A 142721-nucleotide genomic window follows, 5' to 3' on the forward strand; every position below is an offset into this window, starting at 1 on the left:
GTAAGGTATGGTCGATGCTGAGGGGCCCTCTACTTTGATCGAGGGCTCTCTCCTTTTGGTCCCATTTGCGGGGGGCTCTTTACTCCTATCGAGGCTCGCGTTGTTGACCTGCCTGTGCACTCATGATCGCACAGGGGTATTAATTCATGGTCTTGGACAATTCCCCTTCACTCGGAGAGTCCTGCTCTCTGGCCAGGCCCTTATATGTCAGCCTGCCGAGGCACTACCGATCGTTTATGGGCTCACCATGTTGGCCTGGGCTTCTTTTGGTTCATCTGAGGACGCTATACTTGATGACTGGAGCCACTTTGTTGCTCTCCTGCGGCGCCCATAATTGCTCAGGTTCCGTCCCTTTGGACCTTGGTGTCTCCGCGTTTACGCGCGATTGCCGAACGGAATTTTACATGCCGCGGATGTCGCATGTGTCACTTCTATTGGCTGTTGAGTGTGAGACGCTTATTCTACTAGTGCATTATGTCCTAAACATATTTTGGATCTTGGGCATGTACTCCTTTATAACAAAGGAAAAATTATGCATGAGCCATCAGCCATCGGCAGCCGGCTAGCCGTAAATACATAATCTGTGAATCGAGTCCATGCTTGGTTTTGAGAGGGTGTTAGCAGCCAGCTCAAGCTTATTTTGCCTGTTGTTTCGAAACATTTAGCCTCAAAATCACAGCATTTAAATTGATCTGTGGAAGATGGGTGAGCTCTATGTGCATGCATGCGTAGCACACCTAAGCTTTATAGGACTGCACAGTAAGCTGAATGTCCGTATTTATGAAATGAATGAAGAAGTAAATGCATACATACCTTAATATATATATATATATATATATATATATATATATATATTACATACGTCTTGCCTTAATAGGTAATGACCGAAACGCAAGCATGCTTTTTTGCAGGGGGTCCCAAACTCCAGGGGGCCCAACAATGTTGTGTGTCCCCCCCCCCCCCCGTCTCTTGGCGAAATTCTGGATCCATCCCTGAGTTATGCCACTGACAGCGAGTGAATGTGGGCCGGAATTCCGGCTGCAAAGGATGAAAGCGAACGAAAGATATAGCACTTCTGTCAGGACTGAATTGTTTTAAAAAATCTGGGAAAGTTTGGCCATGGTAGACTCCTGCATTCCTTAGAACGTGACATTGGATGCATACGTAGGCATATACGGGTGGGATGGCGTTGCTTCGAGCGAAGACATGCGTAACTGCACCTGGCCATGTATCTAGAAAGAAGCCTACCTGCCGGCCCAGATCCTACATCCTACTAGACCTGCTTGCCTAGATTCTACGACCTACTGACGGTTTCTCTGCCGCCAAGGTAAGTTGGTCCTGAGGAGATCATGGGGAGGATGGGAAGATATCTAGATAGGTAGGTAGTAGGCCTTGGTAGGCAGCAGGTACCTTGTAAGCATGCACGAAACGGTTGAATATTTGTCCGTAGGGTTGTAAGCAATTTCAGTAAACCAGGAGATGCACGCATCATGCATCATGCAAACAATGCATCAATCGTTCAATAATGTTACCAATTGCTCCAAAAAACGAAAAACGTCTAAGGGAACAAAGTATGTCTTGAATTATCTGCTTCTTTTAATGATATTTTTCGCTTGAAGTCCAGAGGAAAGGTGTACTCTGTAGACTGTACACTGCACTTTGGGGCTGTCCATTAATTGCGCTACGTAGGAGGGAGTAGGTGAGTGTCATCCACAGTGTTACGAGTAGTAACATGAAGGAGGGAGGGGGTAAGCACCTTGCTAGTGTGTCGCTACGCCTTGAAGCGAAAATCATCGACAACAAATCTTTTGGTGGTTTCATGGTAAGATCTCTTGATCTTGCTTTCTTGCTAAAAGGCGACCGTTCATATAATGCAATCATGACAGGAGTACGGTTCAGTGTGACAAGGGGCAGGGAGGGGCTACAAAATGCTTAATCTTGCGTAACGTAATCAATGGACGGCCCCGTACAGGTACATTGTACAACGGACACGCATGCAACATGAACTTCGTTATTTTGCTGATGGCTGACCGTGGCCGCGCACCTTCTGTGGCGGTGCGTATCGGCCGAGTCTCCGTCTGCTAAGCTGAAACGGCTGGTTAAGTTCATCGCGGCCCATTACGTCCCAGTCTGGTTCACGGTGCGCCGGAACAGCGGCTGCACCTCCGGCGCCAAGACCCTGTCCCGCAACGTCGAGCTGCTTCTCCTGCAGCCGCCGAACATCTAGACCATCGTCTGGCCGGTGCTGTAGAGGAACGGCTACTGGGCCCTCTCCGAGCAGCTGCTGCGCGCCATGGCCTTCGGCGACAGCCGGCAGGCACGACAGAAGGCGGTCCGTCTCATTCGTGCCGCGCGTCTGCGGGGGACGCAGGCGGACAGGAGCTTCAAACGTCCTGTAGCCAGTTTCTCAAACAAAAATGCTACTGATGTCAACTTCGGAGCTGACGAGTACGCGGACGTCATCGGCTGGAGCTCACTAGAGGTGACCGAACCACCGCTGCTGCGAGACCTCAGCAATGAGGACCTGCAGAAGATCGTCAAGGTCCCAGCCGCCCTCCCGCCGTATTCGGTACACACTCAGGCTGTGGAGAAGGCCACCAAGACGCTGACGGAGGCCTGCTCGTCGGTTCTGGGCGAGGAGTCGAGGCACGGCCTCATCACAGCGAAACACCGGCACATCCTCCCAGCCTCCAACTCGGAGCAAGGCCTTTGCCCCTCTGACGCGTGGTACCGCTACTGACATTTGATACAACCTACATTGCAAGTTTCAAGTTCGCTTTAGCATATCCAAATAACCACATTAGCACTAAGCAGTATGCATGTATTGCAACTTATGCCATTTCATTTATTCGCGGGCTATGAAAGTGTATTAAGATTGATCTAATGAGATTGTCTCCATTTTTACACATTTTACCAGATCCTCAAACTTCTCCCGGGACGTCAGAAGTCTTTTATCAGCGCGCGGATGCAGTCCTGCCTCGAAACCTATCTCATTACGGTCCATGTCCTGGTTGTGTTTCATCACAACACCTTTCTAAAAACAAGTCGTTCATCCAACGAAGACCTGACCTCGTACCTGAGTTTCCACAAAGCCCCCCTAGTCCACATCGACCGGGGTGACTGCGGCCCATGGAGGAGTGGAAGCGACCCGACTGGCCTGCTCCACGCCACAACCTTGCCCGTTCCGTCAATAACACCTGTCTTCCGTCTGCTAATGCCCAGCTCAGCTGAACTGGCGCCAGGGGTGCCGTAGTTTGGACTTAAATCAATATACGAGTTTTTGTGTTTGTAAATCCGATTAAGAAGCGCTGAATACAGATGAAGCATGCAGTTTTATGTTATTTCTCATCTATAACCAACAGCCTAGCCTAAGACATGGCTTTATGATTGTTTGCGGCCCTTATCAGAGTCATAAAACATGGAAGCTCACTTCAGGAATACGGGCGATATGGGTGGCGCTGCTACCAACAGGCCACAAAATCGGTTCTTTAGAAACTTGGCTCTCGCTCAACTATTTTTGATTGATTTTCGATTTGATATCGTTGATCTTTGCTCCGAAAGTTCCCGGATTTGTTGTTCTTTATTGTCAGCGCCACTTTTCATCATATTCCAATGCAATTGTGTGATTGACGACAAACCCTACTAACCATGCAACACTATTTTATTCAGATCCCACATGTGTCTCAGTAAACCACTTGTATGCATAACGTGCTACACTCACGTCATTTCTGCTCCGCATAACTACGAATATTTACGCGCCTGTTAACACAACTCAGAATGCTCCACACCTTATTCAACTACCCAGGAAACGCAGGGGTTTCGCACGCAGTACTCTATGTTCCTGCGTGCTTTTGACCACTGCCTACCACTCGGGTAGAAATTGGTCTTTAGTATAGATGTTAAAATGCTATTGCGGTACAAAAGCAACATATTTCACGCATAAGGCACTTATTACACCTAATTTGCAACAACAAAAACTATTTTGTTCTTAATGAGCATAATCGACGATCGTAAAAATCAAAAGATGTTTGTTTGCGGTACGATAGCATTTGGCACTTCTGATTAGCAATAGCTGATTTTAAGTCTAAAAAGTCGTCGCCAGTGAAATTTGCGTCGGGTGTCAGGACCATGCATAAAACTCGGTAAGCGGAGAATTTTTTTTGGTTGGAGTTATTTATTTTTGGCAAAGAGCAGTGATATTCTTTTTTTATTAAACTGGCCTCCGGTCGTAGCATAATTTCCTCGAGTGGAAGATTCCTGCAGCTAAAGAAAAAGACGTAGATATACTGAGATCATACGGTGTCGAAATGATCTCAGAACTCTTGGTAGAATTATTCGTAGTGAGTGTGAAAAACGCATTTCTGAAGGTATCAAGTCTAACCCAAAAGTCTTCTGGCGGTGCTCCGCATGCCTCTCGAGTGCGGCAGCCTACCTGAAGACTGGAAACCGGCCTCGACAGCGCCTATCCACAAGAAGGGAGACAAGCAGTTTCCCAGGTAATTATCGACCCTTCAGCTTAACCGCGATACCCTGCAAGCTTCTGAAATCCATCATCAGAGACCAGCTAATGACATACTTGAACCCATCCGGCCAGCCATCGAACCACCAGCATGAATTCCGCCCGATGAGGTCGTGTAGCAGTCAACTTCTGGATGTCCTCGAGGATGGCAGCAAGCTGATTGACCAAGTTAAAGCAATTGACACAGTGCATCTGAATTTTCGAGGGGCTTTCGATTCCGTGCCGCACGCACGCCTACTTAGCAAACCGCACGCCTTTGGCATGTGCGACAAATTGCTACAGCGGACCATAGCTTTTCTGACTGGCCTGCAGCAAAGGGTGGTGTCGGGGCGCTTGCTCGAAATGGTCACCCTGTCGTCAGTGGCGTCCCTCAAGGTTCCGTCCTGGAACAACCCCTGCTCGTCATTTACATAAACGACATGTCTGATATGGTGACCTCCTCAATCAGAACCTTGGCAGATGAGACCAAAGTATACCGCAGTGTGACTTGGCCTGGCAGGTTCGAGGAGCTCCAGTGAGACCTTGGCGCTGGCATCGAGTGGTCTGATGGCAACTCCCACTTAACGAATCTCTGGGCCCACAAAGTGTACCGCATCCCAAGCCGAGACCAGGCTTAGTTAGTAACCACAAGATGCCGGCCAGAACGGGACTTTCAGGCTTTTGCCTTGTGCAGGTTGATAAACTGGGCTAAAGCCGAAAGTACGTGGTTCCAACTTAAAGGAGCATATGAAGTCAACATAAAGTGTTGGCGTGTTTATGCATATATGGCAGCAACAACATGATTTTCTGTTTTGAAGCTTTACGCCTGGAGTGTAACTTTTACAGCATTTTATTGTCCCAGCTGCTCATTCTTATTTCTTCACCTGAAAGGGGTAAATAATAAACAGACATAATTAAGCACCAGCACACCATTAGCTCCAAAAGAACAATTATCAAAAATGCATTGTATCCCTTCATTGTTTTCATGTTTTTCTACATTTTCCATCGCCCTCTCACTGATACATACCATGTTTTCACAAAGGCTCATCCCAAAATGGCCCTATTGCAGCTGCAGTTTCCACCAATGACACGTAAGCATCTACCTGTCCAAGCCAAAACATGATGCACTTTAATGCTTGCTCAAACTTTAACACTTGCTCAAATCAAATAATGCCGGACCGTACTTTTTCAAAATTGCTGTACTGCTTGACTATCAGCGTGCTTCGTGTCTTCGACCACGGAGCTCAATTCCTTTCTTGCTTACAACAAGAGCAAATTTTGTGTACCTGCGTCTGTTATTAAATAAGGGGAGCACGTGTCGGCATTTTCCAGAACAGTGAGAAATGGCCTGTGGTGGTCTGAAATGTTAACCGCATAATTTGGACTCGAAAATAAATCACTTTAATTTGCGTATATTCCAGTGGTGTTGCAGCTCCGCTCACCAATGTTATCAATGTCAATGACAGATCCTACGAGATAAACAGAGGATACTTTTGAGATGCTGTCCAGAGGTACCTGTCACGGAGTATTCTAAACGGCGTGGCTTCCCGGAGAGCCGCAGTTCGCTTTTCAGGAACGTATAATCCGACACCGCTCCTCTCCGTCCTGTTCCAGTTATGATTCTGGCGGCTTGCTGACCGGCTCATGACAGACTGCCAGGCAGCTGATGACTTTCTGACCCCCCTACTAGAAATACTCCACATTTGAACATATTAATGCAAGCATCCGATATGATGAAATGAGCTCACATCGCCATCGGCATACTGTTGAGTGGAACTACTGTAGATAACACAACTTCTCTGTTGAGCAAATATGCTTCTCAATGCGTCACAGTCTGATTGTGTCATCGTACCTTGCACGACATCGATAGAGAGCCAGTTGACAACCGTTATTTTTGGGAATCGTGCTCAGGAACGTCAAATATGAACGGCCCGACAGATCGATTTTCTCGGCCTTGATCGCCACATGCCAATGGAATGGCAGGGCTTAAATGACGCCACCAGGGCGTCATGGATGCCTGGGTGACTTGAAATAATCTCCCCGAAAAAGTCTGCGCGTCTTCGCGGCATAGTGTAGCTCAGAAACTAGGGGGGTTAAGGTAGCTAAGAAGCGCAGGGTTGTAAACTGCATCGAATGATCTTCGAGATGGCTATTTCAGTTCAAAACCGCATGCAAATATGGAGCACTCCCTCTAAGTTCTTGCAGGGTGAGAGCCACCACCAGCCGCTCGGAAAGCCACATTTCTGGCCAATGCTTTGGTGGTGCTTCGGGGGAAACGGGCGCTCGGATAGCTACCAGACTTCAGCTTATGTTGTTTTCCCTCGCGGCGCTGAGTAAGGCGCATGCCAGCCTCGACTTGCCTCCAACTTGCATTCTTCCCTGCTCGGCCATGACCTGCGCGCGCTGCTCCCCTCCCCGTCCCCCACCGGCGAGGCCGATGGCCCGCCGCCCCGCTGTTGTGGCGGCCAGTCTCCCCTCGCCGCCCGTCGGGTGTCCACCATGGCGTCCGTCAGCCGGTGCGCGCGCCAGGTGCAGCGGCTGGTCGGCGCGGCGTACCGTCGGCTGGCCAGCACGGTAACCGCACCCGGGCCCGGCCGCGACCCGTGCGTGCCGCCCGTCAACCGGCCCGACCTGCCCAGTCTGGCTCGGACCGGCCGGCACGCCTACAGCGCGCTGCCCGCAGGTACGCATGCTCAGGGGACGGGACAAACACGGGATGGCGACCACGAGCATCGGTTTTCTGGTTTCAGAGTGAAAAGCCCTTTGTGCAAATGCTCCTTGGTGTAGTTAAGTTTGCAATTGTATATATATATATATATATATATATATATATATATATATGTATATGTTTGTGTGTATATGTTATATATGTGTATATTATGTGTGTATACATATTATGTGTACATTATGTGTGTATACACATTATGTGTACATTATGTGTGTGTATATATGTGTATATATATGTGTATGTGTTATATATATATATATATATATATATATATATGTATATATAAAGAAAACGGAAAACGGGACCTGGACCACCAATGAACTATTCAATTCTAATGTAGGCAGGTAGCGTTCGCCTGAAGTGCTTGTACGTAAATGATGTAAAGACGCAACAAATTCCTATAAGGCATGATGATCGAGTGGCCTACGTGTCGAACTCTCGCGTGGGAGGCCCGGTTCGAATACCGGTTGCGCAGTGGTCCCTTAGCGCTTGTATGACCAACGCAAACGCTAAGCACTACTTAGAAAATAATAAGAGAGAGAGAGAGAGAGAGAGAGAGAGATGTATATACATATATATATATATATATATATATATATATATATATATATATATATATATAAGCATAACATGTTCCAGAAATATTGGGTTGGGGGTAACACACGCGAAAAATGTTAAATGCTACTCAGCTGTGGTAGAATGTGCCTGCTTAAAAATAAAACACTCGCAGCGCATCCCGGCAGTGGTCGAATATGGTTGGTTTTTATTTGGACCATTTGATTTTAACATGGACGGTAATGCTTTATAAAGCCAACTATGCAGAGCCCTCAAACCCATTTTCACACTTTCACCTAGATGTGCCTGCCTATACACCAGTATAGGTACGCTTAGTACTGCTAGCAGCTGGTAATCTGGTCCCATGCATCACGACGTCAGGAAGCACGAGAGGTTCCCGGCAGGTGAAAACTTGCATGATCTGACGGGTCTCAGCAGTAAGCAAAACCTTATTCGCAGCTGCTCGTCCACGTATCTGATCAATCTTGGCATGCACCTGGCGGTGCTGCTCCACCTGGTGCGTTGGACAGTGCTTGACATATTGTGAGATGGTCTGACTATTTCAACTGATCTTCTGTTTTACCATAAGCACCGTTGATCATGGTTGGAAAGGCAAAATGTCTAATCGGGATGCCCTGCCGGGGGGGGGGGGGGGGGGGCGAGGGGGGGGTAAGTTATTGATTGCACGAAGCACCAATCGTTTCATTCGGCATCCTTGCCCTTTACTTTCAGTCCTGGAAAAATGAGGCCAACCATCTCGTACAACCGGAGCGAAATCCCACGCTAAACGTATTCTGCATTGCTGTTGTATTATCAATAAGGTCAAATATCTTCTTGAAATCCAACTAATTCCACGGAAAACAGTGTACTTGGCCTATCCAACTCAAAGAGTAAGTTGTGCAGCAATCTTATCAAGTAGTGGGACGTTCAAAGCATTTTTTTATATTACTGTACTTACGTTCATGCATGGATTTACGTATCCCACAATAAGAGGAACAACCAACTGTTCCAAAACTTTGCTTAGCGTAGGTGTAAGGCTCGGAGGCCACAGGGTTTGGGTCTTCGGGCGAGTTCGGTGTCATTGCCTTTTTACTTGGAAGGATGGTTTATTTCTCCCAAACCGATTGGACCACCTAAGCCTCCTTAAGAGGAGTGCCCCACCTTTGGGACACATTTCAGTACATAATCAAGGGAAATATCAGAATCAGCTATGTCTGATGATAACACTGGGTAGTGCCGCTGCGGCACCGTCAAAGACATGATAAGGATATCAATTTCAATTATTTTCGAGTCTTCATCACGCTGTCAACACTTTGGAACAGCACTACCCTTCTTCCCTGCATTTGGCGGTTATCGTGACTACCACCGTCGTCAGGCCAACCACCGTGTGTACCTCCACTGGTGCGAATGGAAGAACGCTTTTGGTTGGCCCAGCGGGCAATGGCTTGCAACCGAAAAGCACACAGGTTGAAATTTGAACTAGTGCGCCACATGGGTCAGATGCTCCCACTCCTAAAGCTGAAGTGCGCCGCGAAAAGAGCCACTGTGTTAAACTCCATAGGAATCAATCGAAGCTATTGTCAGAGAAACCAAAGCCGTAGTATACAATTTCGCTGAATTCGTGGGATAGAAGCTTCATGTGCGGGTATCTTTTTGTATAAGCACATGTGTATAAGGCTTTCGTAACACGATGAAAAACATGTTGACGTATAAGTGTGTTGCAAACATTGCACAACACGCACGTCAGAAAAGCAAGGTTAGTGAAATGCATTACCTTCATTGTGATGAGCAGGGAGTCAATTAAGATTTCCCCCCGCCGGGTCGGCTACTTTAAATCGAAATTCTGAACCATACGGAAGGGTTTCGAGAAAGGCGGTACTTCTGATCGATTGTACGCGTCTCATTTAACCATATGCGAAAAGTTCATAAAAGGTGGCCTTTAAGAGAACCAGAAGATATAGTCATCAGCGGCGGTGGTGGAGTGCGGTGGTGGAGTGCGGCATGAACTGGCGGCGTGACCCTCACAGCCAGGTCCCGCCGCCAATGCATGCCGCTTCAAAACTCGGCACTAGTTAAAGCCACAGCAGCAGTAGTACCATAACGGACAACGAAGGACCACACCTCAAGCCAGCGATCGTAGCACGCTCCTCCCGCTGTTTCAGGAGCACCCCAGCGGATCTGGCGCGCGGAGCGGGTGGTCGACAACCGCGACAGCGGCAACGTCGTCCTGACCTGGGACTGCGGCGAGGTCGCCCAGTTTCCTTACGTGTGGCTGCGGGACAGCTGTCTTTGCCTCGATTGCTACCACCCCAGCGCGCTCAGTCGCAAGCTGCGCATCGACCAGCTGGACGTCAACATCGCTCCGCTCTCTGTGCAGGTGCGGTGAAGGGGGTGCGGCAGACAGGCCCTACCGGGAGGGACTGAACGGCCGATAAAGCCTGTTGATATACCCAAGCTCCGAGCGTATGGAACCGATGGACACCAGACGTTCATCATCTGATGGCGCTTGGTCTATACATTTCCTTTTTAAAAGATGGTGATCTTGGATTGGGTCAAAGGTCGCAACAAATTTCAAACTAACAAGAAATCGGTTGGCGACCAGCCTCATGATCCGGGTCTATGGAACTGATCATCACAAACCTTCACCAGTTGATGCGCTATGGTCGAGGCCTCATTGTTTTCAGAACATCGTGACAATTGGTCCGGTGAAATGCCATCAAAACGCCCGAGCCAATCAAAATAACTTGAGACAACGGGAGACGTCGGAGAATGTTTTTGGACTGCATTTTGGCGGCTGGAAAATGTGCCGGGTGGTCGCACAATAATGGCGTCTTGCCCCTGGTGCCAAACACCATAAGGTCTGTTTACATAGACACTTTAAAGTGCGTAGGACGCACGTTAAAGAGCAGGTGACGTCATGTGAAGCATTTCGACGTTATGAATAACAGTTTGACGTGCAATACAAACCCAGTGGTGCTCAGATTGGGATTCAAGACAGCTACCTCGTCCCACTATAAACCTGCCAAGGGCACCCAAGCCCATCCAAGTTATCTACAATTTTCAGAAAACAAGGAAGCTGGAAAGGATGAATCACCGCCCATTTTCTACAAAGATGAGAGCATGAGTTGCCTGCTAAGCATTCAAACATACACCCAAAATTCCTCGGGGGTCATCGTTCCCATACAAATGCCTAACAGCAGCTGCCGCTGTCGAAAAATGTGGCGCATCCAGGAAAGGTGTGATGCATTTGGTTGCTCGTTTTATACGCTTGTACTTAGTACGCAACACCCTTGAGCGTAAAAAAACGCCTGTGTGGGCAGAGCATAAGAGCTCAATGGAAAATAGATCGGGGATTTATAGCGGACTTAGTGTATATGCTATCTTAAGGATCCAGAAGGCTGGTGATACGGTCGCATAACCTGAAGGTACTTTACTATACAAAATCCTGTTAAACGCTCGTCCGGGTGGCCGGTCGAATATACTTTACTCGGGCAGGGGGCGGTTTGACCCCGCCTGAAATCCCCAAAACTAAGACAGTTACATGCACACAATTCATGGGGTGAGTTGGCTTGTATGTGAACTTATTTGTATCAAAATTCAGGTTCCTAGGTTCACTGGCCTTCTAACCAAAAAGGTCAAACTTCAGACCGGTGTCCAAAAAGCCCCAGACCTCATCATGCAACCGCCTTGAACTTAGATATCTGTTTAAAGTAAAAGGTCACTAGTCTTAAGTTGAGGTCAGTGACCTTGCTTTCCTTCGGTTGATAATGATTGAAACCCTACCGACTTGTTTGCACTTGAATAAGTGTCAAGGATTAAGCTAGGCGGCATGTTCCTAAAAACGAAATGTTGGCCCAGTTTAATTTTGATCAGTCACCTGTTCTGATGTTTGGAAGCTTCTCGAAAGATGACTGTTGCGGACCTGTTGTTAATACGGTCGAAATTAGTTTCCCGGGTCTCAACTTATGTCATGCGCTGGGTTCACAGATGATCAAAGCTCACATGCCACTCTATTATACGAAAACCACATACCCGTCTGGTGACCTGCCACACTCTCCCGACCCCGTTTCTCGCGCGGGCCGACCTCGCCACAGGTCACGCCGCGCTGACCTCACCCGGATCCACCAATCATCACGCTGCCCGTATTCACGTGACAGCTGGGTTCCAACCAATTAGGGGCCTGCTCCAGCCAAGCCGGGGCCAACTTGCAGGACAAGGCAGCGACGGGCGTTAGTTAAGCCAACCCTAAGAAATCCCAATATGAACATCCAACGCCAGCACCAGAAACTGCCCCTCACAGCAGGATGCCCGATAAAAAGCGGGTTAGTTTGACCTCTGTCTGACCTTTATACCGGACCCAAGGTCAATGGAATTTGTTGTAATCCTAAATTTAATTGCTTCATTGCGTGAAAAGCTATCTCAGAGATGTATAGCTTCGTTTAACACTCCGTTGTCGCATCATATTGAAAAATTCTCTAAAAATGCCCTCGCTGACAGGCATCGGGTGGCTTTGACCTGCTTTAGGTCAGGAGCCTTGCCTGGTGCATCTATATTTCATACCAAAGGGTTCGCTTTTCAATTCCCTGTAGCTATGCAAAATTTGGCGAGGCTACGCTGCGCAGTTAGAAAATTATTTTCTAAAAACCTTGAGGGGCAAATTGACCCCCCCCCTCTGGGTACGTATGTACTGCACTGTAAGTGCTGGATCAAGAGCGATGACAACTGTAACTTGCCAGTTCCAACCTTCCTCTGGTTGTGTTGTTGCAGAACGATCTAGAAGCTCAGGAGGTGGTCGTCACCTGGCCGGACGGCCACGTCTCCCGCTTTCCGCACGACTGGTTGGGCCAGCGCCAGTTCACGCCGCAGCAGCTGGAGGAGCGCAAGAAGCAGGCCACACCCATGGTCAGCGTTGTCCTGGCGCCCTGGAAGAGATCCTCGGGAAAGGAAGAAGAAAGCACGGGACGAGCGTTGTCGGAGATGTTATGACTGCGTGTGGCGAGAGAGTGGCATTGTTTGAGAGACTGTGGCACATTGTGATGTCATCCTGTGAATATGTTTGACATCATGACATGTGCTTCTGTGAATATGTTTGACAGCACTGACATGTGGTTCTGTGAATGTGCTTGAGCTGTTAACATGGGTATGGCGACACATCGTGGCTGTTTGCAAAAATTCCAGTTTGGGTGCTTGGCAAGATCAGGCGACGACGCATAGTGTGTTGATATGAATGTGCGTGACTCTAATTTCCATTCACTTGTGTCGATGATGCATTTGTGTGCGACAGATTATTCTTGCGGGTGATGCTAACTGAGACTTGACATGGCGGGATATTCTGACTGCTTGTGGTGGGAGTTAGCGCCAGGTGAGGCTTTCCGGCCGCTTGCAACCAGACCATGTGGCTGTATGGCGAGGTAACGTTACCTCGATTGGGGAGGGCGTCTTCCTCTGTTTTGCAAAGCAGTGTGACTATGTGTGTCCAGAGAAGCTGGCTATGCGTCAAGGCAGTATGGTCGAAGCGGCATGGTGCAGGGGTGTGACTGTATCAGGCTAAAGCATGTGCGTGTTTTCGGCGAGCGATGGTGGCCTCGCGTGAGGTTGTGTGTTACGAGCATTCTGGGTTGTGTGTGTGTGCAACACATTGGTGGGGAGTGCCTGCAGCTGTGTGTAAATTTTGGTGGCGTGCTCAGTGGTTGATGCTTTGCATAGTGCAGGAATACGCACGTCTTGCCGCGCTTCAAAGGATGCGAAATGGTGTCTGCAACTGGACCCGGTTTTCCACAGTCTTTCACGGCATATGTGAAGCGGTGGAGTGATTCAGTAAGACATACTTCCCTATATCACAGAAGGGCTGATAGAAAACACCTGTCTTCTGGAAAGACACAGCCTCGCGCGAAATCAATACTCAAAAGTCAAATACCAACCATGCTCCACGCTCGCTCCACTAGCTGCTGTGCGCAGGAAGGACGCGTTCACGAACAAGACAGCAGCCCGCCGGCGCCTGCCGGCTGCCAGCGCTCTCAGAAGAGCGGACCTGCACCAATCGTCGCCCGTCGCATTGCAGACGGTGCTGTGGAACCGAGCCACCATGGAGTCCAGCCTGCTCAAGGTCGACTACCAGGACCTGCTCGGAGACCTGGGGGTGTTGCGGGAGGCGCTCCATCGGCTCATCTCCCACGGCCTGGTGGTGGTGCGCAACAGCCCGACCCGGTTCGGCGTGGTAGAGAAGATTGCCTCACACGTCGGCCTCATCAAGGTGACGCACTACGGGTGAGCCGTCCATGCCAGGGGTACTTGCGATGGGTAGGAGCGTGACATCACTAGGACGCTCCACAGCTGAGACGGTCACCCCAGAATGGCACACTATGGCTGAGGGGGTCACACCGGGATGGCGCACTACGGGTGAGGGGGTCACACCGGGGTGGCGCACTACGGGTGAGGGGGTCACACCGGGGTGGCGTACTACGGGTGAGACGGCCACATCAGGATTACAGGATGACCAGGATGACTGATGACCTTTTTCAATGGGTTCAACCGCTGCGAAAGCACACGTTCGACTCTGTGTTAGTGCATTTGACACTGGAGTAAGAGTTTTCTGATTCCAGTGTCGAATTATACTGGCGTGTGAGATGGCACTGACACTGTCTGTGCCAATTATTGTGACATTGATGGAAGTCAGACTACCCAGAAAAACAGCGTCAAGAGAAAAGATACCATAAATGTCGCTGTACCGTTACCAAATATTTGTATTTCGGACATGTGAAGCGCTGGCATTGGTCGGGAATCATTTTTCTATCTGTGCAGTAAGTAAACGAATACCACTTTCATGATAGTTCGGGGTTAAAAACCCAGATTTAGACGTCGTTCTCGAAATCGGTTTATTTAGCGCTAATGAGACATGATCGAAGCTGGTAACTAGCTACATTCACATTTTGGTTCCATCCTTGTTTTTGGGTGGTATCTGGCTCTGTCTAACACTATGCGGTTATAGCCGAGCCACCGACGGCCGGATGCTTTGATGCTGTTCCCGCACTAATAATCTGTCGGAGCTTAAACGACTTCTGTTGACCCTTTCACCTGCCGATGCCCGCGAGGTGTTGAGATGGAAAGCTGTCTTCCATCTCATTTAAAGAATAACTTTTGAACCGTGTCAGATAGATTTACCACATCCTCAGAACCCCACATGTAGCTAAATTGTGATATTCTGGGTGAAAACCTTTGTTGATGGTGAACTTACGCCACTTGTTATAAAGACATCGACGTAGGTTTGCTGGGCTATTTTGCCTTTTCGTGCGATACCAACGAGTTACCTTTCCTGTTTTTGACATCTGTAATGTATCGAGTGCATTTTTCCCCATTCGGGCCGCGGAGGAGCGCATTGAGCAGCCGCTTTGCATGTAGGTGATGCTGTTCACAGATCTGGCAATCATTATAGATGTGAACCTTACAAGGGGCATCAGAGATATCACATTCTCAGTGCTTGTCATATGAACAATATCATCTACCGGCCCAGCGATTGTACCCTGTCGTCCTTCACAACTGGAGTATGGAGGAAAAATAGTACACGATATATGAAATTTCCGGCTATTAATCCCATATACATGTAATACCACGAGATCGGAAATGGCCGCGCGCAGAGCGTGCAGTCGGTAACGAAGGACATTGTGCATCGCGTTAAACTAAGCCCACACATGGAAGCGGGTGGGATATTCTTTGACGATAACATATAAGGACGTTAGCAACTCAAGCGTGGATTTTGTCTGATCCGCGTGTGCGTTTCACAAGAAAGCCTTCGGTTTGGGTTGCCCGCAATTCGCCCGCCTCATCTTGGTTTGACCAGCTGGCCTGCGAGTCTATACAATTTCATAGCCGATGCCTCTCTTTTGCTTTGCATACGTCTGCTAGTAACTTTACACATACGGCGCTGGTGTAGTGGTATTAGATATATGTAATAAATCCGATTATTTCATATAATTCATTGCCTGGTGTGACTGCCTGGCAGTGATGCTCAGTCCTGTTATACCAGGTCACACCAGGTTCACACCAGAACCCCAGCCAGGTCAGCTTATAAGCATCATTCCCAAATGATTTCCCACTCGCTTATGTGATAAAGCAGAAGGCATAGGTAACACATCTCAAACCAACAAGTTATGCATGTTATGCGAACTCCAAGAGCAAAGAAAATAATGTCCGACTACGTGTTCTGACCTTGGCCCGACATATCACTGGCCTTGACCGTTGTCAACATCATGGCATGATTCCGAAACCAAAGAGCACGCTCTTCCGCTTCGTGCCGGCTCCGAGGCGAGACACGAGGCACGCACGCGATTATGGCGGGTGCTAGAGGACACTGAAGTTATTCCGTTGTAACGGTGCCTTTTAAGGCGTTTTATGTCGCTCGTAACGCCATCAGTCACGTTACGGATGTTGACCTCACCGTCGAGGGGTGACACTTACCAGGAATATTCATTTCTTTTGAACTGTTCCGGCGCGATGATCTGACCGCTAGTTAAGGCAGCTTTGCAACTGGGTGCGCGTGCCGTTGTACCAATGTGCAATTTGTTGTCATCATCTGAAACTTCCTTTGGTGATGATGGCTTTGATGATGATGGCTTTTCGACTTTTTAAGCCAGATGTGCTTTTTTTAGCTGTTGAGTGCTCCTTGATTTTTTCGAGATCTTGAAACAAGTTGTCAAATGTAGGGAATGTATGGTTTGGTCGTGTTTAACCTCCACAAGTAATTGATCACATCGTATAACTCTCCAGCCAGCGGCTTTGTTATAACCCAGGTTGGTGGCATTCTTCAGTACTTGCAAAAAGCTGTTAGTTTGATCCGTGAAATTTTTTACCTTCAGAAGCGCATGAGCGACCACACTACCTGTTCATTGCGTTGCCCCTTGCCATTTTGTAGCAGATGTGTATAATACGGCACCTGGTGGCCTGTTCAATTTCTGCACTTGCTACCACAGCCGTGCCATTGTTGGTGGATCCCCGCTGCCACACTATTCTATATATTCAAGTGATTTAAATCGGCTTCAGGGGAGTACTGCATTCGTGCTCCTTTTATAAATAATACAGGCGACGTGCCCAATTTTTGGGTATGGGAAAATAGTTGTTTTTGAGAGTTTACAGCTGAGCTCTTTTTTACCTCTCAGGACAACGTTCAAAGTCACAAACAAGGTGGACGCCAACAACCTGGCCTACACCAACGAGACTCTGGCGCCGCACACGGACCAGCCCTACTACGAACACACCCCCGGGGTGAGTATTACGAACACACCCCCGGGGTGAGTGCACCATTGGTAAAGCATGCAACAATATTTCCTTCATCAACACTTTTTGTGGGTAGTATTTGTGTCTTTATTTGAGGAAGCGTATACGTGATAATTTGGCACTTTTACTTTCAGGAGAATATGGATGGCAAATGGATGGAATTTGAGTGATGTAAAATGTCCACAATTACCAGTATTTCGCTTCACGTGTCAAACCATGTAACCGATGACAAACGGCACGCCCGCCTCTGTGTCGGGGTCATTGGACATTACCACAGGGCATTTTTCATTTGCTTGTCAATTCCCACTGCGCTGCGTGAAACGACATAAACGCTTACATTATCAGTATCATTTCACACTATCAAAAAACATTGACAGGTTCGATGACATTTAGCAGCTTTTAATGATGATCTGTTGCATGCGATCGTCGACCAATATTATGAAATCTAATTAACACGCATAAGACCTCCACTACCATGAATTTAATGATTTAGGCCCCTATGATTCACGATTTAATAGCTATTAAGACCACAGTAATCACTAACCGCCTGACATAGGCAGCCTTAAAGCCATGTTCGTAGTTTCTCATTTGGCCTTCGAATATGATTTCCCAGAATATAATTTTTGCCCGATTCTTTGTGTGTGCTGCATGCTCATTTGTGATTCTCCCCCTCCTAATATTGTCTGTAAAATGCTTGATTTTTAGCCGCACAATCCAAAGCTAAATCTTCAGTCGAGGCTGTCTCCTCAAGATTCCAGCGTCACCACAATCCTGATTGTCGCCGCGATCTCGGAGTCGTTGTTACGCCCATGCCCAGGAAAACCAATAATCATTCCACAGTACGCTATCTTCAGCATGTTTCTCGACGTCTGTAAACTTTCTGACTTGTGACTCCTTGACTCGTTCTTGCCCTGCTCCGTTTTGTTTATACGTCGACAGTAGCTATATCTTTACGTATGCCATTCCTTCGTTTAATACATATTTACTTTGCTTGCCATTTTGTTATTTATAGCAACGGTTGCATGCGAGCAGAGTAAGAAAAGTGCGTTATTTCGTAGCTTTGCATCACATTTTTGCCAGAAGTGGCGTTTTTATATCCACTTTAATAAATACGCGGGAGCTCCTGGCCTCAATATTGTTCTGAGCTTGTGGAGAAGGGTTGTCTCATGGATGAGTATTTAAAAGAGCAACCGAAATGGGCTTATCCTTGTATCCTTATGACGGTGCCGCAAAACTGGAGTATTTGCTGTCTGTTTTTTCGAGAAATAAACTCATTCTATCATTGGCACACTATCATATCACCTCCAAATGTACTTGCTGGACCCAACCTTTACTTTTTGATGAGAAAACTGAGAGCATATATGATAGCATGGCATCACACGGAAAACGTAATATAATGCGTAGGGTTTACAAAAAGTGACAAAGCACGCAAGGCATATTTGACTACCAGTGCGTCAGCTTAGAGCAAGGAACACGCAAGAACCGATTTTTATCTTTGACGAGGCATAATGGGGTCAATTACTTGCCTAACAATGTCAAACTAGTACCAATCGCGAGACCTCGCTATGGTCAATCTTCTGGTATTTTCCGCTAGGCTTTACGTCTCTTACTTTGGAAATGCCTGAGGGTCACTTCGCCCCCCCCCCCATCGGTAGTCCGTGTTTTGAAACGCATCGAATCAAGGCGAGAGCCAAGCGTTTTCATTATGGTTGAACTGACACATGATGGGTATACGCTTTTGAACATGATATGCATGCTCGGAGTGGTTGGCAACTTGCCAATCATCGATCCAGTTCCCCACTTAAGCTCCACCTACAAGCAAAAGCTTACGGTGGCTCTAGGCTAAGGCGATGCGGGCTTTCCCAACCACTTCATCCACTTCCAGCAGATACGGTATAATATCCACCGATACCCCTTTTGTGCTATGCTGATCGGAATTAGTGCGCCGGCGGCGGTCGCATAACACTTCTAGAGGCCGTTTACCTTGGCAACGCTGACATAATAAGCTGACCCGGCGGCAGCCTGAGCAGCCGAGGCAGCTGAACAGCTGACCCGGCCGGTCGGCCGCGAAGCATTAAATCTTCAGCACCCGGCGGCAGTTAACAAAATGGACAAAACACGCAGAGAAAATCCTGGTGAGTTGTATTCCTATCAAAGTTAGGCCATTCCGCACAACAAATGTAAATGGATGGCGCTAGACGAGGCGCAAAACATGTGAGGCCTGACAGGCCACGATTCATGTAGCAAAAAACAACAACAGGTTTTATCGGCATGGGAAGCCTTTTAGAAGTATATGAGGGGTTGTTTAAAGGTATGTACACATTATCCCTCGCCCTGATAGTGGGATCAATGCGACCCTCCCCCTCCCCGTCATGTTTTTTTTAGAAGCTTTCTCTAGCATGTTTTAAAATCATGCCCAAACCTATGGGGCATTTGTTGCACGTGTTTTGATACCAAAAACGTGTCCCCGACCTTTCTGGCCTCTGAGTACCGACGGTTTTTAGGAACACTTTAGGACGATCCACGGCCGGCGATGGTGGCCAGCGGCAACCGACGAATCCGCCGGCGTCGCGGCAGACAAACACTGCAACATTTCTGGAGTCCTACATCAAAGATGCTCGCCTAAGTTCGCTTTGACATACTGATATCGCTGATGGGACATTACAATGCGACGTGCGCAAAATCATTTTGGCATGGGCCCCTTTGAACGGTTTTTTTTGGGTCTTCGGTGTCGCGAACTGCCCCCAATATTTTAAGGTAGTGCTGAAATCGTCGTTTTGGGTACAACATACAGCTGCTTAATTTCATTGCTTTGCTTTCTTGCATGAAATACCTAGAATGCCAATGAAATCCTTGTAGTCCAGGACTGACCATACAATTATTCAATATTACTTTTAACTTTCGCTCACAGGCTAAGTACAAGCGACTCCAGTTTATAGCTTATTACGGGTGTTGATTTTGAATCGGGCAAAAAAACCCCCGCTCAATCGATGGGGTAGGTATATTGGGACTCCAGTGACGTGACCAATCCCAATATGGATTCAACCACCTACTCCGTGTAATTTTCGGGTGTCTGTTTCAACCTAGGCGGCCATGTCACTCTCGCGGCCAGAATGAAATGCCCAAAAAGATAGATATAGCGATAGCAGAAGTATATAGAATTGCAGCGATGTGTGATGAGCTAGAACGGGATAGGACCGCTGTAGGTGTGGGGGCGCCCCCTGTCTCCCCCCCCCCTGTGTGGTGATTTTGAGCAGGGGAATTTTCAAGGGTACGGAGGCATACTCTGCCCACACTTAAATGCTAAAAATGCCATCGGCTCAGCCACATTGCCTTGATAGGTGTTGATTCAGATCATTACGCAATCCTTAGAGATGTCGACAACGTTTGCTAATGTAAATAGCTAGATACGTTTCGTGAAGGATGATGGGCTCTGATATGCTGATAATTTTTTGAACGCCTTGTCAATATATCAAAGAGAAATAAAAAACTTTAATGCGAAGGAGCATGCCCAGGTGATCATACCATGGGCAGCTTACTTAAGAACTACCCAACATAACACCGTATAGATTTAACAGCATAATTTTTGGCAGGTAACGCTAGGAACAGCAGCCCTGTCAGTAGTTCTTTTCTGCAGAAATAAAACAAATTATGTTTTGTACCAAACGACCAGTTTCTGATTTTTGTTTGTTTGCTCCGCGGGTATTTCTTATCTTCGGAATGAAAACCATCATCAGCTGACGCGGGATTTTTTTTTCAATCGCGCCGCAAAGAATTCCCCTGGACTTTAAGGCCCACGTGGACCGGAAAACTGACCTTTTATGGCAGACGGCATCCATACTACCCCTGACTATCTGATGGCTCTGCAGAAAGCAGGTGCAACCCACCGACGTCGCAGCAAACGACTAGCACACCGCACAGCTCATAACTATAGCCACTCAACCAAGGTGAATACGTATTACACGCTTGTGGATTCACGGTTTCCGAGAATGATTGGACCATGTAATCAGCTATTTCTCTACATGAATGTCTCTACATCTCTACAGGAGTTTCTCTACATGAATATCTGTTACCTGTGATGTGCAGCGTCTTTGGTATCGCAAAAGTGGCGTATGCATAACCGCATTTCATAACATGTGCGTTGTTGTGAAGGTAGAAACATAGCTGTCGCCATCGGAGCCCTATGATGCATTCACTGAGGCTAAATGGCGTCGCCTGTCTCTCACTCTGCCAAGAAAGTCTGACACCGTGGGAGGATGGAACCTCGTACATCTGGTCGAGTGCGTAGTGTTGTGGACCCATTTGGTTCCATTTTCAGTTTACTGAGCACCCTCGTCCTCCAGGGAATAACCAGAGCTAAAAAAAAGACAGTTTTCGCTGAATGATAACACTGTCCTCTGCCAGTCATGCTATATACAAAACATATGCATGTTAAGTACGAAAAACAAACAACAAATATCCACTTTTTAGACACCACGTTTTGCTCATGCGGTTATGCATGATACGAAGAATGACAGGCACACTATAACATTTTTGCAGAAATAAGCACCGGCCAGAAGCTTTTGGCAAACATGCATGGGCAGAATTTGGTTGCATTGATCAGCATTTGTAAGCAAAATGCACAACCGCCAGTACTGCTACTGCGGTTTTCACACAGTAACAAACGAACTGTGCCTCCATTAGAGGCAGAAAACAAAACAATAGAGGAATTTTGGCACAGCATTGAATGCACTCTTTGTTACGGAGCCAGCGAAGCGGATACTCAAGATTATATGTCATTTGCCACTTAAAGAAATACACCATCCAGGAACCATGCAGGAAGTTATTGCAACGGAAATTGGCCATTTCAATAGTCCTTATATACAGCTAAAAAGGCTAATCGCCTTGTAAGGAAAAAATATAAGAACTCAGGCTGCTCAGTTAATAATTTACACAAGCACATCAAACATAAAAGACCTGGCGGGCACTGACCCCAACTAGACCATAAGCGTTCCCTTGAAAGGGCAACATGTGGTCTGATTGGTACCAGCCGACTTGCAGCATCATTACCAACTAAATACACTCATACCAGGGGCGGATCCAGGATTTCGTCAAGGGAGGGCCACGCAAGATTGTGGGGACCCCTGAAGCTTGCCCTCCCCCCCCAAAAAAAATATCCTTGTATTTCGGTCATTACACTTTACAAGTCGCATGTAATATATGTACATATATATATATATATATATATATATATATATATATATATATATATATATATATGGATATATATGGATATGTACATATGGATATATATATATATATATATATATATATATATATAAAGACATACACATATGCATGAATTTACTTCTTTATATATTTAATAAATACGGAAACCCATCGTACTGTGCACAGCCCTATAAAGACAAGCGCGCTACGTATACATGCACATAGAGCTCACTCATTTTCTACAGACCACATTAAATGCTGTGATTTTAGCGCCAAGTGTTTCGGAAAAGCAGGCAAAATGAGCTTGACTTAGCTGCTAACAACAATCAAAACCAAGCGTGGACTTGATTCCTAGCTTATGTATTTACGACTAGCCGGCTGGGCGATGTTATCAGCTGATGGTTGCTGACCAGTGCGAAATTTGTCCTTTGTTATAAGGGGGAACAATATATCCCAGCATTCAAAATATGTTAAGAACGTGATGCACTGGCATCACAAGTGTCACACACTCAACAGCTAATAGAAATGACACATGCGACGTCGGAGGCAAGTAAAATTACGCTTGTCAATTACGCATGAAAATAAATCGGCGCATATTCGACTGCTGCTCTGAGGCAAAGGCACCAAAGCCAATAGGGACGGAACGTGAGCGTTCGTGAGTGCCGCAGGACGCCAACAAAGTGGCTCCCGTCATCAAGCATGGGGTCCGCAGAGCAAGCAAAAGGACCCAAGACCAACGTGGTGGGCCCCTGAACGATCGGTAGTGCCCTGGCAAGCTGACATATAAAGCCCCGGCCAGGGCACAGGACACTCCAAACAAAGGGGAATTATCCAAGGCCATGAATAAATACCCCTGTGCGATCACGAGTGCGCGGGCAGGTTAACAGCACGAGCATCGACAGGAGTGAAGGGTCTTCCACAAAGGGGACCAAAGGAAGAGAGCTCTCGATCAAAGTAGAGGGCCCCTGAGTATCGGGCGTCTCCGTGCCTTGCCTTATAAGAGCTCTAGCAATAGTACAAGGCCCTCCAAGCAAGTGGAAAGAACCCGAGGCTTATATGAATGGCCCCTGAACAACTGAGTGTGCCCTGGCATATGGGGCCCCGTGGAAAGCGTCTGGAGCCTTTCGGGCGAATGGGAAAAATCCGTCGATGAAGACCTGATCGATCAACAGTGCTCAGTCATGGAGGCAGACAGCGTTCCAACAGCACATTGGGCCCTACGAGAAAATACAAAGATATCAAGGGCAACGTGAAAAGCTCCTCAGCGATCAGATTGACCCAGCAAGTGAGCATACAGGGCCAGTCAACCAACAGAGTAATGCCTCTAGACAACGCAATGAACCCCAAAGTTTCCCCCAAGCAACACTTCCTCAATTGGCGAAAAATAAACTTTGTCTTCTTATGAACTATTTACTTTTGCGAACAGTTGTTCTCGATCGTCTGTAAGCCCGAAGGCATCCGATTTTGTTGTCTTTTTGTTGTAAGAAAACTGCGTCCATCCAGCCAGTTATGAAACCCTTCGGAGCCTTCAGGTCCCCTCGACATGGTCCATGTGGCATGATCCTGTGTCTTCCCTCCCCCCCCCCCCCCCCCCGCCCTGCATCTGTTACCGGCCCGAGCAGCTTTAGCAGCTTAATGGATGGGACCCGCCAAGAGCATGGGGACATCCATTCCAATAAGAAATACTCACGACGCAATGTGTAGGGTCCTGGACGATCGAGTGCGCCGGAGCAGGTTAACATATAGGGCCCCCATCAAGAGCAAAGGGTCCTCCATTCAAATAGGAAGTACCCAAGGCCCGATGTAAATGGTCCCAAAATGATGAAATGTGCCCGGGCAGCTTATCAGAAGAGGTCCGGTAAGAACGTAGGCCCTCCATATAAGAAGCATCCAAACCCAGTGCGGAGGGCCCCGAAAGATGGAGTGTGCCCGAGCAGATTATCAGGTAGCCCAGAAAGGAGTGTAGGGCCCTAAATTCAAACACCAAGACCAAATATATAAGGGCCCCGAACAATCCATTGTGACCGAAGCGGCGAACAGATGGTGTCCCCGACAAGTGCGTAGGGCCCTCCATTCAGATGGTAAGCACCCAAGACATAATGTGGACGGCCCCGGATATTCGAGTGTGGTCGAGCAGGTCAACAAATGGGACCCCGACAAGAGCTACGGCCTTCCGTTCACATGTGAAATACCCACGACACGATGCAATCGAATAAATGGGCCCCGAATAATCGAGTGCGCCAGAGCGAGTTAAAAGATAGGGCCTCCGAAAAGAGCGGAGAGCCCTCCATTCCAAAAAGGAAGTACCCAAAACGTAGATGCGGTGGTCCCTCGCGATCGAATGGTCCGAGCATTTTATCGGAAGAGGCCCCAACAAGAGCGTAAGGCCCTATATTCAAGTAAGAAGTGCCCAAAACCCGGTGCGGGGGTCCACCGAAAGATGGCGTGTATCCAAACAGGTTATCAGATGACCCCGATAGGAGCAGAGGGTCCTAAATTCAAGCACCAACAACCAAAGTGCAGGGCTCCCCGAGCAATCCAGCGTGGCCGAGGAGACGAACAGAGGGGCGCCGACAAGTGCGTAGGGCCCCATTCAAAAAGCCCATGCCCAAGGCTCAATGTAGACGGCCTCGAACGTTCGAATGTAACCCAGCAGGTTATCAGATAGCCCCCCCCCCCCCCCCCACCCTACAAGAGCGTACTAGACCCCATTCAGAAAAGAAGCATCCAAGACCAGGTGTGGAGGGTCCCTGAACGACTGAGTGTGACTATGCAGGCCGTCAGATAGGCCTCCGACAAGAGTGAGGTCCCTAAGAAAGTGACATAGCATTGGAAGCGCCCTATACCAATGTAGAGGCCCCATGAGTACATCGCAAATGTGTTGGTAAGTTAATCGAAACCCACGTAAAGGGTCTCTGGACAAGCGAGAATACGCGGCAGGTTAAGATATGAGACCCCGGCTATAGCCCACAGAGCCTTTCTGGCGAGTGGAAAGAATCCGTGGAAGGGCCCGTGACTGGCAAAGAGTGCCCCGGCACGCTAGCAGGAGGGGCCCCAACAACAGCGCAGGGCCTCCGAGCAAATGCAAAGAAATGGAGGGCAACGTGGAATGCTCTTTAACGACCGAAATGATCGTGGAAGTGGTGATATAGGTCCCCCGGAAACAGCATGGAGCCCCCTGGCAGTGTGATGCAGCTTTAAATTTCCAGTTCACAACTTTCCCAACCATTTAAAAATTTGCTTGACCTCTCATAGGCCTTTCACTTTCGTTTACAGCTGTTCTTGGTCGCATGGAAGTCCAGAGATATCCAATTTTGTTGCATTTGGTGTTAAAAAGCTGCACCTGTTCGGCCAGCTATGGGCCCCCTCGGAGCCGGTGGGCCCCTTCGGGGCCCAAGAGGGGGCCATGGCCCGTGACCCCCCTCTGAATCCGCCCCGACTTACAGAAAAACACAAATACATGGCCAATTTGATGTATTTGTAGCTCGCAGAGGCCATGCTAACACGCAATATATTCAACGAGAGCCACAAAGCGACGAAATGTTTGCCACCAACATCAAATACTTCTCCTTGCCCTTCAACAATGCCCTTCAACTTACTAGATAACCCGCACAGCAGCCTCGATGGCTGCTGTAAGATGGTGTCGACCTTTACTGAAAAGCTTTTGTCCTACATATTTCTTTACATCTGTAGTGATTTTCGTATTATGTCTCATGCTTTTCTAATGACGCGTCTTGATCAGCGTCTGTCAGGTACTGGGAAAAGAGTCACCGGATATAGATAAACCGATGAAGGCCTCATCCAAGAAATAAACTACACGTGTGTGTCTAGTATGAATTGTTAGGTGTATTCTGCGACGCTGGCATGTCACTTTGAGTGTAACCCAACCTTCTTGGTTTGCGAGTCTCTTCATACCGCTGAGATAAATCGTGCAACGAGTTTGACACAGACGGAGCAGGCGAGTGCGCGAAACGCAGACGTGTGTGGGCAACCCTACTGATATCATGCACGTCCGCGTGGTTCGTTTTATTATCTTGTTTTTAAGACATCGTTTGGATGGCGTGTTCCTTGTTTAATTAGTGTAACGGTGTGTGGTGTTATCCGTTTCGAGCCCATTTTATGATGTACGACTTCGATAATGTAACAGTGTCGGCCTTCTGCGATCGGTCCGCGAAATCGTCCCTTGCCGGCCGCCACCCCCTCCCCCTCCCCCCCCCCCCCGGCCGTGGATCGTCTTGCAGTGCTCGTGAAAAACCGTCGCTTCTCCGAAATAAGAAATGTTAGGGACACGTTTTTGGTGCCAACACACGTGCAGTGAAAGCTTAATAAGCTGCCAAAGATTTTAGCGCTGCTGCCCAATACTCGGGAAATGCCACCTTACACTAGAATCATGAAAAGAGAAAAGCTTGCGCCCCTAACATAACGAACAGGTTTACATATGGCTACTGTACACACAAACAGCATCGTGCGCGACACACTTCTTAAGCTTTTGTGCATATTACGCAAAGGCTTTAAATACATCATAATGAAATCCAACAAGCACAGCCTCCATCCCCCACAAAACATCAATAAGGCGAACGGAGCGAAAGCAAACGACACGCAGCGACGCAAGTCAAGGTTGGTGAAGTTATTTTGTCTTTTCCGCGCCTCGTACTTGGCACGGATCCAAAATGAACCTATGGCGATGCACAGGGATGACAGGGGGCTGGGTCCGTAAGGTCGTGCAGAGAATATGTTGCCACACGTTTTCTGATAATCCAACGACCCAATACCAATGATAGGAATCAGCCCGTCTGGTCGACAGGCGTACTTGGAAATAGATAGCATCCAATGTGGCAAATTGCTCCCCAAAGCCCCACTTGACAGCTGAAGGATTCGCGAAACATTTGACAACATCGGTCGGCTCCCAAATCTGTTCCAAAAACAATGCATGAGTTAAAGCAAAATGCCATGAACGATAATGACCTGGCATAGGCATGTGGCCGTGGACAATTGAGTGGATCACTGTTTCACATCACTATCGTCATTCACCGAATCATTATCACGTGAAATAAACGGAACTAAGGTATATTCTTAACAACTCTTTCTGGCCATTCTGGGATCGCTTACCATTTTTACGTCGTATTTGAATAGAAAATAGATGAGGGATGTGTACATCATGACTCATATGGGTATTCTCCGATGATAATCGAATAATACATATTGGCACATTAAGCCCCCAACAATATGTTGAAGTGTTGAAGTTTGCGTCCCCTGTCATGCATCCTTTCGCTGTCAGGCTCCCAAACAAAAATATCCCGGCAATAAAGACGCAATCGTGTGATTGCGGGTGCGGATGCGTTTGCCCCACCACTATCATATCCGCTCTCGCCGCATCGCCGTTTCCGAGATCCGTGATAGAGCCGACTTCAAAATTCCCAGCTCCAAGGTAACGTTCTTCTATCAACTAATAGGAAACGCAGGATTTCGAGAACTTTTGAATGAGCCTAGTTTGCCGTTCCAGCACTAAATAACAGCAAAGTGCAGCAGTGGCACCGCCACCGTTGGTGTTGGACACCCCCACACCATCGCGATTGGCTATGCAGGACTGTCCGCGGCGTATTTTTTATGCAGTGATCGTCACCGACGGCGACGATATCAGCCGTCCGCAAGTCGACAACTGGCGCGGCGCCGGGCTGCGGCCGCGCTGTTTCCAGCGACCACTTCAAACACGCTGTTAAAATTGCACGGCGGCTATCTTCAAACATCAGCAGCGACGCCACGCGAGCCTGGCAATGTTGCTGCCTTACAGTTAACGAGCCGGTAGGGCCCTGCCGGGCGTTTTTGCGACTGTCGGTCCCTGGGCGCCGCCGCCGCGTGCAGCGCGGCATGGTTGTTATGGAGCGCACGGGTTGGGCAAGCTAGTGGACCGTGGGCTTCAGGTACATGCTTCTAAGCCCATGCGCTTACCCACTCCATGTGTGTGCTCATGCGTGGATACACATTTCGGGTGGGTTACGGGTTCGATGGTGCACACATTTTCGAAAAATTTCGGGAATGGGTGACACATTTACGAAACATCGGAGACATGCTTCAATGCACGCTACGCGATGTTGCTGACTGCACTTTTCTTAGTCCTAGCTGGCTCCATCAACACTTATTTGCAATTATTAACGCAAGAGATTAAATCTGGGTGTAAACTGCCCTACCACATTTCCATCATTTATACATGAAGTGTTGGAAACGTGCTGCCGGTGAAAATGCTGGGTAACGGGTGAGTGCAACCGATTGGGAATGGGTAGCTGGTGGGTGTCGGCACAGCCCATGGGTAGCTGGTGGACGTCGGCACAGCCCATGGGTAGTTGGTGGGTGTCGGCACAACCCATGGTTAGCGGGTGGGTGTCGGCACAACCCATGGGTAGCGGGTGGATGAGGCGAAGGAACCCATGAAAGCTTCTAGTCAACTGGCGCCCACAACATGTCTTTAACTATGAAACGATGACGCCAGTAAAGAATCCGTACGCCACCCGACAGCTTTATCTTGTCGTTTTCGACGGAATTGCGTATAAATGGGTAAATTCCATCCACATGAACGCTCAGTTATGCTATACAGTGTTACAGATCCGTGCTAACAGACCTCTTACCTAGATGTGATTACTCTTTCCGATTTTAGATATGAGGTGCGATAAATGCGTTGATCTGTGTTGTGCTAATCTCTGGCTGCTCAGTCTAGCCATATCCTTTGTGTCGTTGAGATATATGTTGAACGCAAGCATTGGCTCAAAGTCGAGGCTATGGAGCTCGGCCGGCGCGCGCAGGCGCCTGCGCTCGGTCGCGCACCAGGCACCAGCTCCGGAAGGCAGGCCGGAGGCCCCCCATCACGTCACGTGACCGACCGGGGTCGACGGCGCCGGGGCAGGCGGGCCCCGCACCACCGAGCGTCACCCACACCCACACACACGCTACATCATGATACAAAATGAAGATGTGTCGGGCAGTTTAAAACGATGTCCACTGCAAATAAACGATAGTGATTCCGGGTGCTCTCACACCACAAAACGAAATCAAGTATTGGATCTGGCTGTTTTTTCGCAATGTGTACTGCTTAGACGCGGGGAAACATGTCATGTTTCAGGTAAGACATAAATCTTCGGATGGTTGATAGGCGGAATAAAATGCAATTCAAACGCCAAATGCTAATACCCATGGTCTAGCGTACTTTTCTAGCACGTCTTGGAGTCTGATCAAGTTTTATGTCCATACAGGATATGCCCAGAGGGCAGACATTTTCCGTGTCCTACGGTCCAAAAATCACCGGCGACATTTCCAAACGGCGAGAAGTTTTTTTTTCCACACGGCTCTTATTGACAGACCTGGACGAAATCTGCTCGTCCGTGAAATGTTTGTGGGGTTGTGCCACACCACCAGTCAGTGAATGTTATTAAGGCATGTTCGCTAAACCCTATCTGGTATAAGCATGCTAGGTGCGGTACCTTAAGCCCGGTACCTGTGGATGCTATGATGTACCTGTACCTGATGTACCTATGATGTACCTGTGGATGTACCTTATGCCCGGTACCTGTGGGTACTCAGACGACGCAACTGTTTGACTGGCGTGACCGAGATAATGCAATAGCACTGCACGAAAACATAGGCTGAATGTTCGTGGCACCATAGAAGCAACTTGTGAGTGAAACCATTTCGTCTATGTACAGCCAACGGACTGGGAAAGACTGGGCCGAAACAATGATGGCCGTTCAACAAATAGACGGAATGAACATCAAGTGGCCCAATTAATTACGCTGCACCCGCGGCTCGTGAGAAGGTGAACTCACTTGACCCAGCGGTCTCAATCGACAAACAAACTCGTACTGTGCCATGTCCTCGATTTCAAGACCCCGTTTCCAGCCAGTCGTTTGTGGTAACATAGTCCCTGGGCTTCGCAGTGAGTCAATGGCGCTATAATCCGATATACAACGATCATTGCTGCCAGTCACATGAGCCGGACGCTATCGTCAAGGCACCTGCTTTATATTGCATGAGACTGAACCAATCTCGTCTGCAAACAAAGCCCTTATGTACTTCGCAGACGGCTGGGAGGGACGACTGTCCCCTTTATCCGTCCGCTAAATAAGCCCGTATTGCCAAGAGGAGGCCAGCCAAGCACTCTCAACTTTTGTTATCAGGGTGCAAATTAGTCTACGTGGATAAAGACGGCTATCAAACAAGCGTGAAGCACTAACGAGACCTTGACAGGCGAAATAAATGCATCACATGCTATTCGTTGCCGTTACTGCCTCAGCATCAAATCCTTATCTCATTCCTCCCCTCTATGTCTCCTCTGTCTCTTCTCTGTCTCCTGTCCTCTTCCCCCTCCTTGCTCCCCTTTTCCCAACTCCCTCTCAATCCCATCAACTAGTTAACTCTGAATATGAAAAACCAGCAAGATTATGCCGGCACAGCATTCCAATGCCGTGACTTGAGAATGACGACAACAATCCAAGGCAATGCATTGTCGTGGCCAAAGAGCATTGTGGATAGGAAAACAGACTCCACATGCCTTACAAGTGTGTTCGGGTTTGGATAGTATAGACATAAACTACATCGTATAGGGATCGGCGCCGCAAAAGAATTGATCGGTTTCTTATCATCGGATTCATCGCACTTAGATGGGCAGGAATATGTCTACCATGCTCTGGGAATGGCACCTTTTACGCGTAAACCCTGTGAGCTACTAGGAAATGTCCGCCGCAGGGCGGCCGTGCCGCCGATAGGGGGGGGGGGGGGGGGGGCGACGATTCAGTTCAACGTCGCATGTGTTCTTCGCTCCGGGAGATAGTGGGCGAAAATTACGGCTTGCATGCGCTGATCTAAATAAACAGAAGAAACCCAACACTGCGACCTGGATTTTTCTGGAAGTGGCTGGCTCGATCTGGTCGTCACTGGATTTCGAGGGAAGCAAACATTGCGACGCATCGCTATGTTTATTCATCACCCCGATGCTTTGAAACGGAGCGAGAAATGTTGTATGTCTTTGGGCAAAAGACGTGAGGAATACCCTGAAAAACATTTGTCAGTAATAGGAAATGGAGGCAGCAAAGTTTGCTATAAATGAGCATTAACACGCGCCCGGGCGGCCGGTTAAATATCCTTCGCTCGGGTGGGGGATCAATTTGACCCCCTCCCCCTGGGAACTCAGAAACTAAGGGGGCTAGAGACACCGGATTTATGGAGTGCTCAGTCTTAAGGTGAACTCACCTAGGTCAAGGTTTGAGGTTCCCAGGTCATGATCTTCGGGTCAAATAAGGTCAAACAAGGTCAAATTTCAGGTTGGTCTCTAAAGGGCTCCTGGAACCTGGATAGCTTTTCTAAGCAAAAGGTTACATGCTCATCTAAGGTCAGTGTATAATGCGGTTTCTTTTATCAATAAATTCGAAATGAGCACCAGAAACTATCGCATACGGCAAGCCTTAGAGTAATATGGCAGGCTGGTCTTGGCCTTAGTCCGACCTTCATACCTGACACTAGGTCAATGTTATTTGTTTATTCAAATGTTGTGTTGCCTAAGAAACTGTCTCAGAGATGTATGGCTTCGTCTAACACCCCGTCTTTGGATCAGATTGAACGATGCCCTAGACATTGCCTTCACTGAAATCATGACCTCAATTTGACCTGCCATCGGTCAGTGACCTTAACAGGTACATCTAACTTTGTTATATTAAACGATCCGCTATTCAGTTGCCTACAGCTATGCAAAATGTGGCGCGACTACGCCTTGCCGTTCGGAAACCATCACTGAAACAGAACCCCACCCGAGCGCATGTTAAAGGTTATCGCACTGAATAAACCAGCGGGAAACAGGTGAGCAGCCGTTCGAAACCGTGGCCACATCTCGGCAGCGAGCGGTCGCAGCCACAAAAAATTGTCATCCTTCGAAAGGAAGCTGAACAAGGAATCGTGTCACTTCATGTGTGCAATAGCACGTGTCAAGCATCACATACACGGAAGTGGTCAAGATAGATTCCCCGTTTTCGACAATTTTCGACGACATGGCTGCCTTAAAGACTTGTGCGATGTAAGCTTGGGCTCAGCGATGACGAACCAAGAACTCAGTGCAAGATGTCATTGTTTTTACGCAGCGCATTTGCGTGCGCTACCATAAAAGCCTGCACCGTTTTGTCAACCACGATTTCAGTGCGACAAATCAGCACTTTCCGTCGGCTGATTCTTAAGACGCTTTAGAAGTGCCAGCAAGCGGTGACGTGAATTCAGATGCACCCACAGTAAATTGCATTCAGGCTCTTCGCACATAATTGCAACGTCAGGCGGGCTTTGGCGCCGCACCGCCTTGGTCATAATGATGCGAGCGTGACTCCCTGCTTGCTGTACGTTACGTGCGTGGCTGACACCATCTTTATTTAAGAATGTCCTATCGGTTTATGGTGTACATTAACAAAACAATGGCAAGAATATGCTGCCTGCGGCAGTCGGCTACGGAAAGAGTGGGAAGTGCTGCCAGTGGGTGCAGCACACTTTTCGTTACAGTCGTAACGGATCTATTTCGTGGCGTCAAGCGGGTAAGTTTGCCTGCAGATCGGGTAGCAGTGTCACTGTGTCGCTGCGCCTTGGTTTCCCATCGGCTTGGTTGCATGACGATGTGGCAAGACACCTCTGTACGCTATGAGAACGTTTGCCTCGGACTTTGATATGCGTCATATCCGTCTGCTTACCTTGTCCCCTTTTTACAGTTATTAGCATGACCTGCTTAGCCAGTGGGTTTGTTCACTCGCCTCGAGCGCAATGGTAGGGGGTGGAGAAACGGGCGGCCAGCATCTCTGTTTTATTTCAGTCAAAGCGTAAGTGTCTCAGGCCTGACGACGACTGGCTTGCGATGGTTTGCCGGCCTGGCCAAATGAATATGTGGTACTCAACTTTCTTACGCTATGGGGCAAATCAAAGGTGACCTGGCATTGAAGCTGGACGGGATACTTATCACAGCATAGAGCGGTTGTTCTCGACAGGGAAAATGATTTTCGGTGCTGTCACCGTATTTCTTCCTATCAGTTTTTGGTTAAATCGTCAAGTAAAAACTGATATACAAAGGCGGGTTTTCCTCACCATATTTCCTGGCACAGCGAGTGATGCGATGCACCAATAGACTGGCTGATTAGGAAATGTCAAAAAGGACAGTCTGCCAGCATCAAAATAATCTCAGCAGTCGCCTAGCGAAACGGGCGAGACACACTTTTACTCGCAAATTAACTTAGGGTGATGCACAGCATTACGGCTTTTAGCGCCGTGACAAAATGGTGCTGTAAAATGTCAGTGTTCTAAACGCCATAGGGAAGAAATCAAAAGCCATGCTATAACGCTTCGTCGACGTTGCGGGTTAGTAGCTGTTTTAACAGAATGTTTCAGACTTTCGTAGCATTTATTGCACAAATATGTTGACACGTAAGTGTGCTGTTCATAGTACAGAACACACAGGTTGGAAAAAGCAAGGCAAATGAAATGTATCACTTTTATGGTGGTGAGAAGGGAGTCAAACAAGATTTCTGCTGCAGGAACGCTATTTAGAAACAAAATTCTGGGCTATTGAGGAGAATTCCGAGAAACACAATGGTATTAGGGATAAAAGCCTACGCGTCTGATCTAACAATAAGTGAGAATAACACAAAATTAGATACTTAAGTTCATCGAGAGCCCAAGAACCTAGGCGAGAAAAAATGCAAGCTTTTCTCTTTTCTTTCGCTCTCTTAGTAGCGAAAGAAAACAGAGCTGGGAAGAGAGCTTGCCTAGTTCTTGCGTGAACACCGCCGTCCGCGGTATTGAATGCGACGACCAAACATGCCTGGCTGGAACTTTACCAACCCTCGCATCCTCCAGCATGGAGTCAAATGTTCTGCGGCCCAACCGTCAGGACAAATTGCACCAGTCAGCCAGTTCGTGGTGCGCGCAACAATTTCTGTTTAGCTCGTGTATTCGGCACTTGAAGCCACCCGTCCACATCACCCGGTGTGTTTCCTCCTCACGTACTGACCGGGTCTCGGGGGCGGCTGCGACAGGTGCAGATGTTGCACTGCATTTCGCAGCACCAGGGCAGCGGCGGTGAGAACACGCTGACCGATAGCTTCTACGTGGCCCAGCTGATACGTCAGCAGCGGCCCGACCTCTTCAAGCTACTCTCCGTGATGCCCTTCGAATTCTTCGACGTCGGCGTCGAGAGCGAGCAGTACCACGACAGCCCTTTCCACAAGGTCCAGGAGCACACGATGTTCAGGCGAGTGGGCCGCTGCAGACGCCGTGGCCAGCACGACAGCCCTGCGCGCATCGATCTCATGGGCCACGTGTGTCCGCTCGCGCAGGCCCCCGGTGCTACACGAGCCGACCGGCCAGCTCCAGCACTCACTCTCGTGCACCAACATTTGTTAGTCCCTTGCATTGACATTTGCCAGTATCGTGCGTTGACATTTGCCACTATCGTGCATTGACGTTTGCCAGTCTCGCGTGTCGACATTTCATTTAGTGTATCCAGTTCCGATAGCGTTCTCATGCTTTGATGGCCAGTTTGGCATGTCCAGCACCAGTCGCGCCTTGCGACTGACGTCGGATTTCGCGTCGTGCCGAGTGACGTTTGTCGTGCGTCTCTCCACGGCAGTCATCGTCACTCGCACAAGCAGTGTATCCCATGCGCCCCGGTCTGAGAGCCCGATGCAGGTCACAGTTGCTGCTCTGCCTAGCTTTGGGGTTCCGCGCCGCCAATGATTTCTGAGTGTGTTGTTAGGCCGGCGGCGACGCAAGACAAGCATGTTTCGAGAGCTTCAAAATCACTTTTGGTGCCCCCGCCCCCTACCAATCGTCTTTCATGAATGGCGCCTCTAGCGCACGCAGCCGCGTCGCCGCCTGTAAGTGAGCATAATGGTGTCGACATATGGCCGACAACAGGGACAACAGAGTTTGTAATCCCGGGGCATGGAAAACGCCAGGGTCAATCATTCATCACCCCGCGACATGAGACGAAAAACGGTCTGAGGCGTCGATCTTGAATTGCATTGTGCAGTCGTCCCAGACGCCACCCTCACGTGCGGTTAGGCTGTTCAGCATCGTCGGCGAGGAATGACAGCCAGAGGGCTCACTTCGACGGCTTAGCATTACCCCAGTTAAGGGTTCCCTGATGTCGGCACAGTGACCCAGCCGTGGAGTAGTAGGTGAGGAAAAATCAGGACAAGCCCTGGGGCGCCCGCTCCGTTTGATTGTTCTGGATCTGCTGCAGGACGGACAGGGAAGGCAAAGTGACACAAGTGTGCTTCAACAACCCAAGCCGCTCCTACCGCCTGAACGTGCCGCTCGAGTCGGTGAAGCCCATGTTCGAGGGACTGAAAATGTTTCAAGACCTGTCCATGCAAGAAGAGAATCATGTGCTCTACAAAATGGTGAACGGTATGTTTTAATTGACCCTTGACCCAGGCGAGCTTTTTCCCACCGTCCTTCGGGAGTTTCGTCGCCTTTGCACTACGAGGGGAGAGCCCCAGACCCCCTACGGTCTTGAAAACCAAGCAAGCGAAAAAGTGGAAAACGGCATTGACAAGCTGTTGTTGAACGACGCATCGTTTATGTGTGATTTAACAACGGCAAATGTGACTTTTGATAGTTGAAGCTAGGTCATAGAGGTTAAATGAACATGTTATACACCCTCATGTTATCTCAAAAACTAAGTATGCTGCGACAGTGCGGAAGACGGTTTTGGAGAGACATTGAAAAACTCTGTCAAATAGACATTTGTGAACATTGACACATGCGGTCTGTGATAAGGTAGACCAAGTCAAAAGTGTAAAGATGATTGCTGCATTGCCCCCCCCCCCCCCCCTGGCCATATCCAGAACGAAACAACCCACGTCAACCGGGGAAAGTTGCATTTAAAAGGCTTCTCACATGTGTTAGATATGTACCAAAAAGGGGGATGTTCCACGTTGGAGGATATTGAAGCAAGCAACACGTATGCCGAAATAAGCTGGCTTATAACTACTGGTATACTTTTAAGTGAAGTAGAATGCTGCAGACAACACAGTTTCTGTATTTAGTACATATGCTTTTAATTTCGTCGTTACTTGACTGGGTCATCGTGCCTCGCACAATATTTATTGAGAGCCCATTGGCAGCCGTTACATCTGGAAAGCGTGCTCACGAACGCCAGATATTAGCGAATCGACAATTACATCTGTCGTGGCCTTGAATGCCGCACGGACAATGGAACAGCGAGATTTAAATGACGTTTTTATAGCGTCATGGATGCTTAGGTGACCTTGAAGAAGTCTGCACAAAATGGTGGCACATCTTTGCCGGCGTTTTGCTCAGAAACTAGAGGAGCTTAGGTCTTAAGAAAAGCAGGGCGCATGGCTGTGAACTGCACCGAATGTTCTTCAAGATGGCCATTTCAGATAAAAACCACATATGAATTTGAGACATTACCTTTAAGCTCCCTAGCGTATGGTCCTTACAAACAGTCAGATCTAGTTTGCAGTTAAAGTTTGGCCTAGCTTGACCTAATATGACATGATCTTAAAAAACCGACAGAATGATAGTTGTGCACTTTGTCATGATAATGTTAGGAAAGGGAGGCTAGGAAACCTCTTTGGAGTGCAATGCCTGCAAGATGTAGGCGTTATTTGTCTCTTTTAAGCAAAATGCCATCGAAATAACCTCAAACAGTCGTCATAGTTCCTGAACCATCTGTCAGGAGCTTTTAATCTTTATAACGTGTATAACATGTAGAAATGATTTTATCTGATTTACCTAAATTTTAGCACCGTGCTATAAAACGTTCAGAGGCTACTTCCGAAAATCCTTAGGAAGCTTCTGAGCCCCCCCCCCCTTCGTATAAAGGAAGGGTTAGCATCGATTTGGACCGACCTGGTGGAAGATCATGTTCCCAGCCAAGCTGTTCCTTGTTGAAATAAACTATGTACGACCATGAATATATACATATGTGTGTGCCTCTGTACTTCAGCGTCACGTAAGTCGACGCGCTACTAAACGTGTTTCAAACCATGTCATGCTCTGTCATTACTTCACAGCTTTCCTCGGCAAATGTTATGTAAGCCCGCACAATTTTCATGCTTTCCTGGGCCGTCAACCAAATTTGAGAGCTAAGCCTGACGAATTTTGAAACCTTTAGGAAGAGTGTTGGAGTATCCAACAAAGAGCTGCAGGGTAGTTATGTTTGATAGCCTTGGGAACATTTGATTGGTGCAAAATCCGTCGGCAGCGGGCCGTGTTCAAGACTGTCGGCATTTGGCCCGCTCCCGCAGGCGACGTGCTGGTCTTCAACAACCGACGCGTGCTGCACGGCCGGCGGGGCTACACGGTCACCGCCGACAGCACGCGCACGCTCGAGGGCGGCTACATCGACTGGGACGAGGTCCTGTGTCGCTACCGCCACAGGCTTCCGACGCGCTGCTGCGGGCCGCCGCCTCGGCGCTAGAGCCGGCGGCCGCGCGGCACTGCGATGCGGACGGCTCGGATGCTCCGCTCGGGAGGCCCTGGGGGGAGAGCCCGGCTGGGGACATTGGGGCGCTCGAGAGGCCCCGGCTGGGGACACCGGCCGGTGTTGGCACGGGCGTGGGGGCGAGCCCGCTGTGCCCGCTTGGTCGTTTGGCCGGAGCGCGTCTCGCCCAGCGCCCCTACCATGGGCGAGAGCGGGGATCAAACACGCGTGGTTCTGTGGGGTACGGGTGGTCTTTGCCCACCAGCTGTTGGGCGCTGACTAACTGTTCGGGCCATTTATCGTGACGAAAGTGAAGGGAAGACTGACTGACTTGGATCCTACGCTTGGTTGAAGCTCGCGATGGTGGTCATGCTGAGCACTGTGGGTCAAAGTACGTCAAATGTTTATATTGGTATTGGTCGCACGCATGGCCGAGTAGCGTCATGCTCCCTCATGTCATCGCGGGTCATGTAACCAAACCAGTGGGTTTAAGCAGATCGTTGCAGACAACTTGCCGCTGTTCGTGACTTATCGGACTCGGGTGTTCTACCCGGAATCTAGCTTGGGCGTGACCGATAAGTGTTTTTCAGGTCCTTTGGAACGACTCCACTGTGATCCGGGTAGCTTTAGTGTTTTGTGGTTCAACGTACGCGCTTCGATGCGAACTCGCTCAACCCTTTGTCGTGCTGCATATCACGGCATTGAAGTAAGCGCTTATGTCCCACGCTTTTGGCGTTTTTGGCTTTTCACGGATGGAGCAATTTTACTTTGGGCGCGCTGTATGTTTACGCTGTGCTGCGGTACTGGGTGCAATTTTAATGCATTGTGCGTGTTGTTGCGTGAATACTAAATGCCTGAGCTATCTACGGCCTGAATATTTGAATAGGTTTGGATTGCACAAAGACCGGCAAGAATGTCAACTGTTCACAATAACAGAAAAGGACGACTTCATATGAAACAATATAGCAGGAAACCACGACTCCGTCTGAAACAAAGCCGCAACAAGTATGTTATAAGTACGGTCTGCACTTTCCCAGCACACAACCGATACGACGATCAATCCAGGTCATATGCATACCACAGGAATCCCAGTTCTCGCGATGTGTACATAGTTTGGCTTAAAAGCCTAGTTACTCCTTCTTTGTGTCGTAGCTGATGCTAAGCATGAGGGATTAAGGAGGAGTTAAGCACTGCATTGCTGACACTCGTTCAAAGGCGTCGAGGCGCTCAATGCAGCTTTTGAATGAATAATGACATAAGATATGATGGCATTAACTGGAGCTCAACGCGACGCATGCTGAACTGATAGCCCTCGGCTACCTTTAACGAGCAGGAAAAAAATGACGGACAAGTTTCAGGCTAACAGCTCTGCTTTCGTTCTTAAAGACGACTTAAGCCGTTTGCGTCGAGCGTGTGTCCCCTTGGTCTCGAGTTATTATGTCATCCATCTCTTTCAAACCATGCCACGTGTTGCACACCATTGCTCATATTTGTTTTCAACCTACGCTTTTTACATGTCTGCGTGTTATTTTAGTAGCGTTTTTTCCTTTTGCATACGCTCAACCAGGGGTGTTAATTTTGACGCTATCGAGGGTCTGAGCTCCCCAATGATGACTTGAGCCCCCCAACCCCCTCTCCAATGCTCCTCTGAGCCCACCTAATGTATATGGGCAAACCGGTAACACTGGGTCTGAGCAGTGCAGAACATTTATCTGGACTGCTGGTACACAGAGTATCTAAAAACAAATGGTAACATCATGCTTGTTTCGTATCAAATAGTTTCACATAGGTACCAAAAGTTTTTCATATTGTTAATCCTCTTATAACTTGGGCCAGCCTGCGAATGTGGCTAGGTTTGCAACCGATAACACTTGCGGATCGAAAAAGTAATATGCGCCTGCTCTTCAAGCGCCGGTTGTCTCATAGCACAGTTCACCAACGTTTTCGTCAACAGCAGCGAGCGTATGTATCACAAAATCGTGACTGTGGTGATACTAGACTGCAAATTTGATCGAAAACTACGAGTAGCAAGAGTGCTAGTTATCAGAGATTTCACATATGTAAAATCATGACAAAAATACGCCCGAGATTGCTCGCTGGCGGCCAAGGATTCTCAACAGCTGAACCTGCTGCAAGTGATCGATGCCCGGTCGATCTTGTCAACGGTGGTGCGTGCCATCTCACATCTGAAAGTGACCTTGAGCTCTTACGGGCTCGTTGGCCAAACCGTAAGCTAAATTTTGTGTTAACCTGAAAACTTACAGCACAGTTGGGAGAGCTAGCTCACTCATTGTTCTGGGTGTTCGTTCTAACAGGAAAAAGGAACGCATCGGCATGACCACGTCCACACGATTTAACGTCAAAAGATGCATATCCCACCGCCTGCATTTGTGAGAGAAGGACCACTGTCTTAGGTCTATGGTGTGTGCCGAATTGCAATGCATTATGATGAGGGCGAACAAGATTAGGTACGGGCCTTTGCTTGAATGTATTTTTAGGCTGATCGTCAGCGCAAAGCAGTGCTTGTGTGAGCCCTGGCCTCGCCATTCTATAGTAAAATTCAGGGTCGGTGGCAGAATCTTGCGGCGGTGGTCCAATGTGCCGCAATATTCGGCATCGTCTACCGCACGCGCGGACGTCATCTGACCTTGAGCGCGGCCGCTGCTACCGGCCTTGGACTATCCCATTTAGGGACAAGTGGCGAACGCCTCAAGCAACTCCGCCCCATCCCGCCACTGGTGGGTACACCGGATGACGCCAGGTGCTGCAACTCAACTGGGCTATCGAACCGGGTTTAAAGAACATTTCTGGATGGGGCAATTTAAAGTCCAGCTATACAGACATAATTCACGTTGCATGTTGACTTTTTGCCATTGAAATGCTGTCCCGAAGATGAACAGAGCATGTACAGGGCGTGCCAAGAAAAGCGGACAGATTCAAGTCATTCATATTTTAAATGTTTTGTTTGCTGTGCAACGCGAATAATGCATTAATGTAATGATGCAGCATCCCATGTTATTTTCCATTTGACCACTGGGCTCTCCATGCTCCTCTTATCTTGGGTGAAGCAGCACGTGCTCCACGTCCAGGCCCAGCATGGCTTTCAGACCATGGGTACATTTGCGGCCTGCCGTCTTACTTCACGAGAGGCCATCACAGTCCATCACGCCCAGCTTGCGTGACGGACCGAGGTCTGCAGCACATCCCACTCCTGGTCTGCAGCACATTCCATCCCTGGTCATCAGCGCATCCCATCCCTGGTCTGCAGCCCATCCCATCCCTGGTCTGCAGCACATTCCATCCCTGGTCTAGCAGCGCATCCCATTCCTGGTCTGCAGCACATCCCATTCCTGGTCTGCAGCACATTCCATACCTGGTATGCAGCATATCCCATCCCTGGTCTGCAGCACATCCCATCCCTGATCTGCAGCACATCCCATCCCTGGTCTGCAGCGCATCCCATCCCTGGTCATCAGCACATCCCATCCCTGGTCATCAGCACATCCCATCCCTGGTCTGCAGCACATCCATCCCTGGTCATCAGCACATCCCATCCCTGGTCTGCAGCACATCCCATCCCTGGTCTGCAGTGCATCCCATCCCTGGTCATCAGCACATCCCATCCCTGGTCATCAGCACATCCCATCCCTGGTCATCAGCACATCCCATCCCTGGTCTGCAGCACATTCCATCCCTGGTCTGCAGCGCATCACGTCACGGTCACGACTCCCTTCCGTTCTCCACAAACCCGGCAATCTGCTTCACTTCCTCTACAGTGGCGGATCAGCGCCAGAGGAGCATCTCGTGTAATGTTCCGGTATGCAGGAATCGCTGTGATGGCACTGTGCTAAAGCGAGATCATCATCTCGGTTCTGAACACGAAATACTCGGTGCGGAGTAAGCAGGAAGTGATCCGCGTACCTTGCGTGCTGATCACGGTGCCACCGACTGCTGGGGTCGGAAGCATAGCCGTGCTGGCCCCCAGTCGCTTGGCACGGGGGGCATTGTTGCTGAGCTTGAGGAACAACGTCTTGGTGGTGTTTATGCTGGAGTGCGCTCGCTGTGAGCTGCTGCCGCAACCAACGCGCTTCTGAGCGCTGTCAATTGTCGCTGCCGCCATTAGTCCACTTCTGGGTACTGTGAAGAGCCACTGCTGCCATCAGACCGCTTCTGGGCACTACAAGAGCCGTTGCCGCCACCAGTCCGCTTTTAAGCACTGTCAGGGGCCGCTACCGCAATCAGTCCACTTCTGGGTGCTGTCAAGGGCTGCGATAGCGCAAGAGAAAGCTGAAAGTCACCAGCACGCGCCAATATCAGCTAGCATGACAGGTAGGAATGCGGTGAATTCACACAATTCACACGCGCACATGCCATGTTGGCTGGATGTGATAAGCGCAGCAGGAAAAGGCGGATGTGTCGCAAGCAGCGACGAGTTGCATTCGATATGATCCGGTCGAACTCGATATGAAGTTTTCTGGGTATAGGTAAGAGCCAGTGCACAAATTGTAGGCCCGATGCCCATTCAGATATGGATGACTTCCAGCAAGCATCAGTCGGGTCGTCATAAACTGTAGAACAAATCTATCCTGCAAAAGAAGTGGTTGAACTTTGTAAAACCATCTCAGACCATATCATCGAGCCTTTGGATGATGATTGACCTCAGTCACATCGCCGTCCAGGAACCGTTGATGATACTGGAGCGATGATTGACCTCAGCCACATCGCCGTCCAGGAACCGTTGATGATACTGGAGCGATGATTGACCTCAGCCACATCGCTCCAGGATGATAGCGTACCACGAGCTCTTATGGCTGCGCTGCCTTCAGTTCCACGATAAATGTCGGACGTGGCCGGGAAGCGTACTTTCATCAGCCCGAAAATGCAGAATGCACTTGGTGGACTCCTTGGCCGTTACCAATATTTCCTGGTATCAGATTAAGTGTTTCACGAAGTGATCCAGCCCATGGGCGGTCTTGGGTCAGTTGCAGTTTATCACAGCGGGGGGAGGGCAGCGAGGACAAAGCCCCCCCCCCCCCCATCTTTTGAGGCGAAGGCGAAAGATTCTATCGTTACTCCTCCGCCTCTACCACCAGATTCCTGCTGCCATCTGAATCAGCCTTCACAGCGCCACTTTGTAGTGCTGTGAAGGCCAATCCGTTCAATTCATCGGCCTAACAATCGCGCAGGTCAAATATACGCTCGACTACCTTCTGGATGTACGATTTGAAGTCCTAACGCGTTCAAATGTACTTCTGTCAAATGCGTCACCATCTTCGCCCACCTGCTGGCCACAGTTTAATGTTAGCTACGGGGCCGACGCTGCAAGGCCTCCGGAGACTGCAACGCCTGGCGTGGAAGTTTTGTTGCCAAGATTTGCGAGTGCGTTTGCTCAAAACCACGTTACATAAGTTGTATCACTCCTCACTTCTGACTAAATGTTGAACATTTGTAGACAAAAATGACTTGGCTATGTTAACAAATATTGTTGATCCATTTCGATCCACATTGGCGGGGCCCTTGATATCTTGATACAGACCAGAACAGATTCTGACGAGGCTTCTGAGTTATATCAAGATAGAAAAAGACCACCGGACCATTGTAAGACAAAGAGCCCCGCTGATTTATGTCATGCAGTCATTTAACGCATGGTTCCTTCAGTTAATTGCAAGCAGAATCGATCTCCCGGTAGCCTCTTGCTTCTGTTCTAGTTGTATAGGGCAAAAATGAAAAGTATGAAAATATGCCCTCATGAACAGATGGGACATATTTAGTGATTTTTAGTTGGTTGGCTGGGGGGGGGGGGGCTTTTACTATCAGGAGACCCATTGTCAACCCTATGCCCCTCCCCTGCCAAGGCTCTGGCTGCGCGTCTGAATTGAAATCTAGCGGCCCGTCGGTTTGGGGGCCTTTCGTGAAGTCCTTGCCCACCCCACCCAAATTCGACTACGCCGCCCCTGTCGCAGATACGTAATCTCGTCCAATGAAGAACAGAAATCTCCTCCCATGGCCTCTCTACAATCTGCCAGTCATCTAGTCACGTTACGACGGAGATTCAGAGCCAATGAACATGGTCAATCCAAGGTCATCGCGCATGAAGGAGCAGTTGGCTGCTGTGCTATTTGAATCAACTCAGTCTATTGATCACGACGATGGGCGAGCGCGCGAGCCGAATAAGCCTTACCGGAATCACGTAAAAGCAGCCTGAACGAGCCGACCCGGTCCGGCCGCCACGCAGTTTGGAACCTAAGGCGTTTACAGCCTCTGATCGCAATTCGTGCAATTTCTCACAGAAGGAAGTGCCATGATTTACAGGTGTGCTGCACAAGTTGTTAGGGTTTGCGTGCAAGCTGCTTCATCAGGTGGGCTTTCTCTGCAACAGGCGATATTGCGAATAATTCAACTCCTCCATTTGATTTAAATCCACGTGTGAAGCGGACAAATTCTAGAAAAAATGAATGTCGAAACCAGCTCCAGGTTTCATCGACCTCACTTAAATGTGACACGAGATCCAGAGAGTCCGGCGGAGGAGAAAAAGAAAAATCATTCTGACGAAAACCTAAGTCCGTAGGTGCGTAAATTATGGATAGGCCTGTTTTGGGGATGTTTTTAACGATGGCCGTCAATAATCAGTAAGAAACCAGAGAAGACGGGACGTGGAACCAACAGCACAGAATAGGCGAGCACACCAGCTACAACTCACTGGATCCTAACAAATAATGTGTAACCCTTGGATGCCACAGTACTGGGCCGGAAAACGGCCAGTATCACCTTTTTCGAAGCAGACTGTAAAGTTTTCCTCACCTGGTTTATTCAGACATTATAATTCACTCATATGTGGGTTTAATCGGCTCCAATAATTTCAGTACAAGATATATATATATATATTATATATATATATATATATATATATATATATATATATATATATATTGCATCGAATGTATAGGGAGGGATAACTGCAAGCTCGTTCAAGTGGATCAAGAACCACGCACAGATACATACACATCACCGGAACCTGTAATCAAGAAAAGTATCACAACATAGGTGTTGGATGTTAAGTCGGTTTATTTCAAGGCATGAAAAATCACTCAGTACCCGTCATATTTTAACCGTGCGGAGTCGGCATTCTGAATGCATGCTTGCACTGGGTAACAATGATCATGTCGGCAAGGGGGCACCTTCGGCATCTGCAAAGCTGAAGATGCCGAAACTAGTATTGTTTAGGCACGAATGGCAGTGCAGTGCATCTTGTAGCAATGCAGGTGACCAAGCCTTTAAAAACCAAACACGACCATCTACGTCAAAAAATTAACACGTTACTTAACATCTGCGTGAAAACATATTCAAACATCACCTAACATCTGCGTGAAAAACGTTCATACGTTACTTAACATCTGCCTGAAAAACCTTCACAGGTTACCAACATCAGCGTAAAAAAACGTTCACACGTTACTCAGCGCCTCAATCTCCCACTTAATTTCATCATCGTTTGACTAGGCCTTGCTCCGTTAACACACCCGCTTTTATCCCGAGGAGAAGGCCGTCACAATTGAGTGGGGCGCGTCACACGCATAGCGCACACTCGGGGACCCCACACACCAGCAGTAATAACATCGCCCGTTAGATGGCACCAAGCATGGTCACACGGCGCCCGCCGCTCGCGTTAACGCCGCCAACTGCTCTTCGCCGACCCGTATTTTGTCCTCGATTTCGCGCGCGTCCACAATCAGCTTAGCCTTCATCTGCACGAAGTGCTGATACTCGGCAAGCTCGTCCGCGCTGAGATACCGCTCCAGACAGGTGTCCACCTGGCGGCGCCGATGGCTAACTTCCTCCTCCAGCACGCGCGCCTCCCCCAGCTGGCTGCGCAGTTTGTCTCGCTTGTTGGTCAGGTGGGCCTGACGGGAGGGTTGCGTGGTTTCACAGCCGCAGAGCACAGGTGAAGAATACAGCTGCAGAGCACAGGTGAAGAACACAGCTCGAAGTTGATCAGGATAGTCTGACCGCTAGCTCCAATAGAGTTGTCAGTTGGAAGAACTCACAAACCCGCTTGTTTGGGCGAAATGTGAACACAGAATCAATTAGTTCAAACAGCGCCACAATAGTTCCACTATCCGGCAATCCGGACCCTCTTAACGGCGTCTCCCCCACGCAGTGATCAGCATCCGTCGAGACCGCCATTCACCTTCTCCTCGACGCAGCTTTCAGGCAGCGCTGCGAGCGTGGCCTGCGCGCGCGCCAGCCGTCCGCCCAGCCCCAGCAGCAGTCTGGTGATGGTGCCGATCTGTTCGACGCACGTGCGGAAGCGAGCCGCCTCCGACGGCCGCGCCAGCTGCTCGACACGCGCCGCGACGGCCGCACCCAGCGCCGCGTTCGTCGCGGTCTCGTCCTCGACGGCGCGCTGCGCCTCCCGCAGGCCGGCGAGCCGGCTCGATATGCGAGACAACAGCTCGCTCTGCGGGGAGACGGGCGGATACGCCGTGAGACGAGCCGCCAGGTGGCAGTCAGCGCTCTGCGATACTTCAGCGCCGCGCCAGGTCGGTGAGGATCGCGCATATCCAACGGTAACTTGAGGTCCTGTGGACGGCTGCTGTGCTGGGATTAGACTGTATAAGAGCTGTGGGACCAACGTGACCTGCGCACCAACCAGTTATCGCTGCACGGGGGTAACGTAACACCGCTCTGAAGCCGTTTCATTTCCGTCCCAGGTGGCTTGTATTGGCACCATTTACACCATGGTGCAGACATCATAATGACCCCGTCGGCCACACGCGCCAATACACAAATGCACGGTATGAACTGCTCTAATGTGAACGACGTGCCAACACGTGACGTCACAACCACCGGGTGCGGCTTCATCACCATCCTCATCATCATCAATCAGGAGCCTCTGAATCGAGCACGTGCCGCGCGAGGGCCGTCACCACGCACCTTCCTGCGTCTGATGTCCTGCACGTCAGGAAGGCCGTTCAGGCCCTGATCGGGGCTGAGCTCCTGCCAGAACTGCGTCAGGAGTAGCGCCTCGGGGCTTAACGGGGTCAGGGGAGCAGAACCGACCGGTGACCGCACCGGTGACCTGCAGGCGCCACAGGCGACGTTACGGCCTCCATGGGCGGCAGCCTCATTTTAGCAACGGAATAGCAGCGACGGTTAGCAACGACGGGATGGGCCAGACAACGGGGACAGCAACGGAGACAACAGTCGGCCAAAACTAATCAGAACAGTGGGCCAGAGAGGGACGAGTTCCCACCTATGGCGCTTTGCTTGATGCAGCCGCACGTATACTTGCACATGTGACTGTGCGGTGTGCAACAGTTCAGATGACGGCACTGTCGCACTGGCCGGCCGATATGACACCCCCGCCGGTCTCTGTACTCACGGCGTGTCGTCCGTCACCGAGTGTGCCGCTGCCGACGACGGCGCTGACTCCGACCGAATGAGACCCGGTGGGGTGGGCCGGGCCAGCGCCAGGTCCAGCTGCCTCAGGTGCAGCAGCATCGCGGTGCGTTCGTCTCCAACGTCTGCTGGAACGGCGGGGTGTTAATTACAGGCATAATACTTCCCGGGTTGTCCCAACAAGATGAGACTCTATTTCTTTTCGAGTAAATCCCCAGGACAACGGGTAGGAGCTTGATGGGGATCGGGCACTTCCTCATACAGCAGAATGAGCCTGATATTGGGACCAAAAAACGTTGCAACCGAGAAACCGTTCCCCAGTGCTTTTGTGCGGGCGATCTCCAACTGTTCCCATATCTAAGTGCCTTAAAGTAATCTCGGGAGAGGGGACATTTGAAGAAAACCTACCAACGCCAACTTTACCACTTCGTGAGCTGAAGAGAGCAGTCTCAGACAGGCACGGCAAAACTACGTTCGCAAACCACTCCAGACTCCGGCTGGGCTTCCATGTGGCTTTCTGATCACACCATTGCGCTGTTTCTGAGTTGTCACTCTAACGTGCTGACGTTTCTTTCCGTTCAAGTCCGATCGGGACTATGTATAACAGCCGCGTAGCAGCGTAGGGAAATCCTTTAGTTCAGGTCTTTCCACGGTACAAAGTCCGGATTTTCGGACCCGGCTGATTTGTATATGGGTTTTCATACGATAACGTTTTAACTGGCGGAGTGAAGTCATCTTCACTCTCTGATAACATCTTGTGTTCTAGTGTCCCTCTTGCCAAGATCGTCTTTCATGTCTGAAGAGCCCATATAGGTCAAACGTGTACATCGGTGAGTTATTGAAGAACGAAGGCAATTAACGATCACAGTCAGAATGACCCAGAGGGTATTTTCATTGCAATATGGTGTACCCCACAGTAATTCCTAACATAAATCGCGAGCTTCACGGACAGATAATTGCATCCATTTCCGAATGAATTATTCTGAAAATCATGCAAGCATTTCCCACAATCTTCCAAGCTATGTTGTTGTACAGTCACAGCTGTCCCCACCCAAAACAGGTACTGGTGACAGTGCCCTTGCCCTGATGACAACCAAGGCCGCACGAAGCAAGCCCACGGTGTACCACAGGCGTCCACATTAAGATGAGTAATTCCGTGACGGCCAGCCCAGTTCCAGAGGGTCTACCAGATGCCAGACCAGTCAGCATCACTGCTCCATCGCTCCTTTGGTTTTTTATCCCGTTTTTTTTTCTTCTAGGAAGTTTTTGGCTCCTCCACTCTCCTCACTCTACGAAGGCAGCGCGCGGCATTCACTGCGCTTAGTTTGGAAGAGCAGCGCGCCATGCGACAAGCAAGGAGACGTATGTACATCTGTCTCGCCCGGCTGACAATGACCGTGACACCAAATCACAGCCGCGGACGGTGGCAGTTTATCAACCGTCTCGCCCGGCTGACAATGACCGTGATGCCAGATCACAGCCGCAGGCGATGGCAGCTTATCGACCGTCTCGCCCGGCTGACAATGACCACGATGCCAGATCACAGCCGCGGGCGGTGGCAGTTTATCGACCGTCTCGCCCAGCTGACAATGACCGTGATGCCAGATCACAGCCGCGGGAGATGGCAGCTTATCGACCGTCTCGCCCGGCTGACAATGACCGTGATGCCAGATCACAGCCGCGGGAGACAGAAGCTAATCGACCGCGTCGCCCGGCTGACAATGACCGTGATGCCAGATCACAGCCGCGGGTGACAGAAGCTAATCGACCACGTCGCCCGGCTGACAATGACCGTGATGCCAGATCACAGCCGCGGGCGACGGGGGCTAATCGACCGCCTCGCCCGGCTGGCAATGACCGTGATGCCAGATCATAGCCGCGGGCGACAGAAGCTAATCGGCCGCGTCGCCCGGCTGACAATGACCGTGATGCCAGATCACAGCCGCGGGCGACAGAAGCTAATCGACCGCGTCGCCCGGCTGACAACGACCGTGATGCCAGATCACAGCCGCGGGTGACAGAAGCTAATTGACCACGTCCCCCGGCTGACAATGATCGTGATGCCAGATCACAGCCGCGGGCGACGGGAGCTAATCGACCGTCTCGCCCGGCTGACAATGACCGTGATGCCAGATCACAGCCGCGGGCGACAGAAGCTAATCCACTACGTCGCCCGGCTGACAATGACCATGATGCCAGATCACAGCCGCGGGCGACAGAAGCTAATCGACCGCGTCGCCCGGCTGACAATGACCGTGATGCCAGATCACAGTCGCGGGCGACAGAAGCTAATCGACCGCGTCGCCCGGCTGACAATGACCGTGATGCCAGATCACAGCCGCGGGCGACGGGAGCTAATCGACCGCGTCGCCGGGTTTCACCGGACCGTGCTCAACACCGGGTGGTTCTGGGTCCGGGTGTCAGGGAGTGCAGGGAAGGACGGTCGCAGTGGGGCAGGACAGCGACAAAACTCGACCGAGCCCCGACCTTGGGTCGGACAGGGATGGCTCACAGCTCGCCCTCCCCCTGCCAACCCTGCAGCTGAGGGTCGGACAGGGATGGCTCACAGCTGGCAATCCCCTCCCAACCGTGCAGCTGAGGGTCGGACAGGGATGGCCCACAGCTCGCCCTCCCCCTGCCAACCCTGCAACTGAGGGGCGGACGGGGATGGCCCACAGCTCACCCTTCCCTGCCAGCCCTGCAGCTAAGGGTCGGACAGGGATGGCCCGCAGCTCGCCCTCCCCCTGCCAACCCTGCAGCTGAGGGTCGGACGGGGATGGCCCACAGCTCGCCCTCCCCCTGCCAACCCTGCAGCTAAGGGTCGGCCGGGCTGCCATCCGTTGTCTGGCCAGCGCGCGCCGCCGCCCTCTGCTCGCCCGATCGAGGCCAGCTCTCCGCCAGCTCCCACCAGCCCACCAGAACGTGTCCGGGAAAGGCCGTGAATCACCGGTCAAGTGGAGACGGCTCCCACCTTACTCTATCTCGAGCGGCTCTCAGCCCGCCCACGTGCACGGGCAGCCGCTCAGTTCTCCCAGCAAGACGGATCTGAGAAGCCACCTCGAAAGAATGGGAGCCTATTAAGATCGTTCGATTTCGGTCAGTTATAATTGCGGCACTTCTTAGTGGTCTACCACAGTCAAGATCTCAGCCGATGTACGTCCCGTGGTGTGGCAGTTTACTGTGCACTGTCTTCAAGCATTACCAGAAGAAAAAAGTAAAACATGTCCTAACCTCGGTTCACAAAGTGTTTGAATCCCATCACTCAATCCCTGGGCTATCACACGTGTGCAGAAAGTCATAAGTGGAACGTTACCTAAACACAATGGGGGGCTGAATAAGTTTTGTGAACCCATTCTTCTCAAACAGCACCGCAGACCTAGCGCCAATTTGCTGTAGTGATGTGGATGCAGCTGCGCCCCCCTAAAACCCCCATGGAACAGACTGTCGCGAATCTGCAGAGAGGTGGTTGCTTTGTCATGGCCACACGGGCACACATTGTCGCCATAAGAATCACAACCCACAAATACCGTCATTTAATCACAAACAGTCGATAGGTCCCTCTTTGAACATCACCGAACCAGATATTATCTACCCATCATTAACAGCCACCACACACCGCGTGCTCCTCTTCCTTATACGAAGCGAGCCCGCATCAAAACACCACCCAACCTCACAGGCAGCCAGCCATCAGCCGGATCCGAAGGCGCCACTCACCAGACCGGCTTGGCATCGCGTCCGGACACGTGATCGCCTCGGGCAGTCGGCGCGGGTCGAGCAGGTCCCGCGCGGTGGGCCTGGCCAGCCGCCTGTCAGCGCCGGCCCGGCCCGTCTCCTCCCTGTGAGTGCCGTTCACGCGCCACCCGTCCAACTCGCCGCCCGCGCCCGGCCCCGTCTCGCCGGCCGCCAGCGGGGCTCGACGCTGCTGGTAGTCTCCGACGATCCGCTGAGGAGGCTCTGCCCCGGCGGAGGGCCCGTTCACAGCCGGCGGCGGATCGGCCCGGCCGGTCCGCTCCCGCCGGCTGGCCCGCGGCGGCGGCTGCGGCGGCGGCGCCGCGCCCCCGCCGCCCGGCCCCGGTGCGCGCGCCGCGTCGACCGCGTCAACGGATGTCGGCGCCGCTGCGGGCGCGGCGCGGACCGGGAGACGCTCACTCTCGGACTCCCCCGCAGGCTCCTCGCGGCTGGCCGGCGAGCGGCTGCGGTCGCCCAGGGCGGCGACACCGGCGGTCAGACGGCTGGGCGGCCCGCCGTCCGCACGGCTCCGCTCGGTTGACCTCCGCTCGGCTGACCTCCGGGGCGGGGGCGGGGACGGTTCCGTTTCGCCGCAGCCCGCCGACCGTCAGCAGCTCAGGCCGCGCCTCGACGGTCCCACCGCTGGCCGTCTGATGCCGCTCCGCGGAAGACAGCGATCGGACGAAGCCCGGCGAGCAACCTGTGCGACACGACATCGGCATCGTTGGCATCTCGCGACTCTCCCCCCCCCCCTTCCCCCCGACATTGTTTGTGTTTAACTGTCATGACCTCATATGTCATTGTAAACAACACTAGTTGATGCTTGCCTAATAAGCTTTACAGGGCAAGCGATGCACAGAATGCAATGTCAGCGACATAGCACAAGCAGCACTGGTGCGCAGCGGTACAAAACAATCTGCTGCAAGTAATACACATGACGTTAACGTCCTATTCGTTGCTCGATAAAGCTCCACGTGTTCAGCGTGCCTTTAACCCAACAGTCAGCTCATCAAATCGTGGCGAGTTCACCACCTCTTTCCACAGCACATTAATTATCAAACTAGAGGTGAGGTACCGGAAATGGAAAGACCTGCGTCAGACGTCCTGCGTCGCACGTCCTGCGTCGCACGTCACGCGACGATCAGGACACGGCGACATTGCTTTGTAGAATGTACAGCACGCACGCACGCACGCACGCACGCACACATCGGTGGGTTGTGAGTGGTCGGTTCATGACCAGCCCATAGCACGAGAGGATCACAGCCAGCACAAGCACCCGACTTCTGCTGAGGCACCAGGCCCGTTGCGTCAGATGACTGCAGTGTTGCACAGGGAGGCGTTGTTCTTGCAGAGTCAGAGGTGTAAGATGAAAGGCAGTTGTGCCGGCCGTGAGCGGGGCGGTGGGATCAGGCAACCTCGACCTTTTCATTCAACGCAACAGATCGGGTGTGAATGAGGGTTGGATGTAACGGGGCTTAAAACAGGAAGCAGCATACAACCAGGGGCGAAAACGCCGCATACATTCCATTCGCCGGCAGACTCGTGCACAAACACGCTAACGCGGGTTAATAGTAAGGACCCCTGACATAAGCCAGCAGGAATTTGCCACGAGCATCGCTGTGGTACAGTTCACCGTGCAAGGCGCCATGCAGTTACTTAGTTCAATTCCTGCCTTCTTGATACGAGTATGATCTGCAAGTACCGGCCACAAGGGAGAGAGGGCAAGAGACAGAGACAGGAGGACGGAAAGGAAGGACAGGAGACGAAGAGAGAGCAGAGGACGAGAAGCAGAGACGAGACAGAGACAGAGACGAGACAGAGACAGGAGACAGAGACAGACAGAGACCGAGGACAGAGACAGAGACAGAGACAGAGACAGAGACAGAGACAGAGAACAGAAGACAGAGACACGAGACAGAGGGACAGAGACAGAGACAGAGGACAGAGGACAGAGACAGATGACAGAGACAGAGACAGAGACAGAGACAGAGGACAGAGGACAGAGACAGAGACAGAGACAGAGACAGAGACAGAGACAGAGACAGAGACAGAGACAGAGACAGAGAGACAGAGACAGAGACAGAGACAGAGACAGAGACAGAGACAGAGACAGAGACAGAGAGACAGAGACAGAGACAGAGACAGAGACAGAGACAGAGACAGAGACAGAGACGAGACAGAGACAGAGACAGAGACAGAGACAGAGACAGAGACAGAGAGATAGAGAGAGAGAGAGAGAGAGAGAGAGAGAGAGAGAGAGAGAGAGAGAGAGAGAGAGAGAGAGAGAGAGAGAGAGAGAGAGAGGAGAGAGAGAGAGAGAGAGAGGAGAGAGAGAGAGAGAGAGAGAGAGAGAGAGAGAGAGAGAGAGAAAGGGAACAGCGAAAAGACGGAGGGGGAAAGGCACAATTCAAATGCACCCCACTCCCTCCCCTCCTTCTCATGACCCCCTCCCGATCCCTTCTCCTCACGCCATCTCCTTTACCCATCCTCTTTCACCCCCTCCTATCTCCCTCACCGTCCCGCTGCAGTTCCCCCTGCGCTGACTCCTGCCAGGTCACCTCACTCACCAGTCGGATGCAGTCGGCCGACGCTGGCTGGCTGGCGGAAGCGCGACGGTGCGCCCTGCTCCCGGCCCGGGACGGCGCACGAGGCGCTGCGGCCGACAGCCGACGGCGCCGACGGCCGTCCCGCTGGCGGCGGCGGCGGCGACGAGGTGCGTCGGTACCGGCCCTCGTGACCCAACCGCCAGTCGCGACGGTGTGCCATGTACGAGTCCTTGTGGTAGGTCCTGCGGCACGGGTGGTCGGCTTAGGCTGGAAGGCTGAGGACCGATGGCCGTCAGTGTTCTGGGTGCAGGCGGGCGTCAGGCCCAGTTCATAATGATGAGGGCAGAAATTCATGGTTTCATGAGGGCAGAAACTGACTCGGAGCTGCCACACCGAGTCCAATTATCACATCTGGAATGCATCGCAACGCTCGGCTCCCACTGGAATGGGTCGCGACGCTCGGCTCCCACTGGAACGTGTCGCAACGTTCGGCTCCCACTGGAATGTGTCGCAACGTTCGGCTCACACCGAAATCGCAACGTTCGGCTCCCACGGCTCCAGTCTGCACCTGACGCGAACAATTGGTTACGGAGAAAAGTATGCATGGAAAAGTATGCATGGCAGTTGATAGTAGGAAAAATTATGTATACCTACTGCCTAGTCAGAATAAACTACGTAAGTATAAAGTTCGCAAGGGTGAAAGCCCGCAATGTCAACAGGATGCATGAATTGAGAGCATATGGTAAAATCGTTGTCGCGAAAAAGATCGCAACGGAAATGTTTGTACGTGAAAGTTCGTAGTGGAAAAAGGTCGTAAGCAATTCTTTGAGCCGAACTTTCAGGCACGAATGTAAGTCAGACCGACTTTCATTTGACAAAAGTACGCGAGCAGAGATTTGTACATCGATACATGATGAAAGCACATGAAGTTCATGCGAAAACGTCCGTCGGGCTGTGATTCGTCTGACGGTAGAACGTTCGCAAAAGTTGGTATGCGGATGTATACTGGACATTGGAATGCAAAGCTTGATTCTTGGCGTAAGACGAATGGTCACTGCGGGGGCGCACCATATCCAGTTAACTGGAGAGAAGAGGGGTGGGGTGCGGTGTGGTGGTGGACGGCGCTAATTGCAAAGGTCAGGTCAGGTATTGTGACCCTTGTGAAATGAGCTTTCAACTGTCTGAGACGGCCAACAAATTAAGTCAGCTCGGTCTGGCAGTGCAACATGACCCTGAGATGGAGGGGGCTAGAAGTAAAAAGACATGCTCACTGCAGATCACCCACCGAGTTAGCTGTGCTTCCCCGTTATCCCTTACCCTGACGACGTCTCTGTCGACGACTTCGCTTCACGCCCTTGAGAGCACCACTGACGCCGGCTGACAGACGCGACGAGTCAGCTCGTTTGTGGAATACGGCAGGCAGAGGCGCCTGTGACGCGCGGTGCAAGGCTGCTTACATAAAGAAGATCGAGTTCCAGAGGGAATGATGCACAGCTAGGCCCGCTTTGATGCACCATCTTTGATGATGACCCTGTTTGAACCCCACCCCACATTGCCAGAGAGCATGATTTTAAAACGAACACTGGATAGAAATAACTTCACTCATTATTTATAACCATTTATACATGACCACTACACACTCAAATTCATACCCCAGCTCGTCCCTGGAAACCAGTCCGGTGATCGATTTGTCCTGGAGCATTCCCCTTAGAAGGATCATCTATCATACCGAAGGAAATTCCATCCATGTATCGTCACTGGCTTAAAATTCTTCATTCTCGGAGACAGGAGTGCACACACGGCCCCCGGTTCTTACGGGGGCCGTGCGTACTTACGTCCTGAAACCGCGAAAAATAACACTAGGCGTGCCATAACATGGCCAGTGCAGTGATCGACCCATGTCATCAGCTGATGGGTGCTAACGCCCGTTCGCGCGCATGCCTCGTGCCACGAGTAACCACCTCATGACCACGTATCGCGCACATCACTCATTGAGTCTCCTTTGCGATTGTTTTGCAATTGGGATGGCGCAAAGGGTACCCTAAGCTGGCCTGTAGGGAATGGTGGTACGCATATTTTTCATATTATCTGGCAACCATGGTCACGTTGTTACGCAACCAATTATTCGTAAGCATTAATTTAACACACAAATTTGGTAAACATGGCATGCATAGCATATAACATTTGGAATGGGAAGCTAGCATCCGTGCATGTGGCGCGGTTGGAAGCGCTGCCGCACCTGTCCCGGTAGCCAATGCTGTTGCTGCACAGCGCGAGGCGAGCAGCCCTAAGCGAGCACAGACGGCCTGAAAGGGTGTTTGTGGATGCAGTCCGCATACCACGGAGACCGCATCAGTGCAATGGGCACTGGCGCCGGTTTGTGTTGTTAACAGTAAACATTCGTCGCTTGAACATGGAAAGCATTACTCGGAAGAATGCGGCCGGACGGCAGATGTTTATGGGAGATGAAGTAGCGACGGGGCTACCGAGGAGCACAACGTGGCTGAATAGCGGCCAAGTCGCACACAACTAATTTTGTTTGAAATCTTCCAGGACTTGAACTAAATTTAGGATGTGTTTTCACCAAAATACCTCCAGCCCCACCATCTGTAGGTTCGTACAGACGGGAGCTGTGCGGAATTGATTTGGTTGACATAATTCACGGCGCATGACTGTCTTTCGCTAGACCATTGGCGACAGTAGACTTCCGCGTCTTCACGATACTCCTGCGGTTCCCGGGGGGGGGGGGGGGGGGGGCGCACACGGTAGACCCGGAATCACGCACCCCCGCTTCCACTCTTGTCATCCCTATGATACCCATCACGGGAACAGATTTTGACAGAATTAAACCTAGACACGTAGAAATTAGAACATTGAGAACGTGTGCCCTTCTTTTCTACCACACAAGAAAAACATGTGGATTGAGTCGTGTCCCCCCTGCCCTATTGACAAATTAACGTACCCCCCCCCCTTCCCCCGAAAGACAAATCACGCTTGACCTTATCACCCCCGGTCTGATCGAGTCAAGCAAGGTCAAACTCCAGATAAGTGTTCTGAGATCCCTTAGACCTTCTCACGCAGCCACATTTAACCTTTCTAACAGAAGGCCACTGGTGTTCAGTGCAGGTCAGAAAGCTTATTTGACCCTCGGAAAGCAAAGGTGGCCAAAAACCTCAGAGATTGGCTTCATATTTGAATTTACATAAGCCCAAAGGTCTAGTAAGACGACATATTCCAAAAAGCAACAGGTTGATCGGGGTCATTTTAAGTCATTGACCTCCTTCCACCTAAATGATGTCCAAATAGCACGTCTGTTAACCCCCCTGTAGGCAAGGGACTCCGCGCTGGCGTCAAGAGCAACATCATGAAGCGAGTTCTCCTATGAAATGGATTTACACCTGAACTCGTTCTGATTTCCATGCCTGACCCAAGGTCAATGACATTCGTCGTTATCTTAAAGGAAAGTGCATAATTGTTCTAGAAACCTGGCTTCGTCAACGCTTGTCGCATTAGATAAAACGATTAACTAGGAAAGCCCTTGCTGACAGCCATGGCCTGACCTTGACCTGCTATGGGCCGGCGACCTTAAAAGGTTTGCACAGATTGTTTAAACAAAAGGACCGACTATCCAACTCCCTATGGCTACTCGAAAGTTTGTGACGCGGCTGCGCAGCTTCGTTCGCAAGTCATTTTGAAAAGCACTTTTGAGTGTCAATTGCCCCACCTGGGCGCGTGTCAAAATCACTGACGCACCACGTCACACGTAAATAGCTGGTCGCCCAGACCCAAACATTCTGGTTTCACTGATTCGCCTGTGCTACCGCACGACCTCCCAACGCAGAAACGTCCGACACCATTGCAACATCAGGCCGACACCTAACGTCGCCAGCGCTCTCCGTCATACGACGCCGCCGACACCCGACCCCGGCGCCATTTCCAGCCACCCTCACCTGTTCCGCGCGCCAAAACACGAGCCGCCCGCCCCCCGCACCAGCGCCGGGTGTCATTTTGTCGGCGCCGCGCGCGGCCACGGCCCGTTTTGAGTGTCGCGGCCGCTCGGCTGCCCGGCTCGGGCGGTGTTTATTTACACTGGCTGGGGTATCGGCGTCGCAGCCAGATGACGGATTGCACCCTCCGCCTTCAGATGCCGTCGCTGGCTCCGGAGTCCGGTGACGCTACAGCGTCAGTGAGGCCGTTGCCGTGGTGCTGGATGGTGGCGTCTGCATGGCGAGGCCCGTTCAAGGATGCGGGTTCGCCGCAACCCGCTCTATTGCGCGATAATGGGGACAATGACTGTGGGCGTAGGTTCACCGTCTGCTGTCGAATAATGCGTTCCGTATATAATGCTTTGTGGTATGGGCCTGGGGACGAACTGGAATAAGACTACTTACTAGTTGAAAGCCGAAAGGCTGAGTGATCTGGAAAGCATTCACGCGTGGCGGCAAGTGCCTTCGAGTAATGAAAATCGATGAAAAGCTCGTGAAACTACGAGCAATCGAATGCACCATTTACTTTTTCGGTCCCGCCGAATGGTCTCAGCAAGTCTTATTCAACGGATCTGTTTACGAAGGTATTTCCGCTACTCCTAGAATGAAAGCCCAGTGAAACGAAGCATCAGCTGCAGCCTTGTGTGGTGGGGAAGGCGTACTGGAACGCAGGCAGTTACTAGTGCAATTTGGTATTGAACGTTCACGATACAGAGACAGACTTCTTCACGGGTCATAGGTTGGGGGGAGACTTCAATTACTCTTCATACTTTCTTCCCATCACACGCTATGGGCGTATGTTGAGAATCTTAATGTCTCTCCACCCCGTGCCGGGGAAGAAAGTCGCTTGTGTATGACGTAGGTACTCGCGGCGTCATAGCTAGCAACTCATGTAGCACTTTGCAAACGAGCGACGCGGCCCAGAGTGACAAAACTTAAGAACGGGAACTGGTGTAGCCTAAGCCTCACCCAGTTGTCGCCGTCTTCATCACGCCAAGTGAGAAATAAAGTGCAAAGTATAACGTATTCTTGAATTCGCGGGATAGGAGCCTCATATTTGCACATATTTCTCTCCTGCCAGAGTGCTGAAGCTTTTGTAGCACTAAGTACACAAGCATTTTGACAATTCAGTGAGCTGCAAACATAAGCGTTTCACATACGTCGGAGAAAGAAGTCAGATAGAATGCATGATCAAACGCTTCTGATGAAACAAGAACTCGAAAGTACAAAACGGTGGCATGCTCCCCTTTCAAAGGGAACATTCCACACTTAAAGATGCTGCGGCAAGCATCGCATGCGATGAAACAAGCTCACTTCTATATACTGATTTGCTTTCCAGTGTTACAGGATGTGTTCTATGTTTGTATGGGATGTGAACTGAAAGGGTCATCTTAAAGTCCATTCGGTGCAGTTAACAGCCCTGCTTTTCTTAAGACCTAAGCCTCTTACGTATCTGAGCTACACGCCCTGCAAAGATGTGCAGACTACTTCATGAAAACGATTGCAAAATCACCCTGGCATTCATGACGCCATAATAGCGTCATTCAAATCCTGCCATTGCATTGATCACGCGGTGATCAAGACCAATAAGATATAATTGTCGATTAGCTCTGCCTTCGTGAGCATGTTTTCGATATGTAACGGCCGTCATTTGCTGTCAATCAATGCTGTGTTAAGTGTGATGACACAATGAAGCAATGACGTATTGAGGAACATACTTATCTAATCAAGAAATTGTGTTGTCTAAAGCAGCCTTTTCCACTTGAGGTATACCAATAATGATAAGTGAGCTTATTTCAACACACCTGACGACTGCTTCAGCATCTCCGAATATGAATGTTCCTCATTACGTCATTATTAGATTGCGTCATGTAATGTACGTACGACATTAAGGTGCTGCTTAAATAGCAGTGTCAAACTGCCAGTTACTTGCAGCGCTTCAAAATCATTGAGAGATGGCAACACTGTCTGAAAGTGTTCTCCGAGTCAGATATCATGATATGCTCGTTCTTTCTCTCTTTCGTATGGTGTTCTTGCAGGTTCGTCTGTGAGTTTGGGATGTTTACTTGCATTCCGGTTAAGGCGCTACTCTTCAGTGACTCGACTACCAGTCTTATTTCCGTAATAGACAGGAAGTGAAGAAGTCATATCCAACTTCTCATATTATGCACTGCAGAACGCGCTTCGTGATCACAGGTTGTACAGCTTGCTGAATATTATTTGAGAACCAACTGGCGTTCATTTTGTTTGCAAATCGGACGTCAAATCTGAACGGATGGACGACGATATTCTTCCTGGCTGAACGCTGCCTGACCTGTGGGGTAGCGGGATTTGAAGGCCTTTGCCATGGTGTCATCCCCCCCCCCCACAAAAATACTGAACACTCCCTTCAAAGGAAGTGCCCTGCATTTGTGTTGGGTTTTGAACTGAAATGGCCATCTTGAAGAGCATTTCCGTGCAGCTCACAATCCTGCCCTTCTTATGACCTTAACCCTTCCAGTTTCTGAGCTACACGCCCGCAAACACGTGCAGAATATTTCGGGAGGACTAGCTCAATGTCTCTTGAGCGTCCACGACGACATCATTACGTCATTCAGATTCTACCATTTCATTGGTCATGGGGCGATCAAGAACAAGGAAAATACTATTGTCGAGTCGTTCCTAACTGGCGTTCGTGGGCACGAATTCGACATATGACGGCCGCCAATTAGCTCTCAAGCAATGTTGTGCAAGCTACAACTGACATAAACAAAGAATGACGCATTGAGGAGCATGTCTCCTAACAGCGAAATTGTGCTGGCTTGAGCTGTCAGTTCCACCTAAAAGCATATCTGACGCATTTTCAATATCTTAAAAGGCCGAGCATTCCCTTCAAGTTATCCGATTACCAGTCCTATTTACGTAATAATTCGCACCACTGCCCAACTCCCTGTATTATATAGTACAAAATGCAACTAATGTTCACAGAATGTACTAACACATTGGACTGGTATGAGGGCCAACTATTGGCTGTTGATGCCAGCATTGTGCTGACATACGCCAGACACGAACTTGATGTTCATATTTTGTCGTGACGTTGAGTACGAGATGGCTAATGAGACAGTAGTACACGAGTAATACTTATATGACGTCATGCATGCCCGTGTGCGCTTGAAAAAGCCTGCACGAAATATCCCCGCGCTAGTTCACAGGTGTCGAGCTCACAAACAATAATATTTTAAACCTTAAAAAGGACAGAGATATGAAGTGCGCTGAAAAAACTTTTAGGTGGTCATCTCAATTCCAACCCCGCGACATGTGAAACACTCCCCACCATGATGAAACCGGCGCTGCGTCTTGGATTATGAGTGTCCAGTCCCTTCAATTAAGCGATGTCAAGCAGCATCACACGGAAAAACGTTGACAAGCTGGCGCAAGGATGCCGGAAATAAACAGTAATAATTTCTTGATATGGAGCAGCGATAGGTGGGAGACAAGCGCCTCCAGCTTGAAACTTTTATGTTTGCACATGTTAGGTGCCTATAGGCTGATTGTGCATTCTCAAGGAACATAATGCACATGGGTCAGACAATAGTAATAGCTTTAATTCTCGTAGAACAACCAGGAGGATGGAGAGACAGGTGCACTGATATTTCGGATGCATGCCTTTACCGAACCGGATGTTAATTGTATGTTCAAAATTCAAACGTCTGACGCCAAAAAGTGCTTAATTTATTACTGATATTCGTCTCGATAAAAGTATGTAGCCGAAACATCAGTATATCTATATCTTCATTCTCCTGGTCATTCTACGTGGACGAAAGCTTTAAGTACTGTCTTGCTTCCATGCTCATGTCTGCTTTAAACGTCATATTTGAAACGGCTGATTCAACCTCTTCCGTATTAAGTAGGTACTCACTGCAACACCAGCATCTTGATCTTGTCGATGGTGGGCCCGCCTCGTCGGCGCGGGGAACCGTCCACTCCGTCCATACCCAGACTGCGACCCCGCTGCCTTCGACAGTCAGCAGTGAGCGCGGCGAGCGCCCCGGCCGCGTCAGGTCAGGTCAGGTCGGTGCGGCCCGCCCTCCACACCGTCTCGCAGACACAGGCGCCGGCGCCTCACCTGCGTTCCGCCCCCGACCGCCACTGCCCAACTAGCGCGCCGGGCGTGCAACGGCGCTCAGCGCAGACCCAGCTGACAGGCGCAGTTCGCTCAGCGCGCCAGCTCGTACCGCTGCAGCGAATCCGAGCCCGTGATGCGGCCGCGGCCTAACGCCGTCCATGCGCGACGACGAAAGTTGCAAATTGCTGCCCGTCTGCGTGATTGGGCTCACACCCAGAGAGCGGACCGACTCGCTCAGGCTTGCAACGAGCAGGCATGGCTCATGAGCAGGCGGTCATGCGCTGCCATCCAGCACAAAAATGGCGCTGCGTGCCCGCCTGCAAGCCCGCCGTGCAACTGCGACGAAACATCTCAAGAATGGCATCCCACCAGGCCCGCACGCAAGAGGCAGGCATGTGGCTGATTTCTACCAAGCAACCAGAGCGGAAGCCCTCGGTCACCACTCGGTCACCAGCGGAGCACGCGGCCACGCTGAAGTAGCGCATCATTTCATACCGCTCTCAAGAGCAAGCCAGAACGTAAGACCAGGAGGCTGAGGGAATAAGATTATTGAGGTCTTCGCTGCTGATACCTATAGTGCTCCCTATGAGAACTCCTCACAGAGACCTTCAAAGTCAGAAGGCGTGACCCCCGTCTGCGAAAAGGCAGCGTGGGTGCCGGCCTCCCGCCTGTAACAACACATCTAGTGCAATGCGTGCAAATGGCTTGGATGACTTGGATGCAATGCGTGCAAATAACAACTCAGGAATGGCAGAATCCAGCGGGGTCCACCAAACCTGGAAAAATACACCATGAGCCATACGGCACTGCATGAAAAAAAAACAGGTGCGTCGTGCGTGTTCCGGCTCAGTTTCCTCTCAGGGGATCCCACCAGCAGCAGCAACGCCACGTGCGTACCTCAGGCGCACGGTCAGGATCTGCCTGGGGGCGGGGGCCTGGGTGCGATAGAGCCCTAGCTTCATCCACTGTACCTACGCGTTGCGAGTAGGCCGTTAAGGACACAAACGCTGAGGGGCGCAGTACCCAGCGCGCCAATGGGCTAAACGTTGGTTTGCCTCGGCGCCGAAAACAATTGCCTCACCTGCGACTACATAGTAGATATCAGTTCGGCTATATGCTGACCTTGTCACTAAATAGCTGCCGTTGAGCGCGACAGGCGCACCCATGGTGGGCAATGGGATGGAAAGCAGCAAGGCATGTCCTGGTCGCCACATTGCGAAATTATATGCAATATTGTGGTGGTGAAGAAGCTGCATCCGATTTTTCCGGGGCGCGAGGTTTTACAAGCGCCCGGGTGGACGGTTCAATATTCCCCGATCGGGTAGGGGTCAATCAACTTCACTGCGAGCTCAAAAACTAAAACAGCTAGAATCATCACATTTACAAGGTGGATTTGCCTTTTTGTGAAATCACATGTACTAAAATTTGAAGTTCCTAGGTCATGGCTTTCGGGCCAAATAATCTCAAACGGGGTCAAACTTCAAATTGGCGTCCAATGTGCGTGCCCCCAGACCTTTTCACGCAATCGCCTTGAATCTAGAACCTGTTCGAAGGTCACTGGAGTTCATTTAAGTTAAGTGAGCTTGTTTGACCTTAAGAAGGTCATGATCATGGAGGAAATTCTCAGATTCTTTTGCCATTTTTTTGGCATTTGAATAGGCGTCACGGACTACGCTCGGCGGTATGTTCCTGAAAAATGGTGACCTGGGCCATTTTAGGTCGGTGACCTCCTTTGACCTCTTCGAACTCCATGACAGATTCTGTTGCGGTCGCTATTATTAATGAACTTGAAATGAGTATCAAAATCTATCTCATACAGCAAGCTCACGAGCAGAAAAGCAAAAGTAAATCTAAGTTTTTACGCCAGAAGATCCGCTATTCCATTGCCTACAGCTATGTAAAGCTTAACGCGGCCATACGTCAAACGTAGTAAGACATTCACAAAACTCAGTTAAATTTAACAAAATGAAAGGGAGTGTTCCACATCTACATGGGGTTTTGAACTGAAATAGCCATTTTAAAGGTCTTCCGGTGCTGTTCACAATCTTGCCCTTCTAAGGACCTAACCCCCTCTAAGTTCTGAGCTACACGCCTGGGAAAATGGGGAAAGGTATATCGGGAAGACTATTTCCAAGTTACCTTAGCATTCACGACGTCGTAATAACGTCACCCGAATCCTGTCATTCCATTATCCATGCGGCAATTAAGGCCAAGAAAAATAGTTGTCGAGCCGCTCATATCCGGCGTTCATGAGCGCGATTTGTAGATAAAACGGCCGTTTATTGGCTTTCAATCAATGTCGTGCAAGGTATGATGGCGTAATCAAAGTATGACGCATGGAGGTTGGTTTTTTTCTAGACGGAGAATTGCGCTGTCTACAGCAGTCTTTATAAGCACACCAGCAGTCACTAAATGCGCATCAATAGTTATAAGTCAGCTTGTTTCATCGCATCGGATGCTTGCCTCAATATCTTCAAACGTGAAACATTCCCTTTAAGTATTATCCGTTCGAGTGATGCTTCATAATAAGTTCACAATGTGGGCACGGCCGCTAGCGCACAGTGGGGGCACGGCATCGCCTGCTCAGTCAACGGACTCTTCAGCCGATCAGCTGCTGCAGCTGATCCCGAAGCTGCAGCATTAAAGCCACGGTGACAGACGGTGCGAATGCCATCCCGTCTACGGTGCCGCTGCGGTGCAACATGAACGCATGGTGATCTGTCGGCTGTATGGCTACGGGAGCGCGTCACGGCGTGACCGTCGTGAGTGGGCTGGACTGAGCTGGATTCCGCTCCGTTTGAAATTGAAGCAATATGGCAACTCCGATTCCGACTCAAGGAGGCATGATTTGATGCTAGGATCGATTCTGATCAAGTTATTTCCGATGGCCAACCGCCCAGGAATTTAGCAATTGTAAAGGCATAGGGTGCATTCGCAGCGCAGCAAGAACGTTCTTTTCTCCGTGGCTTGCCGGATGTGCACGTGGTGCTGACACGCTCTGCAACATCTTCGTAACCTTCGTGACAATAACCGTGCATGCGAGGCACTAGCATTTTTCGTTCGCATGTTTGCATGCCATGCATACCACTGAAGGCAGCATGCCACCTTTTTGTACTTTTCACTGAGTGTTATATCAGACAAGTACGTTTAGATCAGTAACACAAGTTCTCGAAATCTTCTTGAATAATCTAGAATTTCACTTTACAGAAGTCGCTCCTGCGGGAGAAATGTCATTGGACTCCCTGCTCACCACCATGAAAGTAATACATTTGCCTCGCTTTTTTCCAACGAGTGTGTTCCGTAATGTTTGCAGCACACTAATTTGTCAGTTTGTTTGGATACTACATGCTACGAAAACTTGAAACTCTGTTTAAACAAAAGGATATGCGAATATGAAGCTATTATCCCGCGAATTCAATTAATGCTATGGCTTTTATTTCTCCCCTACGGCGTTCACTACAGTGGCTCTTTTCGAAGAGCAATTTGGCTTTGGAAAACGGAGCACCACAGAGTCTTAAGCAACGCATTGGTTCAAACTTTGACCAATGCGCTTCTCAGAAACTGGCCCTTGCAACCCTATGTGACAATCACAAACGTTCAGTTGTGCTGACCTCATTCAGTAACAGCTGACATCGGCCCTAAGCGGATTTTGCCGTTGTCATAACCGCGGCGGTTGTCACGGCTGTCCCCACAACTTCCAGGGAAGACGGGTAGTGCTGTTACAGTAGCGACAGCGTAATTTTTTAATTAGTCTCATTATATCTCGATGGTGCTGCACTGGCACTACTCAGTGCCGTCATTAGAATAAATGGTTCTGAGGTTTTACTAGAGTACACTTTTGAAATATGCTCCGAATGTGGGCACCCCTTTTAACAATGGAAACTACAAATTATGCTGTTGTTAAGTGTGACAACATTTCTACGTCCGTTGTCGGCCCTAAGCGATCAAATGGGTTTGCTTACAAATGAGCCTGTTACGCCATTTTTATCTCGTTTTTAGGGGTCCGGCAAAGATTCTACGTGACGTCCACCTAGAATTTGTGTCGTTCCGGGTCGCTGCGATTACCAAGAGACTTAGAATCTAAGGGTGCGACATCATGCATGGCATGGGGCCTAGATTCTATGTCGCCCGGGGCGCTGCCAAAACAGCCGTAAAAGCCTGGAAAGGGCATCATTGAATGAGGTCGCGATAGATGTAACATTTTAGTTTTTGCTCTACAGGAACGAAAACTACCTAGTACTTATCAGTTTACTTATATTTCTCGTCAGGTCGATACATATGTTATGGTTATCAGGGCAGGTGACTCGCGCCGACTCAAACTCGCATAAATATTTAAACGAATCGGTTCTACCCAGACCCAACAAATATTTGGCAATTCGCAGAGTTCGCTCAGGCCCGTCCGTAGCCAAACACACAATACTGATAAAGGCATCGAAATAATTTACTTGAGGACCGATACAATTCCCGCAGGTATAACCAGATCAACGGGTTGTAGACTCCTCCAATCTTCTGACAAGCTTTCGGGAGTACCACGCATCTAATCCCATTGCCAGAACGGCACGGAGGCGTTCTGGTTTTCGTTTCGACGCATTGACAGGAGATAGTGCGTAATGGCCCAATCACAGCTTCACCTAACCTCTCACGGCATTTCTATTCTTCTCTGTCACAAGAAGTTTGAGAACTGTTTGCGTCATCCATTCGTAGCGTCCGTCCACCATCCACGTTTCGGAGGTCTGAAGCACACAAGACTATTGAAACATTCAGCGCCATCAAAAAATAAATAAATAAATAAAAAAATCAACTGCCATGTGACGCCTTCGACAGCCCCCTGGTGGGCCTGGTATGCTTGTTCACAAAATCACTGCATGATCAAATCAATATATCACTCATTATAAACCAAACAAAACTAAATGCCTTTTGAATTAGCACGATTGGTTGGCTGGATTGGTGAACAACAAACCAAAAAACAGTCAGCAGAACTAGACGTCCCTGCCTCAGTCCCTGGTGAAAACGGCCATGCAAAGGAGCGAGGCTACTATACCAGTAATGTCCTGATGTCATTCACGTCCTGCATTCACGGTATATCATCCTAACCCAACTGTAACATCCTCTCAGTCATCCTCCCTGTAACGTTTGCTCCGAACTAGGAGGAAAAGAAACAAGTGCAGATATCGGACTCGGCGACAGGAGATCGGGAGAACAGTAGGTATGACATGCATCAGTTATTTCGTAGCAGCTGTGGTATGCAGTCAACACTTCCGAAATTGTGTTTGGCTCCTGAGAAAGATTTCAAAATGCTGATAACCTTGCAACATATATTTCGTAACACTGCATATACATTTCAAGGCACAACTTGGCACCGCATTAAACAAGCAATCAAGCCTTGGCTTTGGGCGTTTTCTTGGCTTGCGGCTTTTTACCTGATCCTGGCTTCTTGCCTGCTGGCGGCTGTTTCTTTTGGGGGGCAGCGGCGACCACAGCAGGGGTCTTCTTGGCCGACTTCTTCACGCGCACTGGCGGCTCCTCGTCCTCGCTGAAGTCCTCGTCGGACTCGTCTAGCTCGCCTTCGTCCATGTCAGCTTCTTCGTCTTCGTCCGCATCGTCGTCCATACCGTTGTTCTAGAGAGACAAGCATGATGTAAGTTTCAACTGAATAATCAATGAAATCGCGCTATGCGGAAGCCAATGCGGTTTGCGAGGCACCACACAGTACTGTATGGGATTCTATCGCACACGTACATCACGTCTGTTACCTACGTTAGTTATTCTCTCCTCGATAAAAAAAAAAATCGGCAAGTGAACTCTCCGCAAGATGAGACCGGGCTTAAGACGACACTGATTGAACATTTAAGAACTCACCTTAATGTCTACCTTCGTTCTCTTGGCGTTGCTTACTCCATTCGCTGCCCTCCCGTTGGTTTCCGGCTTTTTTCGCTTCTTCTGGTCGATCTAAAAATGAAAGCCAGTTTGTTCATTTCGAGGGTCAGCACGCGATCACAAGTGCCACAGATATTAAGGGTGGAAGGCGCGGCACTGACGCAGCCGTTGCAGATAACCTCCCATGACGTGAACTGGAGTGCACGTAAGACATCTCAAAATGGAGCGGGATATACATATCACACAGCCCTGTTACCAAAATTGCTGCAATCCCGTGAAACTCAAAGCGCCTTTTCAGTGCGCAGTGGTCTGGTGTTTTCCCAGCACCTCATCGACGATACGTATCCGCATAACCCCGGGTGAAGCTTGATGCCATTGTGAGGGGCATCTTCACATGCCCACGCTCTAAAGTGAGAATTGCATTATAAGATGGTGCAAACGCAAGCTTTGCAAGAAAAAGCGACTGAAATATCTTTAAGTGCGCTGAAATATTATTTATGAATACAGCGGTACCTTTTGCACCACCTATCTCTTCCACAGCCTCTTCCTCAGCTTCATCATCCAACTCTTCCTCCTCAAGATCTTCATCGGGATCCATATCCCGGTCTAAAAAGCAACAAGGTGCATGTAAATAGCTCAAACTGAACATGGCCACACAAGCACAGTCTGGTGGAATCCTTTGACTCCTAGCGCCACATAATACAAACGGTGTGGTATCCCGACATCCAGCGATAGAAAAGGGAAAACGGCTTGTTGGACGACCCCCGTTCCCACCCGTGTTATCTGAGCATACACGACGTGAGTCACAACGTAAAGCGTGTAAATCAGTTCGCTGATGGGGGTATATGAAATGTTGCATCGTTACACCCAAAATTGGAAGGGGAATGCTCCGCTAATTCATTAAAAACACGTGTGTAAGAAGTATACAGAAGAACGAGGATGACGGGAAGCTGGACACGTCTATACTGGGAGGAAGCCCGGATGTTGGAAACGAGTCAAACAGGTTGGACAGAAATTCCCAAAATAAGTTTAGAATCTGCTAAGTCCATAGTTAAAATTCACGATCGTCCGAATATCCCCCATTTCTAACAAGGAGCAGGCCCGCAGTCTCAATAAATTTGGCCTCATTTCTGATATATTGCATTCTATCTCGTGCATGATTGGGGCATTACGTTACACTCAGCTGATGAGGTGATATAGCGTCGTCCTGCCTGCCACCGTGGCAGGAAGGGATATAAATGAAAAATTAGTATTGAGCGTTGCTTTATCTAGTATTTGGACGGAGGAATTGCGTAACACATTCGTGTATCATGCGACATAAAACATGTTAAATATTATTGGCTGCGGTCTGTGCTTCCCTGGCTCACATTTGCAGCCTTCTTATCAGAGGCATCTATGTCGACGCCTCAGTCGGAAGCCTGGGGCGGAAGAGCCTGCAATCCCCCGCCACACCAGCGCTGAAATCACCTCCCAGTCTGTGCCACCTCGGCCCACGCTCGTACCGACAAATTCCTTGCCGACGAGTGTGACGGGTCCGTCGCCACGCTTCAGCCTCAGCGTGGCCGCCACCTGGGGCAGCTCCACGGACAGCGACGTCTGGTACAGCGAGCCGGCCACCAGCACGGCCACCGTCGCCACCACGTCCGCCTCGCGCGAGTCCTTGGTCACCACCTCCACCTCCTGCCGCCGGGCAGAGGCACGTCACAGCTCGGCCAGTCACCCGCAGCTGTGCCTCGGGTGGGCGCTGGTCAGAGTCGTCCTCGGCCACCGAACAGACTGCAGACCAGCTATTCGTGATTGGTCGACGCCATTTCCGGAACGGCAGACCAGCTATTTGTGATTGGTCGACGCCATTTCCGGAACGTTTGTACAAGTTTGACTTCGTTGGTGGAGGTAGAATACATATTAGATCTCGGTACATATTGCAGCATTTAATGTTCTCGGGGCACACATTTCCCTACTTGCTACATAGCACACCACTGTACTTCCAAATTTGTGCATGCAAAGTGAAACTGTGAATGCAACTTTCAGTTCGGGACCGGATAAGCCCCATTTCCGAGACACCACTGAGGTGCTTTGCCTGCTCCTCTGCCACTTCCCAGCGCTGTGCGGCCGTACCTGCACCTCCCCCGTCTTGGCATCGGGGCTAACCAGAGCCAGGGTGAGCTGGAGCGTCTTGCCATGACCCTCCGCCTGCAGGTCGACACTCTCGCAGCTGTCGTCCACCTCGGAGAAGGTCGGCAGCCATCGGTACTCACGGCCGTCCTTCGTCAGCGTGGTGCCTGTGGCAGCGCCCGCCAGGTTTCCTTGGATGAGCGCGGCGCTGCCCAACGACAGACACCGCTAGAGCTGGGCAAATGACACCACTGACACCGCTAGAGCTAAGAACACGAGTTCTTGAGCAAGCCACGGCATCAGACTGCATTATGTGGAGGTGCGTGACACCATATTGGCTCAGCAGGACGGAGGTGGTCTACTATTGGGCTAGATCATATTTGTTAACAGCTGGGAAACTGAGATTCGACGTTCACATCAGCTGCGAGTTAAATTGTTTAGCAAAGAGCACCAGTTGTACAAAGAGTCAAAATACAGAGGTTATTCCACTCGCACCAGTAGAGGTGCGCGAGGCGGTTGTAATGACGAGGGTGGTTGCGAGTGCAGGGAAGAAGCGTTGTGCTGTTACATAGCGTTGACAGCGCAATTTGGACACAAAAAATCAAAATTTATGTCCCTATTATGTTTTGACGGTCCTGCAGTGACGCTACCAAAAGTTTTGGGTAGCGCAGCTGCAGTGAAACCTCAGGATCAGACGTAACTAGTGCTGAGGTTTCACTCGAATATGTTTCTGGAACATGCTCTAAAGGTGGGACACTCCCTTCAAGCACTCAAAGCAGCGTATGTCAATATACCAGCAATAAACCTACAAGCCAATATACCAGCAATCAATGAAAAGGGAAAATGTGAAAAGGGGTGCAGACAGTGAAAATAGTCATGTTCATGCCTTGGATAAAAACGCGCCGCCAACTACGCCACCGTTACAACACAAGTTCAGTGTACAGAGCCAGACTGTGTGGCCACTCAGATGAAACTTTAAGCGATACTGGAACGTATCAGCTCAACCGAGACCAAAGTAACATATGCAGTGACAACACAGATGGAACATTCGGAGGTGGTTACCAGCCTAGCCCAAGCCGAAGTGAAATGCAGCAAAGCAAAAATGTGTAACGACGCATCTGGCGCAAAAGTAGCTGACGCCCACTTAATCTGACAGTTTACCCCGACTAAAACAATTCATTTTCCAAAATGTCTCATGTATTGTTATCATCCATGCTGTCACCATCAATGAATGATGTGGTGAGCAGATTTTGACGACCATTCAAACTTCGTGCGCCACCTGCTCTAAACCGGTCTGCGGCATAACACGTAAAAAACGGCGCTACTCACTCCAGAACCAGTCTTGCAGCATGATGTCCAGGCGCCGCTCCGGTCCAATGCACCACTCTCGATCGGCCGACTGCCGCCGGGTCACAAAGAGCGCGGAAGGTCAGCAGCTCGCGGCCCCTCCCCTGCCCCCGACGCACGCGGTGCCCTGATTGGCTCACGCAAGCGGAGGCCACGGAGCCCGGGGCGGTTGCCCGGAGCGAGGAGAGCCAACTGGTCTGATTTTCGCGTATGCTGTGACTTGTGATGAAGGGAGGAGCACGCATGCCATCAGGATGCCCGCTCGCTTAGGACTGGCGTCTTGCTTTTACGCAACGGTCGCGTCGTGACGGGCGCACAACTTCGCAGGTAAACTGTGACGAGTTGGCCGTTTCCGTAAACATGACATAAATCCTGGCGCAAATGCTGAAGGAAAGGTACCGGGTCTGATTTTCATGCTTTTAATGGGCTTCAAAGGCTTTTTAATGAACACGAATGGGTCCAATCATTGCTTGCAGCCATTGATCAAACCGTCGTACAGTCGTCCGCAACCAGAGAAGGCAATGCAATCCTGAAAAGCTGGGCTGTGATATTGCCCAGGTCTTCTGCATGAAAGCTGTCTGATCAGACAGAGCTTCCCTGGAACGCCCAAATCCTGCGAAAGGCGGGGGTTCGCCTCCGATGCCCGTGGCTAGCCCGCAGCGGCATGCCGTGCGTGTCATGGCCATGGCTAATCAGACCGTGCGCTGGTCGGGCGAGGCTAAGATGCGGCTTAGAAGCCCCAGTAGCGATCCCGGAGCAAATGAGGGCGGTTGGCCGACGGGCAGATGCCGTCGCTGAATGACAGAACGGCATAATGTCAGCGGTGGCGTCCAGTAGCCAGGAGCGTTACCGCCAGCTACTGCTGGAACCGCCCCTGGCTCGATATTTTCCGTCTGCTCTGCTGCGGTGTGTGGAGAGATGACTAACCAAGGTTTTCTCTTCTTTACGGGAACGGAAACAATACCATCGGCCGTCAAACATCTAATAATAATTTTCGATCAAACACAATACAGACGGCGTGGCCTCGGAATGCTCAAATCAAGCATTTTCACGAGGATGACCTGCTGTTCGAAACGGCACTCCAAGCATTTATGCGTGTGTGCGTGTATCACGAATGTGTGTACAACAGGCTCTGAGGGATGGGGAAAGAGAGGCTTCTTCCATCGGTCGCCGGTGACCAGGAGTTCTTAAGCTGAGAACGACGTCCTCGATTTGATCCTTATACCGTCGGTCTCAGAGCCTTTAAATTGGCACGGACGTGATAAAATGCCTTGATAACTTACAAAAACGGTGTCTTCCCGCAATCAAGAGCAGAACCTTTGATGTTAATAAGTGACCAGTGACGTATCTCAGAAGCTCTGGAGCCCAGACTGGAATCAGTGAACAGTGAAACTACGATATGCTATTCTCAGAGAGAAAGTGATCCAAAATCAAATGTACTTCACCATCTCACTTAAGCAAAGCGAGGTCTTAAATGACTACTGCATTGGAACATGCAAAGAAACCGTTTACTCAATGCGCCAATGTTGTCGATGCCGCTGAACAAAAATCCTCCGAAAATTATCAGCGTATTGATGATCAACAAGAGGTACGGACAGCACTAGCTCTCTTGTTTTATGAAAATGGGTGATGTTGAACATGGGTTTATGTGATTACCTGTTCGCACAAAGCCTTTTTCCAATGCTAGCTCTCGAAGATTAAAATCTTAGGATATGCCAATGGGTAACTGTAGTATCCTGTCCGCTCTTGCTGTCCGCCCATACACTAAGTCAAGTGTTACCGTGAGTATTTGCCCAATACCTCGGTAATAACAACAATAGCAATAATATAACGTCCGAGGCGACCGAACACGCCGCGCCCTCGCCACGCGCCACCACCCAAGCCCAACTCTCTCGCGCAGCTCCACTTGCCTGGCGCGTAGGCGCCCTAAACAACTGCCATACACCACAGTAATACCACGTCAAGATGTTGCTTGAGGTTTTCCAGCCAGAGACAAGCTCGTGTTAGAAAGTGCGCGCAAGGACGAAGCGTGGGCGGGGGAGGGAATCAGGGCGCCGGGCCCTCCCCCTCTCCCCACTCTTCACGAATGGTTAGCATTAATCCTGTGATGGTACACTGAACTCATCGACTTGACGAGACTTCGTGACCCCCCTCCCCCCAAACGGAATTCTTGTGAATGTGCTTGGTCATAGATCTGAGTCTATGACGATGACTAATGCCATTCTATATTACTTTAAGCGAGTTTGTTGAGCAGAATTACATGAGAACTGCATACGCTTTGCACAGGTCAAATGAGGTCGAAACCCTGCGCAACGCGAAGACTAACGAACTGAGCTTCGAGTCGAAAGTATGATTCATTGTTTTCATTGTGATGATATTCTGTTATCCTATCAACATTTTACAAAATGCTGGTGAAGAAGCTACTGAGATATGGTAAGACAGCGCCTTAGAGATGTTAATGAAATCGCCTGCGATCATGTCGCCACTGTTTCAGTATAGCTGGGGCTTACAAAGACGACGTCGTTCTAAAAGTATAAAGAAAAAGTGCAGATGAATCCTTGTTTCAAAACCCCAGATCCTCCAATCACTCGCGATGCCGGCAAAACACTACTGTCATTTTTAGATATCACGTTTATCCCTTGAGCCAGTCGAGCAGCATGCGCTGCTAATTAGCTTATCTGTATCAGGCGCCAAGATCCCCCGATCTCGTGGGGATCCGGGTCAGGGGCTTCACGTGCAGCAAGCGTCAAATCTGCGGGACAAATCGGCTTTACCCATATCGAGCAGTCGTGCTCATTGCCAAATGATGTCACATGTGTGTGGCAGCGAGCTTCACATGGAGGCCTTATTCTAGGGGCAGTGTCACCACATTTCTACACCAACGGGGCATGCAGACTTTGGGACCTCCTAAGCGGATGTAGAGCCTTCCATTTCAAACATACTATACAAATTGTGCTGGATTTCGCCCAGTTCTTTTAAAAGCAAAAATGTATCATTTGATTATATATCTTGGCCTCGTGGGGCCTCCAGTTTTGGTAATCTGGACTCCCCTTGGGCTGGCAAGGTTTCCTCTTTTAAGGGGCTTCCTGTTCATCTGATGGAGCCTCCTTTGGATCGTCTGCTAACATCCTGGTGATCAAGAGGACCAGCCTTTGGCTATCTACAGCCTTCCACAGGACAGAAATTCTTTCAGTCTCGCCCTGGGGGCTCTTCTTTTGATTTGGTGCAGTGTTTTGTCTCGACCATCTGGAAGTCTGCTGTCGGGATGATATGGCTTCCTTAAATTCGAAAGGAGGGTCGACAAACGGAAATGTTCACCAATTAGCCACTGACAAAGGGGAGCCTGTCCCGGTTTCAGAATCATCCCTCCCCCTCCCCCTCCCCGCGAGTACCTCGGCCAGGCTATCGGTTCACTCCTCCAGCAGTCAACTCCGGTAGCTTCCCCAGCTAAAGGCACCGGTAGTGGTCACAGTCATGACGCAGCTGGGAGCGATAGGATCAGGCAGGCCCGAGTTGAACAAAAACAACGCCAATTCAAATAGAACACGCTATGGTGTTGCGTAGCAACCAATTGTATCAATCTCATTCTTGCCCTCAGAAGCCGTTTTCGGGACGATTCGTTTCTGGTCACGCCATCATGATTTATGGCTGCAGTTGAAGCCAGTTTGGACTGCTTTTTTACTACGCCCCATGCTTGAAAATGTTGGTGCGCGCTCTGCATCAATATCGCGATTGCTCGCATATATATTTCCCCTGAAAACTGCAATCATGGTCATCACCATCAAGGGGTCAAGGAGTGTGCTAAGCGTGCCCTCTTTCGAAAACATCCACCGAAAGGGCGAAAAATAGATCGCCTTCCCATTGCTCCGAAACACTCAACACTGGATACCGGGCAAGATTACAGCAAAAAAGGAGACAAAAACACTGTGCAACACCAGAATAGTGAAGAGCTCCTCACTGCAACACTTACCCGCGGTGGGTCCTGGGCGGCAGCTCCGGCTTGTAGCGCTGGTACGCTCCTGACGTCCAGCTCTGCCTGGGCCCCAGCCGTGCCAAGCCCTGACCCGATCCCGCATTGGGGACGCCTGTCGGGTGAGTCTCCCTGCGTCCGCAGCTCCCGACGAGGGCTGGCACGACTTCTTGGCATCGTCATGAGACGTGACTCGCTGGTGATCGTGCTGAGACGTCAGGCGCCCGGCGGTCCTCCAGTGGCCTCTGATCCTGGGGTTTGCTCAGAGGTCGCCTGCTCCGGGCGTTCTGACTGGCTCAGACCGGCCGAGTCGTCGGCGGCTGGGGACCTCTGTCGCGACTCTGACTCCGCCGCAGACGAGGGTGACTGCGCGGTGTCCTGCTGCGCCTGGACGAGACTCGAACTCGTCCCGCATGGCACCTCAGATGCAGAATCCTCCGGCGGGGTTGACAGCAACCCTTCAATGTCACTGCTACCGCCAGCAGCCTGAGGTGGCGGAAGTGGCGCGCTCCGATCGTCACTCGTCATCACTGTGTTACCGGGCGCCGACGGCGCAGACGACGCGCACACTGGCTCGACGCCGACACTGACACGCTCCGTGTCCTGACTCGGCCCCGGCGGCGGCGGCAGCGGAGAGGACAGGTCCGCGCAACGACAGCCGACCACGGCCGGTCTCCCCGGCAGGCGCGCCGGCGGCGGCCGCCCGGCTGGATCAGACGGTGGCGCCCCCACGGCCCCCGGTTGGCCTAGCGACGGTGCTGCCGCTGGCGGCGCGCTGCCGAGGCTGAGAGTACGCAGGTGAGGCTTCTTGGGCGGTCGCCCCGGCGCCGGTGGGCGGGGGCCGCCTACCGCGAGCTGCCGTCTTACATCGACCGTGGAGCGGGCTCTGAAACAGGCGCCAACGGCACGGCGTTACGTAACGGGTGAGGCGATGGGAAGCCGATTGTGGTTTACACCGAACGCCCGATAACACGCGACAGCCTATGTGCACAGAATAAACAACGGCCGGTGCCCGAACAAAAAAGTCCAGACACCGCAAGCGCCCTTGTTTTGGAGTTGGATGGAACACCAGACACGCCGTCACCTTTGACGACCTTCCCGCGCTCCGGCCCGGTTTAATTGTCGAAAACAAAGGCCATGGGAAGCGCCCCACCGGCGGCAGCTCCCTGTCGGGGACAAGCGATGAGTCCGGCGCGGCGCGAGCGGCGGCATTCCTGCATGCCGCGCTGCACGGGGGCGGGCCAGCAGTGGCGCACGAGCTGTGGTCGCACTGCGCGGCCGAGCGGCGAGGAGCGCTGACGGCCTGCGCAGCACGGCCGTAGGTACGTGCCCTCCCGGGGTTGGCACGGTGTGAGTGATCCGCCGGTACGTGCCGGGCCATGCTATTGGTGCCTAACTAGGCGCGGAGAAGCGAGTGCGGAACACGGGCACAGCCCAAGGCTGGCGAGTTTTTCACAGCATTTGCCGGATGCAGTTATTTTGGTAACTGCATGGTGCCGAGGGCACGCGGTTATTTTTTATGTTTCCCGGGTCTTCGTGCTCGTCAAGGTGTCTATGTGCATGTATGCGGTGGTCAGTACCGTAACTTTGGCGCGCTCAAATGCACCTTCATGAGAGCAATTTCGTGACGCTTTGACCTCATTTCGATAGCCGTGCCCATCTAGGGGAGCGTTCCAAATGCTCCTGCAGCCGGACAGTTTGCTCCACCCGCTTGGGCTGTAACACGCATCCAACAGAGGCGCGTGCGTGGGTATGATATCCCGGTTGACGCCCTGGCCCGTCCCTGGGGCAGGGCGTACCGCTGACAATGACAGCTGGGACTTACGTGTCAATAAACGACCCCTGAGCGCTCCGCTGTGTCGCCGGAATAGCAAGAAAGCTTGAGCCTTCCAAAGGCAAATAAACTATTCAACTTTAGTGGAGCCCATCAGACGACAGGAAAAATAAACACCTTCTGTCACTGGTCACAAATGCTGTCCGGGGTTTTCCGTTCGAGCGCTGTAAGGACATGCAATTTACCGATTTTTACGATTAGCTAAGTGTGCTCGTATGCGCTAAACGTGATAAACTAAGTCTGTTTTGCCATGCGTGGCCCGGGTAGGGATAATCTGCCCAATTCTCATCCAACACTTTTCCTAAAGCTGCAAGCTCTCGGTGCGCCAAATGGAGAGCGCTGGCCAGTCGTTGATTATTTGTCCAAGGCGAAATCCTGCAAAACATGGAAAGACCCAGAGAAAGCTAAAGCCCCTAAGACGCTCAGGTTTCGTCAACTAGACCAAGGGCAACCGTCTAGCAGCTGCTAGCCAGAACTTTACACCTGTGAGGGTCTACGTTATCAAGTCATTCACACCCGTAAACGTCTCGTGTAAAATGATCCGAATGTGCAATGAATGCGAAGCATGCCATCAGAAAGCAGTCCGCTCCGTGATTCAACATGGCATTCCATCCCAAAATCCGCTGAGGATTAGGAATCCTCCAAGCCCCGCCATTTTTACCTTGTCATTTTAGGGCAATTTCGCGCACTTCGTTTGGCAGGTTTTACGCAACGACGTTGGCGATTTAGTCGTGATGTCCTGCACATTGATTAGCTGAAACCGTAGCTACCACCATCTGTTATGGTTTCCCGAATAACTGCCGATTCCACAGACTTAAACAACTCGTAACTGTTCGGAATCTAAGCCTTGGTATAGAAAAAGGCATGGTGTAGTTAAAAACACGTTTCTGTTAGCCTTTTTCGTCCACATATTTTCTTCATCTTCTTTTTCACACAGTATACCGCAAGCGAGCCTTCAACACGGGCCAAAAACAACTGAACGCTGGGTGCTGGTGATGGAGACTACCCGCGCCCTTCACCAACCGCAGCGAGCTGTCGCAGTACTTGCAGAATAATCCTGCGCCCGCGTGCGGCAGATAAATGCGAACAGGTGAGGGAGACAACAGCAAAAGATCAGCGATAGGGGAAATTGAGAGTAGGACACCACACTCCGGTAATACGAGACATGACATCGATAAGGTGTTGCGGGGAGAAATAACGATTTTATAGGTTTGCTCGGATGGAGTGTCTTATTTTCCTTCATTTGTATGATTGTATTGCCTTACATGCTAACACAACGTGGAGACAGGTACCTGTCTGTCTCCATTTTTAGGAGACATTTTTAGTTTAGATAAATTTAACACATTTCAAGATATTTCAGACACGGTGAAATAGGCTCACTTATCGCTACTTGATATACTTTTAAGCAGAAAAGACTGCTCGAGAGAAAACAATTTCTCTATTTAGTAGATATGCTCCTCAATACGTCAAAACTTATTGCGTTGTCGTGCCTTGCACAACATTGATAGGGAGCCAATTGACGGTCGTTGTATTTGGGAATCGTGCTCAAGAACGCCAGATATGAACGCTTAACAATTCCATTTTTATTGGCCTTGATCGCCACATGACCAATGGAATGGCAAGATTTCAACGACGTTATTGTAGCGTCATGGATGCCTGGGCAACCTTAAAATAGTCAGTATGAAAAAGTGCACACATCTTCGCGGCGTGTGGCTCAGAAACTAGAGCTGTCTAGTTCTTTAGAAGGGCAGGGCTGTGAACTGCACCGAATGATTTTCAAGACGGCTTTTTCAGTTCAACCCCCACACAAATGTGGAGCACTCCCTGTTTCACGACCAGAAAAGCTCCGTGTTTTATCTATTAGTCAACAAAACCCCGTACACAAATATTCGCGCAGAAGCAGTTCGTTGCACGCCAAGCGTCGTAAGCAAATGTTCGCCTAGAAATATTCTGTGTCAATTCTCCTTATGTAAATATGTGCACGCAACTACTCCTATACGCAAAACTGCGTAAGGACAACCCGTCCTATCGGTTTCACTCCGCATACGCAATACTCGGTACTGCACTCATTTGAATTGCATTTGTTCGTACCGCAGTTGTTCTTACACGCAATATTTATTCGTACCGCAGTTATCCTTGCACGCAATACTTATTCGTACCACGGTTTTTGTGACACACGCATTTTACTCATTGGTCATAGCCACAGACATGCATTTAGGCCATATAAGACGGTTATTGTTAATCGGGGTTCTAGGGTGTACTGACTACAGGAGTCATACTGCACCCATGGCATTGTTATTTAATTAACGAGGTGAATGTATGCAGTAAAATCCTGATTTCTGCACTGAATGAAAACGGCTGTCCACCTTCAAGCAGTAGCGGGTGATTACCGAGGAATATCGCATGACGAAAGGGACGTGTCATTTCGCCAAAAGTCATGCGAACGCTCCCGGGTGAAACGTGGACACAATTAATCGCGTGGTGCGCAGTGAGGAACGCAAGGACAACATCGACGCGGTCTCTGGGCTATCACTGCCCATGCCGCAGTGATAACACAAGGCGACAGAGGCCAGCAACGCAGCGTCGTTACCACGTCGCCAAATGTTCGCTGAATGGGTGTCGCTTCAACTGTCGAATGAAAGGCACGACCGACTGCCGGATGACGTCACGCGGCAGCGCGCCGTAAAACGTAGAGACTGGAGGAAAACCGGCAGCTTCCCTACCTCAATGGCCGGACAGGAGTACAAATAAATCAATGTCCTGCCTTGTGGGTCGCAGGTGTACTGTACCCAAGAGTGGGGAGTCTCGCTGCAGGCGGAGAGCCCGCTAAGCTGCTGAAATGGGATTCGATGTGGCCAATCCGTTTGGGTTGATAATAGCCTTAGCAGCGGTGGAATGCATTCAATACATAAAACAGTCAATCCTGAAAAACTAAGCTGTGTGCCGTTGCGATAGGACTAATACGCAGTATGAAACGTGCGGCAGAATCAGTACATTTATTAGTGTCGGGATGGCAGTGATGAGTAGGTACTGCTTCAGGTGCGATAAACCAACCAGGATGATGAACCAGCAGTTTCCCGACGAAGGGCTCGTCGAGAAATCCAGCTTGGGTACGGTCAAAGATCGGTCCGACATATTGAGCTTCCAAGCAAGGGTAAGGTAATGTTTGCGGAATTTTAGGTGAAAGTAGTGTGGGGAGGCGAACATCTTATCGACTTCCGAGCAAAAACAGCTGTGTTTTGTCGACGCCAACATCACAAACATTTGATCTGAGTCAAAGGTCAAGCAAGGGCAAGACGCACCGTACTGGTGGTTTCAACTGCGATACGCGACCAGCGGCCTAAAGTGGGGATATCATCTATTCCTTTAATCACCACAGCGGCCTCCACGAACAAGATGAGATCGTGCGCGAACACGCAGAAGAGCAGTGGGCCCGGCATGGATCCCTAGAGCACACTGACGCTGTGCGGAAGCTGGAGGGAGACTCCGGCGATGCCAGCTTTGCAATGAAGGTGACGTTTAGAGTGGGATTTTGAAGATAGGCCGAAAACAAAGAGGACTCGATTTCGTGATCGCGAAGCTCAGTTGCAAGCTCAGAATAGTTCATGACATTCGAGCACTGGCTGAAGTTTAGGAGGCACAGCAGTGACATTTGCCCATGGGCCATAAATGGAAGGCACGTGTTCGTGTATGGATATCAGACCAATCTCCACTGAGTGACGTGGACGGAAACCGTGGTGTTGTCACGGGAGTTGAGAATGAACATAACTACGTAATGCTTCCAGAATGCAGGAGCTTCGGAAAAAAGGCAGCCTAGACTTGCACATTTGGACACATATCGTGCCGATGGCGTCGAGGCGTCCTCGCCACAGGTCGATGAGCACTCAACGTCGGAAACAGCAAACAGCGACTCGGTCAGGGCAAGGCGAAACAAGTCACAGCGCAGGTACAGACACGTGGCCAGCGGCATGAGATGTGAGGCGGCGCGCCCAGGTTGGCAACCTCGCCGGCCACACGGGGGCATGCACTTCCAAAACAGGTGTTAGCTCGTCAGCTGTGACGTCATGTGCCACCCCGGCAGGCTTATCGACGCTCACTTAAGCGCGGAGGTCACGCCGCAACGACGTGCTCCCAACGTCCCCAGTCCGCCTTGGAATATTATCGTCGGTGTCGTGCCGCGTCGCTGAGCGCTCTGCTACAGGGGCCCTGGTTTTTATTCGCGGACTTTTGCAGGCTCGGGGTCTTGTCGTGAGGTCTCGAGGGGCCGTTTTTTGTGTTTTAGAAGCTCGACGGACGTCTCAAACTGCCAAAAAGTACTGGGCCATCATTTCCAAGGGGTCTTCGCCACCTCTACGGGGGGGGGGGGGGCTTGGTCCCAAAAGCTCCACTTTGGCTAGGCCTTTGATAAGCTCCTTGAAGGAGTCGCAGCCGTGATCGTGCCGTGCCGCGCCAGAGCCTACCGGCGGAGCTGCACCAGATCACGGGCTCTGTCAGTCATCACAGGGGCGCTGCGGAGTTGTGCAGGCGTATCGGGTTAAACACGGCGTATGCGTCAATGATGAAAATGATGTCATGGTTTTATTTCTTTCTTGTTTGAAATTTCTCCGGTTGGTATGCCGTTTCTCGGCATACACAATTTTTTCACATCGCAGTTCGTAAATACGCGATTCTTGGTACCCTTCTTCTCGGTACTGTTTCTTAGTGCTTATAATCCCCCTCTCATACTAAGAAGGCTCCTTATCAACACGTCGTCCATATAAAGATTCTCTCTCTCTCTCTCTCTCTCTCTCTCTCTCTCTCTCTCTCTCTCTCTCTCCTCTCTCTCTCTCTCTCCTCTCTCTCTCTATCTCTCTCTCCTCTCTCTCTCTCTCTCGCTCTCCTCCTCTCTCCTCCCTCTCTCTCTCTCTCTCTCTCTCTCTCTCTCTCTCTCTCTCTCTCTCCCTCTCTCTCTCTCTCTCTCTCTCTCTCTCTCTCTCTCTCTCTCTCTCTCTCTCTATTTCTCCGGCCCCTTTCTCTCTCTCTCTCTCTCTCCCTCTCTCTATCTTTCTCTTTACATAACCCTATGTAGCCTTATGGACTTAATGGGCTTTCTGAAACTAGCGAATTTCTAAGCCTGCTAGCCCTTCCTTCCATTCCTGCGACCCACTTGGAGGTGTTTGACATTCGGGTCAGTGCATCACAGCCATTTAAGTTCGCATCCCGGAGACGGCGCGCTTTATATTTCCGACTGTCACATGTAAAGTTATCCAGAGGCAACAGTCTTCGATCCAGGACTCTGGACGGGTTTCCTTCAGTCATGTCCAGACATCACACACGAACCTCGAGACGATAGTTCCGAGAGCTCTACATTTGCGTGTTTCTGTTATTCTTTGCTACTGGGCTCCGGAATGCCTCTGAACTTTCTGCCTTCAAAGTGTTAGTATGCCCAAAGTGTGACTGACTTCATCTATTGACGCCCGTGTGGTGTGTTTAATGTCTAGCGGAGGTATCCACAGATTAGCAAAATTCATCTCTTTCTATCTGTCCTTCGTGCGGTTTTCTCTCCTGGACCTGAGAGGGGCTAAATCCCCTAAAAAAATGCATTGCACTAAATCCGCCCCAAGGCTTGTAAAATACCAACGTCAGCTGGCAAATGAGAGCAATGTGCGTATGGGGTGAAGTCATGTCAGCTATGGTATTTTCTATGTCTTTAACAACCAATGAAGTAGCTTTGATCTGTTTTTGATCTGTCACTATACATAAAATTACATGCATGACCTAAATTATCAGTCACGACGAAAGCAAGCAGCGATTATGGCGCAAGCTGTATGCGATTTAGATCTTGGACGCCTGGCGTAGGCACCCGCCATGACATTTGTTTTCCACGTGGTGGTCAATCAACGATTTAAGTGAATGCTTTTAGTGTGCTCATGCACAGGCAAACTAGAAGATACAGAGTTTTCTTACTATGTGATAGTGAGACTTGCATACCTACCACGAATCTTTGTCCATGCGTGCACGACTACAAATGAGGCGCAATTAACTGTGCGCAAAAAGACGACACTGATCACTGCACGAACGAAGAAATGAGGTACTCAGACTGCGATGATGCACGTGCCAGAAGATGACGCCTCGCGTGACTTACCACGCAAGTCGCGTGCAGTTTGCAGATTGCAAATGCACGCATGTCATGCGACATAAAATGCGCGCATCTCTGCGAATTTCAGTGATATGCAACTTACAGGCTAAGTTACAAGCTGTCCGCCTATCGAAAGTTTGGATCCCTCACCAAATAATGGCATATTACCAAATAATGGCATATTACCAAATAGTGGCATATTACCAAATAATGGCATATTACCCAATAATGGCATATTACCAGATAATGGCATATTACCAAATAATGGCATATTACCAAATAGTGGCATATTCGGATGAACGTGATCCGAAGAGCTTGTGTGCCAAAAATGCGGTACAAAACCGCGTACACGAAGGCATTTGATACGACGAATCGACTACGAAAAGAAATGTGGCATGAAAATGAAGTTTGCGAATTAAGTGTGCTGCAAAAATTTATGCTTTATCAAAAAACCAGCAGCAAGAATTACTTTAAAATTAAGTGATTGTAGGAGAAAGATGGGATAATTGGATCAGGTTTTACTGTGAGCTTCCTGATACCAAAACTACTGAGGATATGACCGAGATGTTTATATTCGCAGACAGCTATGCCTTTCGGGTGTATATATATATATATATATATATATATATATATATATATATCGGTAAGCGTTTGGAGAGCAGGTCGTCACTTTTTGGTAAATGGCCTCTGACAGAGCCCTCTTTTGAATGATATTTCCTGCCCCACCACAAGATAAAATGTATCATATGGGGAGAGTCGCATTTTCATTGTTGCATGGAGTAAGCTGCATAGCAAGCAAGCCAAGTATGTGCCGATGTAAAAACAAAAGACGTTAGTCTCTGCTAATCCGTACTTTGTCGTGATTGCAACATGACAAAAATCTGCCGTTTCAATCAGTCAGCGTTTACTTTATACCTACTGTCAACTTAGTTTCGGTCGCTCGGGTAGGAACCACGTGTCTCCATAAGCGCTATTAATGCCGACTTTATGTCTGGAAAACAGCAAGCCTTGGGAATTACGTCAATTCGCATTGACAGTATGCCAGTCAATGGCATTGTTGCCGGCACGTCGTATCACTGATACGACACGCTCCATGCACGGCTCAAACGACAGGCACCGCCCGACACCTTGGAGGAAAGTTCGCGTCAACCCTAGGTCCCTGGCAAGCCGAAACAGACTTTCTCGCTGGTCATCATGGCATTCAGGTCAGTCTGATCACGCCGTAAGGCCTTAACACACATTTTCATAAGTCACTAGAGTTTTTAACGATATACAAAAAAGCATAATGCGTTTGCACACATGCGGCCGTTAAAACACTGAAAATTATAGGGCGATGCTACGTGCCAGTCAGCTGACTCAAGACGGGCATCTGTGCCATAAATTTATAGCAAATGGTCCTGATGCTACTTGGACATCATACGACTCACTCCACTTTTCCCTACGATTGAGGGAACGTATATACAAAGAACGCGATAAGACAAATTGCGTGTACGAAGTTTTGCGCTGCGAAGTTTGTCCGTGCGAAGGGTTGCGCTTAGGAGGATTTGTGGTCAACGAAGATCTGTCTACGAAAAAATATTATATTTCGTATGCTCCCCTGACCATAAAGAGAAATTTTGCGTAAGGAGTGATGTGATACGAAGTTTTGTTTTGGAACCTTAACTTTAAGCGCATGGTCTAAGCAATGTAGAGACTCTATAGAGTGTTGATGTTTGGTTGGATACATTTTTTTAAAAGAAGCTTAACTACATTAAAATTGACACGTCTGGTGTATGTGTGTGCTTAAGTTTCCACGTTTGCAAGTCCTCTGCGAATTATGAAAACAGGCTGCGACACAGGCTTATTTTGTTTAAGCGTCATATGCTTATCGACGGCCGGAGTAGGTCGCGGCCAGGAATGTGAGGAAAATCGTCTCTTGTCTGTGTGCGTATGGAAGCTATAGGTACTCACGCGTATTTTATGACTAAATATGCACGTGTACTGCATGATAACCGTATGTTATATTGCCTGATATGTGACTATGGATTAACAGCCACCGTTATGGTTGATTATCCCACGGCGTCCGTATCTACGTACACGCGTATGCTCTCCTAACCAGGTAAAAGATACTCAGGTACGTCTATAGAGTGACCCATAATTTCTAACGCACATAGAACACCGAGTGCTGACGATAAAATGGCACGTATGTGCCAACGGCAGGATTTTCTGGTTACATTTACCCCTCTGCTGAACAACTGAGCATGCTGAGTGGTTTGAACGCACGCGTCGCCTGTCATTTGCTGATGGGCATACCCGAATTAATGATCACGGGCGGCTATTTTGTTGGCGGGTTTTGAAACTGCCGCTTTCAGTGGCTTAAAAAGGCTACCTTTCCCTTAAACATAGTGCCGATCAAAGTTCGGTCGTTACGTAGAGCTACACCTAACCACGCTCTTCTGGGAGACAACTCACATCAGGGCACAGGGTGTTTTGCACCACGGGTGGAGTAAGACGCCCCATCTGTAAAGTCCATGCGATAAAAGTCTACGATTTACTCTGTTCCACGGCCCTACGACTAACGCATCTAAACTTTTCAACGCAAAACTGACCCGCATAAGGACAGTACGTGGGGCAGGGAGAAACCGGCCTCATTGTTGGGCGCTGGTCGGTGCTAGGCGCCGGACGCTCTGGCTGGGGCGGCACACCGCCCGGCATCTCGCGGAGACTCCGACCTTCACGACAAATCCGGCACCGCGACCACCACACTGCATGGACCGGCCGGCCGCCCCGCTCAGCCAGCATGCAGATATACGATTGAATACGGATGTGGCGCAGTGCAACAGCGGCAGCCGCGTGCTCTTAATCGGCTTGACGTCAGAAAGTGAGAGTGGCTCTGAAGGAGAGTGCGGCGCTTGCCGGCCTGTCACTGAAAACGGCGGCGGGAAACGGGCCGCCCGCGATCCACCAAAGCCTGTCTCGTCTCTCAATGAAGCGAAGGGGGCTAAATGAAGAGGAAGTTGTGTCGAAACCGCAGGAAATACCACCATCGTGCATCATAAAAACGTTCAACCAAGCGTGCAGACCGCGAAATGGCGCTGAATCAGCGATGCACAATCGAGTGAATCGCGGGAAGGCTGAACGCGAACGAACGCACATCAGGAATAGACGCTGATGCAAATGAAACGGCAGAAACACAAGATGGCATAAACAGTTGAAATGTTTAAGAGAACAACTGACACCTAGCGTGTTGTTATTACGGTAGCATATGCACAGCGCACGGATTCCACGTCGGTGAATTATGAAGACAAAAACTGGTCGTGACGGAAAATAGCGCGAGCTTGTCCGACATTCCACCGTGATTACGGCCGAGCGCCGCGCGACAAATCCAGCCCAGCAATGCCAAATCCCCTCTGGACGTGGCGGGCACTAAGCCCCGCTTCGTCCGCCGCCTGGGCCGATGCCTGCAGAGCCCGCGTGCGGCGGAGCGGTGGACCCTGAGATCGGCCCCGCCCCCGTTACCTTAAGCAGTGGCCAGAGCAGAGCCGCACGTCGGCGTCCGGCGCGTCGCACGTCGCACTCGACATCACGCGCACGCAGCTGGCGACAGCCGGCCACCGGGCGACACCCAGAACCGGACGGCACACCCAGCGGCTGAGCTGGACTGAGCCGCGCCGTGCGCGCCGCGACGCCGTGCCTGCCACCTCGCGGCAGCGCCGGGAAGCGCGGTCGGCGCCCGGCCGCGACACCGGGCCACTGGGTCAGCCGGTCGCGGCGGCCGCGCGGCTGCGGGCGGAGGTGATGAGGAGAGGAGGGCCGTCCCGAGATAAGCAGGCGTCCGGTCCCGCTGCGCCGGCCTGGTCCAGCGCGGAACAATGGCGTCGGGACCTTCGAGGAACTGCGTCGGGACAACGCGGGCTTTGGTTTGGTTCTTTCGTATAAGGCCATTTTGGTGACGTCGGACGTCACTAATGCCCACGGTGGGCTGTTAAGGTAAGCGCATGCCGGACCGTATGACGTCTGTGCTATGTTTGCCGCTAGACTGCACCGCTGCAGTCGTCCCTTGCCCTGGGACAGGCCGCCGCCGCCGCTGCCGCCGCCGCCCGAATCTCGGCTAGATGGCGCGGAAGCGATCGGACGGCGCCGGCTCTCGCAGACGTGCGAACGGGACAGTCCGTACACATCTCCTCAGTCGGGATACACGCGGCGTGTGGAGCGCGCGAGTGTGTTGGTGCGAGGACCCAAAACCGGAGCGAAGCATACCATGACGCGGTTGGTTTTGTGCTAAGCGGTGGCCCTCGCGCTCTGTAGCGCTGTGTTCCAACACTGTAATAGCCATGGCGATGAGCGGGGTGGAGAAGTTGTCAGCCCTGCTGGCACAGCGGGCAGAGCTTTCCCTCCGCCCAGCATGAAGGACCGCTCACAATACGAGCAGAAACGACACGACAACCGACACGACACAAACATAACGACACACTCTAAGGCGCCGCGCTTTCAACAGAGCAACCGGGTTTCAATACCTGCATTATATTTCCTTAATTCTCGAAGATTACAGATGAGACGAGTTTACCAAGCGAGTGAGCTCCAACAGTGCACCGATATATTTTACCTTTGTGTCTCCCGCATGAAGCCAAAGAGCAGCTGTCGGTATTGTTAGGATCTGGAAAAAGCGTTCAACAATATCATAATTGCTGCGCGTCTAAAATCTTTTCTGTGATCTTTCCTGATGGGCTGCCGCTGGACCCGACGAAATTTATGACAGGGTTGAGTAGAATGGGTAGCCGATAAAAACGCAAGTTTGAAAGCCCCGAAAAGACAAAACTCAAATGGGCTTCCCTGCACGAACATTGAGATATTTGCACTGAGTCGGGACACAAGAGGCAACTGGACCTGAAAGCGGAAGTTTACAGTGCAGTGTAAAACAAACATTTGTTATGAAACTGACAGTCTGTTGATAAACAAAAATCACTTCTCCCAAAGTGTGTCCGTCATGTTGCAGTAAACAAACTATCGCGTTTGGCGCTCTTCAATAAGGAAAAGGTAAGAACGTTTCCAGCATACTATTTCGACACTATCCGGAGCGGCCCGCGTTCCGGGCAGTGCCGTTTTGGGCCATAGAAATGTTCCGCATGCAAGGGCGGTAGCCGGTGCCGCACTTCAGTGCTGTTCCGAGGTGCTTGTTGCACCACCCCGCAGAGCCAGGATTGTAAAACAAGCGCGTCTTTTATGAAAGGCTTCGCCACGCCTATTTTACTGTGCAGTCGTCATATGTCTTCTGCTTTCCGAAGCTGTGCCCAGTCAGCTTGGTTGGGATCCAGAGAAGTGACCAAGTCACTCCTCTCGGAGCGGATCTGGACCTGAACAGGCCGCCCACGGGATGGTCTGATCACTTCTTTGGGTGGGAATATGGACCTGACCACGAGGCCGTCCACGAGATGGCCGGGCCGTTTCCTTCGGGAGAGGATCTGGACCAGATCAGGCCGTCCAAGGGATAGTCTGATCACTTCTTTCGGAGAGGATTTGGACCTGATCAGGCCATCCACGGGAATGCCTGGTCACTTCTCTGGGAGAAGATCTGGACCTGATCACGAGGCCGCCCACGGGATTTCCTGATCACTGACCTGATTGGACCTGATCAGGGACCTAATCTGGACCTAATTTGGACCTCTGGACCTAATCAGGCAATGAGAGGGTATCTGCCGACGCCATTCCGACGTACGGCGAGAGATGGGCTCCAGGCGGCAGTGTTGTCCGTGTCACACCTCCGTCTCAGACACAGCCACCGGCGTCAGTGGCGGCTTCACACACAAAAGAGCACCGCACAGCAGGTCGTATTTCCCATAAACAACACGGTTTTGGCACCAGACGCGGTCATGACAGTGCCACGGAGGTCACAGGTCAGCCTTACGACCGCACTCTCACCACGACAGCGCCACGGAGGTAACCGGTCGGCCTTACGACCGCACTCTCGCCATGACAGCGCCACGGAGGTAACCGGTCGGCCTTACGACCGCACTCTCGCCATGACAGCGCCACGGAGGTAACCGGTCGGCCTTACGACCGCACTCTCGCCATGACAGCGCCACGGAGGTAACCGGTCGGCCTTACGACCGCACTCTCGCCATGACGCGCCACGGAGGTAACCGGTCGGCCTTACGACCGCACTCTCGCCATGACAGCGCCACGGAGGTAACCGGTCGGCCTTACGACCGCACTCTCGCCATGACAGCGCCACGGAGGTAACCGGTCGGCCTTACGACCGCACTCTCGCCATGACAGCGCCACGGAGGTAACCGGTCGGCCTTACGACCGCACTCTCGCCATGACAGCGCCACGGAGGTAACCGGTCGGCCTTACGACCGCACTCTCGCCATGACAGCGCCACGGAGGTAACCGGTCGGCCTTACGACCGCACTCTCGCCAACCTCACGTGTACAAAAATACGCCGCTACCACCGCGAGGATTGCATCCGAATGGGCAGTTGGGCACATCAGCAACTCCCAGGTGACATTAGAAAATATATCCAATCTTACAGGACATCGGAACAATATCACTCCGTGATCAGTTTTGCACACCACATCGGAACATTGTCACTCCGTGATCAGTTCCTCGCGGGACATCGAACAATATCACTCCGTGATCAGTTTCACTGACAACGGGCAGCAAGTGACCAGCATGGGTTGCACGAGCGCGTTTTCAAACAAACGCACGCGGACATCAGGGAACTAAAAAGCTCGCGACTGTAACGCCTTCCCATTGCACCTGAGCGTCAGACAGTCCCGCGGGCTCTCCGATTCCAATGCCTCTAAAAGACGGGTTTGGGTTGCACAGCCTACCACTTTCCAGACTACGGATCAGGCGCTACCGGTGTCCGAGCACTCACCGAGCACTCACCGGGCACCTCGCTCAGGAGCAAGTCTGAGCGGAACTCCTAAACGACATCGCGCAACACTCGGTTTTGTGTCGACGTTCTCTGGCACTGGCCGGCTGACGCTACCGGTCGTAGACACGCACCGCATCGTGCACGTCCCGTCCGCGGTCCGTGTAGGCGCCCCGCATCATAGCCGATATTTCTGGATCATCTTCTCGAAAGTATCGGCGATCGCCTCTCTGCGGAGACAGTGTTGTTGGTTGAGCTAACCCTCTCAGACCGTCCGCGATCGGCGAAGGCGATTCGATAAAACGCGCGGTGTATGCCATCGCTGAACACAAGGTCAACACAAAGCTTGCATGGCTCAAACACAGTGTCACTCAATGAATTGCCATCATCAACGGCGATCAAAGCTACCACAGCAACCAAATGAAAAGTGTCCCCGAAGCCCACACTCCTTCCGTTTACGTGCAACTTGCGGTTACAAAAATAACGTGTCGCGTTATGACGCTTTAGAACCCACGACACTGTGATCCTGACTTGTGGTACGTCACCATTGTTTACGTGCAAACGGTGGCGCAAAAAACGTGTCGCGTTATGACGCTTTAGAGCCACTACATTGTGATCGTGACTTGCCGCATGTCAGCTTAAAGATACAGCGTGTCGCGTGGAGAACTGGACCGCAGGGTGTCAGTTTGCCTGACGAATGGTAGCCGCAAGTGGGACGGTTCTAGCAGCCAGACTCCAGTAAGTGCTGACGTTCAGTTCCAGCGACCTCCAGTAAATCGCTGATTCATCTGGTATTGGGACACACATAGCTTGCCTTGCTGAATGGTGAGTAACTAAAAGGCGGTTGGGCGTCACGGCAATATCAATGAAGACGCTTGGCCGGACAAGCATATTTCGAAGGAGGCAGTCCAGTCCTGAAGGTACATTATCATTCCCTGACCAGCCTGCTGTGTCGGTAATCGGAAACCTTTGCAGATCTCTCGAACAAGCAAAGAAATGAAATTACAAAGAAAAGTTTAATCAGCAAAGATGTACAAGTAAAAATATGAGAAGCTCCAAATTTGGCAACCAACCAGAATGGCCAACCCGGGCCACGTTGTGGTATTCGGACACACTGTAGATGAGCTCCTGCACCAGCTGTACGGATGACTGGCGCACGACGCTGTTCGCCATAGGCCTCTCTCCACGGGTAGTCACCAAAAACGGTCGTTGTATCGATGGGACGTTAGAACCACGCTACGATAACGCGTTCGTTTGACGTAAACAAAGCAACATACATCAACAAAAGCTACAGAGGTCCCGTCCTCCGGGGCCAACCGACCTCATGGCTTGGGACCGACTGGAGAGCTCCTGGTCCGACGCCCGTGCGGCAGTCGGGTCTCCACCTGACCTGAAGGTGTCCTGGTTGAAGAGGTAGGCGCCGACGTGACCGGCGTCGATGAAGCGGACCGAGGAGCCGGGCCACAGCTCCGTCAGGCTCATGAGGCCGTCCCGGGGCACGTAGGCGTCATCGCGGGCCTGCGCCGACGGGCGTGTCAGGCTCCGAGCCGCCCGCGCGGGGCCGGCCCGGCCGCACAACATCCCAGACACGCATCCACAGGCACAGAGCGCACAGGTGAGGGCACCGGCGGGGAGCAATCCATCACTGGCCAGCCGCGAGTGGGGTGCACAGTAACGCTCGATGTCAGACCCGCGAGGGGAGTCGGCCTCGTCACCGATGTTCGGAACGCTCATCCCAGCAACGCGCACGTAATCCGGAGCGCCCGGTCGTGACCGAATGGCGTGGACTGCGCTCCGCGAGTGCTTGTGTGCGTGATCGCGTGCGCAGGCGTGCGTGCGCGCGCGCGCGTGTTCCACCGTCGTACGCCCGCCCGTGCCTCTCCCCGCCGACCGGCGTCCTCGCGCGCCACAAGTGCGCCGCTGCTGACCTGCACGATAAGCGCCAGCTCCGGGTCCACGGGCACGGGGAAGTTGGCCAGGTGTGTGCACTCGTCCATGATGCCGCGCATGAAGTGGTACGCCTCGGCCTTGGTGGCCGGACGGGACGGCGACGCCGTGCCCTTCACGGCAGGCCTGACCAGCTGCAGGGCGAGGTCACGTCAAGTCAGGTCAGGTCAGGTCAGGTCAGGTCAGGTGAAGATGTGCCACGTGGACAGGCCACCAAGACCGGCCACGCGGACGAAGGCCAAGAAGGCCACGAAGGCAGGTGAAGTTGTCTGAGATCATGACAACGTCACGGCACGAAAAACGTCAGGGAAAACACACTACGAGCGAGGGCCAGCGCGGCTGGCAGGTTTGAAAGCCACGACCGCTGCCACAATCAGCTACAACGCGAGTATACGTGAAAAGCGCATGCCCATTTGTTGTTTTATCTATTCGTGGTGCGTCCAGCACTACAAATGGTAAAACCTACCGGTGTAACGCCTTTTTGTTGTGTATTGCTGATTTAGGACGCGTTGGCTACAATGGCCAGCTTGCGTCCACCGGTGAAACGCCGATGCGGCCATTGGGTACTAGTCTGCCAGTTGTCCCGAGACCCCACCATCACGTCCCGCCATGACACAACCTCACAAACCAAACTCAATCCCCAGCTCGAACCCGTGGATCCTCTCGCTCAGGGAGGATCCCCGAGCGTTCCGTTCCCGCGGACCACAGAAGCGCGCGCCCGCCTCGCGTCGTCCGCCTCACCTGCGACTTGGAGCGCGCCATGCTGGTGAGCGGGTTGACGCTGGCGAGGCGGGCGAGCGTGCCGCCGAGCGCGGCGGCGGCCGACGACGCGCTGGGCGAGGCGGCGCCCCTCTCGGCGGCCATCTGCTCAGCCACGCGCGCTACCTCGGCCATCTCGTGCGGAAAGCCGCGTGCGAACTGGCGGCCCGCGTGGAAGTGGTCTCCCTCCGCGGCCGGCTGGGGAGCCTCCGGGGTCTGTCGGCGCAGGCCGGGGTGAGCGCGGCACACGCTCGCAGCGTCGGAGAAGAGTGTCAGCGCCTCCGACAGCTCCCAGGGGCATACATTTCGGCAGGTGGGAGGTATCCAGTGTGTGTCATCGGGGCTTTACGACGCGCTCAGTTGCTGAGGCTATATGGCGTCGCCTGCCTCTCACCCTGGCAGGAACGGCGGGCACCGCGGGGAATCGAACCCCGTACCTCTGGTTTCCCAGACGTGTTAACCACTCACTACCGGCACCGCCTGGGGGTATTCAGTCTGACAACAAAAAAAGTTATGGAATAATAAAGAACAGTGACAGGGCTCGGGGAGCGTAATTGGTCAGGATGAAACCCCCAGGTAGTCGGATTACTGGACCACTACTGGACTGGACACCCAGCCAGCAAATCACTGGACAACCCGTCCCGGACCACTGGAACATTGGAATCCAGACGAGAATGTGCCACCAACAACCGATTGTACTCGACGCGTTCCAAAGGGGATCACCTCATCGCACTGGAGACATCCGGCGACAGTGGTGAAATGAATGTATAAAAGATATCACACCTGTCATATAATAACTAAGTTATCAATACTGGCTTACCTCGCCCCGCCTATCAAAGCTGTACCACAACGCTGAATGCCGAGAATCTTGCGTCCACTCACCCCGATAACCTTAACCATCTTCCTGAGCTCGTTTCGGTAGACATTGTCAGAGACGTACTGTTTTTCCAGTAGATCCCAGTTGATTGCGCTACTGAGAACACCCTGAAAAAGAAAGGAAGTGTATAAACACATAATTGGGCCGCCACATAACTAAACTTCACTAGAATTCCCTTAGCAAAATGTATGCAACCATCCACATTTGATCAGTTCGTTCATCCTCGTTTCAAACAATTAGGACAACGTCTGAATTAAGAAACATCACTTAAGCTTTCCAACAACTACAACCCGAGAGAAGCGTTCTAGTTAACTGCTTATGGTGTCCGGACAAAGAGCCAAATAGAAAACAAAGCTGAAGGAAAAAATCGACCTACAACGGCAAAAACTGGGCAGGAACAGCAATCGACTGGGATAAAAGTTATATCGTAAAAAAGTCAAAGGACGAAAAGTCAACGGGGATATAATCTGAGCTGAAAGAAGTTTATTGGAAAAAGCCCGCGGACAAAACGTCGACGGGACAAAATTCAAACTAGGAAGAAAGCCGAAAGATGAGAAGTCAAAGCGACAAAAGCCGACAAGAAGTCCACGAGACACCAGTGAGTGCACATGACACATTCTTGATCCTAAGCACTACTTCAAACGCCGAGTGCTAACAGTGCAATAAATGTTTGCTATATATATATATATATATATATATATATATATATATATATATATCACGTCATTTAGCTGTACACCCCAGCTCAATAAATGTCAGTAACCAAACATAAAAACTCATGGTGCGGCACACAGGGGTGTAGTTTCTTATTCAACTTAGGGGGAGGCTCCAGCCCTCTCCATTTCTAGCTCATTTGAGCTAGAGCGACGAGTGAAACACAAAGGTGAGCAAAAGATCCACGAAATCCTATAACTTTAGGCACGACCATTTTCGACCATGCAGTCGTCTGATGTCGTTCGGTTCAGTCCGATTCCGCTCCATCTGGCTCAATTTGGTCTCGTCCGGTTACATAAGATTCAGTCCCATCTCGTCTGTTTTCGCCCGGCCCCCGTAGTGTTATCTAGCCTCGCCCGCTCGCGTCCGTTCCTATCCAGTCTCATCTCACCCAGCGGCATCTGCTTCCTCAGCGGCCCCGTTCCCACCCAGTCTCATCTCACCCAGCGGCATCTGTCTCCTCAGTGGCCTCTGCTTTATCAACCTAGGAGGCCAAGCGTCGAATGCCAATGACTTTCCTGTTTTATGGCATTTATTAGATCATTTGGACTAACAGTGTGCTTACTTAAACGAAGGTGACGTTCATCCCTGTTGATGTCCACCTCTCGACTTACTCCGTTACTACTTTGATCTCTGGTTAATGCTTTGTCTTTTGACTTTTTCCTATAAGACTTTTATTATTTTCTCCTTTTGACCCGACTTAAGACGATACTGAATTTTATTCTCGCCCACTTGTATCGCGTCCGACTAATTCATTTGACTTTTAGTCCCGGAACCCCTGCTACCAGGTTTCCCCGACGTGGCCACAGAATACACCGTCGCACGAGAGGCCGTCTGCATACTCACACTGGTGAACACAGCTGAGGCGGTGGTCCACGAGAGGCAGGGGATCAGCGGTAGCGGCTCGTGCCAGACCGAAGCAGCCAGCGACGCCATCTGACGGTGGCAACGGGAACCAACCCCGGCACGGGTAAGTAATGTGCCGTTGCAGTGGCGACAGGGCCGGGCAGGGCGGGTTTGCAGCCACATGAGAAGAGCGCCAGACGAGAGAAAGCGCGCTCATCGCACCGAACCGCTTGCGCGCCGTTGACTGAGACACGTAACACAACAAGCACATATGCCACAAAAGTCAAAGCTTCCAATTTCATGCGCAAAAAGATTGAAACTGATCAACATGCCAAGGCACATATATGCCGCCGAACAAAGACGCTCGGCACATGACTTCGCCGGCAGGTCCTAACCAGCGGTACATTTCCACATCATTGTCGGGGCGCGATGTTCCAAGCGTGCTCACGGGACCGGCGCTGGCGGAGGTGCACTCACGTGGCCTCCCATGGAGATGCCGGTGATGCCGAGCGGGCCCAGCCCGTGCCGCCTGGCCCAATGGAACAGCGCGATCGACTCGAGGATCAGACAGCCACCCATCACGAACAGGTCCGAGACGCAGCGGAGACACGAGCGCCTGCCTCGGCGGAGCGGGGTTACGTTGGCGTGTGGTATGACCGTCACCACGCGGCGTCACGGGGCGTCACGGGGCGTCACGGGGCGTCACCGGGCGGCGTCGTCGTCATCGTTGACCACATGTAGTGACTGTGATCGCCCGACGCCACTGTTGTCACAGTTCGCATCCATCAGGTCACGGGTGAGGTTCACATATGTGAGGACGGAACACTGATCCAGAGACAGGACAACAATCAACCTTCAATGGCAAATATCGGCCTTTCTGTCTCCTAAAAGACAAGTTAATTATTTGCGGACTCGGGTCTTTACAGCGTTGCATCAATAAGTAAATTTGCGTTGGGGTGATGGCTCGCGATACTGAACGAAGTAATTTGCAGCTAAAAGAGCAAGAACATAATTAAGCCAGGCTTACACTTGATCTGGTGGCTTTCGTAGGCCGTAAAATGGATTTTCCAGTATGATGGATCCGATGTTGTTCTCCTTTAACAGCGGTCGCGCCAACAGACTTCTCCTCTTCCAGAAGAACTGGAATTTGTAACATAGTAAAAATGAATGGTGCCGCTGACAGACACAGGCTGCTTTACCAACCCCGCAAGGGAAGTATGGGCACCATTCATCACTCAGTAAGTGCAAACTTCATATCAGTGATAAGGCAATCCGTAGGAATAACACGAGCACACCTACGATAAATTTCAGCAACAGAGACCACATCCGATCTGACTACAACGCACTTGCACATCAGTCCACATCGCTTCAATACGATTAGCTTCGAGCCGCCCCCACTGCGCTGGTTGCAAACATCTGGGCCTCACTCATTTCTCTAAGTCAGCACATTCTGAAGTCCCCGCTGCCCGCATCCCGCTGGGTAGGGTCGAACGTCCGGCGGTAGCTTGCAACGCGTTCTCCCGCCAGTCTTGGTACCTGTCTTCTTCGCGATAATGACTTCCTTCCGCCTGGTACAGTCATTTCCCGGGCCACAATCGCCGCCCCCTCCCCCGCGACTCCCACGCAGACAGCGAACTGCTCCTCGCTAGCCGTGTCTGTCTCGATCTCTCTCACACGGGATCCATTCCCGGCTCCAGCACGGGTCCTCTTCATGTACCCCAGCCATTTATATGCCTCTGGCCCCCTTTCCACAGGGAACCATCATCATCCCATACACAGCCACTCACTACGTCTCCAGCTCCCTCGCTGACGTCCCATTTCGTCCCATTCCCTCTCCACAGACGTCCGCCCTGTGCGAGCATTAGCCACTCACATGGTCGCCGGTGCCGGCCAGGTGGAGCACGGTGGGTCGCAGATGGGTATTCCAGCGCACTGGCAGCACTGCCTGGAAGTAGGCCCGCTCTGACTCCACTGGCAGCAGGCCCGGGCAGTGCCGCACGAACGGCGACTCCAGTTCGCCCTCCAGCAGCGTGTAGTCGCGGTAGCGCTCTTCCTGCCAGGCCAACAGTATGTGGTCATGGCTGGCATGTGGGACTTGGCATAGCTATCAAGCCTGACAGCCTAGGCTCCAACATATAGGGATTGAGGGATGCCCCTAAGCTTTTCTGTGGCAAGCCTCTCTACACATGTAGCAAAGCCGATGTCTGATGGTGATGAGTATCCTGTTTCAAATGTGAAAAGGACTCTCCACTAATGTGCTGTTAACAAGATGGTCTTCATGTCACAGTTCTTACAACAAGCTCCAATAATATTACTAAGTAAAACAACACCCAGCTGAGCAAAAGGACAAACCATCAAAAGAGGTGAGGTGTTGCGCAGTTGCGAGTTAATGCAATGAGATGCCAGGTTGGGGATTAAAACAAGCATTGCATAATTTCATTCATCATTTAGCAACTGCACATTTATTCAGTCCACCTAAAGCATGGTCATTCTATGTACCCAGGACAGCCTTCTGCAATCCAGATGCACTGACCTTGGTTATTGTTACAGGATGATCCTTGTCAACAAGTTCCCTGCATCGCTGCCGATCACTCATGACTTTGCGGAATTCAAATAGACGTTTCAGACTGTCAGGTTTGCCCCATCCTTTGGTGAAGAACTTGGTGAGCAGAATAGACCGATATATCCGATCTGTCCTGCTACCTGACATCTTGAATCTGGAGATTTTATGGGCACATGAATAATGTTAGATTAGGAACTCATTAACATGCCAGTAATGCTGCCAACTGGCCACAGTCAATCATGTGAAAGCAAATGGGTGTCTTTAAAGAAAAATGCAATGACACAGTCACACATCACAGACTGATGCCTAATTATAGAGACAATGATGCATATTACTCTCAAATGCCTAGTAAAAGATCCATGCATGATGTACATGCATTATGTACTTTGATGACAGCAGACCTGCAGTTAAAGAAACATGCCAATGGCAAAAAAGGAACACCACAATGAGCAGCACCATAGAGAGCTAGAGAGCTAGAGCTAGAGGGCTAGATTCTCATGCACAATTAAGTCACATGGTCATTTAACTCATCAAAGACCATCTTAACTTATCCCCATAAGAAGATATTTTCATGTAAACATGCCTGGGCTTAAAGAAATAATAGGCATGTACCTTACATGACAGCCGCCAAGCTGTTAACAAAAAAATACCTCACAAACGTCTCATTTAATCAAGATCTACCAACAAATCAACTGTTAACTAAGACCAAACTCCGGACAACACCCGGCTATGTACACCCAAAACGCAAGACCATGGTCAGTATATATGTGCACTATCAGCAACAAAGGAACCAGGCGCGAGGAGGTATAAATCAACCATAGAAAGCTTCGCGATGCCCAGACACTGCCCGAGTGCTCGGAATGCGTGTGGTCTTAATGTAAACATGCCCGCCTCCACCGACAATCGTGCAGCAGAATACCGAGTACTGCCAAGTACGGACTCGACCGCTTGGTAGCTTGGTGCCCGGTGCGTCGTTGCTCTCAGCGGCAGATAAGTCTCAAAAGTCAGCTGTAATCGAGCGCGACGTAAAGTGAAACCTGTGCGCTCAGTTCGACCAATCCACAAAGAGTTAGGCCATCTTGCAGCCAATAGTGAGCGAAATTTTCTATGCATCAGCAGTTTCGGCAAGGTCAGCGTCGCCTCGAATATGGCAGAGTTTCAGGCATGGCATCTGCGCGTAGTTGATGGACGACGGGATTCCGTGACAATTTGAATCTCTTGGTATTGGTAAAGGTTGCGTTAGTTGTTAAGTGTCGCAGCTGATGCGCTTTTGCACGTTAGAATAATTGCTCGCCATTTTTGGAAGCGATTACAGTCAACATGCGACAAAACGTTGATTGATCAAGTGGTTGCTCATTTTAGGTATACCCTATGGTTGTTTGTATGTTCTTGTTGAATGTGTTTTTGTGAAAGAGAGATCACCTTCTCATCCTCATATTTTTGTTCTAGGTTAGGCATAGGACAAAGCTGTGACCATGGCTAAGCCTAATGACAAAAAGAGACCAGGAGGAAGTTCTGAAGGCATTAGCAAGGCTATCACTCCAACAAAGAAAAATAAACCCATTGCAAACAGCCCAAAATCAAAACCCAAGCATAATGGATCTGCAAGAAAGCACCTACCTGCAAATGCACAAGAGCCACCAGTGCCCAAGCCTGTTAGCAATGAGGACATATCATCCAACTGGAAATCATTCCTTCAGGTAAAGTTTGGGCTCCCTTGGCTTTTAAGGTGGTTATGAATGATTTGTGCATATCCAAGTCAAATATGAGTACATGGTCACAAATCTGTGACAGCATTGTCCAGTCTGCAAAAATGTCATGCTCTGCACTTGATAGCCACATTATGCTGGTGTGCTCAATGTTGTCCTGAATTGATGACAGGCTGATTTGTGCTGAATTTTGATGTTATTTGTGTTAAAAAATATAATGAGAGTATTTTTGCATGATTTTTGCCTTGCAACATTTTTTATGTTAAACATTGACTCTTGATGTGCAGAAATTGGTGTTGGACATGGACCAAACTCTGAGCTCTTGGTTTTATGTCAGGCGTGAGCTAAACTTGTAACTGCAATACTGCTGCTTCACAAGATCTCTATGGCATGAAGTATATTTTGTGCACTGTGGAGCATTGCTGTAGTGCCTGGATAGCAGCACAGTTTTTCACCATGCCACATGACAACCAGTATGGTCCTTTATGACACCTGAAGCTGAGATATTGTATATATTGTTGTAAATCTCCAAAATGAGATTATAAAGATTTGTAAATATTTCCCAGATTCCACTGGGCTATATTTGTTTCTTTATCATTATAAGAGGACTCATAATGACAAAAATTGTTTTGATATTTTAAAAGAAATTTTTCAGCCACCAGCTTATGCACACTGGGTTGTTCACTACCACTTGCCTGTATCTACCATGCAAACTATAATTGTTATGTCATTTTCATCTTAAATTTGGTTTGTTGTGCAAATTCCCAAAAGGTTTTCTATGTCCTGTGCTACTAGCGGCACTGATAATGTTTTATAGTACCTATCACACAAGGGCATTGGGGAGAAGTAATCTAGGTATGTTTGTTTAAATGATGTCCAGATGTTAGCATGTGAGTTGTGCTCATCTCAAATTGTGAGAAGTAGGTACATGCTCTGGATCACCCATGCTTCTAACTTAGAAACTAACTTCTAACCAAGAAATAGGCACATGCTTCTAATTGCAGAATGCCACAGAACTCAGAATTAATTCCCATACTTTGTGAACTATGGTCACTTCTGTAGTCCAATCTTAACATCTGCATGTAACATTTGTACTTCTTAAAATGTGTTCATTTCTTTTTTGCCATTCTGTGGTGTTGTTTGTCTTTTTAACAAGATATACCTTCCTGGTTACCATTTTCAGACATTTTATATGAGAGTAATGTCTTTGTCAACTAAGAGCCCAATATTGGTACACTTTGGCAAATCAGTCCAAGCTGTACTGTTCTAGGACTCAGGGTAGCAACATGGCTTGCCATAATTGGTGATGTATATATATATATATATATATATATATATATATATATATATAATATGCAAATGCACCTCCTTTTCATGGGACCATATGTCATGTTTCTCCTAGCAGGTACCAATGTTTTGACCAAGATGTATTTCTCCACAATGTCTAGACTAAATGACTAAGTCCTGAGTTTCAAGGCTATTTGCAGATTGGGTTGGGTGAGTATCTGAGCTTGTGGTCTGTTTTCAGATTCCTTATCTCATTCTGTATGGAATCTTTGGGTTATTCCTATCATTTTTGCAAGAGTTGCCCACTATTATTGCCTTGGTAAGTCCACACATGGCATAAGCAACACATTACCTTATCTTAAAACCATTAAACAATAGTTAGGGTTTATGCATACTGTTTCCAAATGCTTTGTCAGTAATGGTGAAACATGGATTCTTATTGTTTGCTCTGCTCATCACTCTGCTGTAGTGCATCTCATGACCATGCTGGGAAATGGGCAGTGGTGTACACATAATTCAACTAATTTTTCTTCACGCTACTAAGCCACAAAAAAGGAAGTTATTTGTCTGCCTGGCGCAAAGCACGTCGCAGTTCCACACCCTCTACATGCCGACTTCAGTGCAGTCGTTCATGTCCACCCGGCTGGATTTCACCTTACTCCAACCCATCCCCGTCCACAATCGCCGCGCCGTTCAGTGCGCAGTGGCCCCAGATCACGTGACCACCGACTGCCGGCCAGGTGGCAGCCGCGTCGCCGGCCGAGCCGGAGCGGCGGCGGGCGCGCGCGCGCGGCCTGGCGCGCCGCGGCTGCTCCTGCCCGCCGCCCGTCTGGTTCGACGGCGTCGACCCGGCCCTGCTGCACGACGACCGGCCGCCCTGCTCCTTCTGCCTGAAGCAACGCGAGCGGGAGCGCCCGGCCGAGCGGCCCAACGAGCAGGAGGCGCCGCCGGCCAAGCCCAAAGCCCGGCTGTGAGTGGAGGGGTGGACGGTGGGCCCCCGGGTCGGTTTGAAGTGTATGGTGTGTCGGGCCGTGTATATCTGGACAGCTGTTTAGGTTAAGGTTGGTCAGTACAGAGGCCTTCCGATCGGAGGACTCTAAGGCACCTTGATCTAGAGGGTAGTTACCACAAGGCTCGAATACATTTTCTTCTGGCTTTCGTGCCAAAGCCTCTGCTCCGGGAGTCGGCACGCGTCAGTCAGATCGTGCGCGCGCGTGTTCTCCACCTTTCAGTCACCGAGCATCGCTTCCTGGGCAGGCCTGTGTGAGCAGTGCCGGCAGCGAGCGCCGGCCGTCGTGACGTTAGGGCGACTGCCCGCAGGCCGTCCCACTACATCGCCATGGACTGCGAGATGGTGGGCGTCGGCCACAGCGGCCAGGAGAACATGCTGGCGCGCGTGTCCATCGTGAACTCGCTCTGCCAGCCCATCTACGACAAGTTCGTCAAGCCCATGGAGCGGGTGACCGACTACCGGACGTCCGTCTCCGGCGTGCGGCCCAAGGATCTCGTGAACGGTGAGCACCTCTCGCCCGGGGATGTCTTGGCGTGTTGGGAGCCTGCTGTAGGCACGGTGTGCATGACGTCTGAGGTCTGACCGTGCGATGAGAAGTCGCGTAATTTTCTGGAGCGGATGATTTTGTGGGCAGATCGCGACCACGTGCGTGTTCGGTATGGGTGTTAGCGATTATCGCTAAAATCTGCGCACATTTTATCGTCGGCGACGTAGTACTTAGCTCAGCTTATCGCGGAGAGAACGAGGCATGACCGACATGAGTTTCGAACCCACGGCCTTCTGCTGTCAGGACCGGCCGTAATCTCACGGCATGTGTCGCCCGACAGGCGAGTCGTTCGAGGTGGTGCAGAAGGAGGTGGCGGCGCTGCTGAAGGGTCGCGTGCTGGTCGGCCACGCGGTCTACAACGACTTGCGGGTTCTGCTGCTGAGCCACCCCAAGAGGCACACCCGCGACACGTCCAGGTCAGGGGTCGGCCCATCACTTCCGGCCTGGCGCGCTTTCGGTGTTAAGGCCTGGCTCGTCTTGGGGGGTTTACTTCTGCTTGTGGTGTAGTTGCTAGTTGGTTTGTATACGACGGGTTTGGTTACGTGGAGGATGTATCCTGTCCAATTATCAACCTCATCCAGCCCCATGACTGGAAGCCGAATTGTTGCAGTTCCCATGTCGCAGTACAGTTGGCTACTTTCTGTGTCATGTTTGTTCACTGGTAAGCATCTTCGGCAGCGCATATTTTAACTGTGACATGGTTTTAACGTCAAACGCTTGAAGCGTGCAAGCTACATGAATGGAAGGCGCCAAGGAGTTACCCAGCCGCGTTCGCAGTGTTAATCCGAATCAGCCAAGACAGATGTGTGAGCATGTCTAACATGTGTCGTGTCGTGACGTTGTTAGCGTGTTAACGTAGTACGCTATCACCGTGTCGTGTCACGCAACATTCTGCAGCAATGTGTTAGACTCCTGACGTGCGATGCAAGCGTGGCATTATTTCAGTTACAAGCCTTTCCGGCGCATGTTCAATGGAAGCATACCAAGCCTGAAGAACCTAGCTCACAAGATTCTGGCGGTCGACATTCAGAAGGGCGAGCACGACTCGGTTAGTGCGGACACCGACTCAGACTGCGGGGATGTGTATTTATGGGCGGGAATCAGGTGCTGAGCACAGACACAAGCAAGGGTACATTCTCTACGTTGAGTGTAGATATGTTTTTGGGTTGGTTTGGTTTGAAACAGAGGCGTTTTGGTCAGTAATGACCATTGCAGGCCTTAGTGGTAAATGTGGAGCGATAATCGTGGGGACAGCTACAAGCACTTGTGAATCCATCACCCACGACTAAGCCGAGGGTATGTGATCGGTGCTCGGACGGGGCCTCCACCAAGCGGCACTCAACCCTACTCACGGCTGGTGTATGCAGCTTGCCCCGGATGAGCGTGGCATCGCGAAAAAGGAAACGAGGACCAGCCTGAAGAAATCGTCACCTTATGGTGTTAGCGTGCTTGTCGCATGACATCCTGCTCCGGATTGTAGCATTGTGCAACTTGTTCGAATAGTTGGTCTGTATCTGTGCTGTGGACTTGCTGACTGCGCTGCTCAGCTGGGTGTGACGTCACCCCGGGCATTGGTCACGGCGATTGGTCCGTGTGGGGCGGTCGTATACAGCGGCCCCGCCGATTGGCTGCGCGTGATGTGACTGGGCATTGGCATCTACCAATCATATGTGAGTGTCAGGCAGTCCGCACGGTGGGTGAATGGCTGTGACATCACGATAAAATATCCGTGTACTCTGACTGGCTGACGGGCGTCACCGCCATCAGCGGCCGGCAGCGATCGGCCGCTGACGCCACGCCCCGCCCCCGGCTGCCGACAGGTGCAGGACGCCCGAGCCACCATGCAGGTGTACCAGACGCACCGGCGCGAGTGGGAGGCGGCCCTGGCCGAGCGACACCGGCAGCGTTCGGGTCGGCCGGCCTGACCTGGCGCCGAGGCAGGGCAGGCCAGGGTGCCGCTCGCGGGCCTCTCCAGTGTGGCGAGTTCCGCTGGGCAGGAGAGGCCCAGGCAGCAGCGGCAGAGGTCGGGCGGGGCGGTGGACGTCCGGGTCTTCCAGGCCGTATGTCCACGCGCCCCCGGACGATGTCAGCTCGTGGTCGGGCGGCCGACGCCTGACACAGGGAAGACCATGCGACGGTCTGTATTGGGGTAGTGGTCGTGTACATGCATATGACCACAAGCGTATTGGTGTTCCGTCCTGACGTCGACCCCGTGTGTCGCCCCCCCCCCCCCCCCCCCCCATTTGCTATGAACTGTCACGGTGCCAATTATGGATGTGATGCGGCGCACGAGCGCACCGTTTTGGTGATGTTGTTTGTTTCAGGTAAATGGTGAGAACAGGCGAACGTTTGATTCGTGCTGGGGTGCCCTTTTGCGTGCTGTGAAGCAGATGGAAGTCGCGGTGCCTCAGTGGGCACTGCGGCAATAGCAGCACTGTGATTGGGCTGCAAGTCAGTGCCTTGGGGAAAGGCGATTTACAGTACCAGCCGGCCCTGGCGCGGCAGGTTAGCTGTGCTGCTGTTGTAATAGGAACTGGCACGGAATAAAGAACTGGAACTAAAGCCGGGGCCTCATCGCGTGGTCGGGGACTATCTGACTATCTGAGAGCTCTTACCAAGAATCGAAGTATTTAGAGTTCATGTTGCTGGTCACTGTGTGGTGGTGGCCAGTGCTACGACTGTCCTAGCAATTACCTCTCGGCTGACATTTCGATGCATATTATCTTTTACCCTATGGCTATGTTTTTATCTAGGATGGGAGGTGTCTAGTTCGGATGTGGGCCATTCAGTGTGGGGTGGAACTGGTCAGACATTACATAGATTTAAACAGCAAAATTTTTGCTGTCAATTCTACACTCTTACGCAGTTTGCGCCTGGCACTAGGCCGGATGTTGGTGTGGTGTTTGTCAAACTGCTCTGCGCGACTGAGCGTCGTAGGTATCTGGCGCGGGCGGTAACTACCCGACAGGTTGAAGTGTTACGAATAGTTTCGGATGTGTGGGCCTGTGACAAACGTATTTACGCCGCCTCCCCATGCACCAATCTACACATCCGAGCTTGCAGCTATCCCCGAAGCCCTCTGTTTTATGGAAGCGGACAGCACTAACGTAACTTTTGATACCCTTTAACTCACTGAGCAGCTCCTGGCTGTAGTTTAGCCTTGTGGTTCGTGTCTGATAAACCCACTTACTCAAGATAATCCTTGGCGTCTCATCTTACTGGATGGGGTGGGAAAACCTGTGGTCTTGTGTTGGATCTCTGGTTACGCGCGGATCTCTGGAAATGATTTCGTCGCCGCGGCAGCCAAGTCTGCTACGCAAGGAACACGTATACCGACTACGCCACTACCTGCAAAGGACGTACCCATCCCCCTCGTCCTCTACGCAGGAGAGATGGCAGCACCACCGGGATTCGCTCGGCAACAGGTTGAAAGTCATCAAACCTCGGATCTGGCTGTGGCAGTCATGTTTCCGCAAAGGCGGAAGAGAGGAGGTTGCTCTTTACCGCCTACGCATGGGACCCACTTGTGTTACACACCGTCACCTGCCTCTTGCTGTTGATAGGGCCTACTGCCCCTGGTGCCGTGACCCGCTCGCTGTGCGCCACGCGTTGATCGCCTGTCGCGTAGGTAACGAATATTAAGCTGCCAGAATTGGAAGGCTCTTTCATTTTCGTCCTGCCGTAGAATGTATTGTCACGTTCTCGCCATTCCACCATGCTTCACTCAAAGTCATTTACGTTGAAGGTGTTTACGTTGAAACAACAGCTTTGAATTGCGCCACTGCTGAATAGTACGTTAGCTTTGTGCGCTGCGTAATCACTTATTCCTGTACGACGAGCATCGACACATCGATCGACGCGCCCTAAAGCCTCAAATTATCATCATCGAATGAAACTAGTGAAGATGCGTGAAACGCCTTCATGTTTATGTGCTCCTGCTTGCGTGCGTGGAGCATATAATGAAGCAAGCGAGTGCGCGAATGTGTGTGTGCGCATGTGTGCGTGCGTGCGTGCGTGCGACGAAATCACCAAGCATGTCTAAGCCCATACTGCCACTTCTCCGGCATGTTATAGTTCACAAACTGCATTACAAGATCAGCATTTCACATGCCCACAAGGCCTGCAAGCCAGCGTTCCCAGGAAACCAGGGCAGGCTAATTATCTTCCAACAAGTCCTACGACACGTTGTCTAGTTGTGAAAGTCATCCCAGCTGGTGACCCATCTCTACTGAAACAATCTGATGTCCTATACTGTTGCAAGTGCTCTCTCGGAGACTGCGCGCTCCACATTTCACACCTCAGAGCATTGAATTGACGACCACCTCACTCAGTAGACGCGTCACAATGTACCTTCAGAACGGCGCTCCAAAAATATGTGCGGAATGCCACCTAGCCCAGCGACTCATCAGACAACACATGTTAGATAGCACCACCATCGTAGGCAGATGCCACGACGTAAGGCGGCTTTATGTGCTCGAGGCCGTATGCATACGCGGCATGGACCCTTATATCAACAGACAGGCAAACGCACGGGAAAACCCAGCCCTTTACGGAGAGCCCACGGATGAGACTTGGTATGCCACCATAGCATTAGCGGAGAACAAGTGCAATTAGCGGGAGTCGATTTAGCGATCTGAAATTAGCTTCCATCAGTGTGCTGAAATCAGACCTAGCACGCATCGTGTGTTCATGAATACTCATGATATAGGACAATGGATAACTAATGTAGATAAATCACAGGTCATGGCAGGTGTTACCTCACGTTATCGTGTGTGGTAATTGCTTAAATTGCATGTCTTTGTCTTGAGATGGCCAAAAGTCTAACGAAGCATCGGCGAAATATAAAAGATGAGACAGGGATGTGGGTCACTTGGACTTTACGGCAATTAGTTTTGCTTCTCTCCTTAACAAGCACAGCCCAGAAAGCAAGCACTCAATACGCAATGTTTACAGTACATCTCGCAAGAAAACAAAGGGCAAAGCTCCTGTAATTTTCTATGCATACATACATTTATATATATATATATATATATATACATATATATATGTATATATATATATAATATACATATAAATTATATATATATATACATATTATATATACACTTCGGAATCGAGTCAATCGCGACCCATACAGCACATCGCAACGCTTACCACGCGCTCGAGTGAGAGTCAAATTGACCTCCGGAATTTTTTAATATTAATTCATTCATTATTATTATTTGAATATTTATAAATTAATTCATTAAATATTACATATTAATTCATACTATACAAATTAATTCATTGCGGAAAATTCCGGAATGGTTTCCGAACGATGCAGCGTAGCCGCGCCAAAAATTTCACAGCTGTGGGCAATGAAATAGTCAATCGGCTGGCATCAATGACTTAAGTGTACCTTGTAAAGTCGCTGACCTATGGCAGGTCAAAGTCAGGCCATGGTTTTAGGGAAGTCAGCTTCTAGGAAATCGTTCAATCTGATCCGACAACGGCGTGTTGGACAAAGCCATACATTTCTGAGATGCTTTCTTAGGAAACACATGGAATGAGCAAATCACATTGATCTAGGTTCAGGTATGAAGTCGGACCAAAGTAAAAAACAACCTGTGCTATTACTGCAGGACTTGCTGCATGGGGTAGTTTCCGGTACTCATTTCAAATTTATTGATAACGGGAGCCGCAGAGTATTCCTTCCATGAAGTTCTTAAAGGTCGGAATAGGTCGCTGGCATAAAATGACTCAGGTCAACATTTGGTTTTTAGGAACAAACTGCCTAGCGTGATATTTGTCGCCTATTCAAATGCAAAGCTCAAACCAGTCTTCTATGACTTTAGTCACCATGACCTTCAGAGGATGAAACAAGGTCACTGACCTAGAATGAGCAGGCGACGTTTTGCTTGGAACAGTGATCTAGGTTCTAGGGGCCCTTTGAAGATCAACTTGGAATTTGACCTTGTTTGACTTTATTTGAACCGAAGGTCACGACCTAGAACCCTCAAGCTATGACTTAAGTGAGATCACGTATAGGTCAACACACCCTGTGGATTTGGTGTCTCTAGCTCTCTTAGATCCTGATATCTCAGGGGGGGGGGGGGGCAGGGGAGGCCAGACTGACCCCTACCCTAGCGAAGGGTATCCAACCGGCCACTCGGGCGCGTGTTCATTAAACAAGATAACGCACACGAGTGCAAAATTTCTGATCCGAAGCCCGCTATTGCATCCCGTATGACACATTGTCCCAAGCCGACTGCTCTTTCTCAGTCTTTTTATTTCAAAATTCGATACACTCGGTACTGGTCTCCCGGTTTTGTTTTCAGAAGTTCATCGCTGCGCGCTCTAGAAATGAAAATACACTCCTTTTTCTCGAATCTGTCTCATAATCCAAATTCCTCCCTGCTCACGCGCGATGCAATGGCCTGTGCCCAGAACGTGCTTCGCTAAGCTCAAATGGTTTATATACGAGTTTCTCGTTGTTCTGTGGTGATCACCCCCTTTGGTCTCTAAGCTTCCACATGCCTCCTCCCATAGACGTTTCCGTATCCGCATGTGTATTGGTAAATTATTCCTGTCTTTTGGTCCGCTTTTAACTTGTCTATAAGAGAAAGCCACGATTGGCCGATTGTTTTCTGCTGCGTTTTGTGTTCTTGGGTGGTAAGGTTTTTGACGAACTTTTCCAACGAAACGTTTTGGGTAGATTAAATTTCAAAGTTTTGTGAGTGTATCTATCCTCTCTCGTATTTTTGTCGGGACTTGATGAAATTATTTGTCCTCTTTGTGTGAGCGATCTAATCACTGTTGCTTTGTGTTGATCGCTATGATGTGACATGAAATTCAAACACTTGTCCATGTGCATGGCGTTGGGGGAGGGGAAATTTCAGGTTATGAGACAAACTGGATGACAAGAAAGACTAAGAAGGGCATTTCCATTTTTAGAGCGAGCATAGAAAAACTTCTGAATGCAAAACCTGGGGTACCAATGGCGAGTGTATACCGAGTTATGAAATGAAAGACTGAAAAAGAGCAGTCAGCTTGGCGCAAGGTGTAAAGGGGGTGCAATAGAGGGCTTCGGGCCGGGAAATCTGTGCACGTGTGCGTTATCTTGTTTTAGTGATACGATATGCCGTATGCATCGCAATTCACACGATTTCAAAATGTGGAAAAACTATGTACATGTTTAAGATGCATGCGCGTTGCCAATTAGTTATCATTTGACATAGCAACATTCAGAAGAAGTGCATTGTGACCGTATCGAAATTGAGCGCATTTCATGTGTTCTTTGTCAACGGTTTTCATTGTTTACCTGCGACTGAAATGAAAATCACGTCATCAGTTATGCTTTCGTTACCTCAGAGTTCCTTAATGCGTGCCTAAATCTGTTTTAGATGAATACCATTGTCTAACGAAGGCTGAAGAAGGGGTGGACATTACCCCGAAACCTCCCGTTGAATATGATGAATACATAAATAAATGTATGTTATGTTGAATAAATGATACAATAAATAAATAAATCAATAAATAAAATGAACTAAATACGCCATTCCAGTCTCATCTGAGCCCTCATTAGAGCAGGGGATATTTGTGCGCCGGCAGTGGCACAAGCTTCCCGTCCACGTAGTGTTTACAGACAAGGCGTGCACAACAGTCGGGAAACTCCTTCCTCCTGTCTCCCCGAGCCTCGCGGCAGAACAGACTGTTGGCCTTCAGCTTCTTGGAGTCCACCTGCCTTCTCACCGGCGGACACCTGCAAAGGTAAGGCGTTGAGAAGAGGCCAGTATGTAAAGATTATGTGGTTTCATGGCAGGCATACTTTAAATGCACCAGGTGCAAGCCTGAGTCATGGACGTCTCACCTGAATCGGAAACAGCGACAGGTCCCAGTTTACCTTCGGCGCGTGATGAGGTTAAGACGAAGAGCTTGCTATCCTGCTGCTGCTCAAATGCCGTCGTGTCGTGTCCCGCTGTTTCCATTTGCCAGCCTGTCTGACCCACGGCCGTCGGAGTCAATTAATCAAATTCACTGGCAGCGGTCAATGAAAAGGCCACCGTCGTGTGTGACACAGTGGCCGTTTACAGCTGTTTACATCTGTTTACAGCCGGAGTGAAGGGAGCTCCACACACTTTTCCGAATTCTACACCGAATTCGCACTTCTTGGCAATCTGGGGGCCATGATATTGGGTGTCGTCATATGTAAGGTACAAAGAGATGAGTGGTTGGCAATTTGTCATCATGACACAAGTATCAAATACATTGAGGTCCGCAATACACAACGTAGGGTTGTCGAAGGCCAACTTTTTCATTACTGGTAAATTCAGCTGAAAGGTAGGCGAACAGGATGTAAACTAAATGTATGTCTAAGGTCACCTCGGATTTCGGATCTCGGATCCCAGATCTCGCCTTTGCTTACCGGGAAACGAAGTTCTTCCGAGTACTGTGCACAGCGCAGCTGCACGCAAACAACAGCAATGACCAGCAGTTTTCCCATGCTGCTGACTGAAAATCTTGCACTGCAACTGGCCATAGTCCACTCTCGTCTGCTGTCTGGTCTGACCACCGAACACTTGTGTATGCATATGGAGGGCATGACTCGGAAAGGAGTCATTCTGGACACCGTACCAGACACCTCACCTTTGGTCCGTTCCAGCGGACCAAGATGAGATCTGCCGTAAAAACCAGCAGGCTGGCCGACCTGAACACGCCGGAGGGGATTAGAGAGTAATGCAGGGGGAACAAGTCAAGGTAAACTACGCTGATTTATTTCTGGGAAAACGTTCTCCACGGAGTCCTAAAGCGTCATGATCGAAACAAGATTGCGATCATTCGGGGAGGGCACCTCCCGAGAGATGCTGTTCTCAGCACTTTGCCACACACGACCTCTGAAAAACCTCTGCGATAACAAGTCCATTCCAGAGCAAACGAGCAACAGATCCGTGGCAAAACCGACCGCTTGATCGCACCGCCCACGCGACAACGCGGTTATGGAAGCGGTGAGGCCAGATAGACCGAAAAGCTGAAAGTTTCGTGTTGGAAGAAGCTCAAAGCTTCGTCATCTATATTACAGAAATGGTGTTCCTGATTCATCATAAAAGAAAATAAGATCGAAGCGTGAGAACACGCTCAAAAGCTAATGATCCCCATAAGACCTTTGCTATGAACTGTTCAGCATGCAGTCGGAGGGGGGGGGGGGGTCTATTTGGCTCAGCCCCGAGGTTTATTTTCTGAGATAATTTCAGAACGGCGGGATGAACCCACGCTACGCATTGCCTAGCTGTAGACCAATGAAAAGCCGATCTTTTGGCATACAAATAAGCTGTAACTTGTAAGGTCGCTGACCTATGGCAGGTTACAGCCAGGCCATGGCTGCCAGCGAAGGCAATGCTGAGGAGATCGTGCAATATGATACGGTAGGGAAATGTTAGACGAAGGCACACAGCTTGGACGTGGTTTCTTTGATTATTGCACTTTACTACACGTAACGACAAATTGCACTCACCTTGGGTCAGGTATGAAAGCCAGATCAAAATTGAAAAAGTCACTTTAATAATGAAAAGCTTGCCTTATGAGGTAGATCTGACGTTTATTTCGAATTTTTAGATCACATTTTATTCGCTTTATATGTAATTACTGATAATAATTTCACAGAGGTCAGGGACGGCGATGACATAAACCGACCTCGCTAAACTTTTTTGAGGACCACACCCCCTGGGATAGTACTTGGCACTGATTGTAAATTCAAATATCAAAGGGACCCCGACCGTTTTTGTCTTTGTCCCCTGAAAATTAAAAAAGGTCCCTGATCTGATGTGAACACTACTGGAGAAATGCTGCTTATGAGAGGTATTCAGGTTAAAGCTGGTTGCGTGAGGAAGTTTCAGGGCACTTTGAATGCTGATTTGTAGCTTGTCATTATTTGACCTAATTTGAGTCGATGGTCATAGTTTAAGGACCTGAATTATCGATATAAGTGAGGTTACATAGAGCCCTACCTACGCTATGAGCTTGGTGCCATCAGCTCTCCTTAGTTTTCGAGATGTCCACGGGGTCGAATTGACCCCCACCCAAGCGAGCCGCATGCATCATGGCACCCGGGCCCGTCTTAAGCACATAATACTGAATTGAAACGGCCTTAATGTGATTGGGAGTGACGCAGAGAGTAATCTGTTCCCAAGGTCTATCATATCAAATCACCTGCCCTTTCAAGAAATTAAGTCAAAGCTTACCGTGAGACCTAACAGGAAATGTTCTAAGCACACAACACTGGCCTGACGTGGGGTGTATACGACTGTGACTGACCTAAACATAGCAATGTTACGAAACAGCTCTGTAACACAGAAGATAACCATGCACGTATCATCCCAAAAAGTTTTTCCTCCTACTATCCTTGCTTTCATTTCATACCTCGCTGTTACGTCACTAATGGTAAAAACTAACACGAATATAGTCCTAGTTGTATCGGTTTGAATAGACGCAACATTTTCTCTTCAAAACCAACCCATTTCCATGACATTACACCTGGAGGCGTGTATTGGGCTGAAATAAAAACCTGTGGTGGTCTCATACGAATGCTCCAAGAAAGCCGAGAGACTGTGGGGGAATCTTTTGCATGTCATGCAGTGCTACAACGCGGCTTCCCTGTGACAGCGTAACACTTTTGGCTCGGTTTCATCCGCCCGAGTGATCACCACAATCATTCCAAAGTGCAATGCAATGGCTTGATAAACACCTTGGCGAGGAACGAGAAATTATGGTTCGTGTATAACTTGGCGATTAAAACTGGTGATTTTTTACGCGAGCGTGACGGTAAAGGAAGCCTGGACCCTGACAGTCCTGGACAAACGGCACGTCAGTTGTTTCTTGAGCATCAGTTCATTCATTGCGTGGCGTTTTCAAAGCTGTATGCCCTCTATCTGCTTCTGGTTGCATGTAATTACATCGATGTTTTAATCGTTAACATTTGCTGATGGGCATACTAAAAACGTAACTAATTAAGTGAATTTCTAGAGAGCATTATCCACATAGGTAAAACAGCACTGTTAGCTTTATTGCTCGTAGAACAGCTCGGGGAAATCTTATTCTATCTCATCTTTCCTCTATAAATCTTTTTTCCCGGTTATCCTATCAGAAATGGCGCTAACAGGGCGGTCTTATCTATGGGAATGGCAATAAAGGCAAAAAATCAGATTGGTTCACGTGTCCCCTGTTCACCAGCCTCTTAGACACACCGTGGCGGTTTAGGCTGATGTAGGCATCCACTGCTTTCGCAGATTGGCTGCGTCTAGACGACGATGTGCTCATGACAAAGAGAAACCGCGTTCAGATGGAGCTGACTAACACTAGACCAAAGTTGCCCGCATGGGTCACTTGTATTGACCGCAACGGGGTGACTCCTGACATCTCAGTTATGCGTATGACAATATATGAGACCCGGGCATGGCTGGGGAGGGTCCTCAGTCATGGCTGGAAGCATTACCCGTATCCTCACATAATCGCCCCGAAAAGACAAGCTCTGTTGGCGTCGTGTAGTCAAGAAAACGAAAATACTTACTTACATGTTGACCAACCACCTTTCAATTTCAATGGCTTGATTTATTTCACAGCCTTGCTTGACGTTATCCAGCTGCATCAACGAGGCTCTTTGTATTGCCTTGGTTCCAAATGGACTAGCAACAAAGTGTTCATACTCCGATGGGTCCAACATAATTTTCTCTGGTTACCAATGGTACGTCTTCGCGCCTAGATAGTAATGGCAGCGGGCAGTGTTTGGGGCGGTTTTCTTTTTGGGTACGCACTCCCCTTGAAAGCAAAAGAAAATGTTCCGTACCTAAAAAAATGTAAAATGTAAAATGTACCCCTCATTAGTGCAATCGAAAACTTACCCTAGAATTCCTTCCACCTAGAAGTAATTGGGTCCACTTCCGTGCAACCCGATTACTCCCACTGTGTTCCCCGTTGTCGCCAAAAGAAAGGCACAACTGCTTCACCATGACAGTAATTGTGGTCAGATTATATATATATATATATATATATATATATATATATATATATATATAAACGTGTATCTTGCGCATATTAATTAACTCGTGCTTAATGCCATTGAATAGCTATTTCCTTTTAGCTCAGTCACATGTGTTAAACAATTGCCTTTTCTGAGGTTTCCACTCTCAATAGGAGCAGACGATGCTTTCCTGTCTGATAATAGGGAACATGACCCCCTCCCCCTCGTCACCCTGAGTACTCCATTTGTCAGTGACCATGTTTGTATGTTATTTTTTAAGATCTGTCAGGAGCCATCTACGGAGCTAAAATAAAGCATGCGGGTATAGGGTGCAGACAGCCCGTATCACACCCCCTGTTTGTGTCTCGGATTTGAGCTTTCTGTTTATTCATGTGCTTAGAAATATCAAGCCACAGTCTAGTTCTACCGAGATGATTTACGGCAAGATTAATACAATACCGATAACTGAGATGCTCTAGACGTAAACTCGGGTAATCGCTTTCCTTTTACCCCTGGATAGCGAGCGATCGTTGGTGCTCAGGAGGCTCACAGAAGAAAGGTTAGTCTTCTGGAATAGTTACTCTCAACGACGTTTCTAAAAAGCGCTTATTACCAGACGATGCAGTTCAAATGAGGGTTATCGTTTGAGGTCTTACCACCTCTACATCTATATTTGCCTCACATATGCCCGCAGCTGAAACGTCACTGATCACGATTTGCCAGTCGTTCCGGGTCGGACCTCAACGCGTGACGTCATCATCCTGACGTCACGGGCCGCAGCCAACAGCTCTCGTCGCGCTCACCAGACCAGTACGTCACCGGCTGCGAGGCTGTAAAGCCCCAGGGCTGGAATGCATATATCTGCCATATAAAGTCGACCAGCCTGCTAATAATGCATATCCTGTGCAGCTGCACATTGCAGAGCATTGATGCAAATGCATATATCACATTCATGTGGGGCGAATTTATCTCCTTTCGTGCTTAGCTCTTAGCAGCACATGCTTCACATTTTCTTCGGAAACGATCCACGTATTCAATCTTTGGACGGCATTGCAAGGATTCCGCGACGGCAGTCCCCGGCACTGTATCCAACGATGAGAAGCCCGGCGCCAGTGAGGCCTCATTTTGTCCGCACGCCCATGGGAAGCACGTGAGCCAGGGTGAGTGGGCCGATGCTGTGTGTGGGCCGAGTGCGCTGTACCAACACTGTCAGCAATGGTGCTGGAAAAAGATTAGATCAGTTGGTTTTCGAGAGCGTGCTAAAGTGTAGGACGGTGCCATTGCTGTCGAAGTGAGACCTACTGAGGTCCCAGGTACCCCAAGATACCAGGACATGCAACACACAATGTCTTCATCGGAAACAAGCATTGTGCGTTATTGGATACTGTATGTTGCGCATGTCCGTTTGCAGACGTTTGCAAGATGCAGGACAAGGCAACACTTAAGACATAAAGACGTTAAGATGTCCGGCCAACAAAGAGCCACAAGGGCCCATCGGGGTAAGCCTACGCCAGGTTCCGTACATATCCTCAAAACCAATCACATGACCCACATAAATTTAGCTATAAAGTAGCATTTAGAACGATCGAACTTGTCCAAATGGTTTTGAGTGCTGCTATAGACTACAAGTAGAGTACTGCTATAGACCTACAACTTCGCTGTTCAACCCATTTCAGTGGTTTACTACTCTTTGACTAAATAGCATCTGCCGCTTCACAGTTCTGTTTCAAATATTTGCTAAATGAAACTGTTTTTTTTTCTATGTCTCGGCCGGATTTCCAGTGCTCCATGTAGATCTACCTTGTGGATCTCCTTCATAATATTGTATACCTTTACCAGATCTCTTCCAAAGCTGCGGTATTTCAGTGAATATAGATCCAAGACCCTAAGCCTATCCTTGTATTTTAAGTCACCAATCCCATTTATCATCCTAGTTGCTGTTCGCTGTGCTCTCTCCAGTCCTATCCGTACCTTTTGTGAAGCGTGGAGATCACGCCTGTACACAATACTCTAGGTGCGGTCTGACATAAGCTAGGTACAACTTTTTCACAACATTCCTGCTTTTGTAATCGATGTTCTTGTTGATAAGTCCCAGCATCCGATGTGCCTTGCTCCTAGTAGTCCTGCACTTTTCTCACACTCTAAATCCCTAGAAACTACAACCCTAAGTATTTGTCTTCCTTGACCTGGTTTTACTCCAAGCCTCCCTACTCTCACCGCTGAAACCACTCAGGGGCATCATCTTACATTTATCATAGTTAGATGACAGCTGCCACAGAGAAACCCAGTTCACTAGTTTATTCGAGTCAAGTTGAATTTGGTTCGTCTCATCAACATTTTTCGACAGCCCTACTAATTTCGTATCGCCAGCAGATTTTAGCACCTTACTCCCCAATCCTATCACAATATTATTCACAAAAAATAACAAGGAATAAAGGGCCCCACACCAACCCCTGCGGAACCCCACTCTCAGCTAGCTCCCACTAAAATTGTAGAACATTGAGCGTTGCCCTTTGCTTCCTATCTAGCAGTCAAGCCCTTACCCGACCAATAATTTTCCCCTCAATATCATGCAATTTTAACTTATATAGCAGGCGTAGGTGCGGCACCTTATCAAACCCCTTACTGAAATCTAGATAGACAACATCTAAACCATCGCCTTTATCCATCTGACTAGTGACATGCTTCATGAACTCTAGAAGATTTGTCAAAGAGGACCTACCAGAGAGAAACCCATACTGCATGCTATTATCAACTGATGCTCTTCTCAGTATGACTGAATGCTAGCCTTAATGAATTTCTCTAAGATCTTAAAAACTAGTGAAGTTTGACTCACAGGCCTATGGCTGCTTACCCTTTGTTTGGTGATCTTCTTGAAATATGTCCGTGAAGATAGCCATTTCTTCAGCTATTTTTTCAGCGACGAGTTCCGATTTCCGTGGAAAAACGGTGTCAAGGTCAATTGTGGCATGAGAACACCAAAAATGACCCTTATTTTGCAATATCATATGACTTTCAAGGTCAAAAGCTGGCCCAAAGGACGGAGAACTCCATGCCACCCAAAAATCACCGGCTGATTTTTTACTTACAAACATCAGAACATTTACCACAGAAAGAGCTATTGTTCGTAACCAAGTCCTGACCTCTCAAGATCACCCTTGAAGTCAAACGCGGGCTCAAAGAACGGGGAACTCTACATCAACCAAAAATTACTGGCCAATTTTTAACTTACAAAGACGAGAATAATGACCACAGAAAGAACTAGCGTCCGTCCAAAAGTCCTCATCTCTCAAGGTCACTCTTCAAGGTAAAACGCGACCTCAAAGGACGGGTAGTTCAATATCACCCAAAAATTACCGGCCGATTTTAAACTTAAAGACATCAAAATCATCACCAGAGAAAGAGCTAGCGTCCGTTAAAAAGTCCTGACATCTCCAGGTCACCCTTAAAGGTCTAACGCGGGCTCAAATGACTTCAAACTTCACATCAACGAGAAATACCGGCTGATTTTTAACTTTCAAAGGTCAGAATATTAACCACAGAAAAAGCTAGCGTCCGTCCAAAAATCCTCACCTCTCAAGGCCGCCCTTCAAGGTCAGACAGATCTCAAAGGACGGGGAACTCCGTATCACCCAAAAATAACCGGCCGATTCTTAACTTAAAAACATCAGAATATTCACCACAGTAAGAATTAGCGTCCGTAAAAAAGTCCTGACCTCTCAAGATTATCCTTCAAGGTCAAACGAGGGCTCAAAAGACGGGGAACTCCATATCAACCAAGAAGTTTGAGGTAGAGAGGCTCTTTTTTTAGGGAACGGGCTAATGGTTGTAAATATCTTGTTTGTGTTTATCTTTAACTGTGGAAGTTAAGGCAGACTGTCCGTAGAGCATCGAAATTGCATCGCATCTGTAGAACATAAAAAACATGACCTTGAGAGGCCAGGACTTTTTGACAGACGCTAGTTCTTTTTGTGGTGAATATTCTGAACTTTTTAAGTTAAAAATCGTTCGGCATTTTTTGGGTGATATTGAGTTCCCGCCCTTTCAGCCCATGTTTTAGCTTGAAGGGTGACCTTGAGAGATGAGGACTTTTGAACGAATGCTAGTTCTTTATGAGGTGATTTTCTGGTCTTTGTAAGTTAAAAATCGGTCGATAATTTTTCGTTGATATGGAGTTCCCTGTTATTTTAAGCCCACGTTTGGCCTTTGAGGGTGACCTTGAGAGGCCAGGACTTTTTGACAGACGCCAGCTTTTTCTCTGGTGATTATTTTGATGTCTTTAAGTTTGAAATTGGCCGGCAATTTTTGGTTGATATGGAGTTTCCTCTCATTTTAAGCCCGCGTTTGAACTTGAAGGTCCACCTTGAGATGTCAGGACTTTTTGACGGACGCTAGTTTTTTCTGTGGTGCATATTCTGACCTTTGCAAGTTGAAAATTGGCCGGGAATTTTTGGGTGATATTGAGTTCCGCGTCCTTTGACCCAGCTTTTTAACTTGAAAGTCACATGATATTGCAAAATAAGGGTCGTTTTTGATGTTTTTATGCCAAAATTGACCTTGGAACCGTTTTTCGCGGAAATCGGAACTCGTGGCTGAAAAAATCGCTGAATAAATCGTTAACTTTACGAACATCTTGAAAATCGGTACTACATGGGCATTGCGCCAGTCTTCGGGTATTTCTGAGAAACTCAATGATTTACTGAACCTCAGCATAAGAGGATAAGCTAGTTGCACCTAGTGACACCAAGTTACAGCAGACTAATCTAGGATGGACGTAGTATATTGCGAGATGTAAGCAAGGAAGTCCCTCAGTCACCCAACTCCAGGTTTTTTCAGCATTATGAGCTCAAACCTGATAATAAACGGCTTGTGGTCGTTTGACTCCAGGATTGAATACCAGAGACGGATCAGTTTGCTTCACTCATAAGTTAATGGTTAGCTGGTAACCAGCCGTAGTGGGTCAGTAGTGAACAGGGCCTCGTAATCTTGTCTCCACATGAGCAAACAGAGGTGAAACTAGCCATTCAACCGAGGCTATGTCCTGTGGGCAGTGGGTTGGTCTTAAGCAATAAGGTATTGTTAGCATGTGCTATGAGCCTGATGTCACCCGTGCAAAACATTCTACATTTTTGTCTGTTTAAGTTAGTGTTGTAAAGCCGTAAGTTGTCACTGCAGCGATCTTCCGACTTCTTCCAGACACCACCAAATATCATGCCTCAAATCGCTCAGAAGCTCGCTGAGCCTACGCATACACAAACCAGAAACCAGCTTAGATACCTGACAGGAAACTTCGTAGAAAATTTAAGAATAATATGGGCAGCAAAATTATCCAAGCTCTGACGTCATTTTGAAGGCACACGGATTCAAGGCTCAATATAACTCAAGGTTCAGGAATCAAGACGAAGCCACGAATTGAGGCCTAACAGAACAACAGTACAGAACGACGGAACGACAACGGGGTGCTGGAAATGCGCAGAAGTCTCGAAAGGTTCTTCTGTGGTGCAGTCGCAGAGGATATCTTCACATCAATTTCTTGCATCTAGTTCTCTGAAAAAAAAAACACTAGGAAGACCACGCCAGTGTTGCTGCACACGTGGCAATGTGAACCGGCCAGTGCTTGAGGACCTAAAGCTTGCTCAGGCCTGACGATATTCGTCAAAGGTTGTGGAGATATATTTCCGTAAGCGATATTCCATCCGCTCCACCTGACAGTCAACGTTCGGAAAGAGCGGGATTCGCACCATGCTGAAATGATCAGTATTTACGGCGCACAATAGATGGATAATACATGGATGCATAGACGGGTTGAACCGTAGCGGAGTTGTACCACGGAGGGCCATGAGCGGAGGCAAGTGTCGGCGGCATTAGGTATGTACGAGCGGAATGTGAGCTTTCCCAGCTCACTGGATCCGGGAAACGGTTGGAAAAGTATTTCTACGTCCCACCTCCGTTTGCTTCTGTTGGCCACTCATGGGCTTTCTTAGCCGCTTGTGGCATTACGGAGCGGTCCGTCTTTACGAAGGATCCCACTTCGGCTTGGCCTCAGCAGGTGTGTCACGGTGACGCCCTCAAAGCTGGGAGTCAGACACGTGTTAGAACAGCGCCTCTTGGGAAGATTTTCTGCCGGAAAATGCTCTGATCCTGACCGCCCCTGTGCACCGTGACGTCACAGTCGCATATATAACGAGCCGGCCGCTGGAGACTGCATACAGGAGCGTTTGGTGGCCAGACCAGACAGCAGACGAGAGTGGACCCTGGTCAGCCGCAGTGGAAGACTGTCAGTCAGTAATATGTGGAAACTGCTGGTCATCGCAGTTGTTTGTGTGCAGCTGTGCTGCGCACTGGAGCCGAGATATCTTCGTTTCCCGGTTGGCGGAGGTAAGATCTAAATATACGATGCCATGGTGACTTTATATATCCTATTGATGCCGCTTGCCCGTTCTCGCAGCCAGTGTACAAACATAACAGTAGGTTAGTCTTTTATGAACAAAGCATCAGCAAAGGTAAACGAAACGTACCCAAAGTTGGCCACGAGATCCAGAAAACTAACTTTCAACTTCTCTTTGTTTTCTGCAGGTAACGACACCCAATGTCATGACAACCAGGTTGACAGAAACTACAACATCGGTGATGTCTGGAACACCCGGTTCTCTGGCTGCAAACAGAGTCACTGCGTCAAGGACGACGGCGTTCTTTACATTGACAGATACCAGTGAGTTTCAAATTCGGTCACCAATTAGCAGTTAGTGTGACGTCGCCCCCAAACACTTTGCACTTCTTGTTACCTAAATAAACGCACTGGACATGCTTTTCAAAGGTCATTTCATCTCCACTACCGAGGCTTGGTAAAGTCCACAGAAAAGTAGTGTAAAACAAGGTCTGTATGATTTATATTTGTACTTGCTGACGTTTGAAACCATGTGCTTTGAGGGTTCGTTGACGGCCATAGCCTATCGGGTTTTAGAATTAACGCACTTGCTTTACAGGTGTCCGAATGTGAAAAAGCAGGTAGACTTCAAGAAGCTGAGGGCCGACAACCTGTTCTGCCGCGAGGCTCGGGGAGACAGGAGAAAGGAGTTTCCTGAATGCTGTGCCCGCCTTGTCTGTAAACACTACGTGGACGGGAAGCTTGTGCCGCTGCCGGCGCACAAATATCCCCTGCTCTAGTCAGGGCTGGGATGAAACACATTTCCTATATAGCAAACCAAAGGTGTCTTAATAGTCGTCCTTGTGTGCACATTTGGTGTACCCGAATGTTTTTATTACCGCGCGAGATCCAGTGCGGGTCCAGTGATATTGGTGCATTGTCTATTTGTGTGTTTTTTCTGCACACAAGTATCACTTTGTGAGTCACTGCTTGCCAGCTTTGTTCTGCACCAATCTGATGTTCAGGAAAATATGTTTTTAAATCTGGATGTGGACACTGTCGAGACATCTGGGCAAATGACTCTTCATAATTTCGTCCTCCATGTCAGCGTAATGGTCATCCATGCGCCGATGAAACGCTTAAGAGCAGTGTCATCAGTAAGATATATTACAGCCAACATTCTTCTTTCGAAGAAGAGTGAAGTTAAAACTGGGTAAAGGCACGAATAAACCTGATATTTACATCTTTTTTAACCGAGCTGAGATGCGCAATAAAGGGGAAAAATCGCCCAATGGTTTCTTCCAATGCATGACAGACTGACAACAGCAGGTACTTCGACAACGCGGTTTTCATCAATATGTCGTCGCTGCTGGTCACGTTATACTCAGGGTAGGTAGTTTGTCCTGCACAGAAAGATTCATTACATACCATGTCCATGCACACATCAAATGTATATGTACATTTGTATATATATATATATATATATATATATATATATATATATATATATGTACATATGTATTCATATATAGGCATCATATGTACTGCATTCCTGCAGTTTGCGTTCCAGAACTTGACGACTCACCTAAACGCGCCTTGAACCTACCCGTCAAAATGGCTCTACGAGGCACGTCAAAGCCAATCACGGGCTGTTCAAAGAGTTTGTTCCATCCCCGGCTCTTCGACGAAACCCGACAGATGTTTGACTCAAGTGGGTTATACAACGGATCACTACATCAGCCGTGATCACATGTAGGTGATAAGTGAACTTGTGAACTGTTCAGGGTGCCTTCAAGCATGATAATGGGAGAAGCTTTGGTACTTGGCTGTCCACATGAGCAATACTTAAGGCAAATGAAGGACAAGTTAACTAAAAGCTAACTTTTTATTAGAGTTTTCAATGAAGTCCCTCTGAAATCGCCAAAAAGCTATCGAAAGATAACGTTATTTTCCGGTAAACCGTCATTTTTAAAACTTACATCATCTCTATTCCCTTAAACCTTTTTAAAGGGCAGGACTAGAGCTGGACAAATGGTGTCCGTCGGCATTTGGTCGAGCCGCGTTCGGTGACACCGGATAGTCTGATGAGCTTTGGTGACAAACGCCCGATCTGTGCCTCAGTCCTCGGCATGCATCATGATCATTTTAAGGCTATGTGTGGTTGCACTGAGATGTAGCTGACCATTTTCACCGCACATTACAGCACCTGCTTCTGTTTTTTGGGGGGAGGGGGCAGAGGCGGATCGAAGGAGGTTTTAAGGAGGCAACGTAACCTGCGTCAACCTCTGCATGCTTCCACCGTTGCTGATTTCTCCCTTCAGTAGAAGCTCAATGCACTGTCGAACAAACCTTTTGTGCAGACCAGTATAGCGCTGTACGCTCACGGCATCGTCAGTTATTTCAGTATCTCGACCTAGCAGCACTGAACAAACACATTTTCCTGAATTGATACCTCTCGATCACGCACTCCAGCTTTTAAGATGACCTGTCTCCTGCACTCATACCTACTTTCTGCACTCTCTCTCTCTGAGGCTTATGCAGGCATCCGCTACCTCTCGCATATCTACTGAGCTTATGCGACCCTTGTGCTCATGACAAAGTGTGGCGGCGTTCAGACGAAGTCAACCCACAGTCGACCAGTTTTGACCGCACGGGTCACTTGTATTGATCACAGCGGGGTGATTCTTGCCTCTCATTCACGCCTATGCCTGTATCTTAAACCTGTGCTTGACTGGGGACGGTCCTCAGTCACGGCTGGAAGCTTTATCCGCATCCCCACACAATGACCCCGTTAAGATAGACCTTGCTGACGTCATATATTCAAAGAGAAGAATATAGTTGCCAACACATAGACCATTGTCAACCACCTTTCAACTTCCATGACTTTAATTTGTTTAGGACAAACTTGCTTAAAATCAGTCATCTGCATAAACTAGCCTCTTTGTACTATATTGGCTCCAAATTGCTGGCAACGAAGTATTTATACTTCGATGTAAGTAACATAATGATGCATGGCTACTAATATTACGTCTTCGCGCGTTTAGGAAATGCCGGTAACGAACAGTGCTTGGGACAGTTTTCTGTTTGGCTTCATACTTCCTACGAAAGTAAAAAAGAAGAAAAAAGTCAGGTATGTGACCATCTTAGTGCAGTTTTAGATTAACTCATTGAATCCAGTGTAAGCCGATTACTTCCACTGTGTTCCGTGCTGTCGCCAAAAAGAATGCGCAACTGCTTCACCATGGCAGTAATTTTATCTAAACACATACATTTATTCATTCGTCGATAGTGATATTGACCAATGGCATATTTTGAGCTTAGCCTCGTATGTTGAACTTTTTCTCCTCATATTCCCACTCTCGATAGGAGCGGACGATATTTCCCTGTCCGACGGTAGGGAACGTGACCCCCTCCCTCCGTCGTCACCTTATTACACCCTTTGCCAATGCCCGTGCTTGGACGTTACTTTTCCTTTAGAATCTATCAAGAGCCATCTACGGAGCTAAAATAAAACATGCGGGCATAGGGTACAAACAGACCCGCATCAATCCCCCCCCCCCTCCTTTTGTTTGGGTCTCTAATTTGGTGTTGGGCTGTTTATTCATGTGGTTAGAAATATCCAGCCACAGTCTAGTTCTATCGGGATAATGTACGATGAGACCATTAATATGCCAAAAACTCAGATGCTGTAGACGTAAACTCCGGATAATCTTTTGCACCAGGTAAGATAATAGCTTCTGTATCCCCAACCCTTTTAAACCCGTATTGCAAGCGGTCGTTCGCGGCCGCTTATCGTATGCTCCCAAGTAGTAAGTTTACTCTTCTGGAACAGTTCATATCAAGACCATTTTGCTTATCACCAAACGATGCAGTTCAAATGGGTGTCATCTCTACAGGCCTTCCTGCCTCTACATTTATATTTGCCTCACAAACGCACGGCAACGGTAACGTCACTGATCACGATTTGCCAGTCGTTGCAAGTCGGGCCTCAACGAGTGACGTCATCATCCTGACGTCTATGCTAATGCTATGTATATATATATGCTACGTATATATACCAATACCTGTGCTGGTGACCGCAAGTAGATTTACTAGTTACATAGTTTTGGGGCTGTAACGTGCGTGAACATGCAAGTCCTGTGCCTCAGCGTTGTTAGTAGTGCGGTGTACATACTCTGAACAACATGATATACTATGTGTAGTTTCGGGGCTGTAAGCTGTGTCGACGTGTAAGTCCTGTACATTAATGTTGTCAATAGTATGGTGTGCATACTCTGAATAACATGATATACTCTGCTTATGTGTCAGTGCCTACACAGCTCGCAGGAGTGCCGAGCCGACGCTGCTGGACATAGCTTATATTCTTGTAACGTACCAAATCAAAACATTAGCTCTGGTCTTATCTCAGTGTGGATGGGGACAGATCTATTCCCTCATGCCAGTGAACAGCATGCATACAGTGCATACAAAGGGATAACCATAGCCTGAACTCCAACAACCCACCGGGGCAGTTACTTCGCCCATAAACAACGACGTAAGAATGTCATCGACTCCCAAAAACTGGCACAAGCGATGACATTGGCGCCAATCGAGGTGCCGCCTGCGAAAATATTCGCGATTTCCCACGATTCTGGGCCGTCGATTCAACCTGGGAGGATCCCAACTGTCCGATACGTTTAAGGCTGGATACAGATGGCTAACATTCATGACAATTATCTTGCTCGGCTTTGCTTCTGACTATCTCAAGTCGAGGCCACAAGCCAGGGGAGGGAGATACGACTGGCCCGGCCCCTCTGCCCGCTTGAATGTTGCAAAGGACTGCATAGACCACTTAGAGGGAACATCTGTTTTCTTCTGAGACCAAATATTACTGCCCCCCTTCCCCCACCCACTCCTGCTACGACGCAAAATCGCAAAATCAGTATGCTTAGACCAGTCTGTCAAGCCCCTACCCATGCACTCGGAGCAAACTTTACTGTGCCGTAATGCGTAGAATTGATGTCTTAAACAGCCCCAGAATTTTCAAGGCCCTCGCTCCCATCATTTCCTAATCACACGCCTCCGAAGGTCGGCCATCCGTAATACGATTATCATTGCGGAGCTAACTCCTGCCACCTTTCGCGTGGTGGCGCTAGTGTCGTGAGACGGGAACAAACGACGGGTCGCCGCGCCAGTGGGGGAGGGCTGTCTGGATTTGTATAGGTCAGTGATGTACCCAAAAACCGGTAACTCAGGATATATTAATATCATACTCATCCGGTAGCAAATGCTGTTCTTTAAATTAGGTGTAAGTATTTCTTCGGGCACGTTTCCTAACCGTTTGCCCACGCTCCTCACTGGCCGCCAACCGACCGAATGCGTCCTAGAAGCAACTCGCGATCAAATGAGAATTGGGATGCCAAAATGATGAAGGTTTTCCATTCCAACAAAACAAAAAAAGAGCACGAAGTTCACCTCTAAATAGCCTCATTTCCTCTGTTGAGCCTTGGCTTACCGGACTGCGTTGTTTAGTATCCATACGTGCTTAACTCCACCAGTTTTGGCACAAATCAGTACTAACCACGGTTCCCCTCTCAGCAAGGATGCGCACTAACTAGGCTCGAGGACGTGTTGGAGGATATTTAGGCTATGACACTATGAGTGGCGCCAATGAACTGTACGATTAATCCGGGGTGCTGCCGCCAGGTGGCAACAGGAGCCGCGGTCGGTGATATCATACACTCCGATGACCAGAAAAAGCCTTCATTCAGCAGGTGAAAAGTCGTGGTATATAGGTACGAAAGGTAAAGATTGAACATGGCCTGTTGTGTCTGATGTCAAGTCAAGTGCCAGTGACGTCACATAGTAAGCTGAGGCTCTACGGCATTTAGTCCGCCCGAACAAGCCAGCAAAAACTCTTGACCAATGACGTCACACACTCAGGGGATTCGGCAGAGCCTTCATTCAGCACGTCAATACTTGCAATAGACAGGTACAAAAGGTGAAGATGGAACATGGTCTGTTCCGTCTGATGTTTGATTGCCTACCTGTGGCTTTACATCATGCGGTGATGCTTCTCGGGATATGATGCTTCGTGATATTTAAGGGCCAAGTGAGCTTATATGAAGTCATGATCGGCGACGTCACATACACATGTGATTCGTCAGAGCTTTTATTCAGCACGCCAATACTTGCAGTAGACAGGTACGAAAGGTAAGGATAGAACATGGCCTGCTGCGCCTCATATTTGGTATAGTACCGGTGACGTCATATCATTCGGTGCTGCTTCATGGGATATGCTGCCTCGTAGCCTTAGGTTGCCAAGTGAATCCCCACCAACTCATGATCAGTGATGTGACATACTCAGGTGATTCGGCAGAGCCTTCATATCGCACGCGAATGCTTGCAGTAGTAGCCAAGTACGAGCGGTAAAGGTGGAACATGGCCTATTGCATCTGAGGCAAAGTCGAACACCCGTGCCGTCTACCGTCAGCTGATGCATTATGCCCTATACGTATTAAATCATGATCAGTGACATCACAAACTCAGGTGCTTCAGCAAAGCTCTTATTCAGCGTGCGAATCTTGTAGTAGACAGGTGCGAAAAGCAAAGGTGGAACATGGCTCATTGCGCCTGATATTTAGTCGGATACAAGTGACCTCATATCGCCAGCTGATGCCTTATGACATTCAATTACCCCAAAAGAGCCCTAAAAACTCACGACCAATTACTCCACATACTCATTCGAATACCAGTGACATCATATCAATACGATGTCTTACGATCATCATACGATCAGTACAAGTGATGTCTTACGGCATGCAGTCAGGCCAAAAAAGCCCGTAAAAACTCATCATCAGTGATGTCACTCACTCAGGTGACTCGGCAGAGCCTTCTTTCAGCACGCCAATGCCTGTAGTAGACAGGTACAAAAGGCAAAAACGAACGTGGCCTTTGTGCCTGATGCTAAGTCGAATACCAGTGACGTCATGTCATCTGGCGATGCTTTACAGGGATACTTTGTGGCCTTGGGCGGCCGAGGGAATCCGTATTAATTCATTACCAGTAAGGTCACACTCTCAGGTGATTCGGCAGAGCTTTCATTAAGCACGCGAATGCTCGCAGTAGATGGTACGAAAGGTAAAGATGGAACATAACCTATTTCGTGTGAAGTTAAGTAGAGTAATAGTGACGTCATATCAACCGCTGATGTTTTATGGCTTTGAGTCGACCCAAAAGGCCGTAAAAATTCATGACCAATAACGTCACACACTCGGTCAAATACCAGTGACGTTATATTGTTGGTAGATGCTTTATGGCCATTAGTCGGCCCAAGACAGCCGGTAGAAACCCATGACCGGTGACCTCACACACTCCATCGAATACCAGTCACGTCACACCGTCAGGTGAAGCCTTATGGCCTTCATTCGGCCCCAGAGCCCAGTGACGTCACACCTTCGGCTGATGTCTCACATCCTTAATGCGGCACGACAGTGCGCACACCTTGCAGCTAGCGTAGCTACTTCCTCCATCGGCGGGACATGTACGTAAGCAGCATTTTACTGCAGCGCGTTGGTCGGCGTCTGTTAATTTTGTGTGTGGAGCTCGCGGTAGCAAGAAAAGCTGTAGCCAACGGGTTATGCCTTATCTGGGTACCTATGCTTGATGGTGTCGTTGCTGAATTCTTGAAACTTGGTGCCAGATACCCACCGAGCCAAGCATATCAGATTGGCATGTCCGGTGAAAGGGAGCAACTCTGCAGGGAATCCGCATCTTTATAACTGGGTGAGGCTGGTGGTACAGGGCTGGGGCTTCGAAGGCACCCCAAGTCGCTTCTTTTCATGCACCGCCGTGGACGTAATCGATTTTCTCGAGTGGAGGAATGGAGAGAGGGCTCGAGCCATCCCTTCCCCGTCTCCCATATCGCGATAGTTCCCGCGCCTCAGCCTTATCGATCATTATGTAGTTGCAAAAGGAGAGAAACCTCGCAGTTCAGTAGTGCCTACGTTTAGTGCATGCTGGTATCGTCCTTTTATTGGCATTCACATTTCCAAAATGTTTTGGTAGCGCTGGCGTATGCCTCGCACTTCCTAAAACGGTGTGTGCCATATGAATGTAGCACGAAACCCGCACAAAGTTGGTGTCAGTAGGTACACAAGACAATTTGGAATGCTTCCAACACCTTCATTTTGCTTAATATGCATATAATGACAATAAACAGCGATTTACCCAGCGTCCGTCACCCACCCCCAGTTCACATCAGCCGATGCCGAAATCTGCGGCGCGGCCGTCAGCTGACTATGCGGTGATAAAGATCACAACAACCGTGAGTGAATTGTACGATGACGTCATCAAGCCAAAAGCTGACTGCGAACCTGGTGATAATTTCGCACGGGGCCGTGCGGGGCCGAACAGAACCGAACAGGACCGGACGGTCCGGCACGGGCACTGACCAGATGACCAGTGACCAGTCAGATGACCAGTCCCAGATGGGCTCAGACGGAACTGGGCGGAGCCAAACAGGATCGGACGCGATCGGACAAAACCGGAAGGCGCCGGATGGCAACGGACGACCAAGACGAACTAGATGGTGCCAAACGCCCTAGAAGTTCGTCATGTCTCTTGCCGTCCGACCTTGTCCCATCGCATCCCGTCCTGCCTGATTCCGTAAGGCTCTGTTCAGTCCCACCCGGTCCCAGGTCTCTTCCGGTTTCATCACACGTCTGGCCCTGTTCTGTGGCGTCTGACTCCATTCGGTCTCCTCCGCTGCCATCCGATTTCATATGATCTTTTCCGGTCACGTCTGGCCCCGTCCGGTTCCGTCCGGTTCCATCCGGTTCCGTCCGGTCCACTCTGGTCCCGTGAGATCTTGTCCGATTTCATCCGGTCCCGTGTGGTATTGTCCGCCCGGTCCCGTCTGCCTGGTTCTGGGGTGGCCCCCGTCTGGTCCCGTCCTGCGTCACGACATTCCATGTGGTTTTGTCCGGTACGGTTCGGCTCGGTTCCTTTGGGTCATCGTCTGCCTGATAGGGGCCGCGCACGTGACAAGAAACGTCCAGAGGCCACCACGAACTTTCCGGGCTTAAACGCACATTTCACCATCGTCGGGTTGGCAAGGATTTGTTATTCTGTGACGTCATCGTCCAATAAGAGGGAAGTATTCAGTATCCTGCATTGTTTTTAAATAAACAGCTGACAGCCACACCGAAGACTGTTTCTTGACGTGAACTAAGTGGGTGGGAGGTATAGGGCAAAGGCCATAGGTTTATTTTAAGTCTAGTTCGAGTCTAGTTTATTTAAGGAGGTGCGGATCCTGTTAAAGGATCGTTTTCGCCTATGCCAGCGATAACAACCCTTTAGGGTATCGATGACAAACCTTTACTGCCAATTTTGCAACTGAATGTAACCTTCGGGGAGCGGGAAAGGAATCACAGAGACGCTGACGTTGGTGCGTGTCAGCCAAGTGCGTTTGATAACCATTGGGTGTTTGCCAATCCTGACAGATTTTCTTCGGAGTCGGGGCGGTGGCGAGGGGGGACTATGCTATCTCGGCTGCTTCCCCGCAGTTTTTTTTTTGTTTCGACGCAGCACAGGAGGTTCTAGGTCAGTGCGTTCTATAGAGGTAGTAGTGGACGCCCCTTTTATGCCATTATGCTTATTTCTCGCATACATAATTTCACATGCTTTCCGTATCGGGATTTAAGGGGCAATGCACTATCGACCAAGGGTCTCCGTAGTGACGCAAAGTTCGGACCTGGCACTGTGCTTCCACGATGGAATGTCCGTCCCCTTCCCCCCCCCCCCCCCCCAATTGTTTCAGGTCATATAGGACATATCCCGGCTTTAACAAAATGTTGCATATGAGCATTGCTGTCTTTGGATGTGGGGAGAGGGAGAGGGGCGTCTGGCCACGCTATTGTTCATAACTGGTTCATACCTGGTATGGTTATGGTTCCTTGTTTTTTGTTCTGTTTTGTAAATGTCTTGACTGCACCTAATATTGGATTGCTCTAGCTCCAATGACTGCAGTTTGGTAGCGCAAGCTGCCAGGTATTGTCATAGACATGACAACAAACGACGGGTTTTGCTCCTGTTTGCCCTAGTCTCTGTGCATTTCGGATATATATATATATATATATATATATAGTATATATATATATGTGTATATATATATATATATATATATATATATATATATATATATATATATATATAAGATAATTAAAATCCTGGAATACACGTGACCATGGCTAGAATATCTAGGGAGCCAAGCGTCCGAATGCCATGCGTGAGAAGCAGTGTTCCAGAAATATTGCAAGTGGGGGTGCAAGTGCAAATATTGCAAATATTGCACTTTTACGCTACGTTAAGTACAAAGCGTACATAACACGTAACGTGTAAACTGCTTGCATCCAAATGTAACGCATCACACATTCGCAGTATTCTAGAAAAGTTAATGTTGAACTGTTTGGATTGCTCCTGTAGGATGATGCATCAAGCAAGTGCACACATCAAGAAAACAGTTTAGCGTGTCTCAATTTAGAACGGTGTCTCAAGCAACCTGTACTGTTGCTGCGCTTGGACTTGACATAATTATTGTGGTCACTGATAAGCAGACGCCGTCTTTTGCAAGCTGGTCGCTGATTTTGTGACGCTTTGAAAACGCATGCCTTTTTCAACCTTTTGTTAAATTGGTGTGAAACTGGACATTTTGTGCTCCGTCTGTCTCCCCTTTTCGGCAATTGATAAATTTTTTACTCTCTTTGATGTCGGTGTGTAAAAGCCGTGCGGGAATGTGGATGCGCATGATCTGTAAATACCAATACGAAAATAGTTTTCACTGTCCCGTGGATACACCAGTGGCTTCTTCCCCACGGTGTGTTGTCTTGGCTGGCTAAACCGATCAGGGGGGGGGGGGGGGGGGACACTGCGCTGGGGCCTCCAGGTTCAGTGGACTGTACGAGAAGCATACAGTGGAACCACAGGCCCTTAGCTAGACCGATGTTAGAATAATGTAGAAAGTTGGGAGAGGAATTGTTTTGTATTATCTTATATGCATGAAGCATATAGGCGGAAGTGACGTCGCCTGGTCGGCCTTTAGCAGTATAGAACTGTAGCTTTATGCTGCACGTGAAGTGAAACATAACATGGAAGCCATGGATGTAAAGCGCTGGACGTGTGGTTCCGTATTGCCGCCCATCTCATTCACACCATATTTACATCCTGTGGTATATTGCTTTATCTGCCACTTAATGTCACATAGCGTTCAGCGTCGTTAAAGGCGCCACGAAAGCACCGCTTCTCCGGGCTAGACCACGGTGCCTGGGATTTATCGTGCTCCAGTGCCAACAGCGGACCAACCGAGACGCTTCGGAAAGGCATACTGTCAGGCGGACCGGACAGCGCAAGATAGGGCAGCGATAATGGTGGACATGGTACCGGACTCGGCGGCGGAGATGACTCCAGAGCATGGGTAAGGGGCCAACATGCGGCAGTTCACGTACAGAAAGCTCCTGTGCGGCTTCGGTAACGTTTGTAGTTCAGCCTATAGTCCACCGATCCTTAGGTCTGTTTATCCTTTTGCGTCGTCAAAAACTCTCCGTGGCTGATGCTATTGTTTTGTTTTTTACAAGCGGCCCACTTTGAATTCACAATGGAGTCGAAAGGGAATATGGCCCATGCGCCTAAATGCTGTTGTTTTTTGTGGCCTCGTCTTTGGCCACATAATTCGCACCGCCAATGAACTCTGCAGCACCCGTGATCTGTAATATTGAGTCACTGTCTCTTCAAAATGATACGCTGTATAGAACTGGGCGGCTGGAGTCTGGACCGTGGCGTGGCGACATGTAATACGTGGGCAATGTATGTAGAACTTGATGGTGAACCATTGCCGAGGCAGGGTAATGGGTGGAGCAGAATATGTCCGTATCACACCCCCGAAGTCGATTACCCCGGGGCACGGCTCCATGGCGTTGGCTTTGCAAGACAATGCACCAAACACAACATGTTAGTGCCCTCGTCTTCCTGTGAAGAACCTTGCAGGTTATTGCCTTCGGCATTTTCGGTGCCTTTCTGCAAATCTCCGTCGTTCGTATGTAACTAATGCTCATTTAAGTGACAGATCATTTTTGTTCCACATCGGACGCTGTAGTGCCAATGCCTGAAACAGCCCTGCCGTGCTCACCACGTGCGGTGCTGAGCGCCGTCTGACCCCGTGTCGGTCCGACAGCGCCCTGACGTGCTCACCAGGTGCGGTGTTGAGCGCTGTTTGACCCCGTGTCGGCCCGACAGCACCCTGCCGTGTTCACCAGGTGCGGTGCTGAGTACCGTTTGACCCCGTGTCGGTCCGACAGCACCCTGCCGTGCTCATCAGGTGCGGTGCTGAAGTACTGTCTGACCCCGTGTCGGCCCGACAGCGCCCTGCTGCCAGCGCTGGCGGCCGGGCCGGCCGGTCTGGCCTCGCCCGATATCGGCCTGGTGCCGCTCTTCCCATCCCAGTCGGACGCCAGCACGCACTTCTCGCCGGCTCAGGGCTCCTCGGCACCGTCCCAGGCCCTCTTCTCACCGGCGACTGAATCCTCGAGACCCTACCAGGGCCTGCTCTCGCCGACCCAGGGCGGCGCGGCTGGCGGCTGGCGCTCCAGCCGCGCGGTGAGCAGGCCAACCCAACGCAGGGGATTCGCGTCAGCAGCTCAGGCCGGGTTATGTCTACAGCCGGGCTGCAAAACACAACAACCAGTTAGCGCGCTTCCTTGTCTCCACGGTGGCATTGGCTGTACATTGTGCAGTGATGTATTCAAGGTTTTTTTTTGATTTTTAAGTTTTTAGGCCATAGTAATCAAGGCATTTCTGATCAGTTTTTAATTTATTGCTGTACAAGTGAATAGATTCCCATGGTTGAAAAGCGAAGTAGACTTAAGAATAAGCAGATTGGAAGGCACGTGTTGTGGTTAGACGCCATGCAGGAAATGCGGCTAGTCTGAGGTGCGCTGAATATTTTTTTGACATTGCAAAATTAGGATGTCCCCTTCCTGGCAAAATCCTGCGTATGCCCCTGGTACTGCGTAAAAAAATATGAAGAAAACTTAAATTGCGTGATTGTCACTTGCTAATCAGCCAGCGAATGCAAACTTCGCTGAGCTTTATGAAGCCGTGCTTTGACCGTTGTTCGCTGTGGCTGGTTCCACGACAGGAGCCGATGATGCAGTGGTCTCGCCTGGCAAGCGATGGAAATTATCAAAGACGTGGCGAGGAAGTATTTTACCACCGGCATGAAACCGGTCACAACGCTGAAGTCGTGAACTTCACTTTTTTGTGACTGGACAGTGGGGCCGATTGGCAGCGCTCACCAGCGGTGGGCATAGTGTCACCCTCCGCCGACCGTCGTCAGGACCCCAGGGATGTCGGAGGCGACGTGTCGCCGGCCGGCCGCTCCCAGCTTGGTGGGCCGACAGCGCCTCGCTGGCCTGCCGCCTCGTACGGCCTCGACTCGGATGGACCCGACTCGGACGTGACGCGTCCACCTCGCCCGCGTCGAGCGGCGCTTCGCGGACGAGGCAGACCCAGGGCGGCGGCAGCGGCGGCGGCGGCGGTGCCGAGACGCAGGCGCTCCGACCCACAGCGCCGCGGCAAACGGCCGGTGGGGGCAGCGGGTCGGCCGCACTCGCCGGCGTGTTCCGGGAAGCGGCAGGGGATTCTGTGAGATGGCGCTCGGTTAAAGGCTGAGGGGAGGTATAGGGATGGGGGGGGGGGGGGGGGGTCGATCAGGGGGTAGGTGTCTAAACGCTGGGAAACGTGGCAGTCACTAGTCTACGCCTTGTGTGCTCCATAGCTCATAGCAACACATGCTCCTCGTATCTCAAGTGAAGGCTCACTTCTCTGCATTGGCATCACACACACCAGCGCTGGTCTGTGTCGTGCTGAGCGCCCGGTCGAACGGTCGCGAACTGACAGGTCCAGCTCTGCTGCCAACCGACCCGCGGCCGGGTGCAGCAGCGGGGGTCAGGCAGCGCGCGCCAGCCGGCCGACGCCGAGCCGCGCCGCCAGCTGGCGCTGCTAGCGCGGCTGCGGAGCGTGCTGGGCCTGGTGCAGATGCAGCTGGACGACGGAGGCGACGACGTCACCGCTAGCAGTCTGCGGCTGCTCAAGGTGATGATGCTGGGCTGGGATGGCGGCGAGACGCCGGCTTCTCGCACGGTACGCGTAATGGAACAGATTCAGGTCACTCAGTGCTCTAGCGTGAGTTGTGTCTGCCGCGTCAGATTCTGTCAAAAGGCGGAATCTGACGCGGCGGCGGATCGTGTTGATTTGCTTAGCGGTAAGGTCCGGTCTCCGCTGCGAACGTCCGTGCGTGCTCTTTTACGCCAGGTGACCAAGTCGCTGTGAACCTCGCCGATCAGGCCGCCGGTCAATCGCCATGAAAACTAATGTCATGAAACCCTGGCATGAAAGCTGACGTTCTGACGTTCTGATTTTTACCAGTCGCCATCGCCGACGCCGTTGAACAAGGTTTTCGCGCACTGCTTGCTTTTAAGTTAGAACATGCAAGATAATAACGCCAGTAATTATCATATTTCATGACGCTACAGTACCAATTAGCACATATGCAAAGCTCCCTCGCTATCACAGTCTGTCGCCGCGCCACCGTCATCCGCTGAATGCGGCGAAAAGAGCGGACAAAATCTCGGTGAGGTGGGAATCTTTGTGAACCATTTTTTTTCAAATTGGTAGGTCTTAAGGTCATGATCTTCGGGTCAGGTCATGTCGACCGGCGTCAAACTTGAGATCAGGGTTTTGAGTGTTCTCAAACCTCTTCACGCAACCACAATACATATTCTGGGAAAATGCCTGTCTGGGCTGTGTAAGGCCAGTGGCCTCATCTGACCTTTGTGATGTCAAACTATATAAAAACCCTGAAGTTTATTTTAAAAAAAGATTGAAAACCAGCATTAAACTACCCTAGGCGGCCATTCGGGGGAACCCGGCACCGAATGGAGCCCTCTTGCTCCGGTCGAAAAGGGGTTTGAAAAGACGAACGTGAGTCCGTGTCCATGTGAGTATTAGACCTCTTCGCCGGCAAGGGTTATTTTGCGTCATTGAGGACTCCTGTGTCTGGGGTCTTCTAAGTGAGGGGCCTCCTGCTTGAGGGGGGGGGGGGGTTTGCGCAAGGGCCCGCCCGCGTGATGGGCCTCCTGCATGAGAGGGGTCTTCCTGCGCAAGGGGTCTCCTCCGTGAGGGGGCCTCCTCCGTGAAGAGACCTCCGACGTCAGTGGGCTTCCCGCGTCAAGAGGCCTCCTGCATCAGGGCCTCTTGTGTCAGGGGCCTTCTGCATCACGGGATCCGAGCTGGGACGGAAAGACCCTCCACTGACCGGGAAACGGTACTGGGTAACATATTGCTTATGCTTGGGACACCTGCCCGAAAGAGGTAAGGATTCTCCTCAGTGTTCAGATCATGTGCCTCTCAATGGACGCGTTCTTTAGGATTTTAATTATGCATCCTGCTCGCCACGTTTTATTTTCTATGGCAGTTTGCCTGAGCTGTCGCGTCTACTTGGCACTGTGAGTAACGCAAGCGTTAAGCTTTTGCCTCGCTTTTCACATGTTCCCGCTTTCCCGCCAAACCTTTGATGAATGTCGCGATTCAAAAGCAGCAAAAATATGGAACGATTGCTCCGCGTAATATTGTAACGTCTGCATGACTTTCATGTTTTCTGTAGGCTAATTTGTGTGGCGTCTTCCAACATCCAGTGACATTGGCGTTGTTTGCACAGTTCACCAGCCGGAAGAAGTATACGAATACAGTTCTGAACCTTCTGTTAAGTCGCCCAGTATATGTGTATATATGGACATCTTGTGTAGCACAAAACTGTACTTTATTAAAGTTGAACCACACATTTGCCAATGGAGCGGATGCACTTATGAAGCAGGGCAATGGCGGGGTAGGTTAACTCTGATCACCTCAATCTGTTCAGCAGCGTTCGTGTTAATTGTTCCGACCAATGGGGAAGTCGCTGGTTGGCGCCCTTCGAGCACAGCTCGTCCATCTAAGCCCAGCGCTTCAGCTTGTGCGTTAGACCTGTCACCATCACATTATGGATGCGATCCGCTCCAACGTGGAGTTAACTGGACACAGCAAAAACGAGGAATGTGATATCTATCCAGGCCATTAAACATTCCAGCTCATTCGGATAGTAATACTTATCACACCCCTTCTACAATATGCGTTGTTCACAATATATGGCGCATACACCGTAAAAGTCCTTGCTTTCAAACGCACGCCGTTTATGGAGGTTTCAAATGCACGTTTTCTGAGGTTTTGTATTACCTTGCTATGGCGTGGTGTCATTTTTTCACCGGATCTAATAAGCGTTCTGTGTTGAAAAATGACTAACTAATCGCCATTTTCACGACACATTTCCGCCACAAATTAGCCTTTGTTAGCGGTGGAGTTTCAGAGCAATCCAACACATGCTCCCCTTGCTTCGTTGCAGCAGGGGCGAAGGGGCAGCCTGGTTTTGCTACCTAGCGCCACTCCTGCTCTGATCTCTGCAATAAAATCTTCTGTTTTGCACGCATCCACGTCTCTAGAATCCATTTCTTTCCTATTTCTTGTTTTTTCCTTTGACTTGCGTTTCTTAAAGATAGGCCACGACACCGTTTCCCTTCGCGTGCTGAAAACTGATGTCGCCTAAAACAACCCCATATTTTTGTTGTCTTAAGCTATATGGATTTCGTGCAACAACTGAATGTGAATAAATGGGCAATATAAGATTTACATCGATGTTTCGTATTGTTTGTTTAGTTTTGTTCAGAACTGTCTCACAAGCTTAAATAAACATGTGCGAGAGCAGTTGGGACCGAACGCTAGACGAAAGACCGCATTTTCTGCAACCGTTGACTTTTTTGACGTCACGACTCTCGGCTTTCGTGCACTCGAAGCATGCTGTCATGCTATGATGCCATTTTCTGGCGAACGGATATATCATCCAACTGGCGTGTGGAAAACTCACCCAATGTAAATCCTTCGATACTTTTAAGCGCAGCTTGTGACTAATCCTCCTGCCAATCGACAGAATCGGCTGCTTCCCTGCGTCTCGACTCTGGCCTCCATGGCGAATAACCAAACACCACAGGTATGGTGTTCCTCGGAATATTGAAGACATTGAGCGTCAGCCACCACTTCAACCTGGCGTGTTGAGTACGGCGCCTCCTGTGGCCGTGTCAAGTCCAGCGCACGTGCGTGCGTGCGCGTATAACGCTCCTGATGGCTGATGTTCATTGCTGTTGGACCGGCCACCGCTGCTTGACTGGGAAAGAAATGGAAGTAGTTTGTAGCCTGATTTTCAATGCGAATGGTATGTGCCTCGTATGTAAGTTGATCCTCGCACGACAATTTGTGGTGGTCGTCGGTAGATTTCAAATCATATTTTTGGGCCGGAGCAACTTGGTTGAGGCCGATTTCAGAGTTTAAATCGGTTCAACTTGCCTTCTCGTACACATGCAGTCAAAATGTGAATTTTCTGGCGAGCACCGTTGACGACTCTCACTCACGCCAATCGCCGCCACTGCTCCCACCTCCGAGTTTGTACGCCGATGCCACACAGCGAGCGGTGTTGTCGGGCCAGGTGCGGCAGACGCGATATCACCCGGCCCACTGGGTGGCACTGGAAGTCGATCTGGTGTCGGGTGGCGGGCTCGGGGTTCAGCAGGTCTGACGCGGCGGCCGGCCGGACGCCGTCTCCCCACTGTCAGCGCCCGGCCTCACTATACACGTCAGCTTCCCACTGTCAGTGCCCGCCCTCACTGTTGACGCCGGCTCCCCACTGTCAGCGCCCAGGCTCACTGTTGACGCCAGCTCCCCACTGTCAGTGCCCGGCCTCACTGTGGACGCCGGCTCCCCACTGTCAGTGCCCGTTCGCCTGAGCCGCCGGCGCGTGCCGCGGTGTGGCGGTGGTGACGGTGACGCCCCCCCCCCCGCAGGTGTCCCGGCCGCTGGCCGAGGTGCGCGAGGTCAGTGCCACACTGCTGCTGCGCATGAAGATGCTGGAGTCGCGGCAGCGGCCGTCCACGTCAGCGCCGCGGCGACCCAGACCACCCGGTCGGTGAGAAGCGCTCGGTCGAGGCCGGCCGTCGGCGCTGACAGACGGTGACCCTGGCGTTAATGCCGGGGCCTCCGAGTCGTTGTGTCGGGTAGACATATGGTCATCTCTGGGCCACGTTCGCTTACGAATGTTCCGGTCACCTCGTCACTGATGGAGATATGGGATCGTGAACAATATCGCCCGGGGTGCGCTAGGCCGACTGCGCATCCCGCCCGGTAGGGCCCCGACAGCTGTAGCGTGCGATCAGTGTCGAGTGCGCTCCCGGAGGAACACCGCGCGTGCCCAAGTCGCGACGGACTTACTGGCAGCTCCGTGCTCGACCAAGCGCTCGAGGGGGTGTACGCCGGCGCTGGGACTACCGCCCAGTGCTGCTGCGGGGAGCAGTCGAGCCTCAGAGCGCTCGTCTCTCACGCCCGCCTGTCAGACATAGGCATGCGCATGGTCATTGTGTGACCAGTGCGGTGAGGAACGGCCAAGCTCTGGAGAACCGGCCACTTGAAGGTTGCCAGTTCTTCATTTGCCAGATATCCATACCGGCCAGTAGGTGTTTCAGTGCGTTTTACATGCGGTTGTCGGCGGATCTTCACGTCTCTGACGAGGCATTGTCCCTCCCTACAACGTTCGGATGGATTCCCTCATTATGTGCCGACAAAGTTCAAAACTCGCCGAAAACTCGAAAGAAGGTTGAAAGCGCCCGAAATGCCTTAAATTTCGTATTGGAACACTTGATGGCTGATTGCCTGTGGTTCTTCATGCGTTTTGTCGAGCATGGTATCGGCACTGACATGGTACGAAATGCCTACGAACATTATATTGTTCGCACGTGTCATCGTTGGTTATTCATTAGCACTTCGCCTTCTGTTCTATTGGCTGATCAAGTGTATGCCAAATAGTGTTATTCGTGCCCCAACTTCGCGCCATATCGATCCGTTAATCTGTGATACAATGGCTCGTGGTGGTATTCGTCGTGTGCATAGACACCATTCAGGGAACTTCTGTTCGCAGCTATTCTTGTCAATCGCAAGCGACCTGACCTACTCACGAAGATGCGCCCGCGTTATCATGCAGTATGCTGTGTGGACCCGCCGGCGGGTGGAGAGGCCATCCCTCCGTACACACCGTACCGAGACTGCGCCGATGGCGTCACGCGTGACGTGTCCGTACTCGCCCGTAGTGGATGATGACCACGTCACGAACGGGATAGGCTGCGCTGGTCATCGGCCCAACCGGAGGCTTTGTCTTGAGTCGCGCGGTGCTGCCATCGGTGGTGGGCCGCGAGAGTGTTGGGGGTGGGGAAGGGGCTGTGCGGGCACCATTCTACTAGCACGCTCGCCCACCTGGAGACGACAGAGTTTCGCTGGTACTGACGTTGGAACCAGGCTGCTGTGCATTTAACATAGGCTTACATTTGCTGGAACCGGCGAGGTGCTGGAATTTCTGGCCCAGGCATTGCCCCGGTACAGCCGGTGCTGGTGGCAGGACACCAAAATCGCACACTTCGAAGTAGGAAATTCTCCGAGTTTCACGGTACTGGCAGTGGCGTATTCACACAGCGGCACTCGAAGGCGCAGACCCCCTCCATTAGCAATCTTACTGTAGCTTTATATTTGCGTGACTGAATGCCGAGCAATACAAATGTGGCGAAGCCACGTAAAAAGACATTGGTGAATAACGCGCGGTGACGTTTTAAACAATGCAAGCAATTTCTCGCTCCTGCGGTGCGCTGAAGTGGAAGTTTAGTACAAATGTAGAAGTTTTTCTACCTTTATTTTAAAATCCAGCATGCGCCGTGTTGCTGGACATGACCATTTGAATGTTTATTTCGGACGAGTTTGTTGCGCCGGCCGTTTGCCACTGCCCAACACTAAAGAGGTGGTGCGGATCTGCGTCAGGCTGGGGACGGCTGCCGAATTCGCCTGCGGCCGGGCTCATTCATTGAGGCGGCTCTGCATTGCTGGTCCAGCGGAAGCTGCTGCACACAAGCTGAACACACTTGGAATTGCATAGTTTTCCAGGAGCACGCGACAGTTGTCCTTCATCCATAATTATGGAATGTCAGGACATTTAGATATCTTAGTTTTATGCATGTGGCGGGATGGGGTGGTAATGTGGCAAGCAGCAATTTAACATTTGATAAAAGAAAGCAAAAAATGACGGGAGGTTTTTTGGGGGTTCGTCTAAGTTGACATGTTGCCGAATGGCAACAGCGACAAACAATTGTCAAGAAGTAAAAACTTCCATGTCTGGTATATGTTTACCTACATCTGCGGAACTTTATGCACCCGGCATGGCTTATTGACGCTTTTTGGGGTGAATACTGGGCACTTCGTGATGAGATACAAAATGTCAATCAGTGTCATGATTCGCAAAGGGGTTTCGGTTATCTGTTTGTATCGCTGAGGTAGTTCAAGCTCGCGGTCCAGTACACCGACAGAAGCACGGGATGAGCAAACGACTGTATTACTGCTCAGACGTTGCCAGGCAATTATAGATCCGGTCTCCAGATTCCCCAGCAGCCACGCATGCAGCGATCTGTGCCTGCCCAACACGACCGCGTTACGCCTGCCCTGTCTCCCTGACAGGCTGTCTGATGACGCAGCACCCTACATACATAGACCTATGTGATACAACACCTAGTTATACGCCAAGAGGGGGAAAACGGTTTTCGCATGCGGTGGTCAGCTCTCAGCCTGACAGCTCGGATTCCTCGGTCCATACAGCTCTCGTCTTCGTACGCTGTTGAGGATCAGTGACAGCATAGGTTTCCTTCAGGGGATCAGATGCTTTCAGCCTGTCTCCAGAGCCCCTGAGTCAGCACAGGCCACGCTGTGTGGCAGCTGGGCCACGCCGGATCTGAACCACGACCAACGCCGTTGAAGACGTCACCCTCTCTCCGGGGACGAACGAGTCTTGTGTTTGATGCCGTCTTTGGGATGGGAGGAGTTGCTAGGCGTCATGGTGATGTTCAGGTCGGTTCTCTAATGAGCCGCTGAAAGTCTCTGGAGTCAGTGATATGCTTGCCTTTCGGCATCTTCGTGTCGATGGCCTGATGTTGCTATTTCTTAGTCACCTTTGGCCTTTTGTGAGGCAGTTGGGCGTGATCCACAAGGCTACAGGGCTGCATCGCCACATGGGCTCCAGGACGGTTCTCAGGAGGGTACAGTTGCTGTTCCCTGTTGTGTGGTTACGAGCGTGTGCGTCCGGTTCCGATGCTTATTGAGTAGGTCGGTGAACTCTGAGGCGACATCTTCAGTCTCACGTCCGGGGCTGTTTACCAAAGCATGGCCACAGAGGTCAAGTCACAAGCTTGCCTCCCACAACGACACAACCGGCAACTTCGAAGTAAAGACATCAGGTTTTGTGGGGCCGGGTGGGCATGGATATAGCATGAAGGTCTCCCTCGAGCCCGAAAGGCTGAAATGTCGGGTATGTTTTAAAAGTCCATGGCTAATCTTTTGGAAGTTTTGACAAGACATACAATTGATTTGAAAATTCACAAACATTGGGCTCTTGGACTTCATGAAAGCCACTGACGCGATTCGAATGGCGAATGGAAAGCTCGAAAATACGGTCGAGTCAAGCTGTTTGACTTTGAGCGGCACAAAAGCCGACATGCCGGTTGAAGTGGCGCCGGCCTAGCGAGGGTGGGGTGGCGCCGGCCGAGTGAGGGTCAGGTGGCGCCGGCCGAGCGAGGGTCAGGTGGCGCCGGCCTAGTGAGGGTCAGATGGCTCCGGCCGAGTGAGGGTCAGGTGGCGCCGACCGAGCGAGGGTCAGGTGGCGTCCGCCGAGTGAGGGTCAGGTGGCGCCGACCGAGTGAGGGTCAGGTGGCTCCGGCCGAGTGAGGGTGAGGTGGCGCCGACCGAGTGAGGGTCAGGTGGCGCCGACCGAGTGAGGGTCAGGTGGCTCCGGCCGAGTGAGGGTCAGGTGGCGCCGACCGAGTGAGGGTCAGGTGGCTCCGGCCGAGTGAGGGTTAGGTGGCGCCGACCGAGTGAGGGTCAGGTGGCGCCGACCGAGTGAGGGTCAGGTGGCGCCGACCGAGTGAGGGTCAGGTGGCGCCGGCCGAGTGAGGGTCAGGTGGCGCCGACCGAGTGAGGGTCAGGTGGCGCCGGCCGAGTGAGGGTCAGGTGGCGCCGGCCGAGTGAGGGTCAGGTGGCGCCGGCCGAGTGAGGGTCAGGTGGCGCCGGCCGAGTGAGGGTAGGTGGCGCCGGCCGAGTGAGGGTGGGTGGCGCCGACCGAGTGAGGGTCAGGTGGCGCCGACGAGTGAGGGTTAGGTGGCGCCGGCCGAGTGAGGGTCAGGTGGCGCCGGCCGAGTGAGGTTCAGGTGGCTCCGGCCGAGTGAGGGTCAGGTGGCGCCGGCCGAGTGAGGGTTAGGTGGCGCCGGCCGAGTGAGGGTCAGGTGGCGCCGACCGAGTGAGGGT

At 50.2% G+C, this 142721-nt stretch overlaps 6 protein-coding genes and 1 long non-coding RNA gene across 13 annotated transcripts; 2 read left to right on the top strand and 5 right to left on the bottom strand.

The window, feature by feature from the left end:
* Positions 1–6997: 6997 nt before the first annotated feature.
* Positions 6998–38005, top strand: LOC119108379 (gamma-butyrobetaine dioxygenase). Its single transcript, XM_037231954.1, has 9 exons — positions 6998–7181; positions 9944–10158; positions 12549–12683; positions 13843–14048; positions 16934–17039; positions 34304–34518; positions 35512–35678; positions 37547–37656; positions 37988–38005. The coding sequence occupies exons 1-9, from the start codon at positions 6998–7000 to the stop codon at positions 38003–38005; spliced, it is 1356 nt and encodes a 451-aa protein (XP_037087849.1).
* A 6594-nt stretch (positions 38006–44599) lies between these two features.
* Positions 44600–51104, bottom strand: LOC119108613 (protein Shroom4). The gene is made up of 5 exons (XM_037232213.1): positions 50833–51104; positions 47102–47246; positions 46654–46798; positions 45908–46177; positions 44600–45620 (listed from the first exon to the last, which is right to left on the bottom strand). The coding sequence occupies exons 1-5, from the start codon at positions 50846–50848 to the stop codon at positions 45363–45365; spliced, it is 834 nt and encodes a 277-aa protein (XP_037088108.1). The 5' UTR covers positions 50849–51104; the 3' UTR covers positions 44600–45362.
* Positions 51105–51263: 159 nt separating this feature from the next.
* Positions 51264–61482, bottom strand: LOC119108380 (serine/arginine repetitive matrix protein 1). The gene is made up of 3 exons (XM_037231955.1): positions 61278–61482; positions 53415–53635; positions 51264–51547 (listed from the first exon to the last, which is right to left on the bottom strand). The coding sequence occupies exons 1-3, from the start codon at positions 61349–61351 to the stop codon at positions 51264–51266; spliced, it is 579 nt and encodes a 192-aa protein (XP_037087850.1). The 5' UTR covers positions 61352–61482.
* A 4820-nt stretch (positions 61483–66302) lies between these two features.
* On the bottom strand, positions 66303–67988 carry LOC119107210 (uncharacterized). Its single transcript, XR_005095224.1, has 3 exons — positions 67875–67988; positions 67344–67433; positions 66303–67103 (listed from the first exon to the last, which is right to left on the bottom strand). It is a non-coding gene; the product is annotated as an uncharacterized LOC119107210 (long non-coding RNA).
* A 756-nt stretch (positions 67989–68744) lies between these two features.
* LOC119108381 (nucleoplasmin-like protein ANO39) lies at positions 68745–72405 on the bottom strand. Its single transcript, XM_037231957.1, has 3 exons — positions 70806–72405; positions 69480–69643; positions 68745–69041 (listed from the first exon to the last, which is right to left on the bottom strand). The coding sequence occupies exons 1-3, from the start codon at positions 70825–70827 to the stop codon at positions 68745–68747; spliced, it is 483 nt and encodes a 160-aa protein (XP_037087852.1). The 5' UTR covers positions 70828–72405.
* A 16449-nt stretch (positions 72406–88854) lies between these two features.
* Positions 88855–98202, bottom strand: LOC119108382 (protein ABHD18). The gene is made up of 11 exons (XM_037231958.1): positions 97278–98202; positions 96618–96797; positions 95772–95884; positions 95222–95360; positions 94745–94834; positions 93128–93291; positions 92433–92523; positions 92290–92400; positions 91530–91682; positions 90992–91119; positions 88855–89831 (listed from the first exon to the last, which is right to left on the bottom strand). Exons 1-11 carry the CDS (start codon positions 97452–97454, stop codon positions 89780–89782), a joined length of 1398 nt encoding a protein of 465 aa, XP_037087853.1. The 5' UTR covers positions 97455–98202; the 3' UTR covers positions 88855–89779.
* Positions 98203–98365: 163 nt separating this feature from the next.
* Positions 98366–104094, top strand: LOC119107852 (RNA exonuclease 4). 7 transcript variants are annotated; one of them, XM_037231412.1, is made up of 7 exons: positions 98366–98436; positions 98757–99007; positions 101044–101273; positions 101624–101817; positions 102143–102278; positions 102808–102910; positions 103683–104094. In XM_037231412.1, the coding sequence occupies exons 2-7, from the start codon at positions 98783–98785 to the stop codon at positions 103785–103787; spliced, it is 993 nt and encodes a 330-aa protein (XP_037087307.1). In that variant the 5' UTR covers positions 98366–98436; positions 98757–98782; the 3' UTR covers positions 103788–104094. The 7 variants fall into 7 exon arrangements, with proteins under 7 accessions (XP_037087307.1, XP_037087310.1, XP_037087306.1 ...); XM_037231415.1 differs by having other exon boundaries at positions 98376–98398; XM_037231411.1 differs by lacking the exon at positions 98366–98436 and adding an exon at positions 98467–98534.
* The last annotated feature ends 38627 nt before the right edge of the window (positions 104095–142721 follow it).

The sequence above is a fragment of the Pollicipes pollicipes genome, unplaced genomic scaffold (genome assembly GCF_011947565.3).
Source record: "Pollicipes pollicipes isolate AB1234 unplaced genomic scaffold, Ppol_2.1 Scaffold_6686;HRSCAF=7923_pilon_pilon_pilon, whole genome shotgun sequence".
In the NCBI taxonomy this organism is placed as follows: Eukaryota; Metazoa; Arthropoda; class Thecostraca; order Pollicipedomorpha; family Pollicipedidae; genus Pollicipes; species Pollicipes pollicipes.

What these genes read in the sequence shown, in the direction of transcription:
- LOC119108379 (XM_037231954.1), top strand. Translation starts at nt 6,998, where the DNA reads ATGGCGTCCGTCAGCCGGTGCGCGCGCCAGGTGCAGCGGCTGGTCGGC. An exon ending in CTACAGCGCGCTGCCCGCAG is followed by an intron (nt 7,182 to 9,943) that starts GTACGCATGCTC and finishes CCGCTGTTTCAG; the next exon opens with GAGCACCCCAGCGGATCTGG. An exon ending in TCGCTCCGCTCTCTGTGCAG is followed by an intron (nt 10,159 to 12,548) that starts GTGCGGTGAAGG and finishes GTGTTGTTGCAG; the next exon opens with AACGATCTAGAAGCTCAGGA.
- LOC119108613 (XM_037232213.1), bottom strand. An exon ending in TCGGTGACGGACGACACGCC is followed by an intron (nt 46,799 to 47,101) that starts GTGAGTACAGAG and finishes TGGCGCCTGCAG; the next exon opens with GTCACCGGTGCGGTCACCGG. An exon ending in AGGACATCAGACGCAGGAAG is followed by an intron (nt 46,178 to 46,653) that starts GTGCGTGGTGAC and finishes GTCTCCCCGCAG; the next exon opens with AGCGAGCTGTTGTCTCGCAT.
- LOC119108380 (XM_037231955.1), bottom strand. Translation starts at nt 61,351, where the DNA reads ATGGACGGAGTGGACGGTTCCCCGCGCCGACGAGGCGGGCCCACCATC. An exon ending in ATCAAGATGCTGGTGTTGCA is followed by an intron (nt 53,636 to 61,277) that starts GTGAGTACCTAC and finishes CCCGTGCCGCAG; the next exon opens with GACCTACCACAAGGACTCGT. An exon ending in CGGCCGACTGCATCCGACTG is followed by an intron (nt 51,548 to 53,414) that starts GTGAGTGAGGTG and finishes CGTGTCGCACAG; the next exon opens with GTTGCTCGCCGGGCTTCGTC.
- LOC119108381 (XM_037231957.1), bottom strand. Translation starts at nt 70,827, where the DNA reads ATGCTGCAAGACTGGTTCTGGA. An exon ending in GCTGCAAGACTGGTTCTGGA is followed by an intron (nt 69,644 to 70,805) that starts GTGAGTAGCGCC and finishes GCGCTGCCACAG; the next exon opens with GCACCACGCTGACGAAGGAC. An exon ending in CCAAGACGGGGGAGGTGCAG is followed by an intron (nt 69,042 to 69,479) that starts GTACGGCCGCAC and finishes GCCCGGCGGCAG; the next exon opens with GAGGTGGAGGTGGTGACCAA.
- LOC119108382 (XM_037231958.1), bottom strand. Translation starts at nt 97,454, where the DNA reads ATGTCAGGTAGCAGGACAGATCGGATATATCGGTCTATTCTGCTCACC. An exon ending in CCTCAGCTGTGTTCACCAGT is followed by an intron (nt 93,292 to 94,744) that starts GTGAGTATGCAG and finishes TTTCTTTTTCAG; the next exon opens with GGTGTTCTCAGTAGCGCAAT. An exon ending in GCTTTGATAGGCGGGGCGAG is followed by an intron (nt 92,524 to 93,127) that starts GTAAGCCAGTAT and finishes CTGCGCCGACAG; the next exon opens with ACCCCGGAGGCTCCCCAGCC.
- LOC119107852 (XM_037231412.1), top strand. Translation starts at nt 98,783, where the DNA reads ATGGCTAAGCCTAATGACAAAAAGAGACCAGGAGGAAGTTCTGAAGGC. An exon ending in GCCAAGCCCAAAGCCCGGCT is followed by an intron (nt 101,274 to 101,623) that starts GTGAGTGGAGGG and finishes GACTGCCCGCAG; the next exon opens with GCCGTCCCACTACATCGCCA. An exon ending in CACACCCGCGACACGTCCAG is followed by an intron (nt 102,279 to 102,807) that starts GTCAGGGGTCGG and finishes GCATTATTTCAG; the next exon opens with TTACAAGCCTTTCCGGCGCA.